General features: G+C 42.8%; 1 protein-coding gene across 1 annotated transcript; it reads left to right on the top strand.

Annotated features, from left to right (window-relative positions):
- The first annotated feature begins 27099 nt into the window (after window positions 1-27099).
- Window positions 27100-105646, top strand: GRK6 (G protein-coupled receptor kinase 6). Its single transcript, XM_077472548.1, has 16 exons — window positions 27100-27252; window positions 35005-35100; window positions 45229-45341; window positions 45456-45533; window positions 57654-57754; window positions 57935-58027; window positions 58195-58258; window positions 65180-65320; window positions 67518-67708; window positions 84379-84416; window positions 86973-87062; window positions 87138-87346; window positions 93128-93265; window positions 93877-94014; window positions 97260-97394; window positions 104140-105646. Exons 1-16 carry the CDS (start codon window positions 27201-27203, stop codon window positions 104188-104190), a joined length of 1728 nt encoding a protein of 575 aa, XP_077328674.1. The 5' UTR covers window positions 27100-27200; the 3' UTR covers window positions 104191-105646.
- The last annotated feature ends 305 nt before the right edge of the window (window positions 105647-105951 follow it).

The raw sequence follows: 105951 nt of genomic DNA, 5'->3' as shown, positions 1-105951 counted from the left end.
TAACTAATTAATATTCGCTATTGTCTTCTGGCTTCTCCTCCCAGCCAATCAAGACAGGAGGTGAATCGGGTTGGCTGGGAGGAGAAGCGGAGGAGGAGTACAGGGAAAGAACGTCACACCGGAAAGGCTGATTGCAGGCAGACCTGGTTGGGTTGCAGTCCCCCCAAAAAGTCACTGGGTCTTACTATGTCTTTTTTTTTTTTTTTTTTTTTACTTTTTACATTTTTTAATGATATTTTTTAATATTTCTTTTTTTTTGGGGGGGGGGGGGTCCTTGGTGAGATATCAGAGGTCTAAACAAACCCCCCATATCTATTTTTTGAGACAGAGAAAGTCCCTTTCTCTGCAGTACTTTACATGAATTAAATAAGGAATCTGTATAGAGATTCCTCATTCATTCATAAACTGAATGTCTGATACATAACGCGGACAGTTTACTATGATCAGCTTTCAGTGGACATATGGGAGCGATCTGTAGTGATCACTGCCTGCACCCACTGCGCTACACAGTCTGGTCTGGTAAACACATGATCACCGAGCCCCCCAAGCCCCAACTTCACCCCCACCCACCGTGCCCCCCCCCCCCCGCCACGCTCTGCAGCCTGACAGATCAGGCAAAGCTGCAGGGGAAAGGAGGGATGCCGCTCAGAGCGGCGATGGATCAGGGACAGTACCAGGGAGATCTGACTGGCAGGGGGGACACAACTGGATCCCACCAAGCCCACGCAGCACTTGAAGCTGCGGGCGATCCAGTTTGGGGGGGTCGGATTGATTGGAGGGGGGATAATCAGTGCTGGGGGGAAGAAGGGGGGTGAAGAGGATAGGAAAGGAGAGTGGGGGGTAGTTTTAGGTGGAAGGGAGCGGTGGGTGGTGGGGAAGCAGGGGGGCTGGGTGGAGGGGGCGGTCACATTTGAGGTTAATAACTCTGATCAGCGGGTTGCAAGCCTCTGATCAGAGTTAAAGAATTGTTCAGCAGAGTCTACTGAACATTACTGCTATAAGTTTATGGTCATTGAAGTGACCATGAGCTTATAGGAGAAGGAGAAATTAGGTCCATAGGGTGTACAGGCCTGACCACCTGCAGGCACTTATGTAGGTCCGTATGACGTATGGACCTGGCAGTGAAAGAGTTAGGACTAGAACTGTCTTTCTTTAAAAGAAGTACCTAGTTTGCATTGTTGCCCCTGCCTGATTTGCTTTACCAGGGCAGGGTCAGCCTTACAAGTAAATAATATTATAAATTTAAATAAAAGGGAAATAACGTACATAAAAACGTAAATAACATGTAGAGGAATCATTTATAACATCCACAAACTGTAAATGTCATGATCTGGACCAGTGTTTCTTAACTGTAGTCTTCAAGGCGCCTCAACAGGTCATGTTTTCAGGATTTCCCTCAGATGAAATGGCTGTGGTAATTACTAAGGCAGTGAAACTGATCAAATCACCTGTGCAAAATAATGGGAAACTCGAAAACATGACCTGTTGGGGCGCCTTGAGGACTAGAGTTGAGAAATACTGATCTAGACTGCCTCTCTGATCTGTGCAGAAGGAAGATTTGGGGAAGGGTGAGCATCCTATTTTATTTCTTATAGGTATTTGTTTTTAGCAACGACAATTTGTGCAACACTTTTCACATTATTCATTCACATCAGCCCATTTATTTGCACTGGTACATTTCCATGGTAGTGCCCAGCCCCCTGTGTCCTTTGTTTGACAGTTCCTTGCCCATTAGCCTTAAATACCAACAGAACTGATTTTCAAGATTTTCTTCACTGTTATAAATTTTGTAAATGGCCCTACAGAACAGACAGTGCAAAGTCCACATGGGTTTGCCATGTAACTGCAGATTGGCAACAGGAAACTTTATTATAAAGAGAAAAGATATAGAGTTTTTTTATAGAGCAGCTACAAACTCATAAACACTGCCATCTACTGGCTGAAGAATATATCTCTACTGAATACTGATATTGATGTAGTTGTTGCATAAAATACAAATGAATATTGTAATCCAACACTCCCACTCAACAACTACTCCTTACATTAGTCCCATTTCTGATCTTGGTTCTATAAATCTGTTTCTTGTAAGAGGCTTTGTCAAAGCATCTTATCAGCTTTTGTTTCTTATGAGTTGCAAGTCTTTGCATCTCAACCCATGATTCTGGCTCTGGTTTTATTGATACGTAAGCATCATAGGACAGATGACGCACAAATGCTGTTTTTTTATTTTTCTTGCATGTCCTCCTCAGATTTACAGTGACTGCACTTCCAAGGGCACTTGCAGTGCACTTGTAGTGAACAGTGGATTTCCCTTTAGTAAATTAATCCCCCAGTGTAGTATACCTGGAGTTATCATCTATAAAAGTGAGAAAATTCCTCTTCTTTTCTGGAGTCAATTTTTCCATTGGACCACAAAGATTGGAATGAATTAAGTCCAGACGTTTCTTAGTTCTACTGTTACTCTGCCTTGGAAATGTTTTTCTTGTCATTTTTCCTTTTATACAGCTGGTGTATTTCATTGTTTGATCACATGAAATAATTTCTATTCCACTTGCATAGTCATTCTCAGTTAAAGTGATTATAAACAATCACCTTGTAAAACAACCCATTTAGTTTAAAACAGGAATGAAAGGCAAAACATTTGTATATAGATTTTAAAAATATATATACTGTATATACCTTTTTTTTTTTTTCATTTTCTGATAAGTGATCACATTTCCTTTGTTCCCAGTTGCATAAGAACAGGGGGAGGAGAAGCATAACACACTGATCTTCCCAGTGAAAAACTGTGCAGGGGGTTGTCAGACAAGTCTGACCATTAGAGGAGAGCAGGTTGAGTTCCCAGCACAACTAGAGAACTGACCACACTGTGCTCTCTTGCTTGGTGTGGTCAGTTTTTAATAGGAAAACTGTGGGACTGGCAGGAACACCAGGGATTTCAGGCAGAAGAAGGAATACAAAGAGAACAGGATAAATTTTTTATACAAGTACATAATACAGCAGGCATATATCAAGAATATGAAATGTTGGGGGTAACAAACACTCCAATTTCGTTATTATGACAGGACTTCTGTGCTTCAGTCATCTGTGCCATGTGTGAATGCATTTTGAATGTTTTTGCTCTGCAGTATTAACCACCTCACTGCAGGTCAACTGGTACAGTTCATCTGTAATTTTAGCCTTTGCAGATAAGATATCCCCTTTTGTGATAGTACAACTGTTATCTTGGAAGGTCACTACATTGCCTTGTTTTGTGACCTTCTTCACTGACAAAAGATTTGTTTCAAGAGCAGGGACATAGATGACATTTTTCACAGGTATCTTTCTGGTGACACTCTGAAAAATAGGACAGTAAAGAAAACCATCTCCAATTCCTTCTGATTCCATTATTTGCCCATTAGCTGTGGTAATTATTTTCTGTCAAGGTGAATAAATAAATTTTTGTAATTTGTCATGTCACTCGTAGCTCCTGAATCAACAAACCATATCTGCAAAGATGAGGTGCGACTTTTGGATTGAAAAAAGTATCTGGAGCAAATTAAGTTTCTTTCTTCACACTTTTGGCCTTTTGTAGTTTAGCTTATTTTTGCATTCTAGCTTTCCAGATTCTGCAATCTGCTTTTAAATTACCTTGTTTCTTGCACTTGAAACATTCACATGCTTCTTGTTGCTTGTTACTATTTTTACTCCTATTTTTCCTCTGCTACAGAAGCACTGTCACTATTAATGCTTTCTGTTTTACACTTATATTCATTCACAAGCTTGCCCTTAACATATTCCAATGTCAGTTCATCATCTGGACAGGTATCAAGTGCTGTGACAAGTGCTTCACAACTTTCTAATAAGCCACTAAGTAATAGTGCTGCGACATGAAATTTTTTAATTTTTTCTATACCTTTATGTAGTCTTGCATATCCTGGCTTTTCATCAGCTTGCTTTGGTATAGCTTTCTAATCAAATACAATTTATTGGCGAGATTTGCTCTTTCATGCACCTTTTGTAATCCTTCCCATATTTCTTTAGCAGTTTCACACTTACATATACGTATGATTTGATCATCTTCTATGCAAAGAGAGATTGTGCTCTGAGCTGCTTTGTCTTTCTTTATCCACTCAACTGAAGGGTGTTCTGGCCTTACTTCATTTATACATTTCCATGTGCTTTCTCTTATTAGCATAATTTTCATCTTGAATTTGCCAGATTGGTAGTTTGTCAGATTTGCATATAAAAGCTTAGTTGCAGTTGTGTTACTGGCCATTTTCTTTTATTTTGAAATCTTCTTTTTATTGCTGTATCTTGCACTTATTTGCCGTAGCTGGCTATGACTGGGTTCTCAGCTTTTCTCTGGGCGGGTGTCTGGGCTATGCCTGGGCCCATAACCTGTTAGAAATTCTGTATATAGGTAACAAACAGATGGCCCCTGCCCCCACCTATAAGTGGCCTTCCCAGCAAGGAGCACAAGGAAGGGCAATGCATGAAAGGAAAAACCAGAGAAAATCCCCAGCTCAACTCACCAACCAGTCTGCTTACCAACTAAATTAACCTGTCCAACAGTATGCATTAAAAACTGGAGCTTAGTTAACAAACATTTGCAAATGTACACGTAAGCTACAAGGCCCCTTCATGGCACCCTGTATTATTTCAGTCCTAACCCTTGTACATTTATGAGAGGCTCCACAGTGGGAGCACATGCATTCTACTGGATAGATAAGGGGCAGGTGGGCCTGGAGGTAGCCCAATCCTGCTTAAAGGCACAGGGGCACATTGGACACCCAGCACATTACACAATAGCAGCAAAGGTGCCTAGTATCTCACCTCACCAAAATTACACCAGTAACAAACGGATGGCCCCTGCCCCCACCTATAACTGGCCTTCACAGTAAGAAGTGGAAGGGCAACACATGAAAAACAAAACCAGAGAAAATTCTCAGCTCAACTTACCAACCAGTCTGCTTACCAACCAAATTAACCTGTCCAACAGTATGCGTTAAAAACAGGGGTTTATTTAGCACACATTTGTAAAAGCATGAGTAAGCTGCAAAGCCCCTTCACGGAACCCTGTATTACTTGCTGTCCTAACCATTGTAAATGTATGAGATTCTCCACAGTGGAAGCACATGCATTGTAATGGATAGATAAGGGGCAGATGCCTGGAGGTAGCCCAATCCTCCTTAAAGGCACAGGGGCACATAGGAATTCTGAATATATAGCCGTACAGAACAGAAAGTGCACAGTCCACATCGGCTTTGCTGTTTAACCACAGAAAAGAAACAGGAAAGGTTATTATACAGAGAAAAGTTATAGAGTTTACCATAGAGCAGCTACAAACTTATAAACACGGTCATCTACTGACTGAAGAATATATCTCTACTGAATACTGACATGATGTAGTTGTTGCATAAAATACAAATTAACATTGTATTACAACAGTCCCCCTAGTCGTCAGTGGAGTTTGGTTTTAGATCTCAGTTCTAAAAATTAATGATGGGTTTAGTGAATGCCCCACAAACTACATCCAGATACTCCCAACTGAGCAACTGGAGACTTCAGTGATCACCAATGTGAGGAAACACTTTTCCATAGACCAAAAATGTGGGGGAATACTACAATTTTCACCAACTGCATGTCTTTTTTGGCCATTATTAATATTTGTTTAATTTCATTATTATAACAGAAAATACTTTTTTATATAGAAAGAGACCTAGGTGTCAAATACTTTTTCTAGTAGTTTGGCGGCCATTTTCTTGGTGCCCTCAGATGTTTTTGCTGAGGCGGCCATTTTCTAGCAGACTTAGGTAGTTTTGCCTCTAGCGCTGGGTGCTTGTTTCCTTCTAGAACAGCGAGCTTTCCACACAGACACCTTGTGGATGACACAGGGAAGAGCAGACAGCAGCACAGTGCAGTACCTGGGTCAGGGTGGTGAGACCTGCGGGGGACCGATCAGTCTGTGACAGCTAGGAGAGTGGACTTTTTGTGTGACTTGCCTTAGGTCCCTAAGTGGTGACAGGCGAGTGTGGGTCAGCGTGGCGTCAGAAGCTTGCCCTTCTTCTTCAGACATCCATGTTATTGCAACTGGCTCCCCTGCACCTGTCCAGCATGGAAGTGGCGTGCAGGTGCAAGGGGGTTAAAAAATGCCCCTTCCCCCCACCATCTTCTGGGGAATGCTCTGATTCAGACTCAGGCCCCGCTGTGACAGACGGCCCCTGTTCTGATGTATCAGAGGATGCGGACCAGGACCGTTTGGACAGTGAGGATGATTCCGTGTCCGGGTCAGTGCAGGAAAAGGCGCTTGTAGAAGCACTTATTATAGTGGTGCGGGATACCCTAAAAATGGTGGATACGGTGGGGGAATCTACAGAGGTGTCGGTCCGTTTCGGGTCCCACAAGCCAGCCCGCATGGCTAAGGTGTTTCCTTACCCAACTTATTTTGATAAGTTTATTTACAAGGAGTGGGGAAAACTGCAGCGGGCCTTTTCAGTGTGCGTTACCCCTTTGAGGATAGTCTCCTGAAAAAATGGACATCTCCTCTGATTGTTGACCTCCCCGGTATCCGGGTTAAATAAGGTAACCACGATTCCGGTGGAAGAGACTCCTGCTTTCAAGAAGGACCCTGCCGACAGAAGGGACGAGGCGGTTGCCCAGTCCATGTTTACCGTGGTGGGGTCAGCATTGCGGCCATTGCGCCCAGTGTTGGCCACGGCCCTGGTGTCGCAGACGCTTACTAAATGGGCTAAATTGTTGCACCGTGAGTTGGAGAAGCAACAGGCTTCCCCGGTCTGTGTGGAGCTGGTGGACCAGTTGGTGCAGGGCCTTAAGTATGTCTGTGATGAGGCCTTAGATATGGCCACCTTGCTCTCTAGAGCCTCAGTATCAGCAGTAGTGCTATGTCGCCTGATTTAGCTGAAATGCTGGTCTGCGGACCAGGCATCTAAGAAAGCACTGGCGGGCTTGCCCTTCCAGGGAGAGAGGCTATTTGGAGCCTTGCTGGATGACATTATTAAGAATGTTACTGGGGGTAAGAGCACGTTACTTCCACAGTCCAGAAAAGGGAAGGAGCCATGACATAGGCAAGGGCCCTCTTTTTCCGCTCAGAAGCGGATTTTTCGTCTGCCTGGGTCGGCAGGTAAGCGTTCTCAATCAGAGAAGGTGCCTGCTGAGGGACAAAAGTTTCCCTGGTTTCGCAAGCCAAACAAGCCTGCGAGCACATCTGTTACCACATTAAGGTTTGCCCCTGCCCGACTGTCGAGTGGGGGGTCGTCTTCGGGAGTTTGCAGCCCGGTGGACCTCCCTACTTTCCGACCAGTGGGTCTGCGAACTAGTTTCCTCAGGGTACAAGATAGAGTTTCTTTCTTGTCCGCCAGATTTTTTCCCTCCAACCTTCATCTTCTTCCAACAAGCAAAAGAGGTAAACCCAGACAACAATAGCACCACATCCCTGAAAATTACAAAGAAGAAAAAAGAGGGACAGTGGGGTTGACAAAACCTTTAAAGGTGCTAAATAGATTATACTTAATTTGGATCACAAAAGAAGCATATAATAAAAAAATATATTTTTATTTACAAACAAATAAAAACAGAAATAAAGAATCTGAATGGTACAGTACAATAAATTCCACCAAGGTGGTAAAGCACAATACAACTAATCATTCCATAGTATACCACTCTACATGTTTCGCTCGTTGAGCTTCCTCAGTGTAAAAGACATATATATACTACACAGGTAAGTATAGAATATATCAATACAAGCGTTTCAATATGCTACTTCAAAAGATAAACTATGATTGAAAATTCATCCAATCAAATGATTACATACAAACTATGTGACATAATCATCAATGTTATAAATTCATATTTACATGATAAATAATTAATTAATTGTGTAGGTCTGTAGAGAGCCTTACCAAAATGTGCCACTATGTTAATTAAATCAATTTTCTGGACCGATATCAATGATGGCCAGCAAGTGGAGCCTTTGTGTTGGATTTCAGGATACCCGGGTAAAAATATGAGCTCATAAAAGGTGGACCACAGGAGGGCTGTTTATAGATATTGAACCTGACAAAAAGATAGTATAATCAACAACAAAATATCATCTATAAACCGTCGCCAGATGGGTATAGATTCAAGAATTTTTCTTGAATCTATACCCGTCTGGCGACGGTTTATAGATGATATTTTTTTCATCTGGACAGGGACCAAAGATTCCCTTCTACTATTTTTGGAAAGCTTGAAGGTCAACAGTTATAATTTAAAGTTCACGTATGAACTTGATCAATCGGCTCTCACCTTCCTTAATATTCAAGTAGTTGTAAATCAGGATTCCAGTATTGGAACGACTTTATACAGGAAACCGTCTGCCGGAAACTCTTTGCTCCATGCGACCTCTTCACATCCATCAGCTTTGGTAACCAGTATACCATACAGTCAATATTTGCGGCTCAGACGCAATTGTAGCTCTGATGTTGACTTTGAAAATGAGGCACTATCTCTATATTTGCATCTGCAGCAACGTGGCTATAGCCGTAAATGTTTAAAAAGGGCCTATTTGAAGGCCAAGAACCAAAAAAGACAAACCCTCATACATGGGGGTCGGCCCAAGAAGTCACCTCCAGAGGTCCGGGTGGTTACCACTTACTCTGGACAACACCAACAAGTGAGGGATTTACTATCTAAATATTGGTATTTATTGATGGGGGATGAGAAAGTTGTCAAACACCTGAACACATATCCAGAAATTACTTTCAGGCGTTCTAAATAACTGAAAGATAAATTGGTCCAGAGCCATTACATTTCCCCAAGACTTACCTCTCAATAAGTGCACAGTGGCACATGGCCTTGCCACAAGTGTAGTTTTTGTAGATACATTTGGGCAGCTAGATCTGTCCGTTTGCCGAATGGTCAAACATTCAAACCTAGGTTCACTGCCAATTGCCAATCTGTTGGCATTGTATATATCATGCAGTGTGAGTGCAACGCCTTTTATGTAGGCAAAACCAAAAGGCCTTTCTTCTGTTGGATTAGGGATCATGTGTCCCTCATCCTAAAAAAACACATGGAAACTCCTATCAGCCGCCATGTGGGTTTAAATCATGGATTTGACAGTACCAAAATGCATTTTTTTGCATTGGAGCACATTACACCTGGTCTTAGAGGGGGGGACTATGATAGGACTCTCCTTCAACGTGAGGCCAAATGGATCTATGATCTGTCGGCGCTAAAATTTCCGGGACTGAATGATGCCACGAGTTACAAATGCTTTCTGTAAAAATAAATTAAGGTTTGACCCAATGAAGTTTCCTTTTTTTTTTTTTTGTTTGTTTGCCTAGATCCTTTAAGACCTATGTGCTCAAATGAGTAACTTACTATATAAAATAGAGAATTGCTTGGATCTCTTTGGTAATGTGGGCTCATTTGTCCATCTTTTTGTTTTGATGGCAGGACCATACGGGCGCGCGGGTGTCACGATCAGGGGTCAGGCTCGAAGACCAATTGCTATAGCAGTTGCAGGATTACCACTAACCAGCAGGATAGGAACACAGGCCGTCACCCTGGCAGAAGACACAGGCTCACCTGAGGTGCGGAGTCTAAGTACTAACCAGTTTTCACCAGAGCTCCAGATGGTAGAGATGGATTAGCTGCGTGTTAGTACCAGGTCGCGTTCCTCAGGATCGCCCCGCCAGGAGGTGAGCAAGCCAGGGTTCAGTAGCGGATAAGCAGGTAAGGATCAAACAGAAGCATGGTCAGAAAGCAAGCCAAAAGGTCGGTAACGAGTTATTGCAGATTGGGATCAGGCAGAAGCGTAGTCGTGGAACAAGCCAAGGGTCGATAACAAGCAGTAGCAAATATAAGCGGCAGCAGAGAAGACGGGGCGCGAGATACAGGCTGGAGATAGCACAATATTCTGGCAAGGAGGAAGTGCAGAGACATGGCTTATATCAGGAAGTTCATGGGAGGAGCAAAGAGTTCAAGGTTCAGCTGAAAGGTACAAGGCAGGGTTGTCAAAAGGATCTGACAAGGAACTGTCCAGCATCTCAGATAGCTCAGAGAGAAGATTCATTGCCAGACACAGCTGAGGTCCCAGGTTCAAGTCCAGGTCCTGACAGCGGGGCTCAGAGTGGCTGATGCAAATAATCAGTTGCATCAGCTCCTCTTGAACCTCCTTTGATAGGGCATGCGGCCCGCCCACCACTTTATCCTTTGGCTTTTTCTATATATATATTTTTTGAATCATTATCTACCCGCACGTGCCAACAAAAATTTTTGGGGATGGGATGTTTCCATCATCCAAGATGGCGCGCATGGTGTAGTTAAACATTCACCTTTGTTTGTTTTCCTTTCGTCAGTGAGCGCCTTGCATATTGTTTCCGGGTACTGATGACGCTGACAGCGTCATCCCCTGTGAGCCTCCCGCGGGGTCTGATGACCCAGTGAACACATGCGCGCTAGGCTCGGGATATGACGCTATACGCATCATAAGCCAATACGCAACAGGCGGTGACGTCAGATGCCGCCGGACTAGGAGGGCTATATAAGTGCGGTTTGCTTACCGCTTATTTTCTGGCTGGCTCAAGTTAATTACTGGAGTGGAAGTATTGCCTCATCACTTGTCTGACTCTAGCCTGTATTATACATCAACAAAGGTATGTACATGGGTAAACCTGTATTGAGATCAACACATGTAACGATGACAATTTTATTTCTCTTGATTAACACTATGTGATTTATCAATTGATTATATTTTTTGGACTTTTTTCTTAGATTATTCCTTGTTTGGATCAGTTTTCACTCCAATAAACTGACCACGATTGCGATTTTTTTCCGTATATACAGTTTTGATGAGTTTTTATCTTCATCATTAGGACTCGGCTGATTCTACCTTTGTTACGTATATATCTGAGGTATTTATACCTTATCTATACCCCGCGTTTAATTACCTTACATTGGCCGATAGACATCTGTGGTCTATTCTCCTATGGGCTATTGCTCCATTCTCAAATTTGTAACATTTGAAGTTGAAAAATCTGATGAGAATTTGAATTTTTAAATTTTGAATTTTTCATCCCTTTTTTTATCTCTATCATGTGTTGATTATACTATCTTTTTGTCAGGTTCAATATCTAAACTAACAGCCCTCCTGTGGTCCACCTTTTATGAGCTCATATTTTTACCTGGGGATCCTGAAATCCAACACAAAGGCTCCACTTGCTGGCCATCATTGATATCGGTCCAGAAAATTGATTTAATTAACATAGTGGCACAGTTTGGTAAGGCTCTCTGCAGACCTACACAATTCATTCATTATTTATCATTTAAATATGAATTTATAACATTGATGATTATGTCACATAGTTTGTATGTAATAATTTGATTGGATGAATTTTCAATCATAGTTTATCTTTTGAAGTAGCATATTCAAACGCTTGTATTGATATATTCTATACTTGAATGAATGAATGAAATACTTGTATAGTGCACAATGCGAACTGAATCGCCTCTAGGCGCTGTGGCGAGCTTTGATCATCTGCTAAAAGAGGAAGGTCTTGAGTTTTTTCCTAAAAGCCAGGTGATTTTCTTTCAGGCGGATGTTGATTGGTAGAGCATTCCATAGCCGAGGCCCTTGGACAGCGAATCTCCGATCCCCCTTGGATTTATACGGGGCTTTGGGCACGAGGAGGAGGTTTTTGTTGGCTGATCGAAGACTGCGGTTTGGTGTGTAATGATTTATTTTCTCCATTAGGTATTGCGGGGCTTCTCTATGCACGCATTTGTGGGTGAGGCAAAGGGTCTTGAACGTGAGCCGTTTTTTTACGGTTAGCCAAAGTAAGCTCCTCAGCGAAGGAGAGATGGATTCCCAGGGTTTTTTTCTTGTTATCAACCTTGCCGCCGTGTTTTGGATCAGTTGTAATCACGCAAGTTGATATTGTGGTAATCCTATGTAAAGCGAATTTGCGTAGTCCAGTCGTCAATTAATGATTGTTCCAACTACCACTGCTTTGTCATTCTTTGGGATAAAAGGGATGAGTCTGCGAAGCATGCGCAACAGATGGTGAGATCCACTGACTACTGCTCCTATTTGCACATCCATTGACATTTGTGCATCTAAAATAACCCCGAGACTCTTGGCTTTGGTCTTTGGGGAGATGGTCTGCCCAAAGACGGTTGGTGGAGACCAGGAGGTTTTGGTTGCGGGCTTATGATTTGGGTGTAAGATAAGAAGCTCTGTCTTTGATTGGTTGAGTTGGAGGGAGTTAGTGGTCATCCAGTCCTCTATTGATTTGAGGCAGTTTTCAAGTTGTTGTTGGTGATCTTTTTTTCCATTGATCCGGAAATAAAGTTGCGTGTCGTCAGTGTAAGAGTGGAAGCAGAGATCTGAGCATCTGATGATTTGAAGGAGTGGGCGAATGTAAATGTTGAAGAGAACAGGTGACTAGGTACTTACCTGTGTGTAATGTATATATGTCTTTTTGAATGTTTTTTCTCTTTGTATATTTGCTTTTCAGTTCATTTATACATACCGTAACACTCCTAAGGAAGATCAACGAGCGAAACATGAAGACTGGTATACTATGGAATGATTAGTTGTATTGTGCTTTACCACCTTGGTGGAATTTATTGTACTGTACCATTCAGATTCTTTATTTCTGTTTTTATTTGTTTGTAAATAAAAATATATATTTTTTATTATATGCTTCTTTTGTGATCCAAATTAAGTATAGTCTATTTAGCACCTTTAAAGTCCCGGGGTTTTGTCAACCCCACTGTCCCTCTTTTTTCTTCTTCAACTTCTTCCAGCTCATCGGGAGGCCCTGTTTGGGGCAGCGCAGGACCTGCTGCTGCGCAGGGGGACAGTACCTGTACTGACGCCAGAAAGGTTTTAGGGATTCTACTCCAATCTGTTTGTAGTCCCAAAGAAGGAAGGGGTCCCTCCGGTTCTGGACCTCAAGGCCCCCAACAGCTTTGTGAAAGTACTAAGGTTCAGGATGGAATCGGTTTGCTCAGTGATCACTGCAATCCATCAGGGGGATTTTCCGGCATCCCTGGACATCAAGAACGCAAACTTGCATGTCCCCATATGCATCAAGCATCAGACGTTTCTGCGATTTGTGGTCGGGGACGAGCACTACCAATTTGTAGCTCTCCCTTTTGGCCTGGCGTCGGCACCGAGGGTCTTCACAAAGGTGCTAGCCCCAATTTTGGCTTTGCTAAGGCAGCGAGGGATCGCAATCGTGGGTTATCTGGACAACCTCCTTCTGAGGGCAGCTTCTGCCTCAGAATTAAGGGAGGATGTGGCAATCTCCAAACTCTTCTGAAGTTTGGTTGGGTACTGAACCTACAGAAGTCGGTGTTGGTGCCGACTCAATGCCTGGAATACCTGGGCCTGCTTCTGGACTCCTCGGAGGCGAGCATATTTCTTCCTTCGGACAAGCTGCAGACTCTTCAAGCTGCGGTGAAGTTGATGTCCCGCAGGTGGTCGTCACTAGTGATGGCCGAACGGTTCGCCCGGCGGTCGTTTCGCGGCGAATTTCGGCTGTTCGCGGTCCACCCGTTCGGCGGACTATTGGCGCCGTTCGCCCGGATGACTTCCGTGTTTACTGTGTAAAAGAACTTTGACCTATGATGACACATCCATCATGGGGTACAGGACAGCCAATTGAGACATTACAGCACATGGACACTTGGACATTCCCCCTAACTTATAAATAGACCCGATCCGGCGGCCATTTTACATTCTTTCTTCTGTCACTATAGGGAGAGGTTGCTGTGTGGAGCAGGGAGAGATTGCAGTGACCCAAATCGCTAGCTATTTGGTACACAAAAGTTCTTTTCAGGACTGGTATAGGTGTTAGGTGTATATAGGTTTGCTGTGCTACTAATTGTTGCAGCAGCCTGAGTGTCTTTTGTCAGTTTAGAGAAAGGGACAGGACGGTGTGTCTGCTGCAGGGACAGTCAGTTTAGTCATTAGCTGTTACTATGAGGTCCACAAAAGTGCTATTCCAGTTATTGTTCCAGTAGCCTCTGTTTTGTCAGTTTATATAGGGACAGGCAGGAAGCAGTGTGTGAGGCAGTGAGGGTCAGTTTAATCAGTAGCTGTTAGTATATTAGGTCCACAAAGGTTCTTTTCAGGACTGGTATCAGTGGTATGGTAATAGGCTTGTACACGTATAATATTCTTTCTTCCAAATATAGAAAGAATATTATACTTGACTGCTGCCCCTCTGCTGCAGTCTGCTAATCATTCACAACCTACTTGTTCCACAAAGCTCCTTATAAGGACTGTTAATAACCTGGTGTAGGGTGCTATAGTACATAGGGTTGAGTGAGGTACAGTCTGCCATTCTATAAGGACTGGTATAGGTCCACAATACATAGGGTTGAGGTGCACTACTGCTGACCGCTGCCCTATACTGCAGCAGTCCTTCATCGGTATAGGGACTGACGTACAGTCTGCTAATCACTCACAAACAACCTACTTGTTCCACAAAGGTCCTTATAAGGACTGGTAAGGTATAGGGTACTACAGTACATAGGGTTGAGTGAGGTACAGTCTGCCATTCTATAAGGACTGGTATAGGTCCACAATACATAGGGTTGAGGTGCACTACTGCTGACTGACCGCTGCCCTATACTGCAGCAGTCCTTCATCGGTATAGGGACTGACGTACAGTCTGCTAATCACTCACACACAACCTACTTGTTCCACAAAGGTCCTTATAAGGACTGGTAAGGTATAGGGTACTACAGTACATAGGGTTGAGTGAAGTACAGTCTGCCATTCTATAAGGACTGGTATAGGTCCACAATACATAGGGTTGAGGTGCACTACTGCTGACTGCTGCCCTATACTGCAGCAGTCCTTCATCGGTATAGGGACTGACATACAGTCTGCTAATCACTCACACACAACCTACTTGTTCCACAAAGGTCCTTATAAGGACTGGTAAGGTATAGGGTACTACAGTACTACAGTACATAGGGTTGAGTGAAGTACAGTCTGCCATTCTATAAGGACTGGTATAGGTCCACAATACATAAGGTTGAGGTGCACTACTGCTGACCGCTGCCCTATACTGCAGCAGTCCTTCATCGGTATAGGGACTGACATACAGTCTGCTAATCACTCACACACAACCTACTTGTTCCACAAAGGTCCTTATAAGGACTGGTAACTTGGTCTGTCTAGGGTGCTACAGTACATAGGGTTGAGTGAGGTACAGTCTGCCATTCTATAAGGACTGGTATAGGTCCACAATACATAGGGTTGAGGTGCACTACTGCTGACTGACCACTGCCCTATACTGCAGCAGTCCTTCATCGGTATAGGGACTGACGTACAGTCTACTAATCACTCACACACGACCTACTTGTTCCACAAAGGTCCTTATAAGGACTGGTAAGGTATAGGGTACTACAGTACATAAGGTTGAGTGAAGTACAGTCTGCCATTCTATAAGGACTGGTATAGGTCCACAATACATAGGCTTGAGGTGCACTACTGCTGACTGCTGCCCTATACTGCAGCAGTCCTTCATCGGTATAGGGACTGACGTACAGTCTGCTAATCACTCACACACAACCTACTTGTTCCACAAAGGTCCTTATAAGGACTGGTAAGGTATAGGGTACTACAGTACATAGGGTTGAGTGAGGTACAGTCTGCCATTCTATAAGGACTGGTATAGGTCCACAATACATAGGGTTGAGGTGCACTACTGCTGACCACTGCCCTATACTGCAGCAGTCCTTCATCGGTATAGGGACAGAGTTTTGTCACAGGGTCATTTAAAAAATGACAGGCAGAGGAAGAGGCAGGCCCTTCCGCAGGGGTGGTAGGGGTAGGGCAGGAGCAACAGGCTTGAGCCAAAGTGGGAAGTTGCATAAAGTGCGTTCAATTACTTTAAAGGACGCACCAGACTTGGTTGAGTGGCTCGCTCAGCCTTACTCTTCTGCACCCTCCTCATCCTCTCGATCTGCACCCTCTTCTTCACTCTCTGCTATGTGCACCCCCAAAGACACTACCACCAACACCACCACCATATACCTTCCGCTTGAGTCACAGGAATTATTTTCCGATCCATATCAAGAGGGCATTTCTGATGCGCAGCCACTCTTGGCATTGGATCAGGAAGAGGAGGTAGCAACAACCGCTACTCAGCAGTCTGACGACAGTACCCAGATCAGCCCAAGGAGGAGGTTGGTCCCCGGTGTTGCTGCCTACTCCGAGATCTCTACTTATAGCGGTGGGGAAGGTGACGTTGATGATGACGTGTCTAGTGATGTCACATGGGTGCCCACAAGAAAGGAAGAGGAGGGGAGTTCAGAGGGAGATATGGACCAGCAGATAGGGAGGAGAAGCAGGAATAACTTACATTGCACAGGAGGGACAAAGCAGACTGCAAATGTATCAGGAGCGAGTCATCGACCATGTACGGTCACATCTGGCGCTCCCAGGACACCGGCACATGGCTCCGCAGTGTGGGCTTTTTTTAACATGTCTGCTGCTGACAATAGCGTTGCCATCTGCAATCTTTGCAGTCAACGCATTAGTCGCGGTAAGCCCAACACTCACCTAGGGACGACCGCCTTAAGAAGGCACATGAGCAGCCATCACCGAGCCGAGTGGGAGCAACGGAACACATAAAGCCACACTGCAGGCTCTCACCGTCCAGCCTCGTCTTCTACTTCTCCTTCTCCTCTCTCCTCACAATTGTCCTCCACTCCACCTTCCATCACGCCAAGCTCACGTTTTTCTGCAAAAAGGCAGGCTTCCGTGGGCCTAATGTTCGAGCGTAAAAAAATTATGACGCGGATAACCCTCTTGCCCAACGGTTGACGGCTGGCTTGTCAGAACTCATAGCCGCCAACTACTGCCATATAAACTGGTGGACTCGGAGGCCTTTCGCAAATTTGTGGCCATTGCAACACCACAATGGAAGGTCCCAGGAAGGAAGTATTTCTCAGAGAAGGGCATCTCAGAGCTATATGGCCATGTTCAGCGGCAAGTGAATGTATCTCTGGCACACAGTGTCGGTGCCAAGATACATCTGACCACAGACACGTGGTCTAGCAAACACGGGCAGGGAAGGTATATCACTTTTACTGCCCACTGGGTGAACCTTCTGACGGCCGTCAAGCATGTAACCCATGGCACCCGTGTAGATTTGGTTTTACCGCCACGGATTGCATGCAGGCCTGACTCTTCTTCTCCTCCTCCTCCTCCTACTCCATCCTCCTCCCTCTCCTCCTCGGCTGACTCCTCCTTTTCCGCTGCTAGCGTCTCTTCCGCTGCGCCGCCCAAGCTCCCCAGAACCTATTCGACATGCCAGGTGAGACGTTGCCATGCCGTGCTGCGTCTGTTGTGCCTGGAAGCCAAGAGCCACACTGGCCCAGCACTCCTTTCAGCTTTGCGTTCACAGGCAGATCAGTGGCTAACACCGCTCAATTTGACAGTTGGTAAAGTGGTGTTTGACGACGGTGCCAATCTGCTTAGCACATTGAAACAGGGCAAAATCACGCACGTGCCATGCATAGCACACCTCTTAAACTTGGTCGTGCAGCGATTCCTTGTCAAATACCCTGGGGTCCAGGACATCTTGCGGCAGGCAAGGAAAATCTCGGCCCATTTCAGAAGATCTTACACGGCCATGGCTCGCCTTGCTGACATTCAGCGGCGACACAATCTGCCGGTCAGACATCTTATTTGCGATTGCCCGACGCGATGGAACTCAACCTTCTATATGCTTGATAGGCTGCTCCGGCAGAAACATGCAGTTAACGTCTACCTGTATGAACTCTGCGGCAGAACCGGTTCTGGGGAGCTGGGGTTTTTTTCGCTGCTCATGCGCGACGCATGCAGACTTCTGCGGCCATTTGAGGAGATCACCAAACTGGTCAGTCGCAGCCATGGCGCCATCAGTGACATGGTACCTTATGCCTTCTTTATGGAGCATGCATTGCGTCGTGTCATTGATCAAGCTGTGGAGGAGCAGGAAGATGAGGAAGTCGCAATGCTGGATGAATTCCCAGGGGGGCTACTCTATCTGAGACAAGTCAACAACAGGAGTCTGAAGAGGAGTCAGAGGAGGATGGTGCCGGGGCGGATGAGGAGGAGCAAGAAGAGCATGCTTTAAACCTTTCTGGGATCCCTGTTGTGCGTGGATGGGGAGAGGAGAATGAAGAGGACGACATTATCCTGGATGATGAGCAGGAGCCAGGCCACCACACCGCTTCCAGTTTAGTGCAAATAGGGGCCTTCATGCTCCAGTGTTTTAATAGGGACCCCCGTATAAAAAGCATAAGGGTCAAGGACCAGTACTGGGTGGCAATGTACTTAGACCCCCGGTACAAACACAAAATGGCGGAAATGTTACTGCCGTCACAGAGGGCTGGCAGAATGGAGCACTTCCAGGCCTTGCTTCGAGAAATGCTGCATTCTGCTTTTGCGTGCGCTGGCAGAGGAGCAATTTGCGGGTACCAATCCAACAGCGCCTGCAAGAAGAGGCCGGTTTGAAGATGTGTTGGTGACTTCGGATAATACGTTCATTCTTTCAGCCGACCCATCGACAGGTGTCACCCGGATCCAGCATCAGGGAACGCCTAGACCGTCAGGTGTCCGACTACATCGGGTTAACGGCCGATGTGGACGCTCTGAGGAGTGATGAACCCCTGGACTACTGGGTGGGCAGGCTTGACCTCTGGCCAGAGCTTGCCCAATTTGCAATCGAACTGTTGGCTTGCCCCTCATCCAGTGTCCTGTCCGAAAGGACGTTCAGTGCAGCAGGGGGGATCGTGAACGATAAGCGTACTCGCCTAGCTCACGACAGTGTTAACTACCTCACATTTCTAAAAATGAATGAGGCATGGATCTCGGAGGAATTCAACACATGTGACCAGTAGACCATGTATATGTCTATAAACAATTTTTTTAATCAAGCACAGAGACCTTCTTTCTTCATTTGGCTCACTTCCTTGTCCAAAAAAAGCACACCGTACTATATGCCCGTACCCTCCTCTTTGAAGAGGTTGAGCGGTGTCATATTTCTACTGGGGCTGTTTATTATGAGGGGCTCCCACCATCCCTGTGCTGTGCTGACATCCTCCTGGGGCTGTACCTCTGCTGTGCATATTATGAGGGGCTCCCACCATCCCTGTGCTGTGCTGACTTCCTCCTGGGGCTGTACATCTGCTGTGCATATTTTGAGGTGCTCCCACCATCCCTGTGCTATGCTCATTATGAGGGGCTCCCCCCATCCCTGTGCTGTGCTGACTTCCTCCTGGGGCTGCTTATTATGAGGGGCTCCCACCATCCCTGTGCTATGCTGACATCCTCCTGGGGCTGCTTATTATGAGGGGCTCCCACCATCCCTGTGCTATGCTGACATCCTCCTGGGGCTGCTTATTATGAGGGGCTCCCACTATCCCTGTGCTATGCTGACATCCTTCTGGGGCTGCTTATTATGAGGGGCTCCCACCATCCCTGTGCTATGCTCATTATGAGGGGCTCCCACCATCCCTGTGCTATGCTCATAATGAGGGGCTCCCACCATCCCTGTGCTATACTGACTTCCTCCTGGGGCTGCTTACGGTGCAGGTGTCAGTGCTGTATATCACGGTGCTGATGTCAGTACTCTTTATCACGGTGCTGCTGTCAGTGCTGTATATCACGGTGCTGGTGTTAGTGCTTTATGTCACGCTGCCGATGTCAGTGCTCTCTATCACGGTGCTGTTGTCAGATGACTCTATCACGGTGCAGGTGTCATTGCTGTATGTCATGCTGCTGGTGATCATCTCCTGCACCCTCTTTGCCTACCCTGACCTTCCCTCTCCTCCATTGCCTTCATGCGCTCCACAGTCCTGAATTGTCACAACAATTTCCCATATAAAAAAAGAATGCTTGTAGTTGTTGATCCCAGATTCACCTCATACATGTGTTATGTCATTGGCCATGTGGTGGGACTATGTTTGCACAGCTATTAATTATTTTGTGGCTGCAAATTTGACCTGTAGGTTTGCGAAGTTCGCCTCCCATTGAAGTCAATGGGGCCCGCCGCAAACGTTCCGGTTCGCAAACTATCGGCCGCGTTCGCGCCCGCGTTCGCGTAACGTCCCGTCGGAAGTTCGTCCATCACTAGTCGTCACTGCGTTTTTGCATGCAAGTCCTGGGTCTCATGGCAGCCACTTTTGAGGCAGTACTGTATGCTCAATTCCACACTCGAGTCTTGCAAAAGGAGATCCAGTCAAGATGAGACAAATCTCCTTTGTCCCTGGATTGTCAAACTCGAGTGAGCCAGCTAGTCATGGACTCCCTTCTCTGGTGGCTGCGGTCACCGGCTCTTTGATCCAGGAAGTCGTTCCTTCTTTTTAATTGGACAGTGATCATGACGGAAGCCAGCCTGACCGGTTGGGGGGGAGTTTGGGGCGTACAGTCAGCCCAGGGTCTGTGGACCCAGGAAAAATCCCGCCTGCTGATCAATGTACTGGAACTTTGAGCAATCAGGCAGTGCCTCTCCACATGGTCACAGAGGCTACAGGGGCGTCCGGTCAGGATTCAGTCGGACAACGCCACGGCGGTGGCATATGTCAACCATCAAGGAGGAACAAGGAGCTTGGCTGCAGCACTGGAGGTCACTCACATCCTGCGGTGGGCAGAGTGGCGTGTGCCGGCTCTGTTGGCTGTGTACATTCCGGGCATAGAAAACTGGCAAATGTACTACCTAAGTCCTCAGATACTGGACCAAGTGGAATGATCACTACATTCAGATGTATTTCGGCTCCTTTGCCTAAGGTAGGGAATGCCAGGCTTCTCTTCTGGATCTCCTGGCTTCTCGACTCAATCAGAAGGTACAGTGGTTTGTGGCCAGGTCAAAGGATCCCTGGGCGGATGCGGCAGATGCGTTGGTGGCTCCATAGGGGCATTATCGTCTGATTTATGCTTTTCCCCCATTCAAACTTCTACCATGTCTGCTTCGCAGAGTGGAGGCCGAGGGGATTCTGGTAATTCTGATTGCCCCAGATTGGCCTTGACATCCTTGGTATGCCGACATAGTACGAATGGTGGCGGATGTTCCTTGGCGGCTGCCAATGCGAGAGGACCTTCTGTCGCAAGGTCCAATACTTCATCCTGCTTTACTGTCACTGGCTTTAACTGCATGGCTGTTGAAAGACAGGTGCTAAGGGACCGAGGTCTGTTGGGTTCGGTAATATCCACTATGTATGAAGTCATTTTCTCGGAAGATTTATCTGTGAGGAGATGGGGTGGCGTCCATGTACATATTCATTTTCCAGGATCCTGCTGTTTTTGCAGCAAAGGGGCAGATATCAGATTTGTCTGTCCTTTTTCAGCATCCCTTGGTGACTCATTCATTGGTGAGTACTCTTGTTCAGGGGGTTCGACGTGAAGCCCCTCCGGTTCATCCACCGCTACCTCTGTGGCATTTGAATCTGGTGCTTTCGGTGCTTCAGAAACCGCCATTTGAAAACATTAGGGAGATTCCTTTATTGACACTCTCTCAGAAAGTAGTCTTTCTAGTGGCCATTACATCTGCCAGGAGGGTTTCTGAGTTGGCGGCCTTGTCTTGCAAGTCTCCCTACTTGATCCTCCACAAGGATAAAGCGGTGCTGCATCCGCAGCCTTTGTTTCTTCCAAAGGTTGTTTCATCTAAATGAGGACATTGTGCTTCCGTCCTTATGTCTTCAGCCTACCCACCGCAAAGAGGTGGCTTCGCATTCCTTGGACGTAGTCCGGGCTCTGTGGGTATATCTGTCTGCTACGGCTCCTTTTCGGAGGTCGCTGTTTGTATCGATGGCTGGTCCGAAGAAGGGACTGGCTGTCTAATCGGCCACCATCTCTCAGTAGATCAGACAGATTGCAGTTCAGGCTTATGCCATAAGGGGACGGGTGCCTCCCTTTCCTGTCACGGCGCATTCAGCCAGGGCAATTGGTGCCTCTTGGGCTTTCTGACATCAAACATCCCAGGTGTTTAGGCGGCAGCCTGGTCATCCGTTCACACTTTCACTAAATTTTACAAGGTTAATGTGGGCGTATCTTTGGATGCTTGCTTTGGCCGCAAGGTTTTGCAGGCGGCTGTTTAAGGTTGCAACTCCTCCGTTGAGGAGCTCTGGTTGTTATGGGTGGAATTATTGTTGTTTGCTGTTCCCACCCCTCGTTTTCTTTGACACTGCTTGGGGACGTCTCTAAGGTCAAGAAGAGCTGCTGTGTCCGTCAATGAACGATAGAGAAAATAAATAGGATTTTTGTACTCACCGTAAAATCCTTTTCTCTGAAGTTCATTGACGGGCACAGAACCCCCCTCCTATTTATGTTTGTACTGCTTTGGACAAACTGAGCTGCTAAATGCAGTGCGAAGGTTTATAGCCAGTAGGACCGCCTCCTGGGTGGTACTGTGCAAGTGTTGCTATTTTTAACACTTTCTGCCTAGTCCTCTCCTAAAGGGGCAATATAACCCTAAGGTCAGTAAGAGTTGCTGTGTCCGTCAATGAATTTCAGAGAAAAGGATTTTACGGTGAGTACAAAAATCCTATTTTTTTGTGGAACAGGGAGTGGTCAACCATATCAAAGGCAGCAGAGAGGTCCAGGAGTAAAGCTGGCCATAGATGGATCGAAATTCGTCCAAATCAGAATATACCTGCCGAAATTCGATCCATCTATGGGCAGGCTGGTTGCACAGGAGTTGATCTCTTGGTTGACTCCGATACAACCAGTCTACTGGAAAATGTTTGCTTGATCAGTGTCGCCGGCTATAGCTCTCTCCCTACTGTCAGAATACAATAGCTCCACAGGAGGGGTTCCCCCATCCACCCTAAATGCACAGTAGCAGCGTTTGGGCACAGTTGCTGCGATTGATGGCACAGTTGCTGCAATTGAGGGTACAGTGGCAGCATTTGTTGGGCACAGTAGCAGTGTTTGGGGCTGCGATTGATGGCACAGTGGCTGCATTTGATGATTTTTTTTCTAAAATTTTTTGCACCCTCAAAAATTTTGAGCACCAGCCGCCACTGTTTAGATGTATGTATGCACATTTTATGTATGTGCGTTTTATGTATGCGCGCTTAATCCTGCCCCCCTCCCCATATTACAGCTTGGCGATTTTCAAAAAAAAAAAAACTCCTGCTCTCAGCTCCTCAGGACCGGTGCGGTGTCAGCACCGATCCTGGTGAAAAAAAAACCAATAAAAAAAAACGATTTGCTGAAAATTTGAATCGATTTGACCTCTCAACTCGATTCAGGATTCAAAACGATTTTTTCCCCAGCCCTACCCCATATGTGTACAATCAGAACAGTTTTTTTTTTCTTGCTTGTTCAAAGTAGCAACAAAAAAAAAATGCTGGTCCTCTGAAAAGCGATCTGTGCTCAGATTGCTTTTCAGAGGCATTTGACAGCCGGTAAAGAGGCAATATGTTGCCTCCTGACCACCTGTTTTAATCCCTTAATGTGATTGTAAAGGTTTGCTTTTTTTTTTTTTTTTTTTTTTATAACAAACATGTTATACTTATCTTCACTGTGCAGCTCCTTTTGCACAGTGGCCCCCGAACTTCATCTTCTGGAGTCCCTCTGCGGCTCTCGTGGCTCCTCCTCTTATCAGATAACCCCCTAGGAGAAGCGATCTCCCGGGAGGGGTTACCTTGCAGGCACCCCCGACGCCCGCGTCATTGGATTTGATTAACAGCAGCGGGAGCCAATGGCTGAGCTGCTATCAATATATCCAATCAGGAGCAGAGAACCCCCGGGCAAAGGAAGAAAGCATCTCCACCTAGTGAATTTCCAGGGCTCATTAAAACGGGGGGTGGGGGGGGGTGGGTGGCTGGGGTTCCGGTGACTGCCAGGTGTTTTTTCACCTTAATGCATAGGATGCATGAGGGTTTACAACCCGTTTAAATGCATCATCACTATGCTGAAACTGCATGAAATGCACACAGTTGCAGAGTGGTTGCAGTGCAGCCCCATTCACCTAGGGATGTACTTAAAGGCTGCTCTGACTGGTTGAGATTGAGAAACACCGACATTGAGGAACCCATCTCTCTATTTTCCTCCTGCAGCCGCTGAACGCCTGTGGCAGGGAGAGGTGGAGAAGCGGCGGGAAATGGAGAAATTGTTTCCTTTACACGCAGCCACCCACTTGCAACCAGGCCCTGTTGTTCCACCACCAAGCTCGGAGTAAAGGGCCCTGCCAGGGGGGCCCTTCATTGTTTCTTGCATTGGGGCCCTGAAGGTTCTAGTTACGCCACTGCCTGCCATTGATATCAGTAGGAGAACTAGTGCCCTGTCATTGATATCAGTGGGAGGACTCTGCCTTATCATTGATATCAGTGGGATGACTCGTGCCCTATCATTGACATCAGTGGGAGGACTAGTGCCCTATCATTGACATCAGTGGGAGGACTAGTGCCCTATCATTGACATCAGTGGGAGGACTAGTGCCCTATCATTGACATCAGTGGGAGGACTAGTGCCCTATCATTGACATCAGTGGGAGGACTAGTGCCCTATCATTGACATCAGTGGGAGGACTCGTGCCCTATCATTGATATCAGTGGGAGAACTAGCACTCCATCTCTAGTTTCAGTATAAATATAGCGCCTCATATCAGTGGAAGAAATAGCGTCCCAAGGGCCGGATAACGACTAACAGAGGGCCACATTCGGCCCTAGGGCCACAGTTTGGAGACAACTGTTTTAGAGTGTTGGGGAAGATGCCAGAAGAGAGGGAAAGATTAATGTTATGAGTTAGAGAGCATATATAACAGAACCAGAGGGTGACAGAAAAAAAAAATGCAGATGACAAAGTGAGAAAAGAAGGCGTTAAATTGGTTTTTACTACAGGCAAGCCTATAATTAGGCTTGCCTGTAGCTACACTGGATAGCTCCTAAACCTGCATGGTTTAGGAGATATCCCTGTATTTGCATGTGCCGACATAATCGGCACATGCACACTTAAGCAAACGTGCCGTTGCTTCAGTTAGATTGTGCCGTTACTCGCGGCTCCCGCACGCATGCACAGGAGTGACGTCATTGTGGCTCCAGTCAATCACAGCACCGGAGCCTCGATACCCAGAAGTAACCCCCAAAAGCCAGAGAATGAGGACCACTGCGGGGGCTTCGATCTCAGGTAAATAATCAGAGGCCGTCCCGATTCGGGATTTTGCCTTCTTGTCCAGGGAGATCGGGAATGTTTGCTTTTGCAGTAGCTGGCCCAACAAAATGGCCACCGGCAGCGCCGCTAGATCGTTCCCCTTGTGTTCAGTGGAGAGGGGAGGGGGTTCAATCCGTGCAGCCAATGAATCGGCTTCTCTCTTCACAATTCTGAAGCCAGGGTTAGCTGCATGGATTGGCCCCTCCCCTCTCCACTGAACACACGGTGCCGCTCGTGGAGTTTTTGCTCTGTTCTCTCTTGTCTCTCTCAGTGTAAAGCCTAAGCAGTGATGTAACTGTAATGTACAGGGGGGGTTACCTATGTACAGGGGGGGTTAACTATGTACAGGGGGGTTACTATGTACGGGGGGGGTAACTATTTACAGGGGAGGTAATTATGCACAGGGGGTTAACTATGCACAGGGGGGAAACTATGCACTGGGGGGTTACTATGTACGGGGGGTAACAATGCACAGGGGTTACTATGTACAGGGGGGTAACTATGCACAGGGGGGTTAACTAAGGGGAGATGGGTAACTATGTACGGTATGTACGGGGGGGTAACTATGTACAGGGGGGTAACTATGGCTCTGCCTGGGACACTGATGTAAGGACTGAGGCTGGGAACACTGGTGTAAGGACTGACTCTGCTGGGGGCAACTGATGCAATGACAGACTCTGCTGGGGGCACCTGATACAAGGACAGACTCTGCTGGGGGCACCTGATGTAAGGAGGGACTTTGCTAGGGGCACCAGATGCAAGGAGGGACTCTGCTGGGGGCACCTGATGCAAGGAGGGACTCAGCTGGGGGCATCTGATACAAGGACAGACTCTGCTGGGGGCACCTGATGCAAGGACGGACTCTGCTGGGGGCACCTGATGCAAGGACGGACTCTGCTGGGGGCACCTGATGCAAGGACAGACTCTGCTAAGGGCACCTGATGCAAGGACGGACTCTGTTGGTGGCAGGAGACATGGCAGGTGACACGCTCAGGGATCTCACTGATTGGGCATTATGGTGAGTTGAATGATTTAATTCTATATTACAATGTAATAATACAAATAATGCGCTTCAATCATCCTGCCACCATAACAACCATGGATGATTGAAGCGCCAACACCAGGTGTTTGAAGTATCTTTATCTGCTGGTTGTTAAACTTTCTAGAATACACATATTTCTTTTGTGGTGTAGGATCTGGGCCTGCTGTCCCTCCATCCGTCATTCATCTCATACTCTGACCACGCCCCCTTTGAGCCAAGCCCACTCAAGCCACGCCCAGTATTTCACATAAACCACCCCTATTTCTCAGCGTTCGTTTTATTTTTCATATGCCACGTACACAAATGCATGCCCCGCCTCCTAATTATAATAAGTTATAAAAAGTGTCCCTAAAAATGTTTCTACAGTGTTGGCAAATATGTAGTTACCCACAGTGACCAATTAGATTTCATCTTTTATGCTCTGGAAAATGAAACAACATTCACTTTTCTTTCAGAAAATAAATGAATATTAATATGTAGAACAAACCTAGGGAAATTCTCTCAGCCTTTCTTGTGATTGTATGTAGACAGTGCACAGTAATAGCCGCATCATTTGCGGTGTACACAGTCCAGTCAGCGTGCCAGCCACCCACTCACAGTTCCAACTTCCGCCAGCCAACACACGGCGTCACTGCACTAGCTCGAAGACACCAGTAGTAGACAGTCTGGGAAGCTCCTCCCCTAGGGGGTTCGGAAACAAATTAGGACAGGGGCTGACTGACGTCCCAACCTCACAACCCCATTAGCAATGCCACCCATTAACCCCTCCCAATTCATATTCCTATCCAATCATCGCGCAAGCTTCCTGACAGCGGAGAAAGCGATTAGAGCGGTGCTCTAAAATGCAGTTAGTGGCATTGAAAACTTCAGCCAATCGGCGCCCTGTTCGGGGGTGCGGCGGAACGTTGATTGGCCCTGGTGGGTGGGGTCTGTCATTGGCAGCTGGGTGCTGAGAGTCTGGTAGGGAGTGAGTGGCCGCCCGAGGCTCGCAGCCCCCCGGCCTATGGACCTATGGAGCTCGAGAACATAGTAGCCAACACCGTGCTGCTGAAAGCCAGGGAAGGTGAGTGTGTGCGGGGGGTGCAGGGGGGCTCGGGAAACTTCTATGGGGCTGACTAAGTGACAGGCGAGACTCCTATTGTATGTGTATGAGTGGCAATGTCAGCATAGGTGCCTGCCTGCACAGGCAATACTAGGATCATCATACAGGATCACCAGGCTGATGGGGGGTGATGGGGGTGAAGGTGCAGAGGTGATCAGTGACAATGTGATGGCAGATGATCAGTGTCATTGCATTGGTGTTCTGCTGGATCTTCTTCCTTCATCACTCTATATCTGCGACTGGGGACATCTCATTAAACACATCACAAGGATTCACTATTAGGGATGAGACAAGTGATTTGGGCCAAATTCATCTCACACAAAGTTTGCAGAGGGGACACACCATTCTTCTTGTGGGGGGGGAAATAAAACTTTTTTTTTTATATTATTTTTTATCTTTTAGAGTATGTTTGTGTGGGTATATTTAGGGTAGTTTAGTTTATTTACTATTGTTGTGGGGTTTGTTCTGTATTTTGAGTGTTTTGTTTTTTTAAATTTTATTTTTATTTTTTGTTATCTTTTAGAGGATGTTTGTGTGGGTGTATTTAGGGTAGTGTTGTTTATTTAATATTGTTGGGGGCTTTGTTTTGTATTTGATTGTTGTGTGTTTGTGTTTATTGATATATATATTTTTTTCTTTTATATGATGTTTTGTGTGGGTGTATTTTGGGTAGTTTATTTTATATTTTTGTCGGTTTTGTTCTGTATTTTGATTGTTGTGTGTTTTTTTTTTTTTTTTTTTTCTCTTTTGGAGTGGGTGTATTTAGGGTAGTGTTCTTTATTTAATATTGCTGTGGGTTTGGTTTTGTATTTGGTGTGTGTGTTTGTTTGTTTTTTAAAGATAAAATAAAAAAAATTCTGAAATATTGAGACTTATGGCCAGTACATACGATCTGAAAATCGTATGACAGATCATCAGATTTTTTTTTATTTTTTTTTTTATTTTTATTTTTTGCATGCTAGGGAAGAAAATTCTTGTACGAATAAAAAATGTAAAGTGTTGTAGTGTATTTCTATTGTATTTTCGGAAGACAAGTGTGCTGATTAACCACCTCAATATAGGGCACTTATACTCCCTTCCTGCCCAGGCCATTTTTCAGCTTTCAGCGCTCTCACACTTTTGAATGACAATTGCGTGGACGTGCTACATGGTAACCATGTGGAATTGTCTTCACACAAATAGAGCTTTCCTTTGGTGGTATTTAATCACTCCTAGGATTTTTTACTAAAAAAAAAAATGACTAAAAATTCTTAGTTTCTGTAGGTAAATTTTGTAAATAAGTAATGGGCGCTGATGAGGTGGCACTGATGAGGGGACACTGATGAGAAGGCATGAAAACGCAGCACTTATGGGCACTAATGGGTGGCACAGATAGGCGGCATTGATGGGCAGCAGTGATGTGCATTAGTGGGCAGCACTGATAGCCAGCAATGACTGGCATCGCTAATGGCCTCAGATTGGTGGCAATTGTGGGCACTGGTTGGCAGTGGTGGGCCCCTTTATTGTGCCCTGATTACATGCCTAGCTGTCCACTGATTGGCACTCCTCACACTCTCAGTGTGAGGCGAGGAGCGCAGATTACCGGCATCTCTGTGTTTCCATCTGATTGGACACAGCCGATCACATGGTTAAAAAGCCGTGGCTCTTTACACAGATCAGGGGCGCACGAGAGCGGTCATTCTGGTAAGCCGTCTTATGACGTCACCCAGAACGAGAAATGCACTGCACTGCCCAGCTGTCATTTGAAGGTAGGCGGGCGGCAAGTGGTTAAACGAAAATTGTATGATCTGGTATTGTACGAGACATTGTCGTGTTTGCTCGATCAGATAATACCGGATGAACTGTTGTCATCTGCTCTCGAAAAGCTCTGTACTAAGGATCCGATTATTATACGATCGCTTCGAAAGCGTTATTTTCCGTCCGATTTTTGGATCGGGTGTATGGTCCATAACGATGGGTGTTTTTGGTGGCACAAGAACAGGTAAAAGAAGCTACTTTAAAGTGACGCTAAACTCTTAATAAAATAAATGAAACACGTCTAAATATAAGTAGACTGTACAGAGGGTAACATAAGTATTGAACACCTCACCATTTTTCTAGGGAAATATATTTCTAAAGGTGCTATTGACCTGAAATTTTCACTACATGTCGGTAACAACTAGAGATGGGCTCGGGCGTATTTGAAATCCCTCTTGCCCGATCCCGCCAGGAAGCTGACTCTGCACATCACTAATAATAGGCATGGAGACATTTCCCGGCCCGCAGCTGCACCGATCAGACAATGTCTCTGCCTGTGATTAGCGCTGTACAGTGTCAGCTTTCTGGTGGGATTGGGCAGGTGGGATTTCAAACGTGCCTGAGCCCATCTCTAGTAACAATTAAGGATGAGCTCAGGCGTGTTCACAACCCGCAAGTGTAGAGCCCACCAGGAAGTCAGCACCGCACAATGCTAATCACAGGCAGTGAGACATTTCTTGATCTCTGCAGCTGCGGGCCGGGAAATGTCTCACTGCCTGTGATTAGTGCTGCACGGTGCCGACTTCCTGGCGGGCTCTGTACGTTCGGGTTGCGAACACGCCTGAGCTTATCCTTAGTAACAACCCATGCAATCCATATATACAAATAAGTTCAGAAATGAAATTCTGTGTAATAAAATGGAATGGCACAGGGAAAAGTATTGAACACGCTAACTGAAATGTATTTAATACTTGGTACAAAATCCTTTGTTAATGATGACAGCTTCAAGACTCCTCCTGTACTGAGAAACTAGTCCAATGCATTGCTCAAGTGTGATTTTGGCCCATTCTTCCACACAGTCTTCAAATCTTGAAGGTTCCGTGGGCCTCTTCTATGAACTCTGATCTTTAGTTCTTTCCATAGAATTTTTATTGGATTCAAGTCATGTAATTACCTGGACCATTCTAGCAGCTTTATTTTCTTTCTTTGAAACCAATTGAGAGTTTCCTTGGCTTTGTGTTTGGGATCATTGTCTTGCTGAAATGTCCACCCTTGTTTCATCATCATCATCATCATCATCATCACCCTGGTAGATGGCAGTGGATTTTTATCAAGAATGTCTTGTTACATTTTTCTATTCATCCTTCCTTGAATGACATGAAGTTTGCCAGAACTGTATGCTGAAAAACAACCCCACACCATGTTTCCACCTCCAAACTTCACTGTTAGTATGGGGGTGTTTTTGGGATGATGTTGCAGTGCCATTTGATCTCCAAACATGGCGTGTATAATGGCATCCAAAGAGTTTGACTCACATGGTGGTTGCGTGCATTACTTATTGTTTTCTTTGAAACAATTGTACCTGCTAATTCCAGGTCTTCCTGAAGCTCTCCACAAGTGGTCCTTGGCTCTTGGACAACTCTCCTGAGATCTATCTATCAAGAGATCTCTATCTCTCTCGATAGATAGAACGATCTCAGCAGAGTTGTCCAAGAGCCAAGGACCACTTGTGGAGAGCTTCAGGAAGACCGGGAATTTTTTTTTATTTTTTTTTTATCTTTTGTCAGAAATCTTGCGAGGAACATCTGGTTGTGGCCGGTTTATGGTGAAATTATGTTCTTTCCACTTCCAGATTATGGCTCCAACTACACTCGCAGGAACATTCAGAAGTTTAGAAATCCTTCTGTAACCAATGCCATCAGTATGTTTTGCAACAATAAGGTGGCGAAGGTCTTGAGAGAGCTCTTTGCTTTTACCCATCATGGGATGTTTCTTGTGTGACATCTTGGTCTCGTGACCCCCCCCCCTTTTTTTTTTTTTTTTTTTTTTTTCTTATATATTACTTTCTTCCTTTTTTGTTTTGTCTCTCAAATGCAAGATTTGTTTCTACAATTCTCTGATTTTCTTTGCTGGGGTGGCTGTTTCTTCCTCATCCCCCTTTCCCGTGTATGTGAATGTAGCCACCCTGTCTTGCTTGCTTCTGAGAGAGACTACACGCCTACCTATCTATACACTGGGGGGCGCAAACCTCAGGGAGAATCTAGGAATCTTGGATGATAGGCTCAGCAATGCCAAGCTGCTGCTAACAAAGCAAACAGAATATTGACATGCATTAAAAAGGGATTAATGCCAGAGATAAAACGATAATTCTCCTGCTCTACAAGACTCTGGTCCAGTCGCACCTGGAATATTTTGTCCAGTTCAGGGCACCAGTCCTCAGGAAGGATGTACTGGAAATGGAGCGAGTCCAGAGAAGGGCAACTAAGCTAATAAAGGGTCTGAAGGATATTAGTTATGAGGAAAGATTGTGAGCTCTGAACTATTAGCTAAGCATCTGAACATCTGTAACATACAGGGATATACAAGGTAATACTGACCTATAATTGCACATAGGTTGGACTTGTCTTCTTTATTTATTTATTTTTATCCTCTCCTACTATTTAACCAGATGCATTTAGTTCTATGGGAATTGTTCTACACATAGAGGAGCATAGCGTGTGGCCATAAATACCAGCTCTGCTCACTCTACACTAGTGGCTGTGAAATGCATCACTGGAGGATAAGGAGCATGCACAGGACAAAAACATTGCCTGAAAACAATTGTAGGAGAGATGTAAAAATAAAAAAAAGCAGTCAGATGTTTTGCCACATAGTAAAACGGCTGTCACCGCAGAAATACACAGGAAGCAATTCTGTCCCTTTGCCACTGCGACACAGACTAGCGCTGCACTAAAATGCAGACATGCTCCATTTTATCGCAGGACATTGGCCTGAATCGCACTGCCAGGCATTGTAGTGTATGAAGTGTATGTTTTGTACACTTCAAATAAAGCTCATACAAAACAAAAGAGAGGGAACAGTGGGATGCGATAAATCTTGTACCACACTGCCCCTAGTGCAGCTGGCAGCGCAGAGCTACCGGAGCAGTGGGAGGTAAGTACATCGGGGAGAGCGGAGGCATCCTGTTAGGTCACCTTTACAGATTTTATGTAAACGTGAACTTACACTTTAAAGCGGTATTAAACCAAGAAACAGAAATGTATTAGATGCGGGGGGGGGGGGGGGGGGGCTCCACTCTGGATGAAGAGGCAACAGAGACATCTTTGGACAGTAGCATTGTCAGTCTGGCAGGAGGGGAGTGTTAGATGGACCAGCAGATTTAGATATACTAACAAATTGAAGCTACTCCAGCTAACACTGCAGGTACCCAAGCAGTTAGAAAAACATATTTTTTTTTTTTTTTTCTTTTGAGATAAAAGCTTTACATAACTAAAAGCGGATCATTGTAAGTACCTCTATCAGCGGTAACTGGTTTGTCTCATCCTTGTAATTGCAACATCTGCAGGACAGCTTATTCTATTGAAAATAAAAACTCAGACTTACTGGCTGGATCACCAGGTGAAAAATAAAAGAAAACAAGTCTAAATAAAAACGAATGCAGCCAACACATCTTAGAATTGGAAAGCTGCACAATAAATGTTTGCTTTTGGGTTTAATACAGCTTTAACCTCGGGCCAAGTCTACGTTTTGCAAACAAATAATAAATGCACCCACATTGATTAATAATGTTGTAGTGCTGATTGTCTCTCTGTTGTACTTTTTGTTTTGTATTTGTGTACGAAACCAATAAAAAGTAAAAAAATAAAATAAAAAATAAAAGTAATTATGGTCATTGCAGCATGCTAAGCATTACAGCTGCAATCAGTGCAATGCTCTGGCTCCTGCGGACTAAGACCCCTTTCACACTGTGCCGCCCATAGCGTCGGTGGTAAAACGCTGCTATATTTAGAGAGTTTTACCGTCGGATTTGCAGCGCATTTCGCCCTCTAGCGGGTCATTTTTAACCCCTCGCTAGCGGCCGAGAAAAGGTTAAAACCGCCCACAATGCAGCGTTTTGCCGGCGGTATAGCTCCCATTAATTTTAATGGGAAGAGCAGTAAACACACCACTCCAAAGAAGCTGCTGGCAGGACTTTTCCTGATTCCCTGACAACGCACTGCTCCGGCTTAGACAATGGAGCAGCTGTTTTAGGGCAGATTTCAGGAGCTATTTTTAACACTAGAGCGCCTGCAAACTGCCCTCAGTGTGAAATGGGTGTAATCCTCCAGCTGAAGGTCCCTACCAAAGTACGGGCCTTCAGTTATGGGGCTGGAGAAAGTATCAATCGATGACAAGTGCAGTGATGGCACAATTGCACTCCTTTGGGCACTACAGTCCTTGTGCCGCAATGGCAGATGGGAATTGTAGTCTCTCTGTTCGGAGATCTCCCATAAGCACAGCATGCAGAAAGTCCGTGTTTATGTCTGGGGGGCACAGGGGTTTTATGCAAGCCTGTTAAAATCAATGACAGGCTGACAGATGCAGCAGCTCTATTATTATTATTATTATTATTATTATTATTATTATACAGCATTTATATAGTGTCGACAGTTTACGCAGCACTTTACAACTTGAGGCTAGACAGTACAATTTAATACAGTAGGAATCAGAAAGCCCTGCTCGTTAGAGCTTACAATCTAAGAGGGAGGGTCAAGACATAGAAGAGGTAATAGCTGTGGGGGATGTGCTGATTGAGAAAATTTAATGTACAGTTGTTAGGTGGGGGCCGGATAGGATTTTCTGACGAGATGAGTTTTCAGAGATCGTCTGAAAGTTGGGGGGGAGGGGGAGTAGGAGATAGTTGAACAGATTGGGGTAGACCATTCCAGAGGATGGAAGAGGCTTGGGAAAAGTCCTGGAGGCAAGCATGGGATGAGGCAGGTATGGATGTTCCCGCACATCTGAGTTACATTCGCACAGGGATGGATGCATGGCTCTGGATGCAGGCAACAAAACTTGGCCTTTGTGCTCGTGTGAATGAGCCCCAAACAGAAGCAGTGGGACAGACTTTCAGCTCGAGTGGGAAGAATTCTTACACTTGTGGTCATTGGGAAGAATTACCTCCTTACAGATGGCTAAAAAAGATCAATGGTGTCAGTGGGAACTTATCTGAGAGGAAGAAATTGCTGATTGCTCAAGGAACCCCTAGCAACCTCTGGAGGAACCCTAAAGTTCTGTGGAACCCTGGTTGAGTAACCCTGATCTAAAGGGACACATTTGTCACAGATCCTTTACATATCTGTTGCAATTGGCTGCCAGAATTACAGGCGCAGGGCAGACAAATGGACTTTGCTAACTGAGAGGCAGCCTGTTTTGCATTTTATAGTGTCTCCTGATTTGTATTTGATAGTGTATCCTAATTTGGTTGGTAAATGTCCCCCATTCTGTCACAGCGGGTAAGAAGGAATTAATCTAACGCACATTCCCTTGCTGCTGCCTTGCTGTGCATGGTATTGATCGATGCCCCACCCCCTCAGTCCAGTTTTACTGATATGCTTTCCCGACAGATGTTGGGATTTTTACATGAATGAGTAATTTTTTTATTTTGAACAAATAATCTTCTAGACTTCGGGAACGTCTCACTTTTTTTTTTTTTTTTTTTTTTTGTCCATTCATTACACTTTCACCAGCAAAGTAAGCTTTGTGTTTTTCAAAATGAAAATTTGTTTTCTGCCCATCATTAGAATTTGTGTCGTGCGTGAGGCAGTTTACTTTGTTTCGTGTTTTTAGAGGGCAAATAATTTATTTGCATGTTGATAGTATTTTCCTAAATCTTGTGGAAGCTCTAGTCAAACCTAGTCCAGGGATTTGCCTACACATACGGCCTGTCACCTGTTATGCTGGATTGGACCTGACAGGTGTCTTGTTTATTTACAGGTGGCGGGGGAAACCGAAAAGGAAAGAGCAAAAAATGGCGACAGATGCTGCAGTTTCCACATATCAGCGAATGTGAGGAGCTAAGGCGTACGATCGGTGAGTTGCCCATTGCATCCCAGCTCACCCTTGACACGTCTGTTATGTCACAAGCTAGAACTGACGAAAAAGCTTCTGTAGTTAGTGTTGACTAATATGGTTGCGCAGCTTCCTCTTGTTGTGGTACTTAACCCACTTCCTGTGTAAGCTAGCTTATGTGCAATGTAGTACACATATGTATAATTATTTCACTGTGAAAATCTACCGTACTTGAAATTCCTTGTTTTGTTAGAATACACTTTAAAGTGTTTTATAAAGGAAAAAAAATTAAAATAAATAACAACAAACATGGTATACTTGCCTACTCTGTGCAATGGTTTTGCACAGAGCAGCCTCGATCCTCCTCTATTTGAGTCCCTCTCTGGTGGTCCTGGCTCCAAACCCCCCCCCCCCCCTCCCCCCATCTGAGTGCAACATAGCAAGTCGCTTGCTATGGGGGCAGTCATGCTGACTTGCTTGCGAGCTGCGCTCTGCGTGTCTATTGACTTGGCTGCAGTCCCCGATTCCTTCTCACTGGCTGTGATTGACAGCAGCAGGAGACAATAGTTCTCACTGCTGTGTCTAAGCCAGTGAGGAGAGAGAGAGAGAACAGCGATGCTACTCTCATGCACAGTGCTAAATCGACATTGGGCTTGGGTTAGTATAATGGGGGGCACTGAGGGGAAGCTGCATAGAGAAGGATTTTACCCTGCATAGAATGCATTGGGGTAAAAAAAAATACTATCTGCCTTTTAGAACTAATTTAAAGCCCAACTCTGGAGACAAGTAAAAAAAAAAAAAAAAATCCTTGCAATGGGGCCCCCACACTGCAAGGGTTAAATGCTCATGAAGTCTTATTCCTGCTCCAGCAGAGTCCTGCCATTGGTGCAATTGCTCCTTCAAAGTCTTTCTAAGAGGTTCCTAGCCACGTTCACATGCTTCCCTCCTCACATAAAATGCAGGTCCAGCACTCCTGCATTGTAGGTGAGGGTCCGGGCCACAGCCCAGAGCATTGGAGAAAAGAGGGAAGCACTGGAGCGAGGAATATGGATAGTATTACAGCCGGTTCCTCTACCCCTTGGAGGTAATGATTACAATGTGGGGGGGCCCATTGCATTTTTTTTTCCGCCTTTAAAATTGGGTTTTTATTAATTAAAGCTGTACTCCAGTGACAGGAACAGTTTTCACTTGCAGTGGGCCCCATTTCTTCTGCAAGGGTTAACTGCTCTTTTAGGGCAGTACTCTCTAAACTGGCCCGGGGGGCCAGATGCGGCTCCCTTTTGCTTGCTCTCATCCAGCCCTTGGGGCACTATTTTCATCCACTAATACCAACAATGGGGCATAATTCCACCCCCCCCTCCCGACACCAAGTGGTGGCAGAATTCCTCCCAATGACACCAACAATAGGGCACAATTCCACCCAATGATACCAATGATGAGGCATTATTTATTCCTATTGGTGTTGGGACCTTTTCTACTCCCAATGCCCACAATCCAGCCCCCCTTAAGTCTGAAGGAGAGCAAACGGACCCTTTGTTTAGAATGTTTGGAGACCCCTGGTCTAGGGGATTATGAAAAAATGTGATATATTTGCTTTTTTTCCATGTTTCCTCAGCAACTGACACTCTTCTCCACTGCCTGATGCTCTGGGTGGTGGGTGGGACCCCAGCATCCTTCCATAGAATGCAGGACTGTTGGTCTTGTATTGTACAGGATGATGTCAGAGCTGCAACTGGAGGCTTCAGGGCACTGCTTGTGTAAATTTTAAATTGGTTGTAAACCCTTTACTACCACTTTATACTACAGGCAAGCCTATAATTAGGCTTACCTGTAGCTACACTGGATATCTCCTAAACCTGCATGGTTTAGGAGACATCCCTGTATTTGCATGTGCCAACGTCATTGGCACATGCGCACTAAAGCAACGGCACATACGTGCTGTTGTTTCAGTTATGCTATGCCGTTACCGGCGGCTCCTGTGCGCATACGTGGGAGTGATGTCATTGGCCGGAGCCGCAATACCTGGAAGTAACCCACGGGAGAGATGTCGGCCTCCGGAGCGGTGAAGAAGGACTGCTGTGGGGGCTTTGATCTCAGGTAAATAATTCATAATGAGCTAGTATACTATGCATACTAGCTCATTATGCCTTTTTGTCTTGCAGGTGTGTGTTTTTTTATTTATTTATTTTTGTTAAGGGTTTACAACCCCTTTAACACTTTATTCAACATCTCCAAGTCAAGAGTAGCAGTTAACCTTTGCAGCCAAGGGAAGGGGATATGTCATTTTGCCTATCATTCGCTAAATGCCTTTATTTAGAAAAGGCTTTACTGTATGTTTCCCTGAGCCTACAGCTATACGGGCAACATTTTTTAATTTGCTCCTGTATTTGATTTCACTGCTTTTCCTGTAATGCAGGGAGTGCTTTCCCAGGTTGCAGGTCCATAATGCTCTGCACTCCAGAAAGTGGATTGACACTGACATTATTCAAACTGCTAAATTGCCTGCAGGGTTGTGAGTTTACAAATAAATATGTTGAGCTATTCTCTTTAAATTTGCAATCAATAACATAAATGCATAAAAATCACTAAGCATAATAATATAGTGACAAAGTGAATAAAAGGCTGAAGGTTTTTTTCTTTGTACATTACCAAATGCATTGGGACTCCTGCCTTTACAAGCATATGAACTTTAATAGTATCCCAGTCTTAGACCCCCATACACACTATTTCTGCAGATTTTTGTCTTTTGATTTACCAAAACACATGTGCAAGGGCCTGCCTAACTGCATACAAATTGAAATTCTTAAGGTTTTACCTCATATTATATGGTTTTGATAAATCTGCAGAAAATATAATAGTATGTATGGGGCCTCTAATTTGTAGGGTTCAATATTGAATTGGCCCACTCTTTGCAGCTCAACTCTTCTGGGAAGGCTAACCACAAGGTTTAGGAGTGTGTCTATGGAAATGTTTGACCATTCTTCCAGAAACGCATTTGTGAGGTCAGACACTGATGTTGGAGAAGAAGGCCTGGCTCGCAGTCTCCCCTCTAATTAATCCCAAAGGTGTTTTCTTTGGGTTGAGGTCAGGCCAGTCAAGTTCCTCCATCCCAAAATCTCTCATCCATGTCTTTATGGACCTTGCTTTGTGCACTGGTGTGCAGTCATGTTGAAACAGGAAGGGGCCATCCCCAAACTGTTCCCACAAAGTTGGGAGCATGAAATATTCCAAAATGTCTTGGTATGCTGACGCCTTAAGAGTTCCCTTCACTGGAACTAAGGGGCCAAGCCCAACCCCTGGAAAACAATCAAGCACATGATTTGGACTAGTGCACAAAGCAAGGTCCATAAAGACATGGATGAGCAAGTTTGGGGTGGAGAAACTTGACTGTCCTGACCTCATCCTGGATGGATTAGAGCAGAGACTGTGAGCCAGGCCTTATTGTCCACATCAGTGCCTGACCTCACAAATAAACCTCTGAAATAATGGTCCGACATTCCCATGGACATCCCAGTGGCTCTCGCAGGTCTCTCCATCTTTGGCTGAGAGGCGCCATTGGTTCCCCCTGCTGTCAATCACAGCCATTGAGGAGGGAGCAACTTGTCTTCTACAAGCAGTGCCATCTGAGTGTAGTATGTCTATAAAGGAATGAGGAATCACATAGCATCACAGTCCATCTCCACTGAGTATTCTGTGTGGAAAAATATTAACTAAATACACATACCCTCCAGTGATCGACCACCAATGCAAATCCAAGCTTCTTACCAGAAACACAGGACCTTCACATAAGAGGTCATAAGTGCGTAAGTGGAATCTCCAGCCTCGCTTCACATATACACTGCAAAGGAAGGAAACAGGGCACATAGCCTAATCCTATATAAAATTTGAAATTTTATTCATAAAAATGATGGGTACTCGCATACGAAGAAATATTATTAGGGTGGAACATACAATTGCTTAAGCATGGCTGTATGCTGGCTGGAGCTTCAAGATCACAACTATGCACTTAGATGGGGGTCTTGTGCTTCTGCTAAGAGGCTTGCGTTTGCAATAGTGGTGGATCACTGGAGTTGACACGTGGTTATTGATTGATAACACAACATAATCACAGGAGATGGACTTTTATGCTATATGATTCTTATTATGGATGTCGCTTTTCACTATTACTTTGATTCATTTTGTCGCTATATTATTTTGTTTAGCTTTACTTACACATTTTATGTTTTTGACAGCGTATTTAAAGGAGGTAGTACAACATATTTATTCCTAAATGTATGCTCAGTACTTGGTATTCAGATACTATTTATTTTTAAACTTTTATGTTTTTCCAGCTCTAGACCCATGCACTAAAAGAAAATGTAGAAGTATGCTCTTATTTATCTACACGCTATATTGGTTTTGGAAATTTTTGTTGCTCTAAGAGATTGAATCTATGGCAAAATGTAACCTGTTTTGCTAGTTATAGTTGTACTGCTTGTGTTTTGTGAGGGTGTCAGATACTAGAGATCTGCTAAATAAAAAAATCATTATTTAGTTGTGGCAGCTAAATGGCACTCTCACCTTGCAGTTTTTCATGGATGGATTAGATTTATTTATTTTTTTCCCAGGGATATGATCTGCATAGAGTTTATATGTCCTTCCTGTGTGTGTGTGTGTGTGTGTGTGTGTGTGTGTTCCTCCCACAATCCTGTAACCTTCTTGTCAGTGTGTTGGCTCCCTCCCAAACTGGTTATACTGTATATGTATATGTGTTGACGGCTATGGTAGATTGTTTCGTTTGTTAAAAACTGGGTAAGGTAAATAATGTGCAGAAACCCTTGGCAACCATCTTTTTGTTGCTCGGAATTGGCAAAATGTGACCTCCTGTTGTATTTTGTTGATCACCATTGCTCCTTACACTGTATTTATTATTATTATTATCATCATTTTTATTATTATTATTCATGATTTATATAGCGCCAACATTTTGCACAGCACTTTACAATGTATGGGGGGTACAACACAATTACAGTACAGTTCAATACAAAAGGTACAGGAGGGCCTTGCTCGTAGATCTTACATTCTAAAGGGAGGGGGTGGTACTAAAGGTAATAGCTGCGGGGAATGATTTGATGGAGATGGCTCGGGGATAGTTGTTAGGTGGGTGTGGGATAGGCTTCCCTGAATAAATTAGTTTATTTATTAAAGAGCATGCCCACCCATAAGTGACATTTCTTTTACAGGTGGAATGTGGTGCGATACTCACTAGATTCTTCTATTTCTTGAGTATTCCAGTGGCGAGATCTCATGGTTTTAATTCCTGGCTCTACTCTGCCCAGTGTTTAGGGTGTTTTCACCACCTTTATGGTATCCCTACTGCATTCTCCACTTTGTAAAATGTGTGAAAATCAGAGCACGAGTGAGACTCCATATAATGTCTGGAAAATATACAAATCGCCTGTCCCTGAGAGATGCAAGGCTCTGAGAAAGCGGAACAAAACTCTGGAAACTGTGTCCAAATGAGGCAGAAAGAGGACTGTCATCAGTATAGCGTGTGGTCTCCCTGCTGATGATCTTTTCTCCATTACTGACTTTTCACCCCTTGTTCTGCACTGTGTCTCTCTATAGAGGTGGCTGTCTTGGTAGAGGCAGGGTTTTCCTTCCTCATGACAGAGCCTCCAGCAAGGAAAACAATGAGCATCACAATAACTGCATCATCAATCTCACTCCAGATCTCTATAAACTAGCAGTCTGAGGCAGCAGTGACTTGGATTCACACTGAAGATGTAGAGCTATGATACTGTAAGCACAGGAGTGCCTAGGCATACTCGCATATCAAGAGGTTTTCAGGTGGACATAATTAACATTTCATTACGCTCTCTGTAATATAGCAAATCTTCACTTCTTGTGTTTAGGTCCACTTTAAAATGTACGTAAACCCTGCTTTTCAATCCATTTCAGTAAAAAACAACAAAAAAAAAACAAAAAACAGATACAGTAAATTCCTTTTTCTTAGATGTCCCCTGACTGGGAGATTGCTCCTTTCTGATCTCTACCCAGGAATGTTGATAGTTGAAGCTATGTGTTTGTGATGTCACTACTGGTTTCCTTAACTGTTCACTTACATCAGGGCAGCCTAGGAAGCGTGGCTGCATGTAGGGCTGCAACTAACGATTGTTTTCATAATCAATTAGTTGGCAGATTATTGTTTCGATCGGTTAATAACCTTAAAGTGTGGTGTATAATTGAGTTAATATGTAAAGTTAAAAAAAAAAAAAAAAAAAAAAAAGGTAATGTTGTTATTCATCAATATGCAGTGGTCAATCTAAATAACCAACTAGACGATAAGGGAGCAAAATCTCTAATCCACTCTGAGAATAACAGACAGAGATATACTGTATATACTATTAAATGAGATGTACTACTAGAGGAGATGTAAACTATTAAAGGTTGAATCTGGTAAATATCATCAGACTTGGATCAAATTTTTTATTTTTATTTTTTTAAAGAAAAAAAGAAAGGTTCGACTGTTTTGCAGATTTTCAAACAGAACTGTAATATGTTATATTCTGGCGATACAAAAACAATGTCTTTCTTCAAAAAAAGTAATTTTAAGAACGTTCCTTAGATTTTCTAATTGTTAATGGGGTCAAATTGAAGTTTGTTTTCAACAACAGTGACGGGAAAATTTAGAAATAATAGAATCCATTCAGACATTACATTCATTTTAAAAATGAATGTTAAAAGCAAGTGAAAATTTCAAACAACTCTCATTCTTTCAGCGAATGTTCAAAGATTTTTCGTATGAATATTCTCATTTGAAAATTGATTTGTGTGAGCATAAGGCTCGGTACACACCTATGCAGTTTGCATCTGATCTGTTTCTGCAGTGCTTTTTGCTGCCACTTGCGTTTTTTTGTTTTATGTGTTTTTTTTTTATTTTTGGCCAATTTGTTTGGCAGATTAAAAAACACAAATTGCTGTAAAAATGCATTACATGCTTTTCTGCAGCTAAACCAGAAAAAGCACAGTTTTGCATTGAAAAAGTCCTTGACCCTTTCCAAATACGCAGCAGCTTAAAAAAGCATAGATGTCAATGTGTCCCATTGGAAACCATGTTAAATGAACTGTAATGTGTTTCTGCAAGAAGCACTAAAAAATGCATAGGTGTGAACCAGGCCTAAGACGTTTAGTAACGCAATGGGGTTAAAAAAACTAAAATGAGCCCTTTTATAGCACAAAAAGAGCAAATGATTGCTACTGTAAGGGTTTCATTAGTAGTAATATTTACAGTAGCGATTATTTGCTCTTTTTGTACTGTAAGGGACTACTTTTTTTTTATTTATTTAACCCCATTATGTTACTGGCCGATTATGAAAATAGTAATCAATTAGTTGTCGATTTTAATTAATTTAGTTGTTTCGGCCCTAGCTGCATGTGTCACAGGCTGACAATAGGACCTTTTCAGGCACACATGGGGGGCATTGTTTTTTTTGTTTTAGTTTTTTTTCCTGTTTCCCTGTGATAGCAGGCTCATGTAATATGCCTCTAGTCAAAGTCTGCTGAAACATGTCCCTAGCCTCCAACAACTCCTGTAGCGTGTCTGCAGTCTTTGACCATCTACTGTATATGTCCACAGACTCTGACCGTCTCCTGTATTATATCTACAGCCCCTGCCCATCTCTTGTATTGTGTCCAGTCTTTGATCATCTCCTGTATTTTACAATGATCAGCTTTTATTTATTCATGTAAAACTGTTGCTGTAACTGCAGTGTGAGTTTGGCTTTTAATTTTAGTCTATTTTGGGCCTCATGCACACTAGACATCATAAAAACGGCAGTAGAGTTAGCTGTAGAATGCTGCATTTAAAAAATGTGAATTTTTTTCTCCTGCGTTTTTGCTTTAGCTTGAGGCTCATGCTGGATAGCTGCATTTTTTCAGCGCTGGATCATTTTTACAGCTGAAAAACTCCTCTTTCAAAACGCAGTAGTTCTGGGGGATTTTTCCAGCCTGAAATCTCCCCTGCCAAAAAAACACTGCTGAAAGCCTATGTGTGCATGGACAAATAGGATACCATGCTGGGGAGTTTACTGGCTGTAGAAAAAAAATGCCTGACGCCCAAAACAGTTGCTGTAAAAACACCCAGTGCACTTGAGGCCTAAATCTGCTAGTACATATAGGTGTCCATGCATTGATCAAAATTCCAACAGTGACCAGCTGAATTTTAATCGACTTCAACAAATAGCCTGTTTGGGTTTTTTACGGATAAGCTGTGCCACCAGATATAGCCTGCAACACTGATCAGGATGCTCTGATGGCATAATAAAATGCTTTTGGAGTAAAAATCTATTTCAGATACATTAATCATTTAGTTTATTCAGCATGAAATGGAGCTTAGTTATGTAGCATGAGGCTGTATATTCTGCAATATTTTCATTTTTGGTAAACTCATTCAATGAATCCAAGCTCTGCAAGCTGAGATAACATGCACTGCATTGATACATTCACACAATGGCACAGCAACCATGAGATAAATATTCCTTTATTCCATTATTTTGCAAATCTATGTACACTTCAAACTGTATGATTGAATTGGTTCAGATATCGCTGTTTTACTAACCTGACAGCTTATTATTCTAAATGGGGAACCTTCGTTTTGTTTGCAAATATTTACAATTCTAACTACCAGCAAGAATAAGTCCTTACATTTAAAGAGCACCTGTCATTTCAGATGCATCATGGCAGCGCCATGGCAGGTCAAGTGCCCCCCCCCCCCTGGGATCAGATCTTAAATTCAACACAGTTCCATCGCTATCGGGGTGCGGGCAGCCCACACCCGTGTGAGGCCATCAAGGTTCTGTCAAGGTTCTGTCACGCACCCCTATCAGTGTAGTATGACTGCAGGCTCTTTTCCCTGCTCAGTCCAGCAGAGAAGTCGGCGATGCTGTGACAGCAGAAGGCGAGCTGCGGGCTATCACTAGGTTCCTCACCCAGCTTCCTGCCCGCTCTGTTCCTTCCCTATTGGCCATAACTGAGGGCCAATCAAAGGAGACTAGGAGAGGAGCGCATCATGGGATATGTAGTCCCAAATATGTGGCCCCATTTTCCACAGGGATGAGGCTACTCGATCAAAAGAGAGATTGAGAGACTGCAGCCTGGAAAAAAGCTGAGGGAGAGAGCGCTAAAGGTAAAAGAATGAGGGGTGTGCTGGGCAGAAGCCAGAGAGATAGAGAGAGAGAGAGCGCCACGCTGCCCAGCGCCACCAGAGAGAGAGCTACACTGCCCCGCGCCACCAGAGAGCCACGCTGCCCAGCACTGCCAGAGAGAGAGACTGAGCCACTGCCAGGGTACAGACATGCTACATGACTGACCGGAGGGATCACTGCTGTGTTTTCGTTGAGTCTGGTAACAGGGCCTGTTTGCCATTAACCATTACTTATCCTAGGGATTGTACTACGTCTGCAGTCTCTGACCATGATAATGTGATAATGACATTGTCGAAAAATGGCGGCGCATGGGTGACCCTAAAATTATGCCCCCCCCTGAAAAAAGTTCTGCGGACGCCCATGCCTCTGAAACTTTTGATGTTTGTCAACCTGCAGAATGTTGAGAGCTACACTGGAAATGTTTGAGTCTATACAGCTGCTCCTTTTTAGATCAAATGTCATTGTTGCCTCTACTTCTCTAGACGTCCTCACTGGCCTTTTGTTCTTCCCACCCTGTGGATTGAGCTTTTAATGACATTACTTTCCAGCAGCTTCTTTGTGTTTTAGCCCACCTAATGTCAGTCAAAATGCATGTGACAAAAATAAATGTGCGAGATGTGAGTTTGCTCATAACATTTCTTTATGGGAAAAGGCAACTTAAATGGGAGGGGGGAACAAAAAAAGTGTATGTGTAAAAAAAAAAAAAAAAAAAAAAAATGTATTAATCTATCTCTATCCAGGATTTGTTGAGACGTTCAGATGTTCGTTACTATATATTTTATTTTCAAATCTTATTAGCTTTAGGCTAAAACACATTTTGGGTTGGCTTTCTCATAGTTAACGAGTAACAAAGACATGTCTGCCTGTCGGCATTGAAAACATACCTTCCCAACATAATTTCGTTATTTGGCAGGTAATAAAATAAATTTTCATTTACAAATGAATGTATTCCTGTGTCCTACAGAGCACGATTATCACAGTCTTTGTGATCGGCAACCCATTGGGCGTCTTCTCTTCCGTCAATTTTGTGAAACTCGGCCGGAGTTGTTGCGTTGTGTCCACTTCCTAGATGCTGTGGTGAGAGTGCTATATTCACATTATACAGCAGGCTATACGTTTTTTTTTTTTTTTGTTGTTTTTTTGTTTTGTTTTTTTCCTGTGCCATAAACCTCATTCCTTTTTCTTTTTAAGGCTGAGTATGAAGTGTCTCCAGACGAGAAGCGGAAAGAATGTGGTCAGCTACTGATTCAAAAATACCTCACTAATACGGTAAGGATTTGGAGCATATTAAGAAAACCCAGGTAAACGAGAACTCTGGGAGGACCATTATATACCTTCTACGGTTATGAACATTTTGTGAATCTTTGATAAACTAAGAATTTATCAAAAATATAACGCAAAAAAATAAAAAAATAAAAAAGACAAATCAGTCAAAGTAACATACACTAGGATATTTATAGTCTGAAATAACCTTATGGACCATGTTGTTTGAACGCAACTTGTTAGGATTTTTAGATGTCTGGGTTACTTGGGTCAAGTACTTGATAGTCCCTATTTATTTATTTATTTTCTAAATCGACTTCACTGCACTGAATACGGCTTTCAGTCAATGATTGACTGCTTCTCAAACAAGTATATAGCTTTGTGGCACACTCCCTGCAAATAAAATTTGTGCTTTGAGATATAACCAGATTTTCATGGTTGCTCTCCCCTGGTCATGGTCTCCCTATATTAGTTACTATGCTCCTTCTGCTTTGAATACTTTGACTTTTTGATGTGCAGCAAGCATTCAAAAATAAGTCCACAGTGCCCTCCTACATATTTACCTTTTAGTACTAATTTCTTTCAATGAGACCTTATATGGACTATAGATGGTTCTTATGATTGTACATCAAATACTCATTCTGTCTTGAAGGCTCATAAGGGTAAAACGAATCAACCACTAAAAAACAGAATAATGTAGATCACCATCAGATGCAATATTGAACCAACCAGTCAGGGGCATACCTGGACACTCAAAGAAATGGATTTGATATTGAGGCCTCATGCACAGCTGCTTTTAGGGGCATCCTCTTCTTCTTCTTCTTTTTTTTTTTTTTTTTTTTTTTTTTTTTTCTGCTTGGGTTTTTTTTGTTTTGTTTTTTCCCCTACTTCTAAACTCTACTGCATGTTAACCTATGTATCCATGCACAAAATAGACTTTTAGCAGCATTTAGGGCACTTTCACACTGGGGCGTCTGCAGTTTTGGCTGCGCTTTTTGGCTGCTAGCGGGGGCTAAAAGCGCCCCACTAACGGCTGAAAAAGGGTTAAAAGTGGCAATTTGCAGGCGCTTCGGTGGCGCTGCTTATTGATTTCAGTGGGCAGCGGCTTTTTAGGAGCGGTGTATACACTGCTCCTAAAGCGCTGCAAAGATGCTGCTTGCAGGATTTAACGTCCTGCAAGCACAACGCTCCAGTGCGAAAGCCCTCGGACTTTCACACTAAAGTGACAGGAGAGGCACTTTACAGGCGCTATTATTAGCGCTATGGCACCTGTAAAGTGCTTCCGTGTGGAAGTAGCCTAAGTGGCAGGGGCTTTTGGAGGAAGGAAAAAAAAAACACTGCCAGCGCGACCAGAAGCAGCAGAGTTTTGTCAGAAAAAACGCTTGACGACGCTAAACTCATCTAAGCGCACCTAAGCACACTAGACGCAGTTAGTGCTTGAGAGTAATTAATTTCAATGGCCAGAATAAATGATTGTTCTGACCAATGAACTGAACTAACGCCCAAGCTCTTGACACCTATAAATGCTTTAAACACTTTTGCTGGCGTTGGGCTTTTTTTCTGCTAAAACACTGCTGCCAGGAAGAAAGGCTTCTAGGAGAGTTTGCAAAACATCCTGTGTGCATGAGGCCTTATAGCTGCTAGAATCCCCTTTGCCAGATCCTGGAAGACTTGTTGCTCTTGAACTGGTCAAGGTCAAGCATTCCTGGCTAATGATTAATGAAAAACGATTGACTGCCCTGGATGATAGGATGGAGACCTTCAGGGATGTCTGGATACAATGCTTCTCAGGATTTGGAAGGGACAAATAGGCGCCCTACAGGTCCCTCCTTCTCAGATTTGCCACCACCCGAGCAAACCATTGTATTCCATCCTAGCATAATTGCAAATTGTAGTAATAGAGACACAAATTGCAATAGAGACACACACAGAATTGGGATATATGATCCTAATTGAGCTACATGACTTAAGAATGTAATGCCTCTCTTGGAGATTGTAGTTATTTCACAATTTACACCCGTTATCTTCATTTGTACTTTGGGAAAAGCTCAGTAAAAATAATTGAAACTGAAAAAACAGGATAACTCTGATCAAGGGTAGACCACTGATGTCATAACAGACACAGAGGAAGCAATTCAGGCACTCCATATTTGGTGATGCACTTCTTCTGTCAAACACACATTTTTAAAGTGAAAGCGATACATCAAGGGATTAGTTCACCTTTGCCCAAAAAAAACTGCCTATGTAGATAAGAGTTGCTGTAGGTAAAGACAAACTGTGCACCTTTTTGTCTAAAGTTGAAAAATGCCCTTGCTATAGGTGTAGGCCACTTACATACCTTATGAAGCCTGACTGGAATACTCTCAAGGACATTGTTGAGACGTTACTCAAAAAGGCCTGGTCGTTACTGATCACCTTTAGGCCTCATGCACACTGGACATTTTTACAGCAGCTGTTTTTGGCTTCAGGCATTTTTTTCTGCATCCAATAAATGCTCCAGCTTGTTATCCTATGTGTCCATGCACACATAGGGGGTTATTTACGAAAAGGCAAATCCACTTTCCACTGAAAGTGCAGTCACTGTAAATCTAAGGGGTAGATCTGAAATAAGGAGAAGCTCTGCTGATTTTATTATCCAATCATGTGCAAGCTAAAATGCTGTTTTTTATTTTCATTGCATGCCCCCCCTTGGATCTACAGCGACTTCACTTCCAAGTGCACTTGCAGTGCAAAGTGGATTCTCCTTTAGTAAATAACCCCCATGGGCTTTTATCTGTGTTTGTTGTTTTTTTTGGTAAGGGTGTTTCCTGCCCCCCCCCCCCCCCCCCCCCCAACTAGTGGGTTTTAAGGAGGCGTTTTTTCAGCTGTAAAAGCTCTCTAACTCTGATAGAAGTTAAAAACACTGAAAAAGTGTCTATTCTGCGTTTTTTGTACCATAAGCTTTTGTGGGAGTATACCGTCGTTTTGTTGAAAAACGCTGCAAAAATCATTCTACAGCTAACACTGCTGGCATTTTTATAAAACGTCCAATGTGCATGAGGCCTTATCACAGGTGTGAGCTCTTAAACCCTAAGCTCAGAGCTACTTTATCAAGGAAGAGAAAATGCATGTGAGGGGGATTAAATCGGAGAAAGAACTCGCTACTGTGAAGGTACGCAATAATGACTAGGTCTCTCTTAGCAACATCCTGGGAGTATTCCAGTCAGGCTTCAGGAAATGCATAAATGGCCTACACCTATAGCAAGGGCATTATTCAACTTTAGTCAGAGCTGCACTGTTTGTTTTTATCCACAGCCACCCCTTATCTGCATAGGCAATTTTGTTTTTTTGGTAAAGGTGAACTGACCCTTTTAATATGTTTCTGCTATTGTAAAATAGGCTGATGGAGGACTTCTATTGGATTGCTATGAACTTCTGAGCATTGAAATTCAAAGACAAAGCTTCTGTAGGATATTTTCCCCAGAGTAAAATTACCAAGAATATATAGCTTTTGGTCCTAGATGACTGGCTGAGGAAGCCCATAATTAGCGGTAAATTAGAAAGTTCCTGTTCACTCTCTCTCATTACCTACATAGAATCACAATAATCTGACTTGCTTAATTTCCTCTGCTACCGGTAGTAGTGTGTTAGAAATATACTGTTGCAAACCAAGCTGTATTGCTGTTGCATTCAAATTGAACAACACAGTTGAAGCAATTGACCTCTATAGTTAATTAAGTCAATTATTGTGATGAAAGAGAGGCAAGCATTTTTAAATCCGAGTGCAACTGTCAATGTCTGGAGCCCCCGGCATAATCATTGGGGGCCCACAAAAGCCGCAAATCCATTCCCACTACTGATGCTTGTTCCATTTTATATCCATACGTGACACTTTAATATGCTAAATGCCTTTGCTGCATTTGAATTTACATTTACATTTGCATTTGTAATGAACCGCAGTGAAAGTATTTGCCCACTGCTTTTCCTGTTTGATAAATCACTCGGGCAGACTGTGTTTAGGCTTCTGAGCAATCATATGAGGTCCTATGATTGGAATTGTGTCCTTCGGCATATGTATTTCTTTTTGTTGTTCTGTTTTTGTCCTAGTTTTTATTTTAAGTTTGTACAAAAATACCAGAGTATAAAATATAGGAAAACTTCAAAATGCATACTGGCAAACTTTCTGACCTGCCTAAAAAGTATAATTCGGCCAGGTGCTGAGCTTACTTTTCTCTTTTGTATTCAAAGTATTACTGCTTGGTCAGGGCTGGGACTGGACATGGAAGCAGCAGCAGATTGCTGATGAGCTCATCTCTGTGTTTTCTCCTTCAATCAGCAAGCTCCATTTGTTAGAATCTCAGCTCTGTGCAATTCAGTAAAGTTGGGTTGGTATTCAGTGCTGCCCCTCTTAGGAAGCTGATGTTTAGAGGGTTACCATAGGCAAGTACTTTATAAAATGTTTACAGTGAACACATGCTTTGCTCAAACTTCCAGTTTTCACAGTTAACAGTGGACAGTGCAGTCTTGAGCCAGTCCGTTAGCTTGGAGATGGGAGGAGGGAGACGCAGGGGAGTGCCTTGCCACCCTTCGGTTACTGGTCTGTGTTTCTACTGATGCACACAATTTAGGCAGACACAAATCTAGTCTCTGCATGCAAGTGGCTCCATAGGATGTTGAAAGAGAAAGGGGCCACCCTGAATCGGGAAAACTTGGGCAGCTGTCATGACACCAGCCTTGTAGTCAGGGATTAAAAGATAAGGAAGCTACATACTTAAAGTGGTTGTAAACCACTAGCCTTTTTGTACCTGCAAGGTAATGTCATAATGTGCTAGTATGCATTGCTGTTCACGGCACAGGGCTGTGCTGTGTAATTTGGCCCAATGTAACACCTGAAATACCTGACTGATCCTGCCAGTTTCTGCCCTCACCTCTGTTAACTAACCACGGTATATCATGGCTGCTGAGCCCTGGCATTGTGATCAGTTTACGTGCCTCCATCATCCATAGCTCTCCTGTGTCAGGGCTGCCCCCTCCCGCCCTGCGGCTGAAATACTTTTTCATATTGTATATAATCCTCCTTGTCTCCTAACCATAAGGTGTGTGTGTGTGTGTGTGTGTGTGTGTGTGTGTGAAGGCTTTCTATACCTCATTTCAGAGCAGAGGTTGGTGATCACGTGACACGCCGGCTCTCTCCTCTTCTCCTCCTCCCCTCCCGGCTGAGATCAGTGGGGGAATCTCATACTCTTCTGCTGCATCCGTCAGACTGGGAGAGGAGAGGCTGGTCATGTGATCACCAATTTGCCGCTCTGATATAAGGTATAGACTGTTTGTTTTTCAATAAAACGCACACACAGGGGCACCTATTGTTAGGAGACAAGGAGGATTTTATATAAGGTCCTTTTTTTATAGTGGGTTAATAACCACTTTAAAGCCTGGTACACATGGGCCAAATGTTTGTTTGGGCGGCATCGGCCGATTCAATAGTAACCTGGGCATGACCAAAAAAGGTCTTCTGATCAGCGCTCTCAGCCATGTCAGATAGTTTATTAAAAATGGCTTCTTCTGGGCTGTCAGTTATTATATATATATATATATATATATAATTTTTTTTTTTTTTTGCAGGGCTGAACGGAAAAAAAAACTATTAGTGTGTACTAGGCTTAAGACTTAGAGGAGGTCCAGTCTGGGTGAAAGAAATTCAGCAGCTATAAATACTGTAGCTACTGGCTTTTAATATTAGGGCACTTACCTGTCCAGGGAGCCCACGATGTTGGCACCTCAGCCAGTCTTGACTACCAGATGCTGCTGCCACCACCATTCCTGGTGAGGGAACCGGAGGGGGGAAGGGAGCGTGTAAGCAGAAGTTCCACTTTCGGGTGGAACTCCACTTTAAATTCAACAATTGCATACTGAGTTACTGAGCACACTTTGGGTCTAGGGCTATTGGGGCTTGCATAAGACCGATTTAAATGAACATTGAGACTGATGTAGTAATTGAGTTGAGAATATTTGCACAAAAAAATGTAGCTGTATTCATTTTGAATACCCAGTTATGTGCAGATGAAATAAACAGGTATTTGTTTTTTGCATGATTGCATAATTAAAGTGACTTTTTTACTCAGTGTCAACTCCTGTAGTTAATCAGTCTCCAATATGTAGAGGCACTCCATTGGCATGAACTCGTTCCACTCTTTCTTGAATCAGGGGCTGTAAATCCATTAACAGCCTCAATTTGTAAGCAGCCCATAGATCGGAGATATGCAATTAGCGGACCCCCAGCTGTTGCAGAACTACAACTCCCATGAGGCATAGCAAGACTGACAGCCACAAGCATGACACCCAGAGGCAGAGGCATGTTGGGACTTATAGTTTTGCAACAGCCGGAGGTCTGCTAATTGCATATCCCTGCCATAGATGTTCAATCTTTTTTATTTTTTCTACCAGCTGGTTGAACGAAAAAAAATGACCAGACCCCTATCCACACATGCGATGTGGATGAGAGAATCCTCCCCACTGTGCTTTTGTATTCTGACAATTTGGAGACTTTCTCACCAACGGAATACACTGATCATTACTGTAGACTATAGCCAGCGGCACTGATTGAGCACGAAAATTCCGACAGAATAGCTGTACAGAATTCAATCGGTAGACCAACTTCTGTACAACCCCCCTGCCTATACATGGATCGAAAATTTGACCAGTCACTTCCCTGACTAAATTTGATCCATTTGTAGCTTAAGGGCTGTGTGAACTTTGAGTCTACCACTGAAATCAGCCAGTAGTGAGGAAGGGTGGTTGTTGGGGGACAGATTTCTATAAATGGTAAAGTAAGCTAATAATGGGAGAAATATGGAAAGTACTCTTGCTGATCTATCTCTAAAAATGGCAGTTCTGACTCACTTTTTTTCATTTGCAAATCACTTCACCATGCTTTGTGCCAGGAAAATCATTTTAGCATAATTTTTAAAGAAGGCAAATTATAAAATGTATGCTTTCTATTTACTGTAAAGTTTTATTTTATTTTTATTTTTTAACAAACACTGGTCAAAGTAGAGAAACATTTGCTCTGCTCCCTCCCCTCTACTTGGCAGACATACTATGGCGGTCCCAGGCCCACAGATGGGCAAGCGGACCACAGGATACATGGCAGGGGAACGTGTGCCGGGGGAGTAACATTACAGGGGGTGGGTGGAAACAATTGGATGGTAGCATAGCTGCCCGAATTCTTCTATCTGAGTGAGGGATGCTTGAGTGATTTGGTAACCAGTCGTTGGCCACAATGAAATGAAATGGTTCAGAGTTTCATGTTTTTTTTATTATTTTGAATAGCATATGAAGATTTTAAACCATGATCATGATCATTCTTTTCCGCGGGACCAATCCCTGTTGGATGTTCACCAATCATGTGAAAGGGGCATAGAGCTGCTTTTACACTAAAGTGCTGCGGTTTACCTGCACCGCGGGTGCAGTGTAGCAGCCGTTTAGCTCTACATTCCATAGACCATAGGTGTGGTGCACGGGGGGGGGGGTGGGGGGGGGTGTAATTGATACCTTATGTACTTCGCCTGGGACCGGAGCCAATGCTATAGAGGTATAGAGGAAGCATTGGCTTATGTGGTTCCTGCTCGCGCAGGCTCCATCCACTCTTTGTTCACGCCTCGCCATCTCAGAGCAGGAGGGCGTGAGCCACACCACCGGTTTAGCACCCCTGGTGTAAAGGGTACTTATGGTGGTCATTGACATGCCGATTTTTACAAACGCTTATTATCTGACTTTGCCTCTGGGTCCCTCTGTTCTTGCTGTACCTCAGTAGCCTAGGTACAACCTTTCTTGGTGATGAAAAACATTTTTGCCTGCTCAGTGTTGCTGTTTAGATTGCAAATACCTACATCCTCCTTTTGATCATCAGTGCTGTTCATTTCAACTGTGAGCAATCAGTGATCTTCTTGTAACTTAGATCTTTTACAGAAAACTCCTGATTGCTTACAGATCAGTCAAACAAAAGAATATCAGAAGAGGGAAGCCAGCAGGCTTTAGTAAGCCAAAGTATTCACATTGAGCGGTGATGCTGCATCTCCAGTTGTGAAAAGTCTAGGCTGGTTGAGAATGAGGACAGCATTGTATACTTAAAGATGATCAAAATATCATTAGCAGTGAAAGGATTAGTATAGGAACAGCTATACAGCTGCTACACACGGGATAACATGTTTATCTGTCTTGACACCCTGAATAGAACAGCATAACATACGCAATACACTTGTGTATTCCCTGTAAAGACCAATTCATCCATCAGTTCCTCTAATTGTAAAGACATTAGTTCCTCTAATTACATTCCGGGTACATTAAAACAAAAGTTTGATGTCTTACAGTTTGTTTTGTTTCTAAAACCGCACAGGGTTCCAGGCTTTTCTACTCGGTGTGAGTAGAAAAGCCTGGAACCCTTGCTCTCTGTTGGGAAGCAGTGGTCTCATTGCTGAGGTCTGACACGCCCTGTTGAGCCAAATCATATAGCTCTGTAATCGGCAACGCTCATGCTCCTTCTGATTAAAGAGCTCTGGCTTTGACTGAGCAAGCGGCATGTTGGGCCTCTGCAAAAGAATCGCTGCTTCCCCAAAGTGCTGGTAGGGAGGCAGGCTTTTCTGCTCGGGCTGTGGATGCTTTCAGAAAAAACAAAAATATTTAAAACTTTGCGTATTTTTTTTGTTTTAATGAACCTCGAATGTTGTTGGGTGATTACAACTGAAAGTTTAGTTGGACTTTCATATTTAGCTGCTTTACCTGTGTATAGCTCCATTTTTCATATAACCATCATAGCAATTGTTTATTTGAAGACTATATATATATATATATATATATATATATATAAAAAAAAAAAAAAAAAAAAAAAAAAAAAGCTGGTGAGAGAATATAGTTACCAAAGAGGTCTTTGTTGTCATTCTTATGGTGTCTTGGCCCACAAAGTAAACCTGACTATAAAAAAGTAAGCCATGATTCTTTCTGTGAACAGACCTATTGTAGAAAGATATTTAAATGCTTTTGGTCCTGTTCATACATAAACGTGCATGACAATGTTTACAAAATGGATGCGCATTGCCTTTCAGTGGCGTGCGTTGACATGCGCGATGACACACGTTTTTATGCATGTTAAATTGCTCTGGGTCCATGTAAGGAACAAAATAATAAAAAGCTTTTTCTCCATAGATTTGCATTTTGTTAGTGTACGTTTTTCGTACATTGTGTTGCAATAAAATGCATACCTGTAGCATTTTAACGCACTGCACTGCACTGCACATAACTCCAGCATTGTGGTGTAAGCAGGACACATCGAAAACACTTGTTTTCCATGTGTCCTTGCAGTGACCTGCATTCTTCCAGTGCAATAAAACACAGGGCCTTAAAGTGGAGTTCCAGGCTAAAATCAAAGTAGGTGTAATCCAGTCGAGCACCCCACCACCTCCCCCTGCCTCCCTCTGCCTCCCTCGTATTTGGATATCCCTTTTGGATATTTTTTTTCTCGAGCAGGGCTTCCGTCCTACACCACCACTGTGATGTACATTATCTCTGGATTTATATCGGCCCCTCCGCTGACTTCTGGAATGTGTGTGTGTGTGTGTGTGTGTCCCAGAAGATGACTGGGCCATTCAGAAAGCGCAGAGGGAAACTTGAAGGCTTCATTGTTGGGTTTTCCCCTAGTTGCAATGCCGGGACCTGCACCTGAGCCAATGGCATATATTTAAAAGTCTGCAGCTACATTATTAGTAGCTGCTGACTTTTAAGTTTTAAAGGAGCTGGAACTCCATTTTAAAGGTAATCTTAGTGCTACGGTTTGTCTTGAGGCTGTCCTCCTTCCCTTTAACAAATTTGCTTACAAACTGTCCTTCAGCTGCACTGTCATAGTGAGGTATAAATTAATTCTACGTAAATGCATCCCCCACCTTCCTGATAAGGTGGGGGATGCACAGTGGTGTAGTGGATAGCACTCTCACCTAGCAGTAAAAAGGGTAGCTGGTTCAAATCCCAACCACGACACGACCTGCCTGGAGATTGCATGTTCTCCCTGTGACTGCGTGGGTTTCCTCCCACACTCCAAAGACGTGCAGGTAGGTTAATTGGCTTCTGTCCAAAATTGGCCCTAGTATATGAATGGGGACCTTGGATTGTGGGCTCCTTGAGGGTAGGGACCAATGTGAGTGCACAATGTACAGGGATAGGGGTAGACACTCACTCAGGTTGAACTAGATGGACTGGTGTCTTTATTCAACCTTACTAACTATGAAACTATGAAGAAGGGCGCCAATACGTGCATCAGTAAACCGTATTATTCAACCTTAAAGTGGTTGTATAGGCAGAAGGCTTTTTGTACCATAACCCCTTCACGCTAAGGGTAAAACAAATGTAAATGCCCAAGCACAATTTTGCAACTTTGCCATGTGTTAGTAAAACTGTACATATTGTCACAACTACTTTGTACATCAAGGTGAATTATACCTTGTTTTTTTCAGGACAAATTGGGCTTTCTTTTGGTGGTAAATGGTAACGGATATCTCCTGATAATTGAGATATATATATATATATATATATATATAATATTAATCAAAGGAAAACTGGCCAAAAATGTTTCTTGCTATTTTCATAATTTAACACAAAGGAAAAACCCAAAATAAATTCTCCTGCTCCTGACGATTGCAGCAATGCCACATATGTGTTATTTGTTGTGTATGTACCTGTAGTACAGCCCAGAAATGATGGTGCACATTTTGCTTTTTTTTTTTTTATCCTACCTAAAAACACACTGATACTACGGCAATAAAAAAAAATAAAAAAATGTAACTACCGCTATGGGAACATTTTCCGCTTCCTTAAGCTTCATTATTTTATTCAGAGACTCCTCAGTTCCCACTTGACACCTTACCTTCTTTCAGCCTTTGAGAGCATATGCAGGTCATGCCCACACTCCACAGGTATTATCTCCTTAATATACTCTTCAATTTATATCCTCTAGCAAACCTCCCATGCGCCCTTACCAACAACATTGGGAATGCAAACTAGCAGTGGAGTTGGAACTGGATTGGCAGATTATGCTCCAAGCGGCTTCAGAGTTCCGGAAATGTAGTCACTCTAGAAAATGACTATAAGGTCATATTTTTTTTTTTTTCACTTTAGTTTATTTACATTTTCCTCTCCAGCAAGACGTGGATGTTGCATCATATCTTTCTCTTCATTCAAAAGAAGGAGTACATACATGGGTGGGATCACCATGATCACCGTGATAGCCAGTCAGAGGCTATCACAGTGATCAGGTGACCTGGAACCAAAAGTCCCAGGTCCCAATCGTTAGTATGTGACCCAGGGCTTTCGGTGAGCACGCTGTGCTCCCCAGCACAAAGGGCAATACGCATACATGTGATACCCACGGATAAAAAGCCCACTTCTGTGACAAAGGCGAGAAGGGGTCAATTCCCGATCCAAAACTCTATCCAGTGCTGTGCCCAAGAGCAGCGACTCTCCTCTCTCTCCTCGCTGAACATGAATACAGTAGGAGCCATTGGGAAGAGCGGGGGAGGGGCAAAGCTATGCTGTGTGTGGTAATGGACACACACACAGCGAGTGTCAAACGGCTTCCTATAGAGGCACTTGGAAGGGGTGAGGAGCCAGCAGGGAACCCCCAGAAGAAAAGGTTTAGGGCCGCTCTGTGCAAAATCATTGCACAGAGCAAGTAAGTATGCCGTGTTTGTTTGTGGTTTTATTTTATTTTTTAAATGTTACCTTTACCATCAATATAAGACAAGTGGTCTTGGCTGAATTCCACAACCGAAAGTGTTGTGTTAGATCTGCTCTGTATCCTGCCTCTTCATTTGGTTCTCTGTGGGAGGACATTGCTCCATAATAGTGTTGACCAAGCTTGTATAATCACTTTGGAATGCCTAGGCCTCGGTTTAATGTGCTACGCTACTTGGTAAAGGTCATGGGTCCCCTTTCAATATGTTTTTCTTTCTAAATGTCTGTTCTTATGTGTGTCTAATGTGATCATCTCTAATCCTACCGTCATTACACAGTGTTGCATGCATGTCATGAGTGTACTGTTTAGCGCTTATTTCTCATTAGTTCTACAGAATCTGCTGAATGACTTTTTTTTCATGTTAACAGAGTGAAGATTTTATCACAGAGGTCCCTGAACAGCTGGTCGGTGGTTGTAGAGATAGCTTGGAAAACAATCCATGCAAAGAACTGTTTAAAGACTGCTCTAAGTAAGCCAAGATTCAGACATGTTATGTGACATTGGTGTATCATAATTATAAAATGTGATCTGTCTTATGACAGCGTACAGTCATTTCTAAGAGACATGTACACCCAACCTGGTCCTGATACAATTAGTAGCAGAATCGTCTTCCCTTTTTTCCCACCATTTTTTATTTTTGTTTTTTCAGACTTGTCCATGACTTCCTCAGCATGGCTCCATTTTCAGATTACCTGGATAGTCAATATTACAACCGCTTTTTACAGTGGAAATGGTTGGAGAGGTAAGCAATAATGCATTCCTGCAAAGTTATTTTCTTTTCTGTGCAGGCCATGCTCCTTTTGGGCCTAAATATGTCAGATGTATTAAATGGTGTGAATAATGATACATCAAATGGCATATCAGTATCGCGTTGACAGTCTTTCATCTTCTGCTTGTCATTCTTTTCAGACAGCCAGTCACAAAGAATACATTTCGCCAATACAGGGTTCTGGGCAAAGGGGGATTTGGTGAGGTAAGAACTAATGATTTTTGATGTACCTTAACCACTTGTCGACCAGGCTTTAAGTTTTTAAATCACAATTTTTTTGCGATCATTGCAATTTTTTTTTATGTCACACGACCTTTGCGCAGTGGTTTTGTAAACACTTTTTTCAAAAAAAAAATTAAAATAAGTGCACTTTAACTAAAACAAAAAACATAATAGTTGCTCCAATTTTTATATATATTATAATAAATTTTATTTCCAGCCTGGACTCCTGATGTCGCTCCGGTCCTCCAAGGCCATAGAGGTGATCAGAGTATCTACGCCCCAATTGGAGCATCCGGCCACCCCGTCAGATCGTTTCTCAGGTGAACCAGCAGGAACAGTAAGCCTGAGAAACGCCCACGAGCAGCGACGAGGCGGGGGAAATGTTCCCATCCCTCACTTTAGAAACGCTTCCAGCGACTCATGAGCTGCTCGGAATGTTTTCATGAGAGAGCCATCTTCTGGCAGCAGAAAACAATACCGTAGTTATGGCTGATATCCTCAGCCATAATCTCGGTAAACCACTTGCAAACCGCAACGTGTGTGTATATACACGTATTGCTGTCGAAAATAACCTAAACTAATTCTAACCCCCCACCAGCCAAACCTTTTCAACCTTTTCAACTTGACTAACCTCCTTGCACCCATTCCAGCCACTTACTTCCCATGGTCCAGTGTTTACTTAATCTCATCAGTCCCTACAAATACTCAGTATATTGACCTGAAGGGGGCCAGAGCAGAAGAGAATTTCAGTGTTGCAGATGTAAACACCAGCTTGGGCCACATCTGTGCAACAATGATAAGTAAGGAGCTGGGGTTGAGGAAGGTTAGTCCATTTTATTTAAGAGGACTGGGGTAGGGGGTTAGTGTTTGTTAATTTAGGTACAACTTTAATATGACAATTGCTATTCAGTCTTTTATCCAGTACACCTGTGCATGGAGGATGTTGAAGGCTTTTTATTGGTTACTTTCTCATGTCACAGCTCTACAGCAGTCATTCGATAGCAGCTGTGAAAACTGTGTTTAAAAAAAACAAAACAAAAAAAGCAAAAAAACAAACAAAACTAAACCCAAAAAAACAGCTCTTACCTTCAGAAGTCAGATGTGCATTTGGTGCCATTTTTTTTTCTACTGTTTTATGCTGTTTCCTAGCAGAAAAATTTGCACATGGGCAAGATGCACATTACACTCCCCTTTCCTCCAATTTAAGGATCTAGTATTCCTAGAGTTCTGCAGTAACATGTTTCTTATTAGAGGTTTGTGTGTCAGCTGATAATGCAGAGATGAATAGAGATAGGAGGTTTACGCAGTGTGCTGCCTCATAGCCAGTAATGAGTACATCCCATGACATTCTACTGAATAGCCATCTTTGTTTATTAGAGTGTTTTAAGGTACTTGCATAACTCATATTCACTTTTTCATTTTGAAATGCAGTCCATAAATGTATGACATGCATGATTGGTTCTAAGGACATCAAAAATATTTCTTCCTTCAAAAGCTTTAGAGATGAGGGCTGTGTTCTACACCTCCCATTCTTTCTCTACGGCTTTCTTTTGAATTATGTGCCTAATGCCTTACCTCATGCAAGCAATTACTAGCTGTTCTAGTTAAAGCAGTCATAATCCAAATTGCATGCTTTAAATGGACTATTTAGAGATGAGAGAAGAGCATGTCTAATCCCAGTAAATAGACTTGGACATGATTTAAAAAGCTCTGATAATTTTTGCAAGCTTAATGAAGAAATTGTAAGAAAAGAACGCTAGTTCACTTTTTGTTTTGTAAAATGGCTAGAATTCTTGCGTTTATTGTTGTATTGCTCTTAAAGGGGGTTTCCACCTTCCTTTTTTTCTTCTGTTAAAAACAAACTCTTTTGTTCGGTCTGCATTGAAGTTAAGATCACTCAGGCAATGGTTTGAAAAGAAGTGCAAAGCTGCGTCAAGGGTACGCATTCTGCTAGCTTTTTTTTTTTTTTTGGTTTAGGTAAAACAGGCTAGTTCAGGATGCCCACTGAAAAACAAGACCTCTCACAACTGTTTTCACATCCATCTTCAGCCGTCCTCCTTCCAGAGCAGTGCACTCTGACTCTGTGACTGGCCGGAGCCGCCAGTCACAGCACGCTCGCCTGAAGAAATGGCACGGGCGGTCATTCCTTCAGAGCGCATGCGCCAACGACATCATCGACCCAGTAAACTGTACATATCTTCTGAATATCTCCTGAACGGGGCACATTTAGGAGGTATTTACAGTACCTGTAGGTAAACCTTATTCTAGGCTTACCTATAGGTATAACTTCCCCATGGAGGTTTACAACCTCTTTAAGCAAACATATACAACCCAAATTAGAATAAAGTTGTGACTGCGTGAAAATTTCAATAGAATGCAGATTTGCAAGTTTCCATACACATATTTTATTCAAAATAGAAAACATAACAAATGTTTCAACTGAGAAAATGTACCATTTTAGGAAAAAAATAAGGACATTTTGAACTTGATGGCAATAACACGTCTCAAAAATGTTAGAATCGGGCAACAAAACTCATTTTAGGAAAATCTGTAAAAGTGACACTAATCAGGAAGAGCTGGAAGAACATTTTACAACTAATTAGGTTAATTGTCAACAGGTCAGTAACATAATTGGGTAAAAAAAGAGCATCTTAGAAAGTCAGTGTCTCAGAAGTAAAGATGGGCAGAGGTTTAATTTCAGAATGATGTTCCTCAATGTAAAATTGCAAGGACTTTAAATATGTAATCTACAGCAGTGGTCCAAAACTTTTTTGGCACCTGGGACCGGCTGAGTGAAAGAAAATTGTGCCAAGGCCTGGGGGCGGGGCGCGTGTGGTTAAGCAATTATTCGTGGGCAATAGCTGGTGTTGATGCTTCAATCATTCAGTCATCACGGCACATGGTTGTTATGGTGTCAGAATGATTGAAGCGCATTTATTTCTTATTTTACATTGTAATATGAATGAAATAGTTCAACTCCCCATAATGTAGAATCAGTGGGAGCCCCCAGTGTGTCACTTGCCACGTCGCCTGTCACCACATGCAGCTTGTCAACTCATGGGCTCAGCAATACTTCTGAAAATCACTGTCTGTGAACAGTTTGCCATACCATACAAAACCGCAACTTAAAGCTCTACCGTGCAAAGAAGAAGCCATATTTGAACACGATCCAGAAATGCCACCGTCTTCTCTAGGTCAAATCTCATTTAAAATGGTCTGGTGCAAAGTGGAAAACTGTTCTGTGGTCTGAGAAATTGAAACTTGTAACTTTCTTTTGGCAACCATGTGTGATGCATCTTCCGGACTGAAGAGGAGAGGGACCTTTCCGGGTTGTTATCAGCACTCAGTTCAAAGGGATACATCTCTGATGTAATGGGGAAGCATTAGTGTGTATGGAATGGAAAGCGTGCTTATCTGGAAAGACATCAATGCTGAAAGTAATAGCCAGGTTTTAGAGCAGCATATGCTCCCAATCCAAAGATGACTTCTTACTTGTTCACCTTGGGCACTACTCCTTTTAGGATCTCATATGTCACTGACATCTTTGTCCTTTTGATACACAGTATCTCACAAAAGTGAGTACACCCCTCACATTTTTGTAAATATTTTATTATATCTTTTGAGACAACGCTGAAGAAATTGCACTTGCTACAATGTAAAGTAGTGGTTATACAGCTTGTATAACAGCGTAAATCTGGTGTCACCTCAAAATAACTCAACACACAGCCATTTAATGTCTAAACCGCTGGCAACAAAAGTGAGTACACCCCTAAGTGAAAATGTCCAAATTGGGCTTGTGGATGTTAAAGACCTTGCGCTCCTCCACCTTCTGTTTGAGGATACCCCACAAATGCTCAATATGGTTTAGGTCTGGAGACATGCTTGGCCAGACCATCACCTTTTACTCTCAGCTTCTTTAGCAAGGCAGAGGTAGTCTTGAAGGTGTGTTTGGGGTCATTATCATCATGTTGGAATATAGGCTATGGCTAATTGCTGGGGAAGACATTAGGGGGATTAAAAGACACCAGATGTCTTTTATAAAGTGTACTTTTCACTTAAAGTTCTATTGCTTAGGGGCTTGACAGCTCTGTTGTGATAGCAATAACGTTTAAAAAAAAAAAGTGTAAAAATGGAAAGCCCCACACCTCTGCACACACATTTACATAACATTGCACACGTACATAAACATTGATTGTGTGACTCGTCACACATGCTGGGTATCGCTGTGCAAGCCAGAATTAGTGTGATTGACTCATTGATTTTTCCAGAAGTCTTCCAGAAGAAACGCCACATTTTAGGCATCCTTTGCAACAATTTTTTTTTTTGCTGGGATACGCCAAAGGGAAATCACGATTCAGACCCTGCCACTTTCCTCATTGGAACCTTGCAAGTGCAGAAGCTGATTGGTAATTTTAAAGTCACTCACATTCACTTTGCACATAGACACAGACAAATGGCTATTTCTTCAGAATAACAAAAGATAGGAACCTGCAACAAAGTTTTTTTAACTACTTGCCACCAAATCACTGGTACATCAGTTGACTTCAAGTGGTTGCACCGGAATGATAGCTGCAGGCGTCACCCCATTTTTTTTTTTTTTTTTTTTAATCCGCCAGTTGGTTAGTTAGCCACTCTGATTGCTATTACAAGCAGTGGGAAGGACCATTCCTCCTACTGCCTTGTGCTGCTCTTTTGGGCTCTCCTGTCCCTCTGGGAGACCAGAGCTACCAGCTGGCACGTCTGCTGGCTGACCGGAGACCCATATAAAACCGGAATCTGCTTTTATCTGGTCCCTGCTATGGTAACCCAGAAGCGATGACATGAGGTTTATCTGGCTGTCCACTGTGCCATTTTTTGAAAATTGAAAATATTCAAAGAGGCCGATCTTTGCGTTTTTTTGAATGCTTTCAAGTGCAAAGGAGGGATTTGAGGTCTTATTGACCCCTGATCCATCCATAAAGAGTACTTGTCATGTGCCTATTACTGTCGTAAGAATGTTTTACATTCCTTGTGACAGCAAAAACATTTATTACAAAAATTTTTAAAGCGGCAGTGTAAAAATAAGTTAATATTTTAACTTTTTATTTTAAGTGCCCCTGTCCCCCTTTACTAGCGTGGAAAGGTGAATGTGTGCGTCGGACACGCATGCAAACTGCGATTGTCCCACACGTGAGGTATTGCCACAAATGCCAGATCACGGGCAGCAATTCTAGTATTAGACTTCCTTTTGTAGATATAAAGTGTTAACCTGTAAAGGCTTTTAAAGCGTTGCCTATGGATAGTAAAATTTACATTGTTGATACTGCATGGGCATGCGCAATTTGGTATCTATTCACTTCGTCGTGACATCTTTTATATTTTACAAAAAATTGAGGTTATGTATTGTGTTTGCATTAAAGAGGGATTCCACCTACAAAAAAAAATATTAAAAGCCAGCAGCTATAAATACTACAGCTGCTGACTTTTAATAAATGGACACTCACCTGTCCCGGGGTCCAGCGATGCCGAGACCGATCGATCGCTCGGCTGCTGCCGCCACCGTTCTAGGTGAGGGAATCAGGAAGTGAAGCGAATCGGCTTCACTTCCCGGTTCCCTACTGCGCATGCGCGAGTCGCGCAGCGCAATAGGAATTGTCTGTGCTGTCTCTGGGACCCGTGTGTGTCCCAACAGACAGCGCGGCAGGACAGGAAGAGGCATAGACTCCCACGGGAGTCTATGCCCGGAAGTGGGTGTAAATACCTGTCTTTGACAGGTATCTCCACCCCCTCCCCCCTGAAAGGTGCCAATTGTGACACCGGAGGGGGGGAGGGTTCCGATCAGCGGAAGTTCCACTTTAGGGTGGAACCCTGCTTTAAAATTGAAAAAAGTGTATTTTTTTCCCAAAAAGAGTGTTTGAAAAACTGCGGCACAAATGGTGTGTGACATAAACAAAAAAACACCAATTTTATTCTCTAGGGCCTCTGCTTTAAAAAAAATATAATGTTTGGGGGTTCCAAGTGATCTTCTAGCAAAAAAAAGTGCTGGAAAAAGCCTGGTCTTCAAGTGGTTAAAATCATTGCAACATATGTGCATAGATTAACCAGAGGGGGTTTGTGTGTGTGTGTGTGTGTGTGTGTGTGTGTGTGTCCCCAACAAAAGTGTAGATGGTATTTAAGCCTTTACATATTTGATATGTTATATATGTGACTTAGTCCCAACTTTTTAAATTTTTTAGAAAGTTCAAAGATTTTGTTGTTTTGCATACGCTAAAATTTATTTGACAAACGGGTGCGCAAATATTGTGTAACCTAAAACATTTGCAGCTACCATCATTTAATTCTGTATACTTAGAAAATATGTGAGGGTTTTGGGGGGTTTTATGTGCTTTTCTTGTTTAAAAAATTTGTACATTTTGACTTGGGTGTGAAAAATGGAAAGGGCATATAGACCATTCACATTAGGAGTAGTAGAGCATGTTCACATTGTCATAGGGATTGTTCACTTTAGTAAACAAGGTCAAACCAAGTGACAATCCAATAAAAAAAAAAAAAAAAATACCAAGTCATTTGCAAATTTGCTTAATAAATGTATTTTCCTAAGGATTTTTGCTTGCACATAATTGGTTTATTGACATCAGCACAGCTTTACCCTGTTCACTAAGCAAAGTGAAAAAGACTATTTTTGTGTGTGTGTATGTATATGTATATGTATATGTATATATATATATATATATATATATACTGTGTCTCTTTTTATTCATTTTTATGGTAGCCTATCTCCAGTTGCTCTTTTGAGATGCGCAATTTCTGGAGCGTCATTAGACAGGCAAGGGAAACCTTTAGTAAACAGAACGTTTGAGTAGTTTGTTGGCATTGGCTCGAATTAAACTTGCATCCTTATCTTTATTGAATTGCTGTATCTAGGTTTGTGCCTGCCAAGTTCGAGCAACAGGCAAGATGTATGCATGCAAGAAACTCGAGAAGAAACGTATTAAGAAACGGAAAGGAGAATCCATGGCCTTAAATGAGAAACAGATCTTAGAGAGAGTCAACAGCAGGTTTGTAGTAAGTACAAATCCATCTGTAGGTCCAGGGGTTGATGATAAAGCAAGGAGGGTGCATTCAATACATAGATAATATCTGCATCTGTGCGTATTCAGGGAAAGGTAAAGAAAAATGTAATTGGTCCAAGCAGGCTGGGTAGTCTTTACATTTTTTGAATTGAACCCATATTTAACTTGAAAGAGTCTAAAGACTACATGTATGCAAATACCAATCCAAAGACTAAATATACTTTGGATGGTGCATGTTTGACTTTACAGGCACTGGCATATTTACTTTGGGATGCCAGCTTTGACTGCTTGCAACTTCCCACTGCACATGCACGAGCCATGCTGTGCTTTGTGAATGATCCCACAGCATTCTAGGACCTGTGACATGTCCTAGAAGGCTACTGGGGGAGGGGGGGGGGGGTAGAAACTACACACTGAAATGGAACTTCTCCTTTTGAGTGAAATGGCACCCATAGACCCGTCAAATTTCGATCCATCTATGGGTAGGCTAGTTATACTGAAGGCGATCTAATGATTGACTTCATTACAACCAGCCTGTCGTGTTTTTTTTATTTATTTTATTTATTTATTTTTTGTACAATTAACCGGCAGCAGTAATCGTATTCTGGCCATGGTGAAACCTCCCGCTGTCAGAATACAATATCGCAGCGAGAAGGATTCTCCCCATCAACACTGCTTTTAATGTATGACCATATACATATGCAAAAAATAGTGCGCTTCTTGTGATATACTCAACATAATTATCTGTGCTTTGTGTGTATACATTAAGCAAAACAACCATTACACTTTCATAAATGTGATGGGTTAAAAAGTGGCCAGTCCATATTGTAACAGAAGAACTGAGATAAAACATTTTTGTGAATAAATTGAGTTAGATCTTCTCACAGAGATTCCACCCAAAAATGAACCGCGTGAAGAGACTAGGAAGTGCACCTTACATGCTTGCCCACCACCAAAAAAACCCCCCTCTTACCAGATAGATGTGATTCCCTAATTACAGAGATCAACAGCCCACAGGGATTCTCAAATCCTCAGCCGGAGTCTCCAAATCAGGTAAGTATGGTCAGCAGGGTCTCAGTATAAAAGCATCACTTAGTAATCGCCAAAACTTCAACTCAGCCATTATACAGGGAAAGGAATAAAGGACTTGCATACATGATGCAAGAACAGTTCTTGTTCTGGTTTCCCCTGACAACGCACTGTGTTTCAAAACACATTAGGTGGGTCCACGAACGCATTGCGTCATCATGCCCGCTGATGCTGGTTGTCTGTAAGGATGTCCACTATCGGATTGCCTTGTATCTGCCTGAGCAGCGCTATTGATGCTAATGTGAGTCCTTTATTCCTTTTACCTGTATAACGCTATCTGAGTTCACTTTGGAGTTTTGGCGATTACTAAGTAATGCTTTTATACTGAGACCCTGCTGAAAATACTTACCTGATTTGGAGACTCCGGCTGAGGATTAGAGACTCCCTATGGGCTGTTGATCTCTGTAATTGGGGATCACATCCGTCTGGTAAGAGGCTTTATGGAGGTGGTGGGCAAGCATGTAAGGTGCGCTTCCTTTTTGTCTCTTCACGTGGTTAATTTTTTGGTGGAATCTCTGTGAGAAGATCTACCTCAATTTATTCACAAACATGTTTTATATTAGTTGTTCTGTTAGAATATTGACTGACTACTTTTTACCCATCACATTTATGAATATCTAACGGTTGTTTTGCTTAATGTATATAAACATAGCACAGATACATATGTTGCGTATTCCATAAGAAGCACACTATTTTTGGAATATGTATATTGTTATATCCCATTTGATATTCAGGTGATTTTATAGTTGCCACTCTTGCGTGTTTTTTTTTTTTTTTTTTTTTTCTTTTTCTTTTTTTTATACTTCAGTGCAGTAACATTCTCTTGGTTTTAATGTATGGCCAGCCTTAGGCATGCGAGTCAAGATTTGAACTTCTGTTCTTGTCAACAAACTATACGATCAGCATTGCTGGCATGTGCCCACTTAGGAATAACCATAGATAAGACAAGAGTTTTAATGATTATACAGTAAGTCCTATAGAAAGATGTCCTCATAAAACAAACCACCTTTCCTTTTTTTACTTTTTGCATGCCATAAACTTTTGACATCAATGTAAAGTTTCTTCATTCTATGTATATGAGAAGAATATTCTACTTGCAGGTTAGTCTGGCTTATGCATATGAGACAAAAGACGCTCTTTGTCTGGTGCTAACACTAATGAATGGAGGTGATTTGAAATTTCACATTTATCACATGGGTGAGGCTGGATTTGATGAAGACCGAGCAATATTTTATGCTGCAGAAATTTGTTGTGGCCTTCAAGATTTACAACAAGAAAGAATAGTTTACAGGTATGCATAAGTGTGTGTGTGTGTGTGTGTGTATGTGTATATATAATATAATATTCACCCCTTTTGGCATTTTTCGTGTTTTTGTTGCCTCACAACCTGGAATTAACATGGATTGTTTGAGGATTTGCATCACTTAATTTACAGAACATGCCCACAACTTTGAAGATTTTTTATTGTGATGCAAACAACAAATAGGACAAAATAACATGAAAAGTCAGTGTGCATAACTATTCACCCCCCCCCAAAGTCCAATACTTTGTAGAGCCACCTGGTTTTTGACTAGGCCATTCCAACACATATTTACATGTTTCCCCTTTAACCACTCAAGTGTTGCTTTAGCAGTGTGTTTGGGGTCATTATCCTGCTGGGAGGTGAACCCCCGTCCTAGCCTCAAATCACACACAGAGTGTTACAGGTTTTGCTCAAGAATATCCCTGTATTTGGCACCATCCATCTTTCCCACAACTGACCAGTTTCCCAGTCACGACTGCTGAAAAACATCCCCACAGCATGATGCTGCCACCACCATGTTTCACTGGTGTTTTTTGGGTGATGTGTTGGGTTTGCGCCAGACATAGTTTTCTTTGGCCAAAAAGTAAAATTGTAGTCTCATCAGACCAGAGCACTTCCCGCCATACATTTTGGGTCTCCCACATGCCTTTTTGCAAACTCAAAACGTGCCGTTTTGTTTTTTGCTGAAAGCAATGGCTTTCATCTGGCCACTCTGGAGCTTACGGCTTATTGTCATCCTATGTACAGATACTCTAGTCTCTGCTGTGGAACTCTGCAGCTGCTCCAGGGTTACCTTAGATCTCTGTGCTGCCTCTCTGATTAATGCCCTCCTTGCCTAGTCCATGAGTTTTGGTGTGCGGCTGTCTCTTGCCATGTTTGCTGTTGTGCCATGTTCTGATAGATATGATGGTGCTCCTAGGGATCATCAAAGATATGGATTTTTTTTTTTTTATAACCTAACCCTGACTTGTACTTCTCAACAACATTGTCCCTTACTTGTTTGGAAAGTTCCTTTTGGTCCTTTATGGCAGTGTTTGGTTAGTGGTGTCTCTTGCTTAGGTGTTGCAGCCTCTGGGGCCTTTCAAAAAAGGTGTGTATATGTAATGACAGATCATGTGACATTTAGATTGCACACAGGTGGACATCATTTCACTAATTATGTGACTTCTGAAGGTAAGGAATACATACGCACATGCCAATTATCAGTTTTTTTATGTGTATATATATTTTTCTAATTTTACTTCACCAACTTAGACTATTGTGTTCTGATCCATCACATATAATTTAGATTAAAAAAACATTGAACTAAAGGCTGTAATGTAACAAAATAGGTAAAAGGCCAAGGGGGGTGAATACTTTTTTGCAAGGCACTGTGTGTGTGTGTGTGTGTGTGTGTGTGTATATATCGTATATCATATATTCTCACAAAAGTGGTAGTCTATGGAAAAGTGTTTCCTCACATTGGTGGTCACTGAAGTCTCCATTTGGGATGGACTTGGATGTATTTAGTGGGGTGTTCACTAAACCCATCATGAAGTCTGGGTATTGATATCTAAAACCAAACTCCACTGATGACTAGGGAGACTGTTGGACTACAATGTTAATTTTGTATTTTATGCAACAATGACCTCAATGTCAGTATTCAGTAGATATATATTCTTCAGCCAGTAGATGGCAGTGTTTATAATTTTGTAGCTGCTCTATGGTAAACGCCTGTCTTTTCTCTGTATAATAGTTTCCTGTTTCTTGTCTGTGGTTAAGCAGCAAAGCCCATGTAGACTGTGCACAGTCTGTTCTGTAGTGCTATACAGTATCGCACAAAAGTGAGTATAGCCCTCACATTTTTGTAAATTTTTTATTATATATTTTCATGTGGCAACACTGAAGAAATGACACTTTGCTACAATGTAAAGTAGTGAGTGTACAGCTTGTATAACAGTGTCAATTTGCTGTCCCCTCAAAATAACTCCACAGACAGCCATTAATGTCTAAACCAATGGCAACAAAAATGAGTACACCCCTAAGTGAAAATGTCCAAATTGAGCCCAATTAGCCATTTTTCCTCCCCGGTGTCATGTGACTCGTTGGTGTTACACAGACTCAGGTGTGAATGAGGAGCAGGTGTGTTCAATTTGGTGTTATCGCACTCACTCTCTTATACTGGTCACTGGAAGTTCAACATGGCACCTCATGGCAAAGAACTCCTCTGAGGATCTGAAAAAAATGAATTGTTGCTCTACATAAAGATGGCCTAGGTTTTTTGAAGACCCTGAAACTGAGCTATAGCATGGTGGCCAAGACCATACAGTGGTTTAACAGGACAGGTTCCACTCAGAGCAGGCCTCACCATGATCGGCTAAAGAAGTTTAGTATACATGCTCAGTGTCATATCCAGAGGTTGTCTTTGGGGAAATAGATGTATTAGTGCTGCCAGCATTGCTGCAGAGGTTAAAGTAGTGGGGGCCATCCTGTCAGGCTTAGACCTTACGCTGCACACTGCATCAAATTGGTCTTCATGGCTGTTGTCCTAGAAGGAAGCCTCTTCTGAAGATGACGAGAAGCCAGCAAACAGTTTGCTGAAGTCAAGCAGACTAAGGACATGGATTACTGTGGTCTGATGAGACCAAGATAAACTTATTTGGTTCAGATTGTGTCAAGCGTGTGTGGCGGCAACCAGGTGATGAGTACAAAGACAAGTTTGTCTTGCCTACAGTCAAGCATGGTGGTGGGAGTGTCATGATCTGGGGCTGCATGAGTGCTGCCGACACGGCGGAGCTACAGTTCATTGAGGGAACTATGAATGTCACCATATACTGAAGCAGAGCATGATCCCCTTCCTTCGGAGACTGGGCCGCAGGGCAGTATTCCAAGATAAGGATTCCAAACACACCTCCAAGATGACCACTGCCTTGCTAAAGAAGCTGAGGGTAAACGTGGTGGACTGGCCAAGCATGTCTCAAGACCTAAACCCTATTGAGCATCTGTGGGGCATCCTCAAATGGAAGGTGAAGGAGCGCAAGGTCTCTGACATCCACCAGCTCTGTGATGTTGTTGTGGAGGAGTGGAAGAGGACTCCAGTGGCAACCTATGAAACTCCATGCCCAAGAGTTAAGGCAGTGCTGAAAAATGATAGTGGCCACACAAAATATTGACACTTGGGGCCCAATTTAGACATTTTCATTTAAGGGTGTACTCACTTTTGTTGCCAGAAGTTTAGAAATGTATGACTGTATGTTGAGTTATTTGAAGGGACAGCAAATTTACACTGTTTGTACAAGCTGTATACTTACTACATTGTAGCAAAGTATCATTTCTTCAATGTTGTCACATTAAAAGATATGATAAAATATTTTCAAAAATGCAGGCAACTTTTATTCATTGATTTTGCCAAATCTATACTATAAAACCAATCCTTACCAATCCTCTGCAGCCTATTTTATTTACTTTGTTTATATGTGTTCATTAACTACCTGCTGTATGTGTTGATGAACAACAAATATTCAGTTTACTACTTAGATACTTGTTCAGGTAAAACAAATGGCTATTTTTATAACCAGGTAAATCTTGGAGGATTGCCTGTGTATGCATCTGTCAGTGAACCGAATGTTCTTTTAATTGTGGCAATCACAACATGCCTTGCAGGCAATGAAAAGTAACACCATTCTCTACATCTCTTGTGGTAGGACTTTCTTATGTAACCTAGTAATTGTTGAATCATAAATCGCCTTTCATATTTGTCCTGTTTACCGTTATCACCAAGAGTGAAACTACAGTAAAGTTCAGAATTTTTGGATTGTCGCCAGAACTGAAATAGGAAATCTTCCAATGGTGACAACCAGGAAATCCTCCAGTTTGAAGGGATTTTCTCTCATTACTTGTTTTGGCTATGGGACAGGAAGTAAAGCAAAATCTCCCCAATTAGACACAAAAAATAAAAATCTGACAGCGGTTATAACTCTCCCTTGGGCCAGCCATAGGCTGTTCGGTTTAGCTGGAAACAGCCAAGATTCGAACCACGTGTGGGCAAGCTGAATGTACCAAGTTAATTGATCAACTTTGGTACAACCAGCCTGCCGGATTAACTTGTGATTAGACGCTAGTGGCCTACTAACACCACTAGCAATAATCACTGTTTCTCTCAGCCGGGATGTAGATGCAGGAAAGAAATTTGCACCATCTATGGCAGGCCTTACGTTAGCCATTGATTACCTTTACCTTTTGACACTTGGTAAGGCAAGGTCAGTGATGGCACCAACCAATAGTGTTGGCTATCTTTTACTTTTCCTTTTACCAGCACGTGATCTTTAAGAATACGTGTAAGTAGAGCTTTACATTTCTATGACTCATTGCTCGAACATTGAATACTGTAATAAAAAAAACTTAGTTTCATATTCAAAATGAACCTTGCCTGTAAAGGGCAAACTAGTGGCTTTACTTTAATGTTGGCACTCTCAGCTGCCTCTACTTACTGCAGTTTTACAGAAATAACAATCCACGTATACTCCTGCTGGTAAACGGACGTTTAGGAGCAGTTGGGCATTCTTTTTTAACCGTCCCTGAACTTTCCTCTGTTATCTTATCAGTATATGTACACAGGTTAGTTTTTACAGAAGTTTCTAGGCAGTTGCGTTTTAGAGGCTTTTTTTGGAACCCAAAAAATGCATTCAGAAGCTGTGTTTAGTCGCGTTTTGAAATGCCTATAAACGCGGAAACTCGTTTTTCATTTTTTGTCTTTTTTTTTTTTTTTTTTTTTTTTTTTTTTAACGCAAAACTGACGTTTTAAATGTGAGTTACTATCTGTCAAGTTAAATCATTCAGGAGAGGTTGTAAAAATGTCCCGTGTACATTAAGCCTTACTGTCTACATGGCACTAACAGTCCATGAGATGCATAAAAAATGAGGCATACAGTATATACAGCAAGTAAAATAAGTATTAAACATGTCACAATTTTTCAAGGTAAATCTATTGGTAAAGGTGCTATTGACATGAAATTTTCACCACATATTGGTAACAACCCATGCAGTCCATACATACAAAGAAACCAAAACAAACAAGTTCAGAAATTAAGTTCTGTGTAATAAAATGGAATGACACAGGGAAAAAGTAAAAAACACGCTAACTAAAATCTATTTAATACTTCGTGCAAAATCCTTTGGTAATAACAGCTTCAAGACACCTCCCATATGGATAAACTAGTTGCATGCATTGCTCAGGTGTGATTTTGGCCCATTCTTCCACACAGTCTTCATATCTTGACAGTTCAGTGGGCCTCTTCTATGAACTCTGATCTTTAGTTCTTTCCATAGATTTTCTATTGGATTCAAGTCAGGTGATTGGCGGGGCCATTCTAGCAGCTTTATTTTCTTTCTTTGAAAGTAAGTGAGAGTTTCCTTGGCTTTGTGTTTGGGATCACTGTCTTGCTGTAATATCCACCCTCATTTCATCTTCATCATCTTGGTAGATGGCAGAATTTTTTTATCAAGAATGTCTTGGTATATTTTTCTATTTATCATTCCTTACAATAACATAAAGTTTGCCAGTATCATATGCTAAAAAACAGCCCCACACCATGATGTTCCCACCTCCAGACTTCACTGTTGTTATGGGGGTGTTTTTGGGGTGATGTGCATTGCCATTTGGCCTCCAATCATGGGGTGTATTACGGCATCCAAAGAGTTAAATTTTGGTCTCATCTGACCTGACTATATTCTCTCAGTATTTCACAGGCTTGTCTAAATGTTGTGCGGCAAACTTTAAACAAGGTTCAACATGCTTTTTCTTCAGCAATGGAGTCTTGCATGGTGAGCGTGCATAGAGGATATGGGGGTTGAGTGCATTACTTATTGTTTTCTTTGAAATAATTGTACCTGCAATTCCAAGTCTTTCTTAAGCTCTCCACAAGTGGTCCTTGGCTCTTGAACAATTCTTCTGATAATTATTTTCACTCTCATGTCAGAAATATTGCGAGGAACACCTGGTTGTGGCCAGTTTATGGTGAAATTATGTTCTTTCCACTTTCGAATTATGGCCCCAACAGTGCTCACTGGAATATTCAGAATTTTAGAAATCCTTCTGTAATCAATACCATCAGTATGTTTTGCAACAATAAGGTTGCAAAGGTGTTTAGAGCTCTTTGCTTTTATCCATCATGAGATGTTTCTTGTGTGACACCTTGGTAATGAGACCCCTTTTTTTATAGGCCATCAGTTGAGACTGAACCAGCTGATATTAATTTTCACTGACAAGAGACATGATTTCTTTCTAATTACTGAGAGATTTCAGCTGGTGTCTTGGCTTTTCATGCCTTTGTGCACCTCCATTTCTTCACTTGTTCAATATTTCTTTCCCTGTGTCATTCCATTTTATTGCACATTTAATGCATGCTTAACCACTTGCTTACTGGGCACTTAAACACCCTTCCTGACCAGACCAATTTTCAGCTTTTGGTGGTCTCACACTTTGAATGACAATTACTCAGTCATGCAACACTGTACCCAAATGAATTTTGTGTCCTTTTTTTTCCCACAAATAGAGCTTTCTTTTGGTGGTATTTGATCACCTCTGGGGTTTTTATTTTTTGCGCTATAAATGAAAAAAGACCGAAAATTTTTTAAAAAAACGCATATTTCTTTGTTTCTGTGATAAAATTTTGCAAATTATAATTTTTTTTTCATAAATTTTGGCCACAATTTATACTGCTACATATCTTTGGTAAAAATAACCCAAATTATTGGATATTATTTGGTCTTTGTGAAAGTTAGAGAGTCTACAAGCTGTGGTGCGAATCGCACAAAATTGATCACACCTGATGTACTGGTGGCCTATCTCATTTCTTGCGACCCGAACAAGTCAGGAAAGTACAAATACCCCCCAAATGACCCCTTTTTTGAAAGTAGGCATTCCAAGGTATTTACTAAGATGCATGGTGAAGTTTTTGATGTTGTCATCTTTTTCCCACAATTCTTTGCAAAATGAAGATTTTTTTTTTTTTTTTTTTTTTTTTTCTCACAAAATTTTCACTGTAATAGGTTATTTCTCTCACATGGCATGTGTATACCACAAATGACACCCCAAAATACGTTCTGCTACTCCTTCTGAGTATTACGATACCAAATGTGTGAGACTTTTACACAGCCTGGCCACATACAGAGGCCCAATATTGAAATAGCACCATCAGGCGTTCTAGGAGCATAAATTACACATTTCATTTCTCAACCACCTATTACATTTTTGAAGGCCCTGGAGCACCAGAACAATGGAAATGCCCACAAAGTGACCCCATTTTGGAAAGCTAACACCCCAACGTATAATCTATGAGGCATAATGAGTCGTTTGAATGGTTCATTTTTTTTCCAGAAGTTTTGGGAAAATGTGGAAAAAAAATGAAAACGCATTTTTTTTTACGCAAAGTTGTCCATTTATAAGATATTTCCAACACATAGCATGTACATAGCAAAAATGACACCCCAAAATACGTTCTACTACTCCTCCTGAGTATAACGATACCAAATGTGTATGACTTTTACACAGCCTGACCACATACAGAGGCCCAATATTGAAATAGCACCATCAGGCGTTCTAGGAGCATAAATTACACATCTTATTTCTCAACCACCTATTAAAGTTTTGAAGGCCCTGGAGCACCAGGACAATGGAAATGCCCACAAAGTGACCCCACGTGGCACTGGAGGCAGATGGGGCTGGCACTGGCAGATGGCACTGGCAGATGGTGATGGCTATTTGCTCTGGCTAATTGCTCTGGCAAATGGGGCTGGCAGATGGCACTGACAGGTGGCACTGGCGGCACTGGGGCTGACGGATGGCACTGGGGCTGACGGATGGCGCTGGCAGGTGGCACTGGCAGGTGGCACGTGGTACTGGCGGCACTGGGGCTGGCGGCACTGGGGCTGACGGATGGCGCTGGCAGGTGGCGCTGGCAGGTGGCACTGGCAGGTGGCACTAGCAAGTGGCACTGGCGGCACTGGTGGTGGCAGGTGGCACTGGCAGGTGGCACTGGCGGTACTGGGGCTGACGGATGGCACTGGCGCTGGCAGGTGGCACTGGCGCTGGCAGGTGGCACTGGCGGCACTGACGGCACTGGGGCTGACGGCACTGGGACTGACGGATGGCACTGGCGCTGGCAGGTGGCACTGGCGCTGGCAGGTGGCACTGGCAGGTGACACTGGGGCTGACGGGCGGCACTGGGGCTGACGGGCGGCACTGGGGCTGACGGGCGGCACTGGGGCTGACGGGCGGCACTGGGGCTGACGGGCGGCACTGGCAGGTGGCACTGGCGTTGGCGGCACTGGGGCTGACGGCAGGCACTGGTGGCACTGGCACTACTGGCAGATGGCACTGGGGCTGACAGATGGCACTGGGGCTGACAGATGGCACTGGGGCTGACAGATGGCACTGGGCTGACAGATGGCACTGGGGCTGACACTGGCACTGGGGCTAACACTGGCACTGGAGATGACACACAGATTGCTCTCCCTCCTCACACGCTGTCTCTGTGTGAGGAGGGAGAGACACTGCAATGGGAGATGATCTCATATGTTTACATATGAGATCATCTCCCATTGGCAGCTGCGATCGCGCTGTGAAGGGCCGCTTTGATTGGCCGTTCACGGCGATCTGTATTTGCCTGTCTCCGGGAGACACGGCGAATACAATACTTCCGCGATGCGCGCCCCCGGCGGCGCGCATTGCGGAAGTAAACACCAGGCCGTCCAGGGACGGCCAGGCGAAGGAACCCGCCCGCTCTAAGGCCGTCATTCGGCTATAGGGCGGGTGGGAGGAGGTTCATTTCTGAACTTTATTTGTTTTGGTTTCTTTGTATGGATTGCACAGGTTGTTACCGACATGTGGTGAAACTTGTCAATGGCACCTTTAGAAATATACAGTATTTACCTACAAAAAAATGGTGACGTGTTTTTAATACTTATTTTACCCACTGCATGTGGAGTTCTGCATGTTACCAGTCAGTGGTTCTGCATGTTGCCAAAGGCAGCTCAGTGTCATACAAAAAAATAGATGCAACCTGGCATCCTTTGACTCTCCACTGCAGACAGTACTGTCCATATAGCATCACCAAGTATCTGCAACGCCAATAGAAAAAAAAATCCCTAAAGATGCTATGTTGTGGCAAATCATATACAGTCATTCTCTTATTTGCTCTCTGGGTTTGGCAGAGGAGCTCATCTGTATATTGGACAGGAAAAAAACCACTGCACGTGTATGGATTTGCTATGCAAATGTATATTATTATTTTTTTGGTTAATCTGTTTTCAAAAGTGTGTGTGTGTGTGTGTGTGTGTGTGTGTGTGTGTGTGTGTGTGTGTGTGTATTTTTTTTTTTTTTTATAAATTCTTTTATAGTATGTGATATTTGCATATCCAAGTTTTGTACTACTGATCATACTGTACAAGAAAGTAGTTGGGTTCGTTTGCAACTTTGCAGTGGTCTGTTTTGTTTTCAGTTAGTAAATTTAACACAGGGTAGACATAAGTTGGTGATGGGTAACTGAAACTGTGATCTTCAAAAGAACCCTCTGTAAATATGAAAATGATTATTTTGACCATTCCTGATGCTCCTGTTTGAAGCCCTAGTGCTTCTCACATTTCCCTACGAGTTAAGCCGTGGTATCCTTGCAGAAAAGATTTTTCCTCAGTCATCTTCCAGGACAGCCCTTAAGAGATGGAGGAACGTGTTGCCAGAAGATCCTGTGCATAGATCAAAGGATAGTCTTGCCGTATGAAAAAATATTGAATCTGAAGCGGAGAATGCCCTTTCTTCAAACTAGCTCCAAATGTACAGTGTGATAGAGGTGATGTCAGTATTAGGACTTATGACAGCAGCAATTCTGGCCGTCCAATGGGCCACGTTCCACCAAAGACCTTCAGAAGTTTGTGTTTGAACAGTTAAAAGACAAGGATCTGGAAGAAAATGTATCAATCCCCATGAAGGTAAAATGTTCCCTATGGTGGTGGAAGGACACGGAAAACTTAAACAAAGGGGTACTCTGGGTCTTGCCTATCACATCAACACTGACCATGGATGCAAGCAGTTGGGGTTGGGGAGCCCATCTCAACTCGTGCTGTGCCCAGGGCAGGTGGACGTCAGAGGAAACAATTTTGTTCCAATTGGAAGGAACTAACGGCTTGTGTTTCAGGACTCAATACAAGGTCACATCTACAAGTCCGCTCAGACAATATGATGGCAGTAGCCTATATAAACAAGCAGGGAGGCACCAGAAGTCCTCGGCTAATGTTGGTGGCCAAGCACATATTTTCAGTTGGCAGAATCCAATCTAGAATCAATCTCTGCAATACACCTGAAAGGGGAGCAGAACAGCACTGCAAACTTCTTGAGGCGAAAACTAGTTTTGAATCAAGAGTGTTCTCTGCACACGGAAATTTTCGACCACATAGCAGCTTACTGGGGAAACCAGAAGTGGACCTATTTGCAAACAAAAGTAATGCAAAAGTTCCCAGTTTCTGCTCGCTATGCCCAGGAGATCAACCCTTGGCGGTAGATTCTTTACAGGCTTCCTGGACGTTCAACTTGACCTATGCATTTCCACCGCTTCACCTCATCCCAAGGGTCTTGGCAAAGTTTCTAGCGGAAGAAATGTGTTTAATCCTAGTGGCACCATTTTGGCCCAAGAGGCCATGGTTCACAACTTTACACTACAGGCAGCTGGCCTGGTATAGGAGTCATGAGGGCTTGCAGGTGGAGACGGCTCCATGAAAGAGACAGGCAGTCTCTAGGAGTTTGAACGTGTATGTCTACAGGAGGCAGATGTGGCCCCTGACCAAGCAGCACTCAGCTGAGCAAGTTCCAGGATGGAGTTTGACCAAGTAAGAGTGAGTGAGCCAGGAGGCTGAAGTTTTTCTGTTATACAATGATGGTAGAACCCCTTGCAAGGGAAGACTTTCTGTGAAGTTTGTTTCGTTTAAATAAAATTGGGCTGTCGCGCCCTTAACCACTACAGCCCCGGACCAATAAACACCTTAAGGACCAGAGGTCTTTTTCCAATTTCGCACTGCACTGCTTTAACTGGTAATTGCGCGGTCATGCAATATTGCACCCAAACGAAATTTGCGTCCTTTTCTTCCCACAAATAGAGCTTTCTTTTGATGGTATTTGATTGCCTCTGCGATTTTTATTTTTTGCACTATAAATGGAAAAAGAGCGAAAATTTTGAAAAAAATATATATTTTCTTCTTTTTGTTATAAGAAAAATCGAATAAACTAAATTTTAGTCATACATTGAGGGCAAAATTTATTCAGCCACATGTCTTTAGTAAAAAAAATGTCAATAAGCGTATATTTTTTGGTTTGCGCAAAAGTTATAGCGTCTACAAACTAGAGTACATTTTCTGGAATTTACACAGCGTTTAATTTATGACTGCCTATCTCAGTTCTTGAGGTGCTAAAATGGCAAGGCAGTACAAACCCCCCCCCCAAATGAACCCATTTTGGAAAGTAGACACCCCAAGGAAATTGCTGATGGGTATGTTGAGTCCATTGAATATTTATTTTTTTTGTCCTAAGGGATTGAATAATGACAAAAAAAATATAAACATTTACAAAAAGTTGTCACTAAATGATATATTGCTCACACATGCCATGGTTATATGTGGAATTGCACCCCAAAATATATTCCGCTACTTCTCCTGAGTATGGGGATACCACATGTGTGGTAGTCTAGTCGCGCACGGCACCCCGAAAACCAATCACCACTTCAGGATTTCTAAGGGTGCAAATTTTTGAATTTACTCCTCACTACCTATCACAGTTTCGAAGGCCATAAAATGCCAAAATAGCACAAAACCCCCCAAAATGACTGCATTTTGGAAAGTAGACACCCCAAGCTATTTACTGAGAGGCATGTTGAGTCCATGGAATATTTTATATTTTGCCACAAGTTGCGGGAATATTACAAACTTTCTTTTTTTTTGCACAAAGTTGTCACTAAATGATATATTGCTCACACATGCTATGGCCATAAGTCAAATTACACCCCAAAATAAATTCTGCTGCTTCTCCCGAGTACGGGGATACCACATGTGGGGGACTTTTTGGGAGCCTAGCCACATACGGGACCCCAAAAACCAAGCACTGCCTTCCGGATTTAAATATAAAATGCTACCAAAAAAACTGTTAGCGATCGCAGGGATCAGGCCTGACTCTGCGATCGCTGCAGTTATGTGTTTAGTGTTTTGTAAGTGACAGTGATCGATCGATACTGCACTTGGGTGGGCTGGGCAGAGGGGCAAAACGCAGGTGCCAGCAGGTATTTGGGCTGATCCCGCTAACGATGCGTTTTTTTGGAACCCTGAACTGCTGGGGACTTTAGTATAGATCTGATCAGATCAGATATTGATCTGTTCAGATTCTATACCACTACAGGAGGTTTATGCTTTGCGTGTGGGTGTTAGCGGTACTGGCACTAACCTAGCACTGCCTGGGGCGACGCAGACCCTGGCCCTAAAACCGACTTGATATCACCCTAGGGTGATCAGGGGGTTAAACCTTTATTGGGTAATAAATGGTGGGTGCCCTGATGCTATAAAAAGCAAACTAACCAGAGTCACCCGTAACACTTATACGGTGATCAGTGGTGAAAGGGTTAACTAGGGGCAATCAGGGGGTTCAAATTTTTATTAGGTAGTATATGGGGGTCCCTGGCGCTATATAAAAACCTGATGGGGAACCTAAATAACTAACTGGCTAACCAGCGTCACCAGTGACACTTGTACTGTGATCGCTGGTGAAAGGGTTAACTAGGGGCAATCAGGGGGTTAAAACCATTATTGGGTAGTATATCGGGGTACCTAGCGCTATAAAAACCTGGCGGTGAACCTAAAAAAATAACTAGCTACCTAGCGACACCAATGCAGCGATCAGAAAAATGATCGCTTAGTGACACTGGCAAAAGGGGGTGAAAGGGTTAACTCTAGGGGCAATCAGGGGGTTAAATCTTTATTGGGGGGTGATGGGGGGCTACCCTGGACCTAACACTAACTGCCCCGACAGTTTTAACTGTTACAACTGACACTGAATGCATTGATCAGTAAAGAAATGATCAATGCAATCAGTGACACTGTGACTGGGGGGGGGGGGGGGGTTTGTGTGCCTGTGTGTACCTACATGTCAGTGTAGTGTTGGTGCACACTTAGTAAACAATACACAGTGGGAGGTATCGTCATTGGCCAGGAGCGATCCAGAGGGGGTGGCCAGAAACCAACGGCCATCCCCTCATCGCTTCTGCAGCGAACCGGACCGCCGTATCCAGCGGGAGGGGGTCCGATCGGACCCCCCACCCGCTGGAAGGCAGGCACGTACATGTACGTGCTTGTGCCTGCCTGTGCCATTGTGATGACGTACAATGGCAATACGGCGGTCCTTAAGTGGTTAAAAAATACAGTCTGGACTGACCGGTGTTCCTGAAAACGCATATACCACTTGAGCATAATCGCCCCAGATTGTTACAGTATTTAAAGCTAGCTTGAAGCTTCCCTGCCCGTAAAAATCGGATAGATAGATTGATAGATATAGGCATACATGGGCAAATTTGCTCCATCCATTCATTTAGTGGCCTTTCTGGACCTTTTATAATGTGTGAGGGGTAAATAAATAGTCAAATGGTGCCAGAATACCCGGTCTTTGCAACCAGATTTTCCATTTCTTCTGAGGCCGCGTACACACTGGCGGACTGTTCGCCCAACTTTGTTCGTCAAACAATCCGACAAACAGTCCGCTCAAAATTTGCATGAACGGACTTGACCACACACGATGAACGAACAGTCCGCTGAAAGCGTGCGCGATGACGTGAACGGCACGTACGACGGGACGAGAAATTCGACGTCCAATACACTGCAATGCAACCTTCGCCGTGTAAATCCTTTCTGAGCATGCGCGAAACTTAGTTTGTCGAACAAGCCTACACACGAGCGGACTGTCCGCTGAAACCAAGTTTCAGCGGACTGTCTTACAGAAATTCCGAAAAACTTTGTTCGTCAGACTGTCCGCTGAAACTGTCCGCTGAAGCCCACACACGAGCGGACTGTCCGCTGAAACACTGTTCAGGGGACAAAGTTGGGCGAACAGTCCGCCCGTGTGTACGCGGCCTGAGGCTGATCCAAGGGTAACAGGCAAGGGGAGTCTGGTTATTTTAAACAGTAAAAGCCAGTGTTTCATAAACTCTTGCACACTTAAAGTAATTTTTGTGTGGGGGCAGCTTGGCTAACACTGTAGATATCCACAAAGTATAACTATTGGCAGGACAGGAGGACAGGCTTGGGCAACCTTGTAGCAATTGTACTCTTTGGCGGACACAGCTGTTTGCAACTAGCTAAGTTCTGGTTTCATATACAAAAACCCAAAAGGAAAAGGGGGGGGAGGGAGGGAAAAGGGGCTGGAGGGTAACCAACCCCAGGGACTTTAAACGGTATCAAATTGGATAAATTGGAACATAAAGTTCTAAAAGAAATGTATTTTATTGATACACATAGCAAAAATTAAAGAAACAGACATCAATACAAAGATACAAGTACATAGCAATGAATATAGGCATGGTACAGAGCAACAATTACTGGAATGTTACCAATCCTATATATTAAAAGCAAGGAAGAGCTGCATTTCTCAACATGTTTCGCTCAATTTGAGCTTCCTCAGGAGACAAGTGGTGCAGCCAGCAATAGAAACTATAATCATATGCTTACCTATATGTACACCATTCTATATTTATATGTGTTTTTTTCTCTTCTGTATTTTTTTATAAATATAGTTTCTATTGCTGGCTGGACCACTTGTCTCCTGAGGAAGCTTGAATTGAGCGAAACATGTTGAGAATTGCAGCTCTTCCTTGCTTTTAATATATAGGATTGGTAACATTCCAGTAATTGTTGTTCTGTACCACACCTATATTCATTGCTATGTACTTGCATCTTTGTATTAATGTCTGTTTCTTTTTTTTTTGCTATGTGTATAAATAAAAAAACATTTCTTTTAGAACTTTATGTTCCAATTTATCCAATTTGATACCGTTTAAAGTCCCTGGGGTTGGTTGGTTACCCTCCAGCCCCCCCCCCCCCCTTTTTCCATTTGGATTCTTGTATATGAAATATTTGGGATGTGGTATCATTTGTTTGATCCCTTCATCTTTCTGTTCATTGCTTCTGGTTTCATATCAGATGCTACATGCTCTGATTCTTTATGTACTCAGTTTCTTGCCAAGAAATATCCCATCTTATGAATGCTTTAAAACACACCATGTAAACCCATTTAAAAGTACAAGCCTTCAGATTTTTTGGTAACCAGTATTTGTTGACTGCCAGGGGCAAGACTTCATATATGCACTGAGAGTTTTAATTAACCATTGGCAGGTATCTTATTTGCAGCACATTAAAAAATTAGTGCTTTATTGAGAACTGCACGATCTGACACAATGTAATGCAATGAAGAAATGCATTGAAGTTGGAGAGGGGGATTGCTTCAATGTGTGTTTAACGCTTTGCAGTGCACGCCAATGCATGTGTTGTACACACAGTAAAGCACATTCTGTGGTGTGCATGAGTTGGTGTAGGTCTAGCCTTACCATTGAGAGACCTTTCATGTATGTGCAGAGCTGTGGTACTGCAAGGCTTTGAATTCACTGTGTGCTGTATAACATTACACCACCACAATATCCATATAGACAATTATAAGTTTTAACGAATCATAGGTAAACCAATTATCTGTATAGATCTTTTAACACATTCTCCTACCTAGAATTAAAAAAGATATATGTTGGGGTTCTTGAGGCTCAGTTTTAGAAGATGAGAACCTTATTTTCAAAAGCAAGAATGTTACTACTTGCTACTTCTTCATATTTTTAGGGCATGTTGGAAAATTATAAAGAGGTGGAGAAGATGACTGCTTTCAAATTTTCGTTATAAGGGTCCAGCACAAGGTGGCAACCTTGACTGTGATCAGTCCCCAATTATACTTAAAGCCAACTGGCCATAGATGGTTCGATTTATGTCTGGTTTAGCAGGGACCAGCCGAGATTCAAACTATCTATTGGCAGGCTGATTTTATCTAAGTCAAACCATTAATTGGCTTGCCAAAATGTTGGCTTTTTACATGCGACTATTGCCAGCAGCTACAGCAGCTTACAATAATGACTTTGTTCTCCCAGCAAGGACAGTTCCCTTGTGCCCCCCTGCCAGGAGAACATAAAAGCTCAGCAGGAGGGATTCTTGCATCAACACTGACTATTAATGGGTGAATCATGCCATTTTCTGTCCGTGGCTGTAGGAAAGGAAATGGCATCATATATGGGCTGCTTAAGAAGGCTGGCAAGATTTGCGGGATATCTACTTTCCAACTTGCCCTATCACCAAGCTATATTTTACTTTTGGATTGCTGGAAACTGAAGAACTATAAACGGAAAAAAAAAAATTCATAATATTTTATTTATATAAAAATGGCCAATAGCAAATACACAAGTTTAGATTTTCTTGATCATTTGGTTCCTACACCCCCAGGGGTTATAGATGCCTCCAATTAATAACGCTTGCTTTAGAGATTTGTCTTGATTAAGTAGAGTAATCTCCATTATATTCTATGTGGGATGCTCATGTGTGAATACCTTTTTCTCTTTCAACAGGGATTTAAAACCAGAAAATATTTTGCTGGATGACCATGGTATGTAATACGATTTTAAATCCTTATCCATCATTGAGCCTAATGGTTAAACAGGTCATGATTTGTGCACATTATCAACTGGAAGAGGTTGAAAAGGCAATAGATGTTATGACGTTGTATTTCAATGCTGAGATCCATTAGAACTTTCTGCAAAGAAAAGTATGCTTGTGTATGTCCTGTTAAAGAAGCATAGGCATAAATTATCCTAGGCTGGCCATACACAAGTAATTCTTCTTAAGTTTTGACAGATGGCTAATATTTTTGCATAATAGAAGACTAATAGTAAGTAACCAAACACATTTTATCATTTTAATTAAGTGTGAACATTCAGTGTTTCTAAAGGTTTTCACTTAGATCGTATAACATTGTCCTGTAAAATTAATAATTGTTTGTATAGAAAACTTTTCTCTGAGAATAATTTTCCCAGCTGAATTATTATGAAATAATTATCCATCTGCAGTTTTTTTTTTTTTTTTTGCACCTTAGAATGTAATGGTTGTTTATGTTCACTGATTAATTTGGTTGTACAACAAAAAAAAAAATGTCTGGCTAACCTAGGCATGGCAATTAATTGGCATTCACCAGACATCTCAAGCTTTTAAATTAATGGTTTTTCATATAAAAGGTTGTTTGGTAAGCAAGTTATTAGGTTCTGTACTGAGAACATCGTTTGAAAAATGCAAATATAACCACGCCAGATAACCACAAACAAGGGACAGGAAGTGTACATGTGTCTTGCATACAATTTGCCAATTACTTGCTTGATGGGTAGACCGGCAAACTGATCCTGATTGAAATCTGTATATGGAAATTAAATAATATGTTGATATGCATGAAAAAATTTATATAAATGGCCGTGCTTTGGTTTAAAAAATGGTTGTTGCCGCCCTAAATATCTACAGTCCCCAAGAAGACTGTGTTGATATACAAGTATTGTATATGTAAAGAATAGGGCCCTGGGCCCTATTCTTTCCATATGTTGATAAGCATATTGACATTTGAAATTCTGCTTGGTGGTCTTCTAACTACTTCCTTCTGCTCTTATGATCTGTGTCTGTCATGTTGCAGTATTTTGTCAGTGTAGATATTTGCCAGGACACCATGGATCTTTAAGTTGTCCAGTAGTCATGTTATAGTCACTGTTATTTCTTAGCCTGTCATTAGATTAGGATGAATTAACAATACCTGTGCCTTTTTATATCAGGTGTCCCTATCAGAGTCCCATCTCGCATCAGGAGTCCTTGTTTGAGTCCTTCTTTACATTAGATGTCCCATCAGAGCACCCCTTTACATCAGTTGTTTCCCATATGAGTGCCCCTTATATCAATTTGTTCTCATCAGAGTACTCTCTTAATGAATACTTCCTGCCCATATTAAAAAAGTATTTTAATTCAAAAACTTTTAATATAAGGACATTTACCTGTCCAGGGAGTCCACGATGTCTGCACCATCCATTGGCTTTGGATGCTGGCATCGCCATCCTTACTAAGGGCAAGGGAAGCCTTGCGGCTTCACAGCCTGTTTCATACTGTGAATGCGCAAGTCGCGCTGCACTTTCTGAATAGTCCCGCTGTCTTGCGGAACCTGTGTGTGTCTCTCAGAAGGCAGCAGGGGGGGGGGGGGGTAGGAGGAGGGGGCATGAATGACGTAGGTCGCCGCAACACCCTTACACGCAAGGAGGGGGGAGGAAGCAAATAAGCGGAGCTTCCATGTTTGGGTGGAACTCTGCTTTAAATAAACTGTCCACATCAGAGTGCCCCCTTACATCAATTGGCCCCTCAGATTCCTCCTTACATCAAATATCCACATCATAGTTCCCCCCCCCTTACTTCAAATGCTCCCATCAGGGTCCCCATCGGAGTCCCCCTTACATCAATTGGCCCCTCAGATTCCTCCTTACATCAAATATCCACATCATAGTTCCCCCCCCTTACTTCAAATGCTCCCATCAGGGTCCCCATCGGAGTCCCCCTTACATCAATTGGCCCCTCAGATTCCTCCTTACATCAAATATCCACATCATAGTTCCCCCCCCTTACTTCAAATGCTCCCATCAGGGTCCCCATCGGAGTCCCCCTTACATCAATTGGCCCCTCAGATTCCTCCTTACATCAAATATCCACATCATAGTTCCCCCCCCCCCCTTACTTCAAATGCTCCCATCAGGGTCCCCATCGGAGTCCCCCTTACATCAATTGCCCCCATCAGATCAGTGCATGCTACTACAGTAGGTGGGGGGGGCTGCAGCCCACCCTAGCACCCCCTAGATCCAGGCCTAAATTGTACATATGTTTACCCTGTATAATATTATACATTTTCTCACCCCTTATTGTAGGTTGTGATATAATTTTTTTTTTTTTTTTTTTTTAATGCTGTGCATAGATTTGTTTCATTTCATAAAACAATTCATAAAATATTCTTAATAAAACTTCCTCCAAAGACTATTTTTATACATGAGGCCAATGATGTAGTGTAGGCATATTTTTATACTTGAGTGGGTGTCTGCTAAATGCATGTCTTCCTGCCTGGCTTTTCATACTGTTCTTCTTCTCATAGGACACATCCGGATCTCCGATCTTGGATTGGCTGTGCACATCCCAGAAGGTCAAACTATTAAAGGCAGAGTAGGCACTGTAGGATACATGGGTGAGTAGAGGTCTTAAGGTGACCAGGAAAAGTGATGGCAAAGATGGGGTTATAACAATGCTTTTGTTTTTTTAGCTCCTGAGGTGGTGAAGAATGAACGGTACACATTCAGCCCCGACTGGTGGGCACTTGGTTGTCTGCTGTATGAGATGATAGAGGGACAGTCCCCTTTCCAGCAGAGGAAGAGGAAGATCAAACGTGAGGAGGTAGAGCGGTTAGTAAAGGAAGGACAAGAAGAATATTCAGGCAAGTTTTCGCCAGAGGCGAAGGCTCTCTGTACTATGGTGAGTAAAATTCCATTCTGTGTGACCTAAGGAAATGGCAGAACCTATAGTCGCCAGTTGCCAATCCTAGTTGGTGTTGAACTGCAAAAACAGGCAGATGCATGCTCTGTATTTTGAAGCAGCACTTGGGCTCAATACACAAAACTTTAGCACAAAGATAAGGATCTTTATTTTAGTCGCCGTCGCATGACTACTTTTCAAATCTCATTGGACTGTGAACTCTTTATGACCAGGCCATTTATTGCTATTTAGCTATTTAGCACTATTCTACTTTAACTGGTAATTGCTCAGTCATGCAGCGATGTACTCAAACAAAATTTTTATATACTTTTTTTTTTTTTGCACAAATAGAGCTTTCTTTTGGTGATAGTTAATCACCACTGTTTTTTTTTTTTTTATTATTTTGATTTCAAAGTATTTATTTTATTATTTAGTAATACAAAGGAACAAAATTTGTCAGACGTTCCATACAACTGTCAAAGAGTAACAATTGGAATATACAAAGCATCCATGACAACGAGGGTGGTGCTATCATGAAAACTGTATATGGGTTAGCATAGAACCCTCCCAAGATGAAAGGAGTGTAATTGAGGGTTCCCAGTGATGTGGCGGGAGGGCTCACCCCCCTCCGTCACCCCGAGTGGGATCAAGCTGTGTCTGGTGGGAGTAGCCCAGACCCCCACCCCTAGTCACCTTGCTCACTGAACAGGTAAACGACCTTCACTTTGTGGAGGTATAAAACTCAATACATTAACTGTGTGGAAAAATGCATCACCATCCACACATCTAACAACATGTGGGGAGAGGTGTGTGGGGTATAAGGGGGGGGGGGGGAGAAAGACAGAGGGGGATAGTAGGAGGGGTAGAAAGGAGAGAAAAAAAAGGGGGAGGGGGGAGGAAGAGGGAAGTGGAACATCAATTGGGCTACACAAGTCAATTCAGCTCAGTGGGGTAGTGAGTTAGTGGTCTGTGGAGAGCCTACAAAAATGGCCCATGGCTCCCAGGTGGATTCAAATCTACCCACTGAATTTGAGTATATTGGACTTCTCTTGTGTCATTATCCAGGAGACCTTATGGATTACAGCTGGGAAGGAAATCTTGGGATTTTTCCAGGCTTTTGCCACTAAGTTTGGCTCCCAAGAGAATGAATTGGATGAGCCTCCGAGAGGTCTTGGAGATATTTGGGATGTGTGCATTGAGAATTGCTACCATTGGGGTCCTGGAGATCCAGTTTCCTACAAGCATTTCAATTAAGTTTAATACTTTTCCAAAAGGAACGTATTCTGGGACATTCCCACCAAATGTGGGCCATCGAGCCGTAGCGTTTGCAGCCTCTAAAACATAGAGGGTCTGCTGCTGGGAAAATTGAGGCAAGACGTGAGGGGGTATGGTACCATCTCAATATGATTTTTAGGCTCGCCTCAATTAGCGTTGTGTTTAGAATGCTCTTGAATGAGCTGAAGCTTGCTGTCTGCCAGGTCCCCAAATCCAATTGGAATTGGAATTTAGACTCCCATGGCTGCATATAGGGAGATTTAGTGAGTAGAGACATAAGTGACGAGTATACAATCAATATTCCCCCTTTTTGGTCTATGACCTGACCACACCACAGTTAGTAATCAGTAAATTGTGTTGGGAGGGGTCTATCCTTCCAGAGCTTGGAAAGAAAATGAGAGATCTGTCCAAATCTGAACTTTTCAGAGCTTGGTAGGTCTAGCTTTTTGTTACATTAGGAAAGGGTAATAGGGCCTGTTGCTGTAAAGAAGTGTGGGTGTTTTTTTTGTTTTTTTTTATATTATAGGAACGAAAAAAAGACATTTGGGAAATGTAGGCCAAAATGTATTCTACTACATACATGTCTTTGGCAAAAAAAAAAAAAAAAAAAAATGTCAATAAGTGTGTATTTTTGGTACTACTAATGGCAATCTGACACTAACTGGCACTAAATGAAGCTGACATCACCACGGACACTAATACAATGATCAGTGCTAATAATATACACTGTCACTGTACTAATGACACTGACTGGGAGGGGTTTAACCTCTTGGGTAATCAAGGGGTTAACTGTGGGCCTAACAATGTGTGCTGATTTTTACTAAAGATTTATTTTGTTTATTATCCCTGCAAAGCAGGGATAAGAAACAGAGATCATTCCCCTTTGTACAGAGCCCTGTATTGATTGTCAACACAGGGCTCTGGGCTGTGATTGGACACAGCCAATCGGCAGGTCCTGGCCATGAATCATTGGCCGAGACCTGCTGACAGACTCTTGCTATGTACAATCACAGTGGGGGTGCGCCTGTGCCTGTAGAGGCCACACGCTTGCAAGTGGTTAAAATAAAGATCCCCATTCTGGGTGTTAAGCCTGTAAATTGACCCGCATACGTTTTAGACTACATAATAGAAAGATGATTCAGTTTCTGGCAAAAACAACGCAAAGTGTAATTCAAATACACTTTTACGTGTACCTGTTAGAAATGGTCTTGTTAGAATTTTTACATATCCACCTTACACGGTCGTGATCTGATGTGAATCTGGGCAAGGAGACCCATTTACTGCTTTTAAACAAGAGCAGAGGGCTTGAGGCTTTCTTACATTCCAACCGCTGTAGACAAAAATGTGTTCTTTATGGCAACCAATCCTTTGCTGACTTTCATTTTCTAAGCGGCATTATAAAACGTCTACTAGAATCTGACTCTTGGCTATGGGTGATTGCCCAACTATGACATACACAGTATATCGTGGTTGGTAAATATCTTGAGAAAGAGATTCTCATGACTTTCATATCTAACTTGTGATGTACAGAGGATGTAGGTGTGGTGAATATCTGCAACATTCACGAGCAGGAAGATCTGGCTTTTATATAGGTGTTTTATTTGATTTTTCTTCTGCATACCACAGAATTAGGAAGACAATTAGGTTTTGTAACCCATGACCTGATCTAGATTTCGGTCATCAGTTGTAGTAGAAGGTGCACCACTTCCTTTTCTCTTTTTTTTTTTTCACACGTCTATATTTATTGATGTAGGTCATTCGTTGTAAACTGTCAGCTTGTCATGTTTTTCAAAGGAAATGGCCTGAGGGAGCTTTTATACATTTTAAAAAAATGTTTCCCCTATGTAAAAATACATTCTGGAACATTAAAGTATGGTAATTGGCTATAAAAAAGTAAAGCTTAAGCCTACTAGAACAGCTAGCTATGTCTGTTACTGTGAAAGTGAGATTGTTTTGCAGAACAGGGTAGGGCATTTCTGCTTGATAGTATGAAGAGGAGAGGTGAGTAAAGTGTGTCAAGTACATTCATTCACTTAGGATGAAAGGGTGAAATATGACATTAAAGGCTAAAATCAATCAGCCCACTGGTTGATCAAAAAAAAAAACTGTTCCACGTATGGCCAGCCTTATATCCATAGGAACAATGACAAAACTATATTTTTCTTTTAAATTTGAACTCCTGCCTGATATGGACATGCAGCTGTATTAAATTAGATCTGTTGGATCTGCCCAGAGTTCAGCTTCGAAAGGAGAAGCTCTGCTTGTTTACTCTTCCCCCCCCCCCCTCTGTTGCCACATTTGCCACCTTTCAGGGGGGACAGATGCATGTCAATACCAGGTACCCGCTCGCTCTACGGCAATCTACAAAATTTCCTTTATCATTTCCGCAATCCTTCAGAGCTGTAAAGCAGCTGCAAGTCTTGTGACGGACACTGTTTTGTTTTTGTTTTATAATTTTTTTTAAAATAATTTTATTATATATATATATATATATATATATATATATATATATATATATATATATATATATATATATATATATATATATATATATATAATGGGTTAATAAACCCTTTAACCCATTCCCAGCCAGTGTCACTACTACAGTGACAGTGCATGTTTTTTTTTAGCACTGATCACTGTATTAGTATCATTGGTTCCCAAAAAAGTGTCTATTATTATTATTATTATTGGGATTTTTTATTTACCAAATATATGTATCAGAATACATATTGGCCTAAATCGATGAAGAATTTTATTTTATGTGTTTTATAGCAGAAAGTAAAAAAAATATTCCTCCTTCTCCTCAATTTTTTTTTTTTTTTTCAAAATTGTCAGTCTTTTTTTTGTTTTATAGTGCAAAAAATAAAAAACACAGAAATGATCAAATTCCACCAAAATAAATCTCTATTTGTGGGAAAAAGACATACATTTTATTTAAGTAGAGCTTTACATGGCTGCACAATTGTCATTTAAAATATAGCAGTGCCATATTGCAAAAAATGGCCTGTCATTAAGGGGTAAATCTTCCAGAGGGCGAGAGGTTAATTTATATTACAACTAAGTACCCTTTTCCTAATTGATGTACAGCTGTCACATGACCCAGATCTTTGCCAGCCTCTCTGCAAGGAAACATAAGTAGGATGAGCTTGTAGTCCTCTTTCTTGCTGGTCACATGTTAAAAAAACAACAAACAAAACAAAAAAATAGCCTTTTGAAATACAGAGTAACAATAAATCAGTTCCCGCCTTGCCTATAGCAAAATCAACGGGGCGGGACTTTCATCGATCAGGTAGATGTCATATGATGTTTTAAATTCACTTAAATGATCATACAAATATATATTTGAAATCAGATCTTTATTATTTTGTGGAAATAACACGGTGCTGGTGGATTTCTGCCAGTCACAGGCTGTGTCACACCCTGCCAGCCTGTCTTAGAATAACAGGGAGGTGATTCCTCCATTAATCTACATGAAATACTCCACCCCCTTGTGTTTAGCTGGTTATTGGACATGGAGGATTAGGGAGGGAGTGGGCTGTCATTTACCACTGTGTATACACCCACATGTGTGATTCCATAGTCACATGGGCTGCTCAGATGTGATAAGGAGGAAATGCTTAGCATAAAAACTCACTGAAAACTGAATTGTGCAGAGTTGCCACCACAGCTTCAAAATCCCTAGCTGAATTGGGGACATAAGGGGGAGATGGAGACCAGTAGGTTCAAACAGGTTTTTTGCAGAATACAGAAAACTAATCTCATAGTGACCAAGTGAGTATAAAAAGCATGTAATAAATTTTATTGATTTGTGGGATGTGGGTTTAGGCTGGGTTCACACTTATGTGATTCGCACTGCATTGCTGTGCAAATCACATGTGATGTCTGTGCAATGAACTCAGCCCTACAGTTTGTATGGCCGAAATCGCATCGCATTCACACCAAAATGGTGCAGGACCCTTTTTAGTTTTGCACTGGAATCGGATTGCGTGGGTGTGGAGACCCATGTGATCCGATTCCACAGTTCGCACTGCGTTCTATGAACCGATTTGGGGGTGTCATTAACTTTCTACTGTCACCCACAGAGGTTCGCAAATGTCAGTGTGAACCGCCTGCGAGTCAGATGCGGGGACCCACACAGGAATCGGGCTGGTTCCCGCATTGCACAAGTGTGAACCGAGTCTTAGTGACACTTTAAAGCCTTCTAAAGATATCTGCATTCTGTAAAATTTTTCCTGCGCCTCGCTGTCAGAAGAACAGTAACATTCTTTTTTTGGAGCTTGCTTTGGATTGCTGTTTCTGTGGTATGTGACTGCAGATGCATACAGTATTTCTTTTTTTTTTTCTTTATCGAAGTATATGCATTGATTGGCACATAAGCATAGCAGTGATAAATATGTGCACTGTAGAAACAAAGCCTCCCACGCACATCATTTTTGTTTCTGTATGAATAGGTGTCATGTTGGTGTTCAGTTCTCAAATTTTTTATTTTTTTTCCTTACACAGCTTCTATGTAAAGACCCTGATCAGCGATTAGGGTGTTGTGGTGGAGGCGCACAGGAAGTAAAAGAACACCCATTGTTCAGGCATATAAATTTTAAGAGACTTGAAGCTGGAATGCTAGACCCTCCATTCAAACCAGATGTAAGCATAACATTTTTATTTTCAACTCTTAAAGCGAACTTAAACTGGTTGTATAGTCTTTTTTTTATTTATTTTTTTTCTTTTACCTACAGGTAAGCCTATAATAAGTCTTACCTGTAGGTAAAAAAAAAAAAAAAAATCTCCTAATCCCGTATGCAGCGGCGCATGTGCACAGGGGATTCTCGGCTGAAAACCCGGCAGACGCCGGACCCTGCCGGAAAGATGCATGCCTTGGACGCGCGGGAGCGACGATATCGCGGCTCCGGCCACTCATAGCACCGGAGCCGCGATACCCGGAAGACACGCCGAGGGAACATGTCAGTTCCCTTGGCGTGGATCGGGTGAGATGTCGGGGTCTCGTTCTAAGGAAAGTATTTCATAATGAGCTAGTATGCATACTAACTCATTATGCCTTTTCCCTTGCAGGTCTGAAAAAAATAAAATAAAATGTCAGCGGATTTTCTCCCGTTTTTTAATGATGTGAACAGGGGAGGGGGGATATCTTCAAGCTTACTCAAGATTTCTGCTGGTCATGGGATGATCAATAATGGACTTTTTATGATGCTATGTGATATGCTTTCATGTAACCTCATTTTCCCACTATATTTTAGCCGCAAGCAATATACTGCAAGGATGTCCTGGACATAGAACAGTTTTCAACAGTGAAAGGAGTGGAGCTAGAGCAAACCGACAGCGACTTTTACAGAAAAATTGCTACTGGTTGTGTGTCTATACCGTGGCAAGATGAGGTAGGTCTGCATCAAGCATGATGTAAGGATTGCCGTAAAGTCACCAGTCCAGAAACTGAATTCTCTTTTTATGCAGCCTTAATTGGAAAAATAAAGGGTATATTTAGAGTTTATTATTACTGTAGTAGTAATGTAAATGTCATTGGAATACAACTTTCACATTTTATATATTTGTGCTTTTTGTATTTTTATATTTGTATTAAAAATCAAGATATGTAGATTTACATTGAAAGGGTTGTAATAAGCATTTAAGGCTGCACCAACAAGCTCATAAGAATATTTACATAAAGCTAACTTTACATTTAAAGTTTACGTTTATCTTTGGTGGGTATTTTTGGGGCACACAAACAGAAAACAGGGATTAAAAATCCATACAAGCTCTATTGTTTACAGCTAAAAATCCACAATATCAGCCAAGGCTATGGAAGTGTATCCCATAAAACATACACAAGGTTAAAGTGATTGTAAACCCTTACAACCAACTTTGACCTACAGGTAAGCCTAGATTAAGGTTTAGGAGATATTTACCCGAAGACAGCCACCACTGTCTACGGTGCATGCGCCGTAGACAGCAGCGCACTGGGGCAGGCTGCAGATCGCGGCGATATGCCGCAGATTGCGGCGATATGCCACAAGTGTCGGCTCCCGTGCGCATGCGCGGGAGTGACATCTCGGCTCCGGCGAATCACAACACCGGAGCTGTGAGACCCGGAAGTCGCTCCGGGATCCATGGCAGCAGCGAAGAGGATGATGGGGGACCGCTTTGGGGGCTTCGTTCTCGGGTAAGTTATTCATAATGAGCTAGTATACTAGCTCATTATGCCTTTGCCTTGCAGGGTGTGTTTTTTTCTCCCCCCCCCCCCCCTTCCTCTTTAATAAATACCATAAATGCTAAACACTGTACATTTTCTGACCCAGCCAAATTTTCATCCATTTATGGCCAGCTTAAAGGGTAAGTTCACCTTTTACAGAAAAATCTGTCTACAGGTTTGGAAATATCAGTTTGTAAATGGATAGAACACTGGCTAAAAGACAGAATTCAGAGAGTAGTGGTTAATGATTCTTACTCTGAATGGTCTAAGGTTATCAGTGGTGTACCCCAAGGTTCAGTGCTGGGACCCTTACTTTTTAATATCTTTATAAATGACATTGGGTCTGGGATCAAAAGTACCATTTCAGTCTTTGCAGATGACACCAAGCTATGCAGTGGAATAACGTCCTTGCAAGACATCTCCAATTTAGAAGCCGACCTCAATGCTCTGTCTAATTGGGCGACTATGTGACAGATGAGTTTTAATGTAGATAAATTTAAAGCTATGCACTTGGGGCTAAGAATATGCATGCATCATACATACTAGGGGGTGTACAACTGGGGGGATCTGTAGTGAAGGATCTAGGAGTTTTTTTAGATCATAAGCTCAATAATAGCATGTAATGCCAAGCTGCGGTTTCCAAAGCAAGCAAAATCCTTTCTTGTATTAAGAGAGGTATGGACTCCAGAGAGAGAGATAATTTTGCCCCTGTACAAATCATTAATAAGACCTCATCTGGAATATGCAGTTCAGTTTTGGGCACCAGTTCACAAAAAGGATATCGGGGAACTGGAGAAAGTGCAGAGAAGGGCAACCAAACTGATAAGAGGCATGGGGGAGCTCAGCTATGAGGTAAGATTAGTGAAACTGAATTTATTCCCTCTTGAGAGTAGGAGATTAAGAGGGGGGTATGATCAACATCAGGGGTGTAACTAGAAATGACAGGGCCCCATAGCAAAATGTTGTATGGCCCCTCCACCCCCTCATCCTCACCCAGGGGCGGATCTAGAGTCTAGTCCCTGGAGGGGCACTGCCAGAAAATGTTTTTTTTTTGTTTTTTTTTTGGGGGGGGGGGGGTCAATTTATCGGGGCAATGGCTGATGTTGGCGCTTCAATCATCACATCACCATGGTTGTTATGGTGTGAGTATGATTGAAGAGCATTATTTCTATCATTACATTGTTATAGAAAATGAAATGGTTAAACTCCCCATAATTCAGAATCAGTGGGAGCCCCGAGTGTGTCACTTGCCACCGTCGCCTGCCACCAGATGCAGATTGTCACTTGTCACACATTGCGGATTGTCCACTTGCCACGTCACCTGCCACAAGTTGAAAATTATCCACTATCACCTGCCACCCATTGTGGATCGCCTGCCACCAGTTTCAGATTGTCACTTGTCACACGTTGCAGATTGTCACTTGTCACACGTTGCAGATTGTCCACTTGCCACGTCACCTGTGGTGGTTCTGGCCAGCTCAATAGATTGCTTTAAGAGAGGCCTGGATTCTTTCCTAACTGTACATAACAAATATAACTGGGTACTGATATTGATGGTAAAGTTGATCTGTGGAATATCTGATTGCCTCTTGGGGGGGGGGGGGAGTCAGGAAGGAATTTTTTTCCCTACTATAGCAATTGGGTCATGCTTTGCTGGGGTTTTCCACCTTCCTCTTAATCAACTGTGGGTATATGGGATTGTATGATATTTTTTATTTTTATGGTTGAACTAGATGGACTTGTGTCTTTTTTTCAACTTGACTATGTGAACTTACACTGGACCCCCTCCCCATTGCACCTGGTCCCGCTGTACCTGAAGCGGTGATCTGATGTATCGTTGCGCTGCTTTACTGGTACAAGGATTTGAAATCTGAGGCTTTCTCTTCTCCAGAGCTTACAGGATGGGCTATCAGAATGCCTCCTGTTCATACCACCTCAAGGTACATTTCGGAGATTAAGCTGTGGGGGATTTCTGATGGCCCGGACTGTGAAAGTGGCAATTCGATGTATCAGTGTGGGAGATTGACGGCTTCAGGTATAGCGGGACCGGATGCGATGAGGAGGGGGTCCAGTGTAAGTTCACCTTACAGATGTTTTGGTAAAGGTGAACTTGCCCTTTAAGCTTGCCATGAATGGATCAAAATTTGTCTGGGTCAGAAAATTTACAATGTTTAGCATTTATGGTATTTGTTAACCTTGTGTACGTTTTGTGGAATATAATTTCAAAGCTATGGCCGATATCCAAACAAACCCATTGATATTATTATTTAGTGCCCTAGCCTTACCCCTTGAAATGTCAAAATGTTGTTATACAGCTGGGGCATGCCCCGTGACTTTGTATTTTGCAGTATTGTCACTTTCAATTTATCACTGTCACTGATGATGGGAAAGATTTGATAATAAAAATGTGTTTGTTATGTGCTCTCTTTTTAGATGATAGAGACCGACTGCTTCAAAGAACTGAGTGAAGTGCCCATGGATGGACCTGTCCCACCTGATCTGGACTGGAGAGGTCTACCTTCCCCAGAACCCAAGAAAGGGCTGCTACAGCGACTGTTCAGCAGACAGGTGATGGGAGAGAGAATGTTAGGATTTATACTGGTGTGTCATTATAGCAACAGGCTCTTATTCTCAGAGATGGATAAATTCCAGGATCCAGTTTTAGTAACCCAGTCCCTAATGTTTCTAAATTTGTACAGCTGGTGTCCAGATTTTTAAAATATTTTCTTGTAGCGTTATTATACAATTGCTATATTATAACAATTATTGTTTTTACTATGATATCTGGAAGAACATGTTCTCTGTGCCTTTAAAGGGGATCTGTTCTGTGGAAACTGCCTCCTAAAAAGACAGGCAAACTGCAAAGGCCTAGTCATTGGTATTGCCAGTGGTCTCCCTGCAGCTGATCTTTTCCCCATTACTGACTTGCCATGCCTTGTTCTGCACTGTGTGTTATCAAGGTGACCACCTTGATAGAAGCAGGGCTTCGCTTCTATATACATTATATTGTCAAAAGTATTGGGACACCTGCTTTACACACACCTTAACTTTAATGGCTTCTTAGTCCATAGGGTTAAACATTAAGTTGGCCCACCCTTTGCAGCTATAACGGCTGGGGAGGCTGTCCACAAGGTTTAGGAGTGCGTCTATGGGAATGTTTGACCATTCCTCAGAAGCACATTTGTGAGGTCAGGCACTGATGTTGGACGAGAGCACATAGCTCGCAGTCTCTGCTCTAATTTATCCCAAAGATGTTCTGTTGAGTGAGGTCAGGACACTGCAGGCCAGTGAAGTTCCTTCACCCCAAACTGGCTCATCCATGTCTTTATGGACCTTGCTTTGTGCACTGGTCCAAATCATTTGGTGGAGGGGGGATTATGGTGTGGGGTTGTTTTTAGGGGTTGGGCTTGGTTCCAGTGAAGGGAACTCTTAAGGCGTTGGCATGCTAAGACATTCTGGACAATTTCATGCTCCCAACGTTGTGGGAACAGTTTAGGGATGGACCTCTTCCTGTTCCAACATGACTGGGCACCAGTGTACAAAGCAACGTCCTTAAAGACATGGATGAGCGAGTTTGGGGTGGAGGAACTCGACTGCGCTGAACAGTCCTCACCTTGACTTGATAGAACGCCTTTGGGATGAATTAGAGCAGAGACTGTGAGGCAGGTCTTCTCATCCATGTCAGTGCTTGACCTCACAAATGCGCTTCTGGAAGAATGGTCTAACATTCCCATAGGCACACTCCTAAACCTTGTTTACAGCCTTCCCAGAAGAGTTGAAGCTGTTATAGCTGCAAAGGGTGGGCTAACCCAATATTTAACCCTATGGACTAAGATCGGGATGCCATTAAAGTTCATGTGCCTGCGCAAAAGCAGGTGTCCCAATACTTTTGACAATATAGTGTATCAGAGCTGCCTCCCTAATGACTAGTGTCCTGATGAGTGATTGAGAAATATTCAAGCAGCAGATGTGCAGAAAGCATGCAAAGTATGGATCAAGTAGGGATATCCTTGTACTGCTGGTCCTCAGCTACAGCTTCCTCTCCTGCAAGGAGAACTGTGAGCAGCACAGTAGTGACATTACTAAATGTCACTCCAAATCTTGTGAGACTATATCAGTCAGAGGCAGCTGTACCTTGGATGATTTCACACTGCAGATATACAGCTATAGGGCTCAAGGCACATTGTACTATAAAACTGTCCCTCTTTTAGGCTTGTAACAATAGAGGTTGTACTTGTGCCGGTCTATATCTTGGGGTGTTTTCACACTTCTTCTTTTTTTGTTAAAAATGTGTGTTTCAACACATAAGATGTGTATTTTAAATGTATTTTATGTGCTGTCTATTGTGTATTTAAAGAAAATAGGACGTGGTCAATAGGAAGGTTTTCAGTTCTGCTAGCAATCTTTTAACAAACTTCACCGCACCAATGAATGGCACCAAATTTGTTTGCATTTGAAATGTGCGTTAAACCACATAAAAAAGCAGAAGAGTGTGCCCTTCATTGCTGCATTTTGTATTAATTTACAGCATGCAATGCAAGCACCACATTTTTATAATTGGTAAGCTGCAATATACCTGTATTACCACTTCAAGTGTCCACAGGTACTATATATCATATGTAGACGTTTGCAATGAATAGCATACCAGCATGTACTGTATCTCACAAAAGTGAGTACACCACTCACATTTTTATAAATATTTCATTATATCTTTTCTGTGACGAGACTGAAGAAATTACACTTTGCTACAATATAAAGTAGTGAGTGTACAGCTTGTATAACTGTGTACATTTTATATCCCCTTAAAATAACTCAAAACACAGTCGTTAATGTCTAAACCACTGGCAATAAGTGAGTACACCCCTAAGTGAAAATGTCCAAATTGGGCCCAAAGTGTCAATATTTTGTGTGGCCACCATTATTTTCCAGCACTGCCTTAACCCTCTTGGACATGGAGTTCACTAGAGCTTCACAGTTCCTCTTCCACTCCTCCATGACAACATCACAGAGCTGGTGGATGTTAGAGACCTTGCGCTGCTCCACATTCCATTTGAGAATGCACAACAGATGCTCAGTAGGGTTTAGGTCTGGAGACATGCTTGGCCAGTCAATCACCTTTACAGCTTCTTTAGCAAGGCAGTGGTTGTCTTGGAGGTGGGGATGTTATGTTGGACTACTGTCCTGCGCCTCAGTCTCTGAAGTGAGGGGATCATGCTCTGCTTCAGTATGTCACAGTACATGTTGGCACTCATGGTTCCCTCAATGAATTGTAGCTCCCCAGTGACGGCAGCACTTATGCAGCCCCAGACCATGACACTCCCACCACCATGCTTGACTGTAGGCAAAACACACACCTGCTTTTTGTACTCCTCACCTGGTTGCAGCCACACACGCTTGACACCATCTGAACCAAATACGTTTATCTTTGTCTCATCAGACCATCGGACATGGTTCCAGTAATCCATGTCCTTAGTCTGCTTGTCTTCAGAAAACAGTTTGCAGGCTTTCTTGTGCATCCTCTTTAGAAGAGGTTTCCTTCTGGGACCACAGCCATGCAGACCAATTTGATGCAGTGTGCGACGTATGTTCTGAGCACTGACAGGCTGACCCCCCCACCCCTTCAACCTCTGCAGCAATGCTGACAGCACTCGTGCATCTGTTTCCCAAAGACAACCTCTGGATATGACGGTGAGCATGTGCACTCAACTTCTTTGGTTGACCATGGCGAGGCTTGTTCTGAGTGGAACCTGTCCTATTAAACCGCTGTATGGCCTTGGCCACTGTGCTGCAGCTCAGTTTCAGTGTCTTGGCAATCTGCTTATAGCCTAGGCCAGGCATATGCAGTTAGTGGACCTCCAGCTATTGCAGAACTACAAGTCCCATGAGGCATAGCAAAAATCTGACAGCCACAAGCATGACACCCAGAGGCAGAGGCATGATGGGACTTGTAGTTTTTTTAACAGCTGGAGGTCCGCTAATTGCATACCCCTGGCCTAGGCCATCTTTATGTAGAGCAAAAATTCTTTTTTTTCAGATCCTCAGCGAGTTCTTTGCCAACTTCCAGTGACCAGTATGAGAGCGTAAAAGCAATAACACCAAATTTAACACACCTGCTCCCCATTCACACCTGAGACCTTGTAACACTTACGAGTCGCATGACACCAGGATGAAAAATGGCTAATTGGGCCCAATTTGGACATTTTCACTTAGGGGTGTACTCCTTTTTGTTGCCAGCGATTTAGACATTAAAGTGGAGGGCTACCCTGAAAAACAAAAGTACATTAAAATTTTGCAAAAAACAGAGGAAAAAAAAGGATTTTTTTTTTTTAACTTACCAGAAATGCCTGTTGCTAGGCATATCGTCCTAATCTGCCTCTTCTCTTCTGCCTCTTCGAGCTTCTCTCCTCCATGCTGCGTCTTCTGGGGAATGGGGTGCTGTGTGTTCTGGGAACTGTGTGTCCCAGAGCACAGCGTGCCCCATTCACAAAGCACTGCGCGACTCGCGCATGCGCAATAGGAAATGGGCAGTGAAGCCTCAAGGCTCCACTGCCTGTTTCCCTTAGTTGAAATGGCGGCGCCGGGACCCGAGAGCCAAGGGATGGGTCAGCCTCGGGCGGCCAACATCGCGGGCGCCCTGGACAGGTAAGTCTGCTTATTAAAAGTCAGCAGCTACAGTGTTTGCAGCTGCTGACTTTTAAAAAAAAAAATTAAGCTGGCCCTCCCCTTTAATGGCTGTGTGTTGAGTTATTTTGAGGGGACAACAAATTTACATTGTTATACAATCTGTAGACTCACTACTTTACATTGTAGCAAATTGTCATTTCTTCAGTGTTGTCGCATGAAAAGATATAATAAAATATTTACAAAAATGTGAGGGGTGTACTCACTTTTGTGAGATACTGTAGCAATACTTCTCATTGTTCCAAAAAATAGTATCCATTAAATGTATAAAAGTTGATCCAAAGGCCAACCATATTTCATAGATACATAGAACAACACCAGATAGCATGCATTGCTAACACCAGAGTTATGAGGGGAGAGCTTTTCAAGCTGTTATTGCCTCACCTTTATGTACTCATGTCCTTTTGTAACTATGAGATGTATTCCTAATAACTTGTATGCAATACACACCCCTAAATCTAGTACCCGTGGAAACTGTTAAACTAGTGGGTTCATTTATACAAAGAATTATTACTGCACTATTTTTTTTGTTTTTTTCTGGCGTGCTTAAAGTGCTATTAAACCCAAAAATAAAAATGTAATATACTGTAGATTATCAATCCCTGAATGTGGTGGCTGCATTGTATTTTATTTTCACTAATGTCCTAGCCAGTAATGCACTTTCTATCTTGGAGCCAGTTCCCACCTGAATCGTTCCTGTGCAACTCTGTGCATGCACTACTTTTGGTGCGATCCAGTACAATTTTCATCCTGTTCAAATGAATTTGCTGAAAATTGCACCAAAAGTAGTGCATGCACTTTCAAGAACACACTGCATCAGATGGCATGGTACTGGGGTACAAGAAGGTCTCCCTTAATCCACACATCTATATACAATCCCATGGATTGACTGTTAGTGGCGACCTCAGCCTGGGTTCCCACCAAGCCAGGCCCCCAGCGCGTTCCACTCTGCTCCTCGGCTCTTTTAATCATGGGATATAGATGTGCAGCTTAGGGGAGACCTTACATGTTCAGCGTTCACAGGAGCCGGGACCAGCTCCCTCCCAGACTGGCTCTTTCAGCAGTGGATGTCAAGGACTCATGCCGTTTGGAGAGCCTGAGCGGTTCACACATTGGGTCTTTTGGATTCACAATGGTACTAAGGTACCTGAGATCTCCCCTTTGGATGAAGGAGCATTGGAGACATCTTTTGAACAGCTGTATTGTCAGTCTGGAGAGAGGGTAGTGTTAGATGCACTAGCAGAGTTAGATGGACTTGACTTGCAAATTAAAGCTGAACGCCAGCTAACTTTTTTTAAGCAGTTACAGTAATAATTAGTTTTCCCCTTTTGGGATAAAGGTTTTATATAAATGAATGGCACCCCTGGCAGGTTTAAATGGTTTGTCTTGACTCTCATGCCACTTTTCCTGGGCAGCTAAATAATATATTATTTTACTATATGTTATAACCTAATCATTTATTAATTATCTATTTACTGTGAAATTACTGGTTTGATGTTATAACTTCAAACTTCAGTAATTTGTCCGTTAAGCTACCTGCTTGAGTACCGTTTTCAAAAATATAGTAAATTGCCTTAAAAACAATATATAATAATTGTATATTGCTTATGGTCATTTTCTTTGCTAGAAAATTACTCGGAACCCCGGAACCCCAAAACATTATATATATATATATATATATATATATATAAATTATTTATTTTTAGCAGACACCCTAGGGCAGTGATTGTGAACCTTGGCACCCTAGATGTTTTAGAACTACGTTTCCCATGATGCTCATGTACTCTGCAGTGTAGTTGAGCATCATGGGAAATGTAGTTCCAAAACATCTTGGGTGCCAAGGTTCACCAACACTGCCCTAGGGAATAAAATTATGTTTTTTGCAACTTTTTATGTTACACGTATTTGCGCAGCAATTTTTCAAACGTGTGGGTTTTTTTGGGGGAATAAAAAAATAAAAAATATATTGTTTCCAGCATCAACAAAAAAGGTGACTGAAAAGCATCTTAAAGGGACATCGTTTGTAAATGTTTTTGTTAAAGGAGTATAACTAGTAGAACTGCAATAGCCTACATAACGAGAATCGAATACGTAACTTGTGAATATGTAACCTGTGTGTGTCTGGCTCTGATACTAGCCAGTGCCTCAACAGCCACTGACCTCGCCACACGTCCCTGCTAGAAATGCCTAAAATAGAACATATGGAAGGCAAACCAATGGGTTTATGTTAATGCCAACACCTTCAGTAACAAATACATACTTTTCTTTTTCGCCTATACTGCTGGGTTTAGCCGCTGGGGAAAAAAGGGAAGCCCAATGTAAGATATTCATTCAAAGTCATACCTAAGACAGGGCTACAGATTACCAGTGATGCCACGCTGATTGGCCCAGTGCTGTCACATGATCCTCCATATCTGAAAGGACTGGGTATTTCCTTCCTTTTCCATCCACTGAACATAGTTGCAGAGAAGTAGAGGTCAAGTACATAGTTGCATAGTACTGTATATGTGGGAAGTATATAGAGAATGGAAGTAAACCTGTGTTCTTAGCCCGTTTAATTGTAGTCTTTCCATTTATTTGCATGGCCTCTTTCACTGTATTTGTTCTGATTGTGCTTTCTCTCCTTCTCCAGGACTGTTGTGGTAACTGCAGTGATAGTGAAGATGAGCCGACTCGCCTATAGCTTTGCGGGACTTCAAAACAATTGAGTTGAACCGGTTTACAGTTGTGTTTTTTTTTTTTTTTTTGCACACTTATTACCACACACTTCCCCTCCAGAAAGGCAGTTACAACACAGTGCTACATGAATTGGACACCAGTTGTCTGCTAAGGGAATTATGTCAAATATTTTATGTATAAATGGAAATCTATGAATATAGGAATGTATATTTTCAGAAGTTTTTTTTGTTGTTTTTTTGCCCTCAGTGGCTTGATTAACTCCATCCCTTGCTGCCATAGGCCAAAGGACTGCACAGGCCTCTCAGGAAGGACTAGCGAAGTGAAACCACACAATATTTCACACTGTCCTTTCTATCTTTGTGCTAAAAGATTTTTTTTTATTTTTGTTTAAAAATTGTATTTTTTTTTACTTCTGTATAGGAATACATAGGGTATTTACCACAGTCCTCACTTCAAACTCCTTTGAGAGTTAAACCTCCACTTGCATATATTATGTTTTGTCTTTTTCATGTTATGTAAAGCTAAAAATGGACGTTTAGTAATCCAGTATGTGAAAAACTACTTTTAAGCATTTAGGTGTGTAATTTCAAGGCAGGTGATTTAATGTTTGTTCGGGCCACACTGGGCATTATGGGTAATACTTTAGAATCTGTTGTGGTGAGCCTGCAAATGTTGGAAGGGACTTTCATCAGGGAGATGGCACACTGGCGCTTTTAGGCTAGCATATTACGATGCTAGACCTATTATTAAAGAATTGACTGCCGCAGACAATCTTCACAATTTAAAAGGGTCACAGCTTTTTGTCAGTGCTTGTTCAGCCTAGAAAAGTCATGTACTACATGTGCCAACAGCAACCAATTCATTATTATATTTATTTTGCTTTAACTGCTTTAAATTATTAAAAGATGGAATATGATTGGTTGCTATGGTTCTAAGAACTTGTTAACTGCTCTTTCAACTGGCTTATCAAGCACAACAGACATTTAAAAGCCTAGTGTATGTACTTAGCAAGTGGTTGTAAAGGGTGAAGGTTTTTACCGTCATGCATTCTACGCATGAAGGTAAAAAACCTTCAGTGTGCAGCTCCCCCAGCAGGCCCTTCAATCCAGGGATGTGCACCAGAGCATCAGCTCTACCGAGTCTCTCCATTCTCACTGGCTGTCAATCACAACCAATGAAAAGGGAGCACGGGGCTGGACTGAGCCGCACTCTGTGTATCCCATAGACACACAGACGGCTAGGGAGCGAGCATGCAGCTTGCTCTGGGGGCACTCGACAAGGGGGAGGAGCACCAGCAGGGGACCCCCGAAAAGAGGTGGATCGAGACTGTTCTGCTCTGTGTGTGATATGTTTTATTATGTTAAAGAAACAAATTTTACCTTTTTTGGAACCTCTTGCATACAGCCAGTGAAGTGACTAGCTCCAGGTGATACAATGATGAAATAAATCTTCCTATATAAGTTGTATCTGTAAATTTGTACGCCACAGAAATTGTCTTTCAAAACCTTTCCAGTTGGCCAGTAGGCATTCTGAATTCCATCCACATCATTGAAAGCCAGATGACCAGCCTTACACTGAAATGGAATTCGGAGTGTAAGGGTCCCTTTACACGGGCGGATCAGTGATGATCCGCCCCGTGGATATCTGCTTGCACAGCGGGGATCGCTGGAGCGATCTCCGCTGAGCAGGAAGATGACAGGTCCGTCTCTGCACACTGCGCAGGGATGGACCTGTCGCAGCGCCTCTCTCCCCTATTGGAGATCGG

Source organism: Lithobates pipiens, unplaced genomic scaffold (genome assembly GCF_037356315.1).
Source record: "Lithobates pipiens isolate NorthernLeopardFrog02 unplaced genomic scaffold, aLitPip1_a1.2 Scaffold_8, whole genome shotgun sequence".
Lineage (NCBI taxonomy): Eukaryota > Metazoa > Chordata > Amphibia > Anura > Ranidae > Lithobates > Lithobates pipiens.
This window is presented reverse-complemented; position numbering and strand designations above follow the sequence as displayed.

Coding starts and splice junctions, on each gene's coding strand:
- GRK6 (XM_077472548.1), top strand. CDS start 27,201: ATGGAGCTCGAGAACATAGTAGCCAACACCGTGCTGCTGAAAGCCAGG. Junction 58,259..65,179: donor GCAAAGGGGGATTTGGTGAG/GTAAGAACTAAT, acceptor TGCTGTATCTAG/GTTTGTGCCTGCCAAGTTCG. Junction 93,266..93,876: donor ACCCTCCATTCAAACCAGAT/GTAAGCATAACA, acceptor ACTATATTTTAG/CCGCAAGCAATATACTGCAA.